This window comes from Bufo bufo, chromosome 6 (assembly GCF_905171765.1).
Source record: "Bufo bufo chromosome 6, aBufBuf1.1, whole genome shotgun sequence".
NCBI classification, from domain to species: domain Eukaryota; kingdom Metazoa; phylum Chordata; class Amphibia; order Anura; family Bufonidae; genus Bufo; species Bufo bufo.
Genome location: NC_053394.1, coordinates 158085463 through 158229641, shown reverse-complemented (window position 1 = coordinate 158229641; position 144179 = coordinate 158085463). Strand labels below are relative to the sequence as shown.

General features: G+C 43.5%; 2 protein-coding genes across 2 annotated transcripts; both read right to left on the bottom strand.

Annotated features, from left to right (window-relative positions):
• Positions 1-28831: 28831 nt before the first annotated feature.
• LOC121005400 (zinc finger protein OZF-like) lies at positions 28832-39066 on the bottom strand. The gene is made up of 7 exons (XM_040438139.1): positions 39048-39066; positions 33315-33469; positions 32972-33163; positions 32778-32856; positions 32527-32660; positions 32332-32443; positions 28832-30421 (listed from the first exon to the last, which is right to left on the bottom strand). The coding sequence occupies exons 2-7, from the start codon at positions 33411-33413 to the stop codon at positions 29484-29486; spliced, it is 1554 nt and encodes a 517-aa protein (XP_040294073.1). The 5' UTR covers positions 33414-33469; positions 39048-39066; the 3' UTR covers positions 28832-29483.
• Positions 39067-64526: 25460 nt separating this feature from the next.
• On the bottom strand, positions 64527-140230 carry LOC121005587 (gastrula zinc finger protein XlCGF48.2-like). The gene is made up of 13 exons (XM_040438366.1): positions 140147-140230; positions 139770-139961; positions 131499-131607; positions 128527-129410; positions 108151-108342; positions 88799-88864; positions 80816-80944; positions 76889-77029; positions 76637-76813; positions 70022-70115; positions 69820-69941; positions 69601-69709; positions 64527-66128 (listed from the first exon to the last, which is right to left on the bottom strand). Exons 1-13 carry the CDS (start codon positions 140228-140230, stop codon positions 65257-65259), a joined length of 3171 nt encoding a protein of 1056 aa, XP_040294300.1. The 3' UTR covers positions 64527-65256.
• Between the last annotated feature and the right edge of the window lie 3949 nt (positions 140231-144179).

Sequence of the window (144179 nt, the reverse complement as noted above, 5' to 3'; positions counted from 1 at the left end):
CACAAGACACACCCCCTTTTACGACGTGAGTGACGGGGGCGGGGGGCCGAAGTGCTTCGCCTTCGCTGTAAGTTGTTCAAGTTGTCTAGTCTGTGAAGAGTAGACTGTCTGTGCTGCGCTGCTGCATATTAGATACAGAGTAAGAGTCGCGAGCTGGGCCAGGGCCCCCATGAGCAACTGGGCCCGGGGCAGCTGCCCCTTTTGCCCTGCGGCAAAGACGGCCCTGCATATGAGTCTGCAAATTCACTGATTATTCAAGTGTGCGCACGGGACAGTGAAGCGCATCATTACTAACAACTTCTTTGATTTAGTTACATATATACTACAGCTGTTCTGAACACAAGAGAGCGATACTATTTAACCATCCCTATTTGTGGTATTTAATATCATGTATTTTATCTTTAGATTTTAGATTTTATGGTATAAATATACGTGTTATATTATTGTGATTTAATTAAATTTTATTCTATTGCCACCTGGTCCAAGTGTTGAGTGCTCGCCCTTATTTCTATTTTTAGTCACATTTATTACTAGAGGAGGGGTGTTCCTCTATATTGGGCTAGAAGCACCTAATTCAGAACCCCGCCTGAGGTGAGCCACCATTTTGAGTCTATAGATTTGGTTGAACTTATTGCTGCCAAAGGAGGTTCAACCAGTTATTAAATCCAAGGGTTCACATACTTTTTCCACCTGCACTGTGAATGTTTACATGGTGTGTTCAATAAAAACATGGTAACATTTAATTCTTTGTGTGTTATTAGTTTAAGCAGACTGTGATTGTCTATTGTTGTGACTTAGATGAAGATCAGATTACATTTTATGACCAATGTGTGCAGAAATCTATATCATTCCAAAGGGTTCACATACTTTTTCTTGCAACTGTAGCTCCTCTAGTGGAGTGCGCCCCAAAAAGAGAAGTGTCCACCCCTGCTAAGGACATAGTTTGAGAAACCCATCTAGCTAGGGTTGCCGATGACACTGGTAGATGGGGTCTGCAATATGAAATGAGGAGTTGGGATACAGATGGACTCCTTAGAGGTAAAGTTCTATGTTCGTAGGATCGTAGGCACCTGACCACACAAAGCTTTTCTTGTAAAGGGAAAACGGGGTAGAAAACAGAAGAGATATTAGTTTTGGCACGACGGACAATAGAAAACTGAACTCCTTGTGGTAGAAATTGCCTACAAGATATATCTAAAGCTCGGATGTCCGAAACACGTTTAAAAGATATTAGACATAATAACATGGTTAACTTAAAGGACAATAACTTCAGAGGGAGAAGATCATTATCTTCCCAAGTTAAAAATAGGTCCAGCACCAAGTTAACATCCCAAGTAGAGTGATATTTGGGAGTGGGAGGCCTTCTAAATTTTATGCCCTTCAAAAGTTTGCAAACTAAAGGATGTTTGCCTATTGGTAAAGCCTGGATAGGTGCATGATAGAAAGAGATTGCTGATTGGTAGACATTAATAGTCCGATATGCCTTCCCTGCATTGAAAGAATCAGAAAGGAAGTTTAAAATATGGTTTAGAGGTGCACATACAGGATCCAATGTCCGTTGACCGCACCAATCAGACCAAATCTTCCAGGCTGATCTGTAAGATGATCGGGTGCCTGGAGCCCAGGCGTCAGAGAGGATGTTGCTAGCTGACTGTGAAATTCCGTAAATCAAGCACTGCTGGCCTGAAATGAACCAGGCTACTAGAGACAAAATATCAGATAGAATCAGAGGATGTTGATGTCCGGTTGGGTCTAAAAGGATCGATGGATGAATCAGAAGGATTCGTGGATAATCTATAGTCATTGCCAGAATCTGGAGGAACCAGGTCTGAGTTGGCCAGAGTGGGGTTATTAACACCAGAGTTGCTTGTTGAGACATGGTTAGAAGGAGAATCCTCGAGATGAGAGTGAACGGAGGGAAAGCGTAAAGGACCTCCGTAGGCCACAGTTGTGACAGGGCATCGGTGCCTAGAGATCCTGGATCGGGGCGCCAGCTGAAGAACTGAAGTAGCTGACGGTTGAGGCGGGATGCGAAAAGGTCCATATATAGTGGACCCCAGAGGTAATTGATCTGATGGAAGATGGTGGGATCTAATCTCCAGTCGCTGGGGTCCGATAGAAATCGGGAATTCCAGTCTGCAATAGTATTAGACAAACCAGGAAGGTACTCCGCCTTCAAAATGATATGTTTGTCTAGACAGAAATGCCCAAATCTTTGGCAATATTGGCTAGAATCTCCGATCTGGTTCCTCCTAAGCAGTTGATATACTGTACCACCGCTACATTGTCCATCCAAAGAAGGACACAACAATGGGATTTGTCCTTTGTGAAGCTTTTAAGGGCAAATAATCCCGCCAAGAGCTCTAGGCAATTGATGTGAAGGGAAGTTTCTTCTGCGGACCATTAGCCTCCTGTGGAACGGGAGCTGCACCGAGCACCCCAACCAAGTCGATTGGCGTCCGACTTGATAATTAGGTCGGGGGTAGAATTGAATATGGTTTTGCCTTTCCAGTCTTGGAACAATCTTCAGCCACCACAGGAGCTTGTCCCTGGTATCTGGAGTTAGAGTTACATCGTCTGAGTAACTCAACCCTTCCCTCAGATGTCAAGCTTTTAAACGTTGGAGAGCTCTGTAGTGGAGGGGAGCAGGAAAAATTGCTTGAATTGAGGCAGAGAGTAGGCCTACAATCAAAGCAATGGTTCGGAGAAACACTAAATTCTTGTTGAGGACGGACCAAATTTCTTTCCTGATGGTCTTTAATTTCCTGAATGGAAAGCTCAGAGTAGCAGACGGAGTATCCACTAGAAACACTAAAAACTCCATCTGTCTCGATGGGGTTAGAATCGATTTCTCGTGGTTGATCAAAAAAAAAAAAACAGGTTAGTTTAAAGAGTTAATGTCCAGTGGATGTGAAGGAGAATTAATGAGTGAGACTGAGCCATGATGAGGATGTCATCTAGGTAAATGATGAGATGTGCACCCCGAGTCCGGAGAGTTGCTTTCACTGGTTTTAAGAGTTTCGTGAAACACCATGGTGCGGAGGACAGTCCGAACGGTAGGCTGGTAAATTGGTATTTGTGACCTTCCCATAGAAATTGGAGGTAGGGTTGAGACATGGGATGCATAGGCAACGTGAGATAGGCGTCTTTCAGGTCTATTTTTGCGAGCCAATCTTTTTGTAAAAGTAGATGCCTCAGTAAAAGGAGACCTTCCATTTTAAAATGTCGGTAGAAGACATAATTGTTGAGGGTCTTCAAGTTAATGACAGGTCTGTGGCCGCCATCCCTCTTTTTCACCAAGAAGAGGTTGCTCAGGAAACCCGGTGATTTTACGGGTATTTCGACTAATGCGTCCTTGGAACATAGTTCCTTGATTTCTAGTTGTATCAGACCTTGATCTGTCTGTGAGAATATTATAGGATGAGGGAGCTGTGTTTGTATTGGTTGACAGAGAAAATCGATTTGATAACCCCTCACGGTGTTTAGGATCCATGCGTCTGCTGAGATCATAGCCCAGATGTGGATAAAATGTCTTATTTGATTTCTTACCTGCAGAGGATCTTGATCTTGGGAATCCTCTATTGCCTCTGGAACGCCATGGTCTTCCTTTTGTGGGGAAGAAAGGAGTGGTGGCATAGGAGGTGGTTGGGAAAGTAGGATGTTCTGGCTGAGGGGGGGGGGGGGGCTCTGTAATATTTTCCTTCCTGGGATACCAGGCTGGGAAATCGGCCCCTCCATTTCCCAGCCCTTGTAAAAACACAGCCTTGGAAGACATGTTTTAGTGATGTCTGGGCCTTTTCTAGGGATGAAAAGAGCCCTACATATTTACTTATGTCCTTCACAAAGGAATCTCCAAAGAGTAAACCTTCTGAGGATGGGGTATTGTCTGAAGTGGCCAGGTGTACTAGCTGCGGGTCTAGCCGCATGAGGATAGACCTCTTCCTTTCCATGCAAATGGATGCGTTGGTGTTGCCCACTAAACATACTGCCCTCTGGGCCCAACCCTTCAGGACCGATAGGTCCACCAGATCTCCAGAGGTAGAGCCTTGTTCAGTCAAGTCTAAAATTCCCTCATTGCTGGACCTCCAGACATCACATTAGGCTACTAATTGGACTCCAATTCATTACTCCCATTTCCATCAGATTTGTCAAAAATATCTACTCACTGCTGATAGAAACTTCCTTCCTTCCTGGTATGAGGTTCCTTTTGACTCCCCTAGTCCAGTAAGGAAACCCCTCTCACTTTTATACAACAAACTACTCACACTTAACTGTCCTGCTAGGCCCCCTTTCATTCAGCACTGGAAAAAGATGTTGGGTCTTACATTATCGGACCATGAAATCTCCTTGATCCTTAGGATCTCCCACGGCTTTTCGAGGTGTATAAGGGTACAGGAGAACTCCTTTAAATTAACCACCAGGTGGTATCGTACTCCAGATTTACTTGACAAGATGGACCCATCACTTTCCCCAGTCTGCTGGAGGTGCCAGGAGGAGAGAGGTACGGTTCTTCATGTTTGGTGGCACTGCAGGATAATATCCTCATTCTGGTCCTCCCTATCCACCATTATACAACAAATATGGCCCTCCTCGCCCCCCCCTCTCCCCTCTATTGGTTCTCCTAAATGTACCGAACCAACACTTTCCACTTCACAAACGCTCTTTACGGGCTCACCTTATAGCTGCAGCAAAACTCCTGGTCCCTCTACATTGGCTGTCTGTAGATCCTCCTACAGTAGAAGAATGGACATTGAAAGTCCATGAGTTATGTAGATTTGAGGAGCTCTCCAGTTGGGAAAACTTTTCTCATGATGCTTTTCTCACCTTATGGGAGCCTTGGTTCAAGTGGTATACAAATTCTCATGCTTCTCCTTAGTTATTTGCACCTCATGCTTAGTATGCTACCTAGTAGCAATTTTCTACTTAGTCTGTTTCAATATTGCAATGGGACTTCCTCTTGTCCTTGAGGCCATTTGAATTATTCTGTTCATTTACTCAATTCAATATGTAACAATCTTATCTACTGTCAATGATGTAACATTTGCTCCTTGTGCCTTCATGATATTGGGCTTCTTGCCCTCATTACTGCTTGTTGATGTTATCATCATTATTACAAATCACAAATAAAGATTTGTTAAAAAAAAAGATCCTACCCTTCTGGATTCCTATTGTCCAATCTCTCTAATAAACGTGGATCTAAAAATTGTAGCTAAAATCATGGCGGAGGTGATACCGATACTGGTTGGTCCATCTCATGCCAGTGCCTGCTCGCCTAGTCCCACCGCACAATCGTCTTTGTTAATGATAGACGCTGAAAAAGCGTTTGACAATGTGAAGTGCGATTGGATAAACGCGGTCTTGGATAGATTTCGAATCCAAGGGGAATTCCGCACCTTTATACAGCTCCACAGGCCCAAGTTCACATCCCTGGCTTTCTGTCCTCCCCTGCAATAAGGAACACGACAAGGCTACCCGTTGTCACACTTGTTGTTCAGTCTGGCTGTAGAACTCAAATGTGTTTGAAGGAGTCAGGATAGGTAACGAGGAGGTAAAGCTATCGATGTTCGCAGATAACATATTGTTATTTGTAGCCAATGCAGCCCAAGATGTTTGGAATGTCCTAAAGGAACTCATTGACTGGCTCTTACTCTGGTTTTAGAGTAAATCCAGATAAATCTGAGCTACTTGCCTTGGGATTCCCCTCGCAGTCTGGAGGACCCAGCTCAGATTCTTCTTGCTGTAAAGAGAACCTTTCATCAGTTTTGACATAGGCTAATTATGGTATTACCTTGTAGGGTGGCCCCCACTGATGCCATGTTTTTTGTTTTTTTTTAACCCCCCCCCCCGATGATTTGGCGCGCTGTATTATAATGAGCAGTATACTCGCAATGGGGAGGAGATGCAGTCTTCTGCTGTGGGCGTATCCTTCTCCCTGGCTGTGAGCGCGATCCAATCAGAGCGGACCGCTCACAGCCAGGGAGAAGGAATCTCGCGAGAACTTGAGCTCCTTCTACCTGGCTGTGTGCGGTCCGCTCTGATTGGATCGTGCTCACAGCCAGGCAGAAGGAGTCACCCACTGCAGAAGACTGCGTCTCCTCCCCATTGCGAGTTTACTGCTCATTATAATACAGCGTGCCAAATCATCGGGGGTCAACAGTGGAGGACCGGGGGGGGGGGGGGGGGGTGGTCTTAAAAAACAAAAACAAAAAAAACACCCATGGCATCAGTGGGGGCTGTCCTACAAGGTAATACTATAATTAGCCTATGTCAAAACTGATGAAGGGTCCTCTTTAAAGGGGTAATCCCATGACTCTGAGGTTGCAATAACGCCTGTACAAGCATCATAGACGCATGTTCAGGCCATTTTACTCCCTAGAAAAAGACTCATGCGTATTTTTACACATGGTCTTTTACTACTCAGGAGCGCTGTATCAGAAGCTGTCTGGTCCGGCACACATGAAGCCCCGCCCCTCTCCTGAGAAGCCCCACCCCTAACTGACATCTCTCTCACCAGGAGCAGCTCCAGAGTCTGGACTAAACACTACATTGTGGTTACAGGACCTGTGGTGATGTCATGTGATCAGGCATGTGTGTGGTAGGACTGCTGGTGGAGAATGCAGAGGTACTTTATGTATGGAAGGTGTGTATAAAGCAGGGCTATGTCAGTGTAACCAGTCTATTGTACAGTTTTCTGTGTGTAATGTGCACATAGTAGTTCTATCTGTGTAATGGACATGTAGCAGAGCTGTGTGTGCAATGTGTATATAGTAAACTATCTGTGTAATGGGCATGTGGTAGAGCTGTGTATGTAATATGTATATAGTAAGGTCAGGTGGGCCCTGTGTATGGCAGCGTCAGGTGAGAGCTGTGTATCGCAGCGTCAGGTGGGTGCTGTGTTTGGCAGTGTCAGGTGGGCGCTGTGTACGGCAGTGTCAGGTGGGTGCTGTGTATGGCAGTGTCAGGTAGCCACTTTGTATGGCAGCAGTGGTCTTATGTTTAGTGTATGATGTTGGATAAATGTAAAATTGTCTACATTTATTTCTGCATGGGAGACTAGCAATGGTTTCCCTGCAAAAATAGCGGCCTCATAACGTTATGTGGGCATATGCATTATATATATGAATTACTGCAAAATTCGTACTCCTCCTCAGCTAAAAATACTCCTCAAAATTGTTAAGAGGAGTATTTTTACTCTTCTGGAAAAAATGTAGTGCGACCTCTGCCATGACTAATGTAAAAAATGAAAATCAGACATCATATAGCACATGACAATCTCTTTCTAACAAAGCTAGATAAAGACCTGTACCTCACATGGATCCAGAGATCTCACCATAATTTGCTCTGCTAGATTTATATCAGGCTGAAAGCTCAAGGGGAGTGTCTTTTCTGCTGCCGCTAAGGGGGCGTGTCTCAGCTCTCCCTATCACAGCTCAGGAGGCAGTTGAAGGATGAAACTGAGCATATGTGGCCTTCTCATTAAGCACGTCAAAGAAATAAGAAAAAAACAAACAGCAGGTGGCGCTATACAGATACATTTTCTTGAATAACTCAATGGCTTAGCTAAATGTTTAACCACCTCCGGACCGCCTAACGCAGGATCGCGTTCCGGAGGTGGCAGCGCTGCGCACAGTCACGCATATATGCGTCATCTCGCGAGACGCGAGATTTCCTGTGAACGCGCGCACACAGGCGCGCGCGCTCACAGGAACGGAAGGTAAGAGAGTTGATCTCCAGCCTGCCAGCGGCGATCGTTCGCTGGCAGGCTGGAGATGTGGTTTTTTTTAACCCCTAACAGGTATATTAGACGCTGTTTTGATAACAGCGTCTAATATACCTGCTACCTGGTCCTCTGGTGGTCCCCTTTGTTTGGATCGACCACCAGAGGACACAGGTAGCTCAGTAAAGTCCCACCAAGCACCACTACACTACACTACACCCCCCCCGTCACTTATTAACCCCTTATTAGCCCCTGAATACCCCTGATCACCCCATATAGACTCCCTGATCACCCCCCTGTCATTGATTACCCCCCTGTCATTGATCAACCCCCTGTAAAGCTCCATTCAGACGTCCGCATGATTTTTACGGATCCACTGATAGATGGATCGGATCCGCAAAACGCATCCGGACGTCTGAATGAAGCCTTACAGGGGCGTGATCAATGACTGTGGTGATCACCCCATATAGACTCCCTGATCACCCCCCTGTAAAGCTCCATTCAGATGTCCGCATGATTTTTACGGATGCACTGATAGATGGATCCGATCCGCAAAACGCATCCGGACGTCTGAATGAAGCCTTACAGGGGCATGATCAATGACTGTGGTGATCACCCCATATAGACTCCCTGATCACCCCCCTGTAAAGCTCCATTCAGATGTCCGCATGATTTTTACGGATGCACTGATAGATGGATCGGATCCGCAAAACGCATCCGGACGTCTGAATGAAGCCTTACAGGGGCATGATCAATGACTGTGGTGATCACCCCATATAGACTCCCTGATCACCCCCCTGTAAAGCTCCATTCAGATGTCCGCATGATTTTTACGGATGCACTGATAGATGGATCGGATCCGCAAAACGCATACGGACGTCTGAATGAAGCCTTACAGGGGCGTGATCAATGACTGTGGTTATCACCCCATATAGACTCCCTGATCACCCCCCTGTCATTGATTACACCCCTGTCATTGATCAACCCCCTGTAAAGCTCCATTCAGATGTCCGCATGATTTTTACGGATGCACTGATAGATGGATCGGATCCGCAAAACGCATCCGGACGTCTGAATGAAGCCTTACAGGGGCGTGATCAATGACTGTGGTGATCACCCCATATAGACTCCCTGATCACCCCCCTGTCATTGATTACCCCCCTGTCATTGATTACCCCCCTGTAAAGCTCCATTCAGACGTCCGCATGATTTTTACGGATCCACTGATAGATGGATCGGATCCGCAAAACGCATCCGGACGTCTGAATGAAGCCTTACAGGGGCGTGATCAATGACTGTGGTGATCACCCCATATAGACTCCCTGATCACCCCCCTGTCATTGATTACCCCCCTGTCATTGATTACCCCCCTGTAAAGCTCCATTCAGACGTCCGCATGATTTTTACGGATCCAATGATAGATGGATCTGATCCGCAAAACGCATCCGGACGTCTGAATGAAGCCTTACAGGGGCATGATCAATGACTGTGGTGATCACCCCATATAGACTCCCTGATCACCCCCCTGTCATTGATTACCCCCCTGTCATTGATTACCCCCCTGTAAAGCTCCATTCAGATGTCCGCATGATTTTTACGGATGCACTGATAGATGGATCGGATCCGCAAAACGCATACGGACGTCTGAATGAAGCCTTACACGGGCGTGATCAATGACTGTGGTTATCACCCCATATAGACTCCCTGATCACCCCCCCTGTCATTGATCAACCCCCTGTCATTGATCACCCCTCTGTAAGGCTCCATTCAGACATTTTTTTGGCCCAAGTTAGCGGAAATTATTATTTTTTTCTTACAAAGTCTCATATTCCACTAACTTGTGTCAAAAAATAAAATCTCACATAAACTCACCATACCCCTCACGGAATCCAAATGCGTAAAATTTTTTAGACATTTATATTCCAGACTTCTTCTCACGCTTTAGGGCCCCTAGAATGCCAGGGCAGTATAACTACCCCACATGTGACCCCATTTCGGAAAGAAGACACCCCCAGGTATTCCGTGAGGGGCATATTGAGTCCATGAAAGATTGAAATTTTTGTCCCAAGTTAGCGGAACGGGAGACTTTGTGAGAAAAAAATTAAAAATATCAATTTCCGCTAACTTGTGCCAAAAAAAATAAATTTCTATGAACTCGCCATGCCCCTCATTGAATACCTTGGGGTGTCTTCTTTCCAAAATGGGGTCACATGTGGGGTATTTATACTGCCCTGGCATTCTAGGGGCCCCAAAGCGTGAGAAGAAGTCTGGTATCCAAATGTCTAAAAATGCCCTCCTAAAAGGAATTTGGGCACCTTTGCGCATCTAGGCTGCAAAAAAGTGTCACACATCTGGTATCGCCGTACTCAGGAGAAGTTGGGGAATGTGTTTTGGGGTGTCATTTTACATATACCCATGCTGGGTGAGAGAAATATCTTGGTCAAATGCCAACTTTGTATAAAAAAATGGGAAAAGTTGTCTTTTGCCAAGATATTTCTCTCACCCAGCAAGGGTATATGTAAAATGACACCCCAAAACACATTCCCCAACTTCTCCTGAAGACGGCGATACCAGATGTGTGACACTTTTTTGCAGCCTAGGTGGGCAAAGGGGCCCATATTCCAAAGAGCACCTTTAGGATTTCACAGGTCATTTACCTACTTACCACACATTAGGGCCCCTGGAAAATGCCAGGGCAGTATAACTACCCCACAAGTGACCCCATTTTGGAAAGAAGACACCCCAAGGTATTCCGTGAGGGGCATGGCGAGTTCCTAGAATTTTTTATTTTTTGTCACAAGTTAGTGGAAAATGCTGATTTTTTTATTATTTCTTTTCCATACAAAGTCTCATATTCCACTAACTTGTGACAAAAAATAAAAACTTCCATGAACTCACAATGCCCAACAGCGAATACCTTGGGGTCTCTTCTTTCCAAAATGGGGTCACTTGTGGGGTAGTTATACTGCCCTGGCATTCTAGGGGCCCAAATGTGTGGTAAGGAGTTTGAAATCAAATTCTGTAAAAAATGACCTGTGAAATCCGAAAGGTGCTCTTTGGAATATGGGCCCCTTTGCCCACCTAGGCTGCAAAAAAGTGTCACACATCTGGTATCTCCGTACTCAGGAGAAGGTGGGGAATGTGTTTTGGGGTGTCATTTTACATATACCCCTGCTGGGTGAGAGAAATATCTTGGCAAAAGACAACTTTTCCCATTTTTTTATACAAAGTTGGCATTTGACCAAGATATTTATCTCACCCAGCATGGGTATATGTAAAATGACACCCCAAAACACATTCCCCACCTTCTCCTGAGTACGGCAATACCAGATGTGTGACACTTTTTTGCAGCCTAGGTGGGCAAAGGGGCCCATATTCCAAAGAGCACCTTTCGGATTTCACAGGTCATTTTTTACAGAATTTGATTTCAAACTCCTTACCACACATTTGGGCCCCTAGAATGCCAGGGCAGTATAACTACCCCACAAGTGACCCCATTTTGGAAAGAAGAGACCCCAAGGTATTCGCTGATGGGCATAGTGAGTTCATGGAAGTTTTTATTTTTTGTCACAAGTTAGTGGAATATGAGACTTTGTATGAAAAAAATAAAAAATAAAAAAATCATCATTTTCCACTAACTTGTGACAAAAAATAAAAAATTCTAGGAACTTGCCATGCCCCTCACGGAATACCTTGGGGTGTCTTCTTTCCAAAATGGGGTCACTTGTGGGGTAGTTATACTGCCCTGGCATTCTAGGGGCCCAAATATGTGGTAAGGAGTTTGAAATCAAATTCTGTAAAAAATGACCTGTGAAATCCGAAAGGTACTCTTTGGAATATGGGCCCCTTTGCCCACCTAGGCTGCAAAAAAGTGTCACACATCTGGTATTGCCGTACTCAGGAGAAGGTGGGGAATGTGTTTTGGGGTGTCTTTTTACATATACCCATACTGGGTGAGAGAAATATCTTGGCAAAAGACAACTTTTCCCATTTTTTTATACAAAGTTGGCATTTGACCAAGATATTTATCTCACCCAGCATGGGTATATGTAAAAAGACACCCCAAAACACATTCCTCAACTTCTCCTGAATACAGAGATACCAGATGTGTGACACTTTTTTGCAGCCTAGGTGGGCAAAGGGGCCCATATTCCAAAGAGCACCTTTCGGATTTCACAGGTCATTTTTTACAGAATTTGATTTCAAACTCCTTACCACACATTAGGGCCCCTAGAATGCCAGGGCAGTATAACTACCCCACAAGTGACCCCATTTTGGAAAGAAGAGACCCCAAGGTATTTCGTGATGCGCATAGTGAGTTCATAGAAGTTTTTATTTTTTGTCACAAGTTAGTGGAATATGAGACTTTGTAAGAAAAAAATAAATAAAATCATCATTCTCCGCTAACTTGTGACAAAAAATAAAAAGTTCTATGAACTCACTATGCCCATCAGCGAATACCTTAGGGTGTGTACTTTCCGAAATGGGGTCATTTGTGGGGTGTTTGTACTGTCTGGCCATTGTAGAACCTCAGGAAACATGACAGGTGCTCAGAAAGTCAGAGCTGCTTCAAAAAGCGGAAATTCACATTTTTGTACCATAGTTTGTAAACGCTATAACTTTTACCCAAACCATTTTTTTTTTACCCAAACATTTTTTTTTTATCAAAGACATGTAGAACTATAAATTTAGAGCAAAATTTCTATATGGATCTCGTTTTTTTTGCAAAATTTTACAACTGAAAGTGAAAAATGTCATTTTTTTGCAAAAAAATCGTTAAATTTCGATTAATAACAAAAAAAGTAAAAATGTCAGCAGCAATGAAATAACACCAAATGAAAGCTCTATTAGTGAGAAGAAAAGGAGGTAAAATTCATTTGGGTGGTAAGTTGCATGACCGAGCAATAAACGGTGAAAGTAGTGTAGGTCAGAAGTGTAAAAAGTGGCCTGGTCTTTCAGGGTGTTTAAGCACTGGGGGCTGAGGTGGTTAATTACATCCAATTACAAAAGTATTCAGTTTCAGGTCCTGGGTTGAAAACTGTTGAATATTTTTCATGGCACAACCCCTTTAAGGTGGCACATTCTCATATAACATATTTAGGAGTCAAAATTGGTAAGCACCCCAAAACTGTGTATCCCCCTCTCATAGAAAAATTCAAAGCAGATCTGAAGAGATGGCACCATTTACCCCTCTCTTTCATAGGGCGGTGTCAAAATGGCTCTAGTTTTCCAAAACTCTTGTACCCCCTCCAGAATATACCCCTAGTGCTCACGCACAAAGATATACAAATGCTGTACTCAGCTTTTTCCTATTTCATCTGGGGAGGGAAAGGTCCTCGCATAGCCCTGCGCAAGCTGATGATGCCTTTGATGGAGGAGACGGAGTTTAACCTCCCGGACATTAGGAGCTACAGCCTTGCGGCCCTGTTACACCATGGTATAGACTGGATCCATGGGACCTCACATTTATCCCCATACCAACTGTCTGCCGTGCTGCAAACCCACTATTCAGCTTTACCTTCCCAGATTAAAAAGCCATTGTTTATCGGATAGGGGACTGGAGAGGACTGCAGTCGGGTATAAGGGTGGGAAGGGGAGGGGGAGGGTACAGGAAATGTGAAGTGTTGTGTTATCCTTGCACAGCCATTTTTTTTTGTGTTGGAGGGATAACCTATGTCACATGGATATCTAATGTACACAAGCATTGTATGTACTTTATCTGTGACAAAAATTCATAAAATATTTTACAAAAAAGAAGAAGAAGGAAAAGTAGAGTTTCTTTTGATGTAGCACCAATCAAGAAGTTGTCCAGGTCTGGAACCACCATGACTCTCTGAAGATAAAGAGCTCCTGAGGCCTCTGCCATAATCTTGGGCAAATCCTGGGGGCTAAAAAGGAAGGGCTTGAAACTGAAAGTGACAAATCTTATTTTTGAAGAACTGGGCAATCCTGAGATAGTTCTGGTAGTCTTCTTGTATTCTATCTGAGAGATCTAAGGTTACCATGAAGCACTCATGGGTCAGTAGATTTATGGTGGATTTTATGGTTCCCATCTTGAATTCTTTTTGTAAACGATAAACTTATTTAGTGTTTTGATATTTATAATCAATCAATTTTTACAAGAAATGCTGGAGAATAAAATCCTACACCCCACTGCTCCTGAGGTAGTAGTGACAGGACATGCTTCTTGAGTAGTGTAGGAAGCCTGGAATTAAAATGGCAGCAATACCAGGTTACAATATAGCAGTGGTAATTTTACAGGAGCGCTTCAGGAGACACATTTTCTATCCACGGGGCCTCTTAATAGATCCATATCGTCAAATGGGGGAGATCTTTTTAGAAATACGGGCAATTGGGGCATCAACATTAGAGGTCTTATCCCACGAAGGAGTATTTTCCTCAGCAAAGTGATATTTTATTTTAAAGACTGTTGCTCTCTTCTTTAGGTCCTTTCATTCTTTAGAAAGTATTATGCATAGAGAAGACTCTCCTTTTCCTTCCTCCCTTACAATGAGGGTCTCTAATGTCCTCAATATTCAGCATAGCGCTAACAGTCTTAAGGAGTGACTCTGTATCTTCTGGAAAATAAAAGGGGCGAACAAACCCATCATCATCCGAGAAATCAGAATCAGCACTGGAAAGAATCTCTTCTTCATCAAAATCAATACAAAAATTATAAGAAACTGGGTCTCATAGAGGTAGAGGTCCAACAGAAGATGGGGGCAGTCTGAAATCAGTCAAAGAGTTAATTTATTTTCTTTTTTTTTAATAAGGGTCCTTAAGCGATCCAACAAAGAGCTTCCTCCAAGACTATTTCATCCACGCCTCTTGGACAAAGCAGTTTTTTAAATGAAAGAGATAAAGATTTCCCAAATTTGGCAAACTTTATATGAGACTAATCCTTAGTGGAAGACTTTGTAAAAGTTGTCTGCATTGGAAAAAAAACAATACAGGCCCCATAGGAATCTACAAAGGAAAACAACTAAATGGGGGAGGGGGGTTGTCCAAGAAAGGAACACATATAAAAAGTATGCCACTGCCACAATACACTGGTAACATATATAAATAATAAATGTATAACATTGAAAATATAGAATCACCCACAGGTGAAATAGTGATGCACAGACCAGCTCCAGCAAAAGATAAAACAGATGTAAGAGGAGATGGCTTACTGGGCTAAGTGCAGTACAGGGATCAGCAGATTTGTGGGAGGTAGCCGAAGGTTTTCTGGGTGCCAACATCCTGCATCCACAAGACAGCGCTGCCATTAGTAGACTTGAGGGGAAATTATCTGCATTGCCAGATATATGCGCTATCTCTGGCCACTGACCCCAGGTGCCGCTGGAAGTGACATGCAGGAAGACAGGAGCAGGGAATCCTGAGCCCAGCAGGATTCCTAGTCTGCTTGGTGCATGCAATCCCCATGTGCAGGAACTAGTGACGACATGTGAAGACTGTAGCTGCCTCCAAGCCCAGGACGGAGAAGGGTGTTAACAACCACCCTGAAACCTCTGACCTGTGCACTAGCCCTCCCAGCGAGCTGGGTGCTTGAAAGGAGTAGCTACCAAGAGATGCACTGGAAGGATATGCTTCTATGCATCTCATGAAGGACAGGAAACTGCAGGAATAGGTAAAGGGGAGAGGGCTTTTAACTGTTTTTGCTTCTACATTGTTTCCCGTTCCTAGAGGGAAAATCCTCCTGTCAGTGCCGTTGTTGAGGTTCTGGGGGGAAAAAAAGATGTGAAAAATTATCGGTCACTGCTGCAGCCAATGTTCGGCTGAGTGGGCATTTCCTGTGTGAAGAGAAGGAACAAGAAATTAAGACTAGTAGGGAGTGTGGGGATTCGCTCTGGTAGGCAGGGTAAGCGGACACAGTACAGAGGCACAAAACAGTTCTTAAAGGTAACTGTCATTTTTTATTTTATTTGCTAGTTTATTAGAGCTAGGCATGTATACCTGAGTTAGCCTGTCAATGATTGTCAACAGATCTGTAATTACCTTATAATAACAGCTTTCATTAATGTCCTCTGTCCCTTTCCACTGCTCCCTTAACCTCTTGGGGACACATGACGTACCGGTACGTCATGATGTCCCGGTACTTAAGGACACATGATGTACCGGTATGTCATGTGTAGTTCCGATCACCGCCGCGCGGCGGGCAGTGATCGGAACTGGGTGCCTGCTAAAATCAATCAGCAGGCACCCTGGGACAATGCGCGGGGGGGGGGGGGGTCCTGTGACACAAACCGCAGGTCAATTCAGACCTGCGGTTTGTGGGTCGTTCCGGTGGGTGGTCGGCGGTGCCATCGGGTCCCCATGCTTCTGTAATGGGGACCCGATGGCATGAAAGGAAGCGCAATGCCTTCCTTAGGCATCGGCACTGCCTTCCGGTGAAGAGCCTGTGAGATCCAGCCCCCTGGATCTCACAGGCAGGAAGCTGTATGAGTAATACACACTGTATTACTCATACAGCCAATGCATTCCAATACAGAAGTATTGGAATGCATTGTAAAGGGTATCAGACCCCCAAAAGTTGAAGTCCCAAAGTGGGACAAAAAATAAAGTGAAAAAAAAGTTAAAAAATAAAGTGAAAAAAAAGTTAAAAAATAAAGTTTTCCCCCCAAAAAATTTAGTTTCAACAAAAAAAAAGTAATTTCTCCCAAATAAAGTAAAAAAAATTGGTAAAAAATAGGGGGAAAAAAAGTTGACATATTAGGTATCGCCGCGTCTATATCGACCGCCTTTATAAACATATCACATGACCTAACCTCTCAGATGAACACCGTAAAAAATAAAAACTGTGCTAAATAAACAATTTTTTTGTCACCTTACATCACTAAAAGTACAACAGCAAGCAATCAAAAAGGCATATGCCCACCAAAATAGTACCAATCTAACCGTCACCTCATCCTGCAAAAAATGAGCCCCTACCTAAGACAAACGCCCAAAAAATAAAAAAAATATGGCTCAGAATATGGAGACACTAAAACATCATTTTCTTTGTTTTAAAAAAGCTGTTATTGTGTAAAACTTAAGTAAATTTAAAAAAAAGTATACATATTAGGTATCGCCGTGTCTGTAATAACATGCTCTATTAAAAATATCACATGACCTAACCCCTCAGGTGAACACCGTAAAAAAAAAAAAAAAAATGTAAAAAAGCAATTTTTTTGTCACCTTACATCACAAAAAGTGTAATAGCAAGCGATCAAAAAGTCATACGCACCCCAAAATAGTGCCAATCAAACAGTCATCTCATCCCGAAAAAAATGAGCCCCTACACAAGACAGTCGCCCAAAAACTAAAAACACTATGGCTCTCAGACTATGGAGACACTAAAACATGATTTTTTTTGTTTCAAAAATGAAATCATTGTGTAAAACTTACATAAATAAAATAAAAAAATTACATATTAGGTATCGCCGCATCCGTAATAACATGCTCTATAAAAAAATCACATGACCTAACCCCTCAGGTGAATACAATAAAAAAAACGGTGTAGAAAAAGCCATTGTAACATCCCCAAAAAATAAAATGTCATTCCCAAAATGATCCAAACATGAAGTAGACATATGGGGAATGTAAAGTAATAAGGGCTCTTTCACACTTGCGTTCTTTTCTTCCGGCATAGAGTTCCGTCGTCGGGGCTCTATGCCGGAAGAATCCTGATCAGTTTTATCCTAATGCATTCTGAATGGAGAGAAATCCGTTCAGGATGCATCAGGATGTCTTCAGTTCCGGACCGGAACGTTTTTTGGCCGGAGAAAATACTGCAGCATGCTGCGCTTTTTGCTCCGGCCAAAAATCCCGAACACTTGGCACAAGGCCGGATCCGGAATTAATGCCCATTGAAAGGCATTAATCCGGATCTGGCCTTAAGCTAAACGTCGTTTCGGCGCATTGCTAAAGTCCTGTTTGCCATGGTAAAGTGTAGTGGGGAGCGGGGGAGCAGTATACTTACCGTCCGTGCGGCTCCCCGGGCGCTCCAGAGTGACGTCAGGGCGCCCCACGCGCATGGGTGACGTGATCACATGGATCACGTCATCCATGCGCATGGGGCGCTCTGACGTCATTCTGGAGCGCCCCGGGAGCCGCACGGACTGTAAGTATACTGCTCCCCTGCTCCCCACTACTACTATGGCAGCCAGAACTTTAATAGCGTCCTGGGTGCCATAGTAACACTGAACGCATTTTGAAGACGGATCCGTCTTCAAATGCTTTCAGTTCACTTGCGGTTTTCCGGATCCGGCGGGCACTTCCGGCAAATGGAGTGCACGACGGATCCGGACAACGCAAGTGTGAAAGAGCCCTTACTCTTTTTGTAGGCATTACTATGTATTATAGAAGTAGAGAAATTGAAACTTGGAAATTTGCTAATTTTTGGTAAATTTGGTATTTTTTTATAAATAAAAAAATGTTTTTACTCCATTTTACCAGTGTCATGAAGTACAATATGTGACGAAAAAACAATCTCAGAATGGCCTGGATAAGTCAAAGCGTTTTAAAGTTATCAGCACATAAAGTGACACTGGTCAGATTTGCAAAAAATGGCCTGGTCCTTAAGGTGAAAATGAGCCCGGTCCCTAAGGGGTTAAAAGACTATTGCTAGGGCTTGTCTGTCTTCCTTTTAGTATAAACAGAAGACGTAGGGCGGAGCTAAGCAGAGCATGTGAGCGGCAGCACGCCGGCCGAGCTCCTCTGCACCTTACGGGACAAACATCCTGAAACCCACACTGAACCGGAGATAAAAGCCTCCGTTTGGCTCCTTAACTTACTGCTGACCCCTGGACTGCAACAGAGCGGGCGTCCTGCGATCATGAAATTGAAAAAGGACGGGAAAGTGGCGGAGAAGGAGATCCAAGATGGCGCTGGCTCGGCAACTCCAGGGCGACAGCAGAGGCGCAGCGGGATGCGGCGGCCAGGCTGGAGAAGTTTGCCAGGACCTCTTCAGTGGCGGTGAGCAAAGGGTCTAAAAAGAGGCAAGCGGCTGCAAAGGGGGATGTACAAATGGACTCTGATCCTGAAATGGAGGAGCCGTCTGGGGAGACTATCGTCCAAACTAATAGATTCTCTCCACTGTGCCCTGATGCTGATGCAAACACTATGGGGGCTACAGAGTTTGATATGGATGAGCCTACTCTGAAAGATGTAATGCTGGCCATAACTAACTGTGGCAAGTCGCTTACTACTCTTACTGAACAAGTAGGGGCCATCAAAGAAGACATTACTATTTTTCGCCATGATTTGAGAAAATTGGCAGAACGCACCACAGCCTTAGAAGACAGAATGGCACCCATTCTGTCTTCTAAGGCTGTGGTGCGTTCTGCCAATTTTCTCAAATCATGGCGAAAAATAGTAGAGGTAGAGGATATCTTGCCCCCCCCCCCGAAAAGAGATATGAGAGAGTACGCCAGGCGGGTGGATGTCATTGCTGCCAAACAGGACGACCTGGAAAACCGGGCCCGCCGAAACAACATTAGAATGGTTGGCATACCTGAGAAGGCTGAAGGGAATCAGCCGGCAGAATTTTTTGAAACCTGGCTTAAAAACAAATTTGGCGCGGAGGTGCTGACGCAGTTTTTTGCTGTAGAACGAGCTCATAGAGTTCCTACCCGACCACTACCACCGGGGGCGCCTCCGAGACCCATACTGGTGAAATTACTGCACTACAGAGATCGAGACATTATTTTGAGAAAAGCCAGAGAGCTGACGGATCTTACAATTAATGGAAATAAGGTGTCACTATATCCGGACTTCTCTCAGGAAGTGCAAAAAAGAAGAGCGAAATTCCTGGACATAAAGAAACGTCTACGGTCCCTGATTGTTGCGTATTCCATGATATACCTGGCCAAGTTGCGGATAGTGGCCTTGGGGACTACGACTTTCCATGACAACCCAGAGGAGGCAAGGAAGTGGCTGGACCGTCATGAGAGACAGCTGGCGGCAGATGGAAACTGATGGCCGGAAGATGCGGTGATAATCTAAACAACCACCATTGAGGGCGTGTGGTGTGTCAGTCGGTATGTGTGACAGTATGTCTGATGAGCCTATAAGTGGTTTACAATGTGCAGAGTAGAATGGCTCCTACAACCCATCAGTGGAGGGGTCATCTCGCATTGGGTTCAATACTTTATGTTCTAGAGGTGCAGGAGGTGTGGGTGTATGTTGCATACTTTGTGTATTTGCTAAGTGCGATATAAATAGTTTTTTGTTATTTCCTACAGATATATGTATTTCTGATACCGCCCTACGTTTGGGGTAGATAGGCTAATCACTGGTGCTTGGCCTTGACGGCGGGTGCTAATTTGATCCCACGGGCCTGGTAACTCGGGTGTAATTGGTGGGACCCCGCTGTTGAGGCTAGAGCAGCTTTTTGGGTTCTATTTGTTTGCTTTAAAGAAAAGGGGAGGGGTTCTTTCAAATTTTTGCTAGTCTGTAAATTGTAACCATGATTTCTCAAAGTTCCATAGTTAGAGTCCTGGAGCATGACGTGAGGAATATATTGTGCCCTTTAGCAGTAGACCCCCCAGTCATAGTTATGGGAGACTTTAACAGTATTGTTAACCGTACACTGGATAAGATGGGAGGGGGCTCTCACTCTCCTGGATGTGACCTCACTCCATTTGGAAAGCTTCTGCGGGAATCCCTTCTGCTGGATTTCTGGCGATTGAAAAATCCGTTATCGAAACAGTATTCATGTGTCTCCTCTACCTATGACTCTTTATCGAGGATTGACCTCATATTGGGGAATTCTGGTATGCTTACCACGTAGACTCTCGGACCACTCTCCGGTTCTGGCGATCGCTGACTTTCAGCCTAACAGAATACAGAGAAACATGGTCGGGAAGTTTAACCCGCACTGGTTGTATGTATTACCGAATCTGGGGGGGAATAGGTGACAAACTGAAGGAATATTTTGACCTCAATCTCCCTTCGGCATCTAAACTTGTGGTGTGGGACGCCATGATGGCCTATTTGAGGGGGCTGTTAATAGTGGATAATAATGCTAAAAAAACAGAAACTAAACTGACGGTACAAAGACTGACTACCACGGTGGGGCTCTTGGAGGCAGCACATGTCGCTGCTCCAACGGTCGGACACTGAAACAAGGTGGAAGGAGGCGCAGGGAAAATTAAATGACAAATTGTTGCAAGGTGCAAAGAATAAGAGATTCTTCCAAAAGCAGTCCTATTATGAGGAGGGCGAAAAAGCGGGGGGGCTGTTGGCCTTAATTTCCAGAGCTCAACAGCAGACATCATATATAGCGGCTAGCGGGGATTCAGAGGGAGTAATAAGAGATGATCCTGACACGATAGTTCATATTATGCAGTCCTTCTATTCCTCGCTGTATAAGTCCAAGACAACAGCTTCAGAGGAGGAGATTCGGGAGTTTTTACAGCGGCTGCCGCTGCGTACCCTTTCGGGGGAACACAGAGATATGTTAGATGCCCCAGTAACCCTTAAGGAGTTGGAGGAGGCTTTAGGATCCATGTCTAATAATAAGGCACCAGGGAGAGATGGCCTACCTCCTGAACTATATAAAAGGGATGCATCCATACTTTTGCCGCAGTTGCTGGAGGTTTGCAAAGAGGCGAAAGAAGCGGGACGCTTGCCTGCCTCGATGAATGAAGCTATAATTGTGCTCATTTCGAAGCCTGGTAAAGATGATAAAGAAGCGGATTCTTACAGACCATTTTCGCTCCTGGAGTCTGACGTGAAATTGCTGGCGAAAGTGATGGCAAACAGACTAAATCGGGTTATTACGATGCTCATCCACACAGACCAGGCGGGCTTCATGCCGAATGCTTCCACTGCTGTTAATGTCAGAAGACTTTTTCTGAATATTCAGGCGAGCCAGGTCCAAACCTTGTGTGCAGCGGTCGCATTTCTTGATGCGGCCAAGGCATTCCACAGTGTGGAATGGCGATATTTATGGCTGGTGCTTGAAAGGATGGGCTTTGGACATCACTACATAGAGTGGGTACAACTTCTGTATGCATCCCCGAAAGCCGTATTGCAGATTAATGGTAATTTGTCGGACCCCTTTGAGCTGCATAGGGGGACGCGACAAGGGTGTCCCCTGTCGCCGCTTTTGTTTGCGGTGGCGATGGAGCCTTTGGCGGAAGCTTTGAGACGAGCAGTCTCAGTGCGAGATTTTCAGTATGGTGAGCTGACTGAAAAAGTTGCGCTTTATGCAGATGATCTACTGCTGTTCATGGATGACTGGAGGAACTCCCTTAAAGGAGCCATGCAGATCATTAATGACTATGGTACACTATCTGGTCTTCGCATTAATTGGACGAAGTATAAACAGAAGACAGAGGGGCGGTCCTTCACACTGCATGCCTGCATTAGTCTTCAGAGTGAGGAGGCGTGTTTCTCAGTAATCCAATCTGATTGGCTGGCAGGGAGCTGCTGGCTACAGCAAATGTGTACGGGAGGTGAGGAAAAGCAGTTTTGGCCTCAGAGAACTGGCAGAGGAGCCATCTTGAGAAGGTCCTCATATTGTAAATGTTTAAACAGCCGTAAGTAAGGGAAAAACTCAAGGAAAACAGTGGTATGTGAAGAAACTAAAGATTGCTTTATGCATAATGCTGCTGCAGCAGTAACATATGCTAAAATTGATTTTTTTTATTTTATGAAAACATGACAGTTACCCTTTAAACACAAGTTCAGTGTTCATTCACACAAGCAGGTTAACAAAAACAAAAGTCACCTTAGGTTGTAAGTCCTGGTGCTCAATTCACACGGGTACCGCTTAAGAAGGTCCAGTCCTGGTGTTTAATTCAAACCATGCTACGGGTACCGAGGAAATTGGACAAGTCCAGGTGTTTGCCCACCTATTTTCCCAGACAGGCCGCAAGCCGACATCCAGCCACAGGCCTCACACCACACCACCTACTGCTGTCCAGCTGGCCTTTTAAGACAGTCAGTTGTCAGCAAAGCCCGGAGTGGCATATGAGATCCAGTCCAGTGCTTGACCTCACCTGGGTGTCAATCGGTTCAGCAGCACATGCTGGGAGGAAAATACCTTCCTCTCCACACCAGACCTGTCACTGTTTCACAGAACCTAAACAGGAGTAGTGGGGAATTGGTGAGGTATCACTTTTATTTTTGTAATTCACTGAGCCCTTTGCCAACAATTTCCTTGCTGGATAAACTCTTTACATACAAGAAAGTAAGTTCTCTCAAATATTTATAAGGCAACATCCCCTGAATAAGATGAAAGCTGATTGTATGGCCTCATGCACATGACAGTTGTTTTTCTCGGCCTCCGTTCTGTTTTTTTTTTTGCGGATAAGATGGGGACCTATTTATTTCAATGGTTCAGCCAAAAAATGCTGATAGTTCATCCGTGTGTTCCGTGTCCGTGGTCTGTGTTTCCCTTCAGCAAAAAAAATAGTGCATGTCCTACTTTTTTCACATTTGCGGACAAGGATAGGCATTTATTACAAGGGATCTGTGAAAAAAAAAAAAACGTATCCTCAAAAAAAACCAAAAAACAGATGCCGCATTTTTTTTAGCGGACGCACAGTTTGCGGACGCAAAAAACAAATGTCGTGTGCATGAGACCTATATCTCCTTGTCTGAATTTTATGGGGCCTACAAGTAATAAGGCACATATACACTTTTCAAGTTGTATTTTTTATTTTTGCATCATTCTGTCTTTTAAAATTATCGAAAGAGCATAAGAAACCACACCACTGAGACAACTATGGGCACTCCAGAATACACAATAGTTTTTTTTTATGGAATCTGTGACAGAGGACCCTAATGGAGCCTCAGACACAGATGTGAATACAGCCTTACAGTTATACTGTGATGGATTCCAGTACTGGTAAATTAGAAATAACTGCACACACAGAATTTAAAACACAGATCAGGCTGAGCCCCACTGAAAATTTGCCATATACACTAGTGCCAACTACATGCAGCTTTTAACACCATTGGTACATTATTCCAGTTGAAGCTCAACAACATTGTGGCTGAGTTTTACACAATTAGTACACAAACCCGGAAGCCATAAACCAGTTTATAATTATTGAAGAAACTCTATTGAAGGCCTCTTTCACACGGGCGTTGCGGGAAAAGGTGCGGGTGCAAAACATTGTAATGCTGATTTTTCTCACGCGCGTGCAAAACGCATGTTTGGTACCCAAACCCGAACTTCTTCACAGAAGTTCGGGCTTGGGATCGGTGTTCTGTAGATTGTATTATTTTCCCTTATAACATGGTTATAAGGGAAAATAATAGCATTCTGAATACAGAATGCATAGTACAATAGCGCTGGAGGGGTTAAAAAAATGTAAATAATTTAACTCACCATAATCCACTTGATTGCGCAGCCCGGCTTCTCTTCTGTCTTCTTCTTTGCTGTGTGCAGGAAAAGGACCTGTGGTGACGTCACTCCGGTCATCACATGATCTTTTACCATGGTGATGGATCATGTGATGACCGGAGTGCCGTCACCACAGGTCCTTTTCCTGCACACAGCAAAGAAAAAGACAGAAGAGAAGCCGGGCTGCGCGATCAAGTGGATTAAGGGGAGTTAAATTTATTTTATTTTTTTAACCCCTCCAGCCCTATTGTACTATGCATTCTGTATTCAGAATGCTATTATTTTCCCTTATAACCATGTTATAAGGGAAAATAATAATGATCGGGTCTCCATCCCGATCGTCTCCTAGCAACCGTGCGTGAAAATCGCACCGCATCCGCACTTGCTTGCGGATGCTTGCGATTTTCACGCAGCCCCATTCACTTCTATGGGGCCTGCGTTGCGTGGAAAACGCACAATATAGAGCATGCTGTGATTTTCACGCAACGCACAAGTGATGCATGAAAATCACCGCTCGTGTGCACAGCCCCATAGAAATGAATGGGTCAGGATTCAGTGCGGGTGCAATGCGTTCACATCACACATTGCACCAGCGCGGAATACTCGCCCGTGTGAAAGGGGCCTAAAGCTGGATTTACACGGGCCGACTGAGCGGCCAATTGTCGGCTGCTCGTTCAGTAAGGGAGACCGCTACATTTACATGCAGCGATCTCCTTCACTGTATGAGGGATTGCTATTGCTGTTTAGACCCCACTATCTGCTGCCCAGAAGCCATGATCGGTGGTGCCTGCATGAACGACAGGGTAACCTGGCCAGATTGTCAACAACTATTCGTGGGAATGGGCCTTCCCAATAATGTGCCTGATTCTTGGGCCGTGTAAATGCACCTTAAACTGAAAGATAAAAAAAAAATAAAAAAGGTAAAATTTGCTCTCAGTTTTTCTCATTTGCAGTTTTTTTTTTTTTTTGCATGTTCCTACAGTCAGTCTTGTTTCCCTGCAAGCAAAAAAAAAACACAATGGTACATTTTCTGCTGGTCTCTTCCATTTTTGGGCTGGAGACAGGGCTTGACAATCTTTGTGTCCTCCTACTGCAGCTAGTCACAGCATTGTGAGGAGGAGGGGAGACAGGACATGGCTAATTTCCTGGGATACAGAGAAAGGATTTCTTGTTTTATAGTTCTGTTTTAATTGACAAAATAGGTTTAAAGCAGAAGAGGAGATTATGTGAGGAAATGCTGCATTTGTTTTAGTATCTTTTGTGAATTTTCTGTTTAGTGTTCCATCAGCATGTGAGGTAACCATGCCACTACACAAAGTGTAGCCATGCAGACCACTGCCCACCACTTTCTAGGAATCCTCACAGTTTAACCATAGCTACACCATTAAACTACAAAAGTACATGGGCAACTCTAGATGGGAATATACAGGATAAGATGACTTCTTGCAAAAGGCATCCTTCCCTACAATCATTTTGTTTAGCGCTAGCGAAAGATTAAGTCTCATGCATGCGCGGTGGGTTCTAACCCCAGGCTAGGATCACATGCCCAAAGTACGGCACGTGATCCCAAAGTGGTCACCACACGGGATCACAGCCCAACCCATATAACTCCTTTAAGCCCACATTTTATAAGCCATAGTGGGGAGACATCAAGTATCTGGTGGACCAACCCAGACAAGCCACTTGAATGGCCACCATGTCCAACTTAATGGGGGGGTCTATGGGGGGGGTCTGACACCTGGGACCCCCGCCGATCAGCTGTTTGGGAAGGCACCGGCACTCCTGTGAGCCTTCACTGTGCTTAACAAGCACAGCACCGTACACTGTATAGTGGGTATGCTTGGTATCACGCTCAGTGTGTTGTCACTGGCCTACGGAAAGCCGAGAGAAGGACCCCCACCGATTAGATACCGATGACTTCTCCAGAGGATAGCTCATCTTATCAGTATAAAAATCTTGGAAAACCCCTTTAACCTCCAGCTGTTTCCTTCTCTGCCGCTATGTTCCTTACCTCTGGTGTGTGTTTACAGGCTGCAGCTGTGACATAGCTTTAGATAGCACTTAACTTCAAAGGTATATAGCACAGAACCATTGAGGTCACTGATTGGTTTCAGTGGTCAAGTGAGACTGTCAACACTGCTGTCTATAAACATAGACTGGAGGTAGAAACCTTGGCAGGTAAGGAGGAGAGCCAGTAACTCATGAATACGAGGACTCACCAGCATGTGCTGTGTATTGTGCTACAGATATCTGCAAAATATTGGGGTCAATTCAAGTGACCCTGCATTTTGCCTTGGGTATCTGTTACCAGTTTACGTCCTTAGTTAGTACCTCTCATATAAACGAAATATAGTGCCCTATCTCTCCTTAATCAGCGTGAGGAGACTTATAGGCCATACATGCTCCTCTGGAATTCTGGGAGGAAAGGGATGCAAATGAGCTCTTAACAAGCTCTGGCTCCCAGAATTCCAGAGGAGCATGTATGGCCTAGAAGTCTCCTCACGCTGATTAAGGAGAGATAGTAGCCCCCCCCCCCTGGAGTTAAAGGGGTTGTCCCACAAAAAATATTCTACAGTTATCAAAACAGCAGTTGGATCTAAATACTTTTGTAATTGCATGTAATTAAAATTTGGGTTTTTTAAGGCTTACATGTATTGTTTTTGCACAGTAATGTCTCTGATTGGTTCATCTATCTCCTTTAGCTTTGGATAACTTTATAATATATTACTAATTTGTTGATTTTGTACAAATATGACCATACTTCTGTATTGTATTTGACTAAAAATATTTTAATAAAGATACAATTATAAAAAAAAAAAAAAAATTGGCATACAGTTTTTTTCCCACTTATTCCTTTGTTCTGCTCAGAGATGGCCGCACATGCTCAGTTTCATCCTTCAACTGCCTCCTGAGCTGTTATAGGGCCAGCATGGACACGCCCCCTGAGCTGCAACAGAAAAGACACTCCCCTTGAGCTGTCAGCTTGATATAAATCTAGCAGATCAATGAGATCTCTGTATCCATGTGGGGTCCAGGGCTGGTTCTACTTTGTTAGGAAGAGATTGTCATGTACTATGTGATTTTCATTGTTAACATTGTCATGGGATAACCCCTTATACACTGATGCTGGCCCGTTACAGTGGAATCCCAGCTTCAATCAAAGCTGGGCTTCCGCTATGGTCTGGGGTGGTGTATCAAAGCAGCCTGTGTCAGGTCTGTTTCATTTCCTGCTGCCCTGGCCAGGATTCATAGTTCCAGTGACAGGGACTTAACAGACAATACAGGCTGTGCTTATACAGCGCTCCGCCCCCTTATATCATGCGTAGAAATATGCATGAGATTTTATTGTAAAACATAAAATGGCATGTACAGTACAGGCATTACTGTGACCTCTGCACAGATGCATGTCTCCTTACAATGGAGATGATTACCCTCTTATAAAAAGTCAAGCACCTGCATTATTTAACCCCTTCAAGACCGAGACAGTTTTCTTGTGACATATTGTACTTCATGTTAGTGGTACATTTAAGTCAATATGTATTACCTTTATTTATTCAAAAAAAATCCCAAATTTACGGAAATGTTTAAAAAAATTCACCATTTTCTAAATTTGAATTTCTCCGCTTTTAAGACAGATAGTGATACCTCATAAAATAGTTATTATTTAACATTCCCCATATGTCTATTTATGTTGGCATCATTTTGTAAAAGTTATTTTATTTTTTTTAGGACATCAGAAGGCTTTGAATTTTAGAAGCAATTTTGACATTTTGAAAGAAAATTTTTAAACTCACTTTTTTAAGGACCAGTTCAGTTATGAAGTCACTTTGTGGGGCTTATGTAGTGGAAACCACCCATAAATGGCTCCATTTTTAGAATGTACTCCTCTCAAATTACTCAAAACTGATTTTACAAACTTTGTTAACCCTTTAAGTGCTCCATTAAAATTAAAGGAAAATGGTGAAATTCTCTTTAAAAGAGGTGACATTTCAAAATTTTACTTTTTTTTGCAGATTTTCTATTTTTATTCATTTTCCTGTATATCCATATGGATTTTGGACAGCATATTTCACTGGGATAATTCTGCCATGTCACATTTGATGCACCCTACAGTAGAAACTCCCAAAAAATGTAAACTACAGGATAAGATGTTATTGGTTTTTGCAGGAGATGACGTTTATATTGGTACCATTTTTGGGTACATATGATTTTTTTTATCATTCAATATTACACTTTTTTGGGGCAAGGTGATCAAAAAATAGCTATTTTGGCACAGTTTTTATTTTTTAACCCGCGTCCACCTTTGGGGGTAGATCATGTGATATTTTTATACAGCAGGTTGTTATGGACGCGGCAATACCCAATATGTCTACTTTTTTAAAATTCATTTCAGTTTTACACAATAAAAGCATTTTTTTTTTTAAAAAAATCATGTTTTAGTGTCTCCATTTTCTGAAAGCCATATTTTTTTTTATTTTTTGGGCGATTGTCTTATGTAGCGGCTCATTTTTTGTGGTATGAGGTGACTGTTTGATTGGTACTATTTTGGGGTACATATGTCTTTTTGATCGCTTTGTATTACACTTTCGTGATGTAAGGTGACAAAAAAATTGAATTTTTGGCACAGTTTTAATTTTTTTTACCTGAGGGGGTAGATCATGTGATATTTTGTAGAGCAGGTTGTTACTGACACGGCAATACCTAATGTTTTTTTTTTTTATCATACATTCTTTTATGGTGAAAGGAGTTTTTTTTTTTTTTTTTACTTTAAAGTTAAAATTAATTTTATTATTAAAAAACACATTTTTATTTTTGTACATTCTGTATTGCACTGAATTGAACTGTCAGCGTCTTACACAGTAAGACGCTGACAGGTGCCTAGGATACCCAGCCTTGGGGGCTGGATCTCCTGGGCTTCCATAGCTGACAGGCTCCGAAGCCTGTGTAAGACATCGGGGCTGCCATAACAACCATTGGCCCCCTATCACCGCAGCATGGGGGGCCGATGAAGTCAAGGGAGCCCCCTCCCTCTGTAATCTCTGCACGTGCCGCCGTCAGCGCTGACCGCGGTATGTGAAGGGTTAATCAGCAGATACAGCAGGGGTTTCCAGTCACCAACTGTAAGTGGAAATCTTGAAAATGATTAAAAAAAGAATGCACTTTACCTCAAAACTGGCGAATGCCTTTAAAATAATGGTAATGAAGTATATCTTCTTTTAAAGCAGAGACAGGAGCGTACCTCCACTACCTAATAAATAGGGGTGTCTCTCTGATATTTGCTACCCATTTCAGTATTATCAAAACATTATAAGCACTACAGGGTCCAAACACGGAGTAGACTCAGAAGCCTTAGGTCCTGATGTGACCATGAAGACAGGATTGCAAAGCAACTCCACACAGTTCTTCAAAATGTTCATACCTATTATCTTAAGATTTATCTTCATTCTTTGAATCAAAGTTTAAAATAGGGGTATGGGAGATCAAGGTTTTTTCTACTGCAGCCTGTGACTTCGCACTGAACTGAGAGTGAATAACTTGATGTTTTACAAAGTTTGATCTGTGGGTAAAACATCTTCCACATTGTGAACATGAATATGGCTTCTCCCCTGTGTGAATTCTCTCATGTTCAATAAGATCTGGTTTCTGGGTAAATCGCTTTGCACACACTGAACATGCATACGGCTTCTCTCCTGAGTGGATTCGAAGATGTTTCACAAGATCTGACTTCTGGGTAAAGCCTTTCTCACATACTAAGCACATAAATGGCTTCTCTCCCGTATGAAATCTCTGATGAATAATTAGAGCTGAATTCTTAGTAAATGATTTGCCACATTGGGAACACGAAAAAAGGTTCTCTCCTGTGTGAATCCTCTGATGTTCAGCGAGGCCTCCTTTCTGGGTAAAACTTTTCCCACAATATGAACACGAAAACGGTCTCTCATTTCTATGAATTTTTTGATGTTCTACAAGCCCTGTATTCTGGCTAAAACGCTTCCCACATTCTGTACAAGAAAATGGCTTCTCTGCTGTGTGAGTCCTCTGATGTTTCACAAGGGCTGATTTTTTGATAAAGCATTTCCCACATACTACACATGGATACGGCTTTTCCCCCGTGTGAATTCTCTGATGTTCAACAAGATCCGATTTCTGAAAAAATGATTTCCCACAATCTAAACACTGAAATGGCCTTTCATCTCTGTGTATTCTCTTATGTCTCTCAAGGTTTCCCTTAAGTGTAAAACAGTCCCCACATTCAGAACATATGAACGGCTTCTCCCCAGTGTGGGTTTTTTGATGTTCAACAAGGTGCGATTTCCGAGTAAAAGATTTGCAGCAAAGCTCACATGTATATCTCCTTACCGATTCTGAGGATAAAAACAAAACAGGGATTCAGAAAACAAAAACAATCATAATGTATGTGGGAGAAGTCTGAAGCTTACTGAACACTCATTTAGGCTTAATTCACACAGTCAGTGATTTTCATCAATGTAGCCTCCACCTCTGGTCTTGGCTTACAATCACTGATGGAACTCACTGACGTGTGAAGGTTTAGTAGGTTTAGTACATCAATATGAAAGAGGATGAAGCCACCATGAAGTAGCATGTTAAAGGGGTTGTCCTGCCATATACTAAAGGGGTAATTTCCCTATACTACAAATGCCTTGTAGTGGAATTTCTCAAAAAGTAGCACTTTCTTCAAGGAGAAGAGGGAAAAAGACCTGGGAGCCTATAGACAATGATAAATAGAGGAGATGCTTCAGTTTATGAGATTTAGTATTGAGTGCCTCAGATCTACCTAGTGCATAGAATATATAAAACTCCATTATTGCTGCATAAAATGGGATCTAAAACTGACTCACTGTGATAGATGTGGGGCATCTGGTGCTGACTTTATCCATTTCATGTGGTCATGTCCTAGACTACAGAGTTTTGGGAGAGAAGTTGTTAACTTTATTAGGTCAGTGTATGATTGTACCATCCCTTTTGACCCACTTATTTGTGTTCTAGGATATACTTCTGAACGGCTTGTATGAAAGAGTCATAGACTGGCCCTTTTTATGTAACTCATAAACTGATCACTTTCCATTGGAAAGACACAGTGCCACTTGTATTATCAAAGCTTACTGCTAAAGTCGAAATGGCTTTAAGATGGGAGAAATTTGTCTTTCAGAAACCAGGAGCAATACAAAAATTCAAGGTTTTGTGGTCTTGGTAGGATGCTCCAGGTCTCGCTCTGTGTACCCTTCTTATAAGGGTACATTCACACGACCGTGTGTAATCCTTTCCGATTTGCGGTCCGCAAATAACGGAACCGTGTGTCCGCATTTTGCAGACAAATGACTTCTGTACGTCTTCCGTTTTTTTTTTACGGTCCGCAAAAAATGGAAGAAAAAAAAAAAAAGAAAAAAAAAATGAATTATGGCCTTCAAAAATACGGAATTTCATCTGCAATTTGCGGATCCATTGACTTGAATGGTGCTGCGGACCGATCTGTACGGACAATAGTAGGACATGCTTCATATTTTTGCGGAATAGAAATGCGGACAACATACTGAATGTTGTCCACACATTTTATTAACCCATAGGAATGAATGGGCCTGCTTCTATTCCGCAAAATGCGGAACGGATGCGGATTGTACGCGGAAAAAATAATACGGTCGTGTGAATGTACCCCAAGTTGGATCCTGTGAACTCATCCCTTGATGAGCTGAGGCCTGGAATGTTTTTAATTGATCACTCTTCCTTCCTATTTCTATATGTCCTATTTATGTAGTACATTGAGCTGTAACTGTTGGTAGGGATTAGTAGAATGTGAACCTTCTTACTTATTGATCATATGAGAAATGGGTCTGACTGGAACTGTTGGTGGGTCACTGTATTTGTCTTGTGAAGACGCTATAAGCCACCTTCATGCAAACTATCTTCCGGATTGGACTTTTCCCAGTATAAACTCCTTCTCTTCTCCCTGGCTGGAGCTGTTCAACTGAGACATTTCCAATATATGTGGACTATACTCAAGCAAAGTGGATGAGGTTGGAAAGTGTGATAGGATAGGAAAGCTGAAGGGAGGGGTGTTTCTTTATGTTCCCTATCTTTCAAAAAGTTTCAATAAACACTATCTGATTAAAAAAAATGTAGGCGATTGCAAAGAGAAGGACAAGATGCAGTAAAAATTGACCACATTACCTAAGTCAAGACAACATGAATGACCCATCACAGCGAAGAATTGCCTGTTCTACTCAGTAGCTACCACATCTCATGTACACCATCTTACCCGATATGTCAGGTGCAGGAATTTTCCCCTCATTCTCCTCCTGATAATCATTCACGACATACATCTGCTCTTCCTCCGCGTCATCAACATTAATAAAATAAATGTTATCAACCTGAAAGCAAAATAATATTTCCAGATTTATTTTATTTTCAAATCAAATTATCCAGATCTACACATATTATCTACAGAACATACAGAGCAGATCTTGGTTTTTTTTAAAACCTCAGCTTCCTCTTCCTGGTTGTCATCTGGGTCATTTTCCCCTGGACAATCCTGGGAATAATGGGGACTGGGACATCTTTCTGGTGTATTTTTATTACTGGATCCATCTGCAGAAAATGTACACAGTGACTAATATTCTTTAAATATGTTATTCAGACGATGAGTATCTACGGTAGTACCTGCAAAGCTACTTTCTCCTATAATATATGAAATGCTCCTTGTACCTGGTGATGTGGGATCCTGGTGGTCCTCCATGATGACCTGATGAGACACATCATTGTGTCCTTCAAAATATTCTTCTCCCTGCAGAAAATGTTTTATGCATGGAATGTAATGGACAGTGTACCCTTACACGAAGCTGGCATTCCCAAGGTTACAGTCATCATCCAGATGCTAACCCCCCAAAACGACTGATTACCTCCCCAGTAAGGAGCTCAATGATCTTGTTGGTAAGTTCCAGGAGCTTCTGCTCATTTTCTTTGTCATGTATTATCGAGTGAGATGGTGACAGCTTGATGGGAATCTGGACTTTGCTGTATCCTTCTGAGTCATCAGTAGGACTACTGGGGTTCACACGTTCACCAGATGTCTTCTTAACTATGGTGTAATCCTACGTAAGACATCAAAATATCTTGTTATATATTAACAGGATCACTCAACTCTTTCCAATTTTGCATGGCAAATTCAGATTCTCTCACTTCTCTAGTCATTTTCCTGTTTTGATAGGCATGTCATGTGACTTACATCCCAGAATCCCTCACCTCTCCGGTCAGCAGGTAGATGATCTCCAGGGTGAAGTTTAATATTTTGTTGTTCTTGTCCTTATCCATCCTTGATGGGTCCGTTGGGGAAAGTACCATTGTCTTGCAGAACTTAAGAGGAGGCTTTGACCGGGAGGATCCAGTACTGAAAGCACCTGAATGGGGAAGAGGACATCTCAAAGAGTGAGTAATGACTTTTCATCCTGCAGCTGAAGAATTTAATTGTCTGTATACAACTAAATAGAAGTAACACAAGGGAGAGATGTCTCTCCAAAGCAGTTAGGAAATTAATCTATAGTGTATCCAATATTAAGAGAATTGTACTATTAAAAAAATCCCTAGTATAGTCATAATAGTGCAATCGCTGGAGAGATACACTTCAAACAGCTTCCTTTAAGTCCACCAGGAAACAATGGACTACTGCACAACAAGGCACGGCTGTACTATACTGTTAGTGGCCAAGTAATGATTCCACACAAGCCAAAATAGATAGGGGCTAAAGTTACATTTCTAGAAACATTAGCTTTAGGGCCCCTGGACTTTGTACAATTCTTCTCTACTAACATTTTCTTACATCTCAAGATTCACTTGTAGACTTGAAGACTACCCGACTGCTTCCGTAGATCCTACTGCCTTGGACCTCTGCATCCAGGAGGTCGATGAGCTGTCCTAGAGATATGTGGGGCTCCAGCATCTATCAGACATTTACGTTTGAGATGGGAATACACCTTTATGTGGCAGAGCTCAAGTACCAAACAAAGCCGCATGTATATAAGCCTGTGACCACCACAGTGTATTAGTTCTGCTGACAGTGATAGCCTCAGTGGCCAGATAAGCACCAATCATCACTCTTTCTGCCTAGTCATCAGTTTATAAGACCTATAAGGGGTTTCCAGACTGCACATCTATGGTACAAATGTAAAAGGGCACTGGAGATGTGGCCAGGTCATGAAAAATGGGTGTTATCTATCTACAATATAAAGCTGAAGACCTGCTGCAAAATCTGGCATGGTACGTGTATGCATATACACTACTCACAAAAATTTAGGGATATTTGGCTTTCGGGTGACATTTATGAAAAATGTAAAACGTTCACGCTACAGTGGCTACAGTGATATTATATCATGAAAGTAGGGCATTTAACCCCTTAGGGACCCATGACATATCGGTACGGCATGGTTCCCGAGTCCTTAAGGACCCATGACGTACCGGTACGTCATGTGTTGTTCCGATCACAGCCGCCCGGCGAGGGGTGATCGGAACAAGGTGCCTGCTCAAATCATTGAGCAGGCACCTCGGCTAAATGCGCGGGGAGGTCCTTCATCTCATCCTGCAAAAATCATACCCTACCCAAGGTAATTGCCCAAAAACTGAAAAAATTTGGGCTCTCAGACTATGGAAACACTAAAACATGTTTTTTTTTTGCTTCAAAAGTGAAATCATTGTGTAAAACTTACATAAATAAATAAAAAGTATACATATTAGGTATCGCCGCGTCCGTATCGACCGGCTCTATAAAAATATCACATGATCTAACCTGTCAGATGAATGTTGTAAACAACAAAATAAAAACGGTGCCAAAACAGCTATTTCTTGTTATCTTGCCTCACAAAAAGTGTAATATAGAGCAACCAAAAATCATATGTACCCTAAACTAGTACCAACAATACTGCCACCCTATCCTGTAGTTTCTAAAATGGGGCCATTTTTTTGGAGTTTCTACTCTAGGGGTGCATCAGGGGGGCTTCAAATGGGACATGGTGTCAAAAAAAACAGTCCAGCAAAATCTGCCTTCCAAAAACCGTATGGCATTCCTTTCCTTCTGCGCCCTGCCGTGTGCCCGTACAGCTGTTTACGACCACATATGGGGTGTTTCTGTAAACTACAGAATCAGGGCCATAAATATTGAGTTTTGTTTGGCTGTTAACCCTTGCTTTGTAAAAGTAAAAAAAATATTAAAATAGAAAATCTGCCAAAAAAGTGAAATTTTGAAATTGTATCTCTATTTTCCATTAATTCTTGTGAAACACCTAAAGGGTTAACAAAGTTAGTAAAAATCAGTTTTGAATACCCTGAGGGGTGTAGTTTATAGAATGGGGTCATTTTTGCGTGGTTTCTATTATGTAAGCCTCGCAAAGTGACTTCAGACCTGAACTGGTCCCTAAAAATTGGGTTTTTGAAAATTTCTGAAAAATTTCAAGATTTGCTTTTAACTTCTAAGGCCTTGTTCACATCAGCGTTCAGCCTTTCCGTTCTCCTGCTCCGTTATAGGAGCAGGAAAACGGAAAGGACGGATTCGGCTCATAACTGAGCCGAACGGAGCCTACGGACCTCATAGACCCCCATAGACTATAATGGGGTCCGTTAGGTTTCCGCTCAGAAGATGATTTTGGAGCGGAGACAAAAGTCCTGCATGCAGGACTTTTGTCTCCGCTCCAAAATCATCTTCTGAGCGGAAACCTAACGGACCCCATTATAGTCTATGGGGGTCTATGAGGTCCGTAGGCTCCGTTCGGCTCAGTTATGAGCCGAATCCGTCCTTTCCGTTTTCCTGCTCCTATAACGGAGCAGGAGAACGGAAAGGCTGAACGCTGATGTGAACAAGGCCTAAGCCTTGTAACATCCCCAAAAAATAAAATATCATTCCCAAAATGATCCAAACATGAAGTAAACATATGGGGAATGTAAAGTAATAACTATTTTTGGAGGTATTACTATGTATTATAGAAGTAGAGAAATTGAAACTTGGAAATTTGCAATTTTTAAAATTATTTGGTAAATTTGGTATTTTTTTTATAAATAAAAATGCATTTTTTTTTTACTTCATTTTACCAGTGTCATGAAGTACAATATGTGACGAAAAAACAATCTCAGAACGGCCTGGATAAGTCAAAGCGTTTTAAAGTTATCAGCACTTAGTGACACTGGTCAGATTTGCAAAAAATGGCCAAGTCCAGAAGGTGAAATAGGGCCGAGTCCTTAAGGGGTTAAGTAGAATCATGCAATGGCGATTTCCTCATCGCAAACAATTTATTGAAACAAAAGCAGACAACACCCCCACAAAAAATGTCAATGTCTCAATAACTTGTTATGTGGCCTTGAGCATTAATTACAGCTTGACAACGACTTATCATGCTGTTCACAAGTTGACTTATTGTCTGCTGAGGCATGGCATCCCACTCTTCTTGAAGTTACGAGCCTCTACAGCTGATCCCATAGGTTTTTAATGGGATTCAGGTCTGGAGAAAGTGTAGGCCACTCCATTTGAGGTACTCCAGTCTCCAGCAGCCGTTCCCTAATGATGCGACCTCGATGAGATGAAATTAGGCCTGTGTTGTTCATGCAGAGGCACAATGACTGGATTAATGATGTTATTCAAGCAGTATGGGCTTGTCACTGTACCATTCACAAAGTGTAGGGCAGTTCTGTATTGACTAGACACACCTGCCCACCACCACCAAAGGCAAACAGTGGCTGATGCAGAACGCTCTCCTTGACGTCTCCAACATCATTGATGGCCATCATTTCTGCTCAGCGTGAATCAACTTTCATCAGTGAACAGCAGGCGATGATGCCTTTGAACAGGTATACTTGCAGGCCAGCTACCATGCAGACCATTATGATGTTAACAGTTTCGAATGGTCTGATGAGAAACTTAGGTGCCGCTCACCTCCCTTAAATGTGCCTGGAGTTGTATGGCATTCGTTATCCGGTTCTGCAGGGCATTGTCTACAATGAAGCGTTCATCAGTGTGAGATGTGGACAAAGGACGTCCATTTCTCTGCCTTTCTGTGACTCTTCCAGTCTCTCTGTGTCCCTGTCGCAACCTGCTGATGACACTCTGTGGCCACTTCCATATGAGAACATCCTGCTTGAAGCCTCAAAATATCAAGGTGCATAGGTAAAAATGAATAGTTCTGGCTCTGGAAATGCGGTGAAATGGAAAAACTATTTTTTATCCATGAGATGTGCTGATGGGCGGGCTTTAGCGCTACCCTAGCTGTTTTACAGGCTAGGTCAGCGCTAAAGCCTGCCTATTAGAGCTGGTGACGTCACCGGGCTCACTGCTGGGCAGAAGCCTCCGCCTAGCAGTCCTTATGGAGAGCCCGGTACGTCACCGGAACTTCAGAAAATGCCTTTGCCCTGTGCGATCCAGTGCAGGACAAAGGAGAGCATCGGAGCATGAAATGTCTGGGTGAAATTGTGGGTATGTCCGGGTTCAGCTCTGAACCCGGACAACCCCTTAAAAGTTGTCCGACATTGGAGCCAAAAATCAGCTACTTGGGATATGTAGTATTACACAATCCCCACTCAACCCGATCAATAAACCCGTAATACATGATAAAATACACCCGCACAAGATTCTCTATGTTCGGTGGGCACCATCTGTTGAACAAGTTAGGCTAGGCTACACGGCGACATGAGTCGGATGACAAAAAGGGTACAACTACATTGCGACATGTGTCGAGTGACAGTCAATGGTGTCGCACTGCGACACGCTGCAATGTGACAGTTGCTAAAAAATCCAACTTAGTTGGATTTTTTGCGACTGCCGTGTCGCAGTGCGACACCATAGACTGTCACGCTGCGGTAGGAAATTGTATAGAAAAAGGAAAAGTAACCATTACTTAGGCTGGTTTCACACGTGCTGTATAGTTGCTGGATATTACGGCAATGCTCGTCCACCCTATTGACTATAATCTGGTCTGGCGGAGACCTGGCCGAATCCTGGCATATTCGTCGGGTAGCAGCCAGATATCAGCTGGATCCCATTACAGTCAATGGGGCCGGTGGGCATTGCGGTAACCTGCAGCAATGATGTCACGTACAATTTACATAACTGCTGCAGCCGATCACTGGCCTCAGCGGTTGCATGCCAAACAAGCCAGCGGGACCGTTCAGGACAGAGATTTGTCGCAGCAGACATATCAGTGATGCACATGGCATCATCATGGCAGGATCAGTGTGGATTCAACAGTGGGATGAATGCAGAAGGAATGGTAATTATATGTTTACAGTGTTTGCTGCCCTTGCACCAATTATGGAAGATTCTGGAAACCACTATTTCAATAATAATGACATATTCTCAGGATAGGCCATCAGTATTTGATGGTTGGGGGTCCGACACCCGGGACCTCCACTGATCAGCTGTTTGAGAAGGCATTCCTATAAGCATATCACAGCTCACCAAGCTTAGAGTCATACATTGTCTATTGGCTGCGCTTGGTATCACGCTCAGTCCCATTCACTTCAATGCGGCTGAGTGAGAAAGCAAGCACAGCTACTATACAATGTATGGCACTGTGCTTGGAAAGCACGGAGAAGGCTGTGGCACTCACAGCAGTGCCAGTGACTATTCAAACAGCGGCTCAGCGGGGGTCCCGGGTGTCGGATTCCCACCAATTAGATACCCATGACCTGTCCTGAGGATAGTTCATCAGTGGGGGATGAGCGACTCGACTTCAGATGAAACATCCAAAGTCAATTCGCATAAAACTTTGTTTTAATACTGTACGGAGCGAGCCCTTCGTACAGTATTAGAATGTATTGGCTCCGATGAGCCAAAGCTTTTACTTCGTGAAGTCTCGCAAGTATTAAAATCCCGGAACCCCCTTTAATTCCAAGGATAGTACTAGAAGATACCCATACATAACATAGTGCAGACTTTCAATGGCTGCCTCCAGACACAACTAAAGAAACATCTTAGAAATCACTATGAATTTGCTTGATCACCTAAAGGTCTTAAAGGGATTGTCCAAATGTCCAGGATTAGAAAAACATGGCACTTTCTTACAAAAAAAACCCACTTCTGCCCATGGTTTCTTGCACATCCCCCCTTAAACCAAGGCAATAAGCCCCGTCCCCAGGAGAACCCTGGAAGACACCACCCTATAACCTATCCGCCATATCTAATACATAAAACCCGATAGCCATAGGCATATAAGCCAATACATACGCCAAACAGACCCCTCTCTCTTCTCTTAACACCCGACTGTACTCTGTCCCAGAAGTAATCCTACCCTATTACTTCCGGGGCTTCTGCCTCGTAGAGTACACGTGACTTTCTAGTCGCGCGTGATTGGTTTCACTAGCATAGCGCTATACATGGAGTGCGGGCAGTGCCAGAATCCAAAATGGCCACGGCGCCAGTGAGTGTAAAACACGCAAGCGTTTGATAACAATACAAAGCCGCTGTAACCTAGCTGCCATTTTCTTGTAGCGTTGATAACCGACGAAGGCCATTTTGTTTTGGTCGTTTCTCCATGAAATTCTGAGAGGATTAGCACTTGATAAGCAGATGACACTAGGCAGCAGCCTTGCATCCACTTTGTTAGCGGGGTAGGTTTCCCTCTGTTTTTCCTTGGCATTGGCTGTAGAGCAGGGTGTGTTCCTACAGGAAGTAATTACTTATGCCAAAGCCCGGGGCACAATAGGCAATACATTGGAGTGTGGTAAGCTGCACATATTAAAGCTGGACACAGAAGAAAAACCCCACACAACAAATGTCATTAGAGGTCACGTGAAAAGACATCATTGGCGTCCACCTACAGCCTTCCTATTTGCTTTTATAGATCGCCCCCTAGTGGCGACTACAAGTAGGTGACCTTTTTAAAGGTCTGTGCTTTTTTATGTTCTCATCTGTGTTGGAGGCTTCTTTCAGGGCAGATTCAGCAAAAAAACAGGGATTTTTTTTTTTCCGTTAAAAAAAAATCGACACCCCATAGAGTCATTGAAGTTTTTATGCCATTAATTGTAGGTTTATAGCAGTAGAAAATTTTTACTTCTACTACACTTTGTATAATAAAAGTATTTTATTATAAAACAAAACTATTTTGCAACTTTTTTATTTTTCTGTATTTCACTTCATGAGGGTTTTTTTTTTTCAGGACGCGTTATATTATTATTTTTATTATTTATTCATTTGTTATGTAATTCCACAATTATTTTTGGGGATTTTCTTTATGCTGCTCACCATGTGGTATATTCATATAATATGTATATTTTTTATTTCTTAATTGAAACTATATAGGGATTTTTAATTAAAAAAAAAAAGATATTTTTTTTTTTACTTTAAACCTATATTTTGGTCCAAATATGAGACATGACTGTGTGATCCTGTGATTGCTTCCATAATATACTGTACTTACTGATAGGCAGTGCCTAATGGATAAGTACACATGGAAGACATGGGTATTTTTGTTAGGCCCCTAACAGCCAAGGGCGGATTAGGAACTTAAAGTAGCCCTGGAAAAAAACTAAAATTGGCCCTGATGTTGTTGGTGGGTCCAAATTGACAAAAGGTGGGTCAACATATGTAGATGGGGCCAATATAGGTTGTCAGGGTCAGTAATACCATAGTGCAGCACAGAATTCCATCCCACAAGACCAAATACCACCATGCAGAACAAAATACCTGACCAGAAGCTGTCCTTCTGTGGTGCCTATCAATAGCTGCCACGTTCTGTCCTCCTCCAATTGTCTCTAATAGGGATATGAGGCCGGGAGTTTAGGAGGTGAGATGTGGGAACACTAAGCCAGCCCTACCTTCAGCATGCTGCTTGGAGTTCCCCTAGTAATGACCCCTATAGTTTCTCCAGTAGTATGTACCCAGTCAGCAGCAGTGAGGGGGGCTTGGGTGGCCCTGTGGGCATCAGTCCACCGGGAGAATTCCCTGTAGGGTCTATTGCCAATCTGCCCCTGCTGAAAGCCATGGCAAACAATTTGGCACACCACAAGGAAGTGATAGGTGTCAAGACTGAATTATAGGGAGTGCACCCTGGGCACGCGCCCCAGGGGCCTCAACCAGTCAAAAAGGAAGTAGAGGTCTCCACAAAAACAAAGTCACAGAGGAAGAATTAAAGGGGTTTTGCCATCACATACAATGGGGCCATCACCCATAACGAGAACGGAGCGGGGAAATAAATGGAGGGCGCACTGCTCATGCGCAGCCGCCCTCCATTCATTTCAATGGGGCCGCCGAAAATAGGTGAGTGCTGGCTCGGCTATTTCCGTCTGCCCCATAGAAATGAATAGGAGCAGGGCCTTGGTGGTGGACGGAGCCCGGAAAACCCGGGGTCTTACAGCCACAGCTCTCCCCGCTCTGTTCTCCTAGTACAGGGATCAGCAACCTTCGGCACTCCAGCTGCTGGGAAACTACAACTCCCAGCATGCAAACATGCTCAGCTGTTCTTCTAACTCCCACAGAAGTGACTGAAGCATTCTTTCTGGGAGTTGTAGTTTCTGAACAGCTGGAGTGCCGGAGGTTGCTGATCCCTGTCCTAGTAGGTGCAGGTGCCAGAGGTGGGACCCACACCTATCACACAATGGGGGCATATCCTAGTGATATGCCCCCATTGTATGTGATGGGAATACCCCTTTAATGGCCACTTCGTCACAATGGCAGGCTGACTGCAGAGGCCTTAAATCACTTGTACCAACAGCTCAGCCTCAGTGGGCTGACAGAGACATGGCAGCTTGAAGCTGAGCAATTGTTCACATGCATTTGGCCTAGTACACCAGGAGGTGTGGGCGGTGTGTGGCACAGCTGTATGTGGTGAGAAGAACAGAAGGGGGCAGTGTGCATGCTGCCTGCATGGTCTGGAGCACTCAGACATGGGACCTGAATCACACAGGACTGTCCCAATGGTGGCTTGTGTTGTAGGTATGAAGAGTGGACTGCCCAAAGAATTCCATTTTTTTCATTAGAGAATTCAGAACTGAGGCAGATCTGTCACCTGATGGAAAACAATCACTCCCAACATTCACTTATAATGGGTTCAGTCGTGTCATGGTGTATGTAATTATGCAGGACAAACTCAGAGCCTGACACTCTTTGTGTGTTAAAGGTTTGGTCTGAGATAGTACACAGTCGAGTCACATTATTCTGACCACCATCTAATATACAGAGTGACCGCTATGCGCAGCCAGGACAGCAGCTAGACGGGCTGGGAGTGACTGAGGTCCTGGAAGGTTCTCACAGGTATCTGGAGCCATGCTGACTGCAGTGCATCCCACAGCTGCTGAAGGGTGCGTGGGACAGGATCCATGGAGCGAACACGACAATCAGTGTGGTCCCACAGATGTTGAATTGGGTTCAAGTCTGGGTAATTAGGGGGCAATGACAGTACTTAGAAGTCTTGGTCATCCTTTTCCAACCAGTGTGAGACATTTCTAGCTGTGTGACATGTCACATTGTCTTTCTGGAAGATCCTATCCACCCCAGGGAGGACAATCAGCTTGAATCGGTGTACGTGATCAGCATGGATGGATTCCTACCCAAATCTGTTGCGAGTGGGTTCACATTCCCCAGACCATAACGCTGTCACCACCAGCAATGGTTGCATGGTGTTTGTTCCCTGATAATTCTTGTCTGACATGTCAACATCCATCAATTCCATGGATCCGAAAACATCAGAGAAGGCAACCCTTTGCCAATCTACTGAGGTCCAATTCAGATATTCCAAAATTGAAGCCTTTTCTTAAGATGCAACTTCATTAGTAGAGGAGCAGTGACCATGCGTCTGCTTTAGAGCCCCATACACAGTACTGTTTGCTGAGCTGTGGTTTTGGACACATGTCTAGTAGCCCCCTGGTTCATTTTGGTGGTGAGCTGCTCCCCTGCAGCATGTTGGTCTGCCCTCATGCACCTTTGTAACTTACTTTCACCCCTGTCATATCAGTGGCCCGTGGTGCTCCACGGTTTCCACAACTGTTATTCACAATGGTGCCATTTCTTCATTCACAATACACTACCACTGCCACCAATAAAGAGGAGGGGACCCTGTGGCCACTGTCACCAATGATTATAACAATGTGGGAGGGGTGCGCCTGTGGCCACTGTGCCACCAATGATACTAATACTGGGGGGGAGGGCGCACTGCACTGTGGCCACTGCGCCACCAATGATACTAATACTGGGGGGGGCGCACTGCGCCACCAATAATACTAATACTGGGGGGGGCACACTTAGCCACCAATGATACTAATACTGGGGGGGGGGTAGGGCGCACTGCGCCACCAATGGTTATAATTTATAATACTGGGGGGGGGGGGGGGGTGGTACTGCGCTACCAATGAATGTAATTAACACATTAATTCAAGTATAGGAGGCAGCGGGTGCCGTCGGCGGTATCACACACTCGGCACCCGGCCTTAAAAACAGGGCATGCGATCTGCCAAACCACGGCAATTAACCCTTCAGGTGTGGCACCGAAGGGGTTATTTGCCACGGTTTTGGCGGATCGCATGCCCTGTTATTGAGGCCGGGTCTGTGATACCACCGCCGGGACGCACATCTCTATACTTGGATTAATGTGGTTTATATTGATTGGTGGTGCAGTGGCCACAGTCCCTCCCCTCCTCCTCCTTGCTATCTCCTCATTGGTGGCAGTGGCACCCATGTCACAGTGGGGAGGGACTCCCTCCTTCTCCACTGTGCTAGTGAAGAGAACATGGCGTGCGCTGAGAGCGGCACGTGCCATGTTCTCTAACTGATACTAGGCTGCGCAGCCTAGTATCGTTAAATAGTAAGACCCGGTATGACTTAGATACCCGATGCAACCCTACTGGTACGTTTGGCCCACATTACTGAAGTAGGATGTTGTTTCTGTGGGCCAAACGTACCAGAACAATATTCTATTTTGTTATGCCTATTTTGTTCTACACTGTACATCACTATTTGTATTAAAAAGTAGCGGTGGAGTCCAGCTTCCCATAAAACATAGATGCTTTATTTTGTTGCAGTAAAATCCAAGTAGAAGATTACATACGAAATCTACGCATTTCGGACCCCCAAATCACGGTCCTTACTCATGACATTTCTTATAGCGGGTAATCCACTCCTTATAACCATGCGATGCACGAATCAGTCATGACTTGGAACATCACATGGTCCACAAGGATAGGAAACCTCAGGACATGAAAAAAATATACGGTACATATGAATAACACCAGATAAAAAACATATAAATAATCAGCATTGTCGATATTATAAAATCAAATCATATTTCTTATTCAGGCCTGTGGGAAGGCAGCTGTGGATGCATTGATGCATAAGCGGTCTTTGAGCCTATATGTCTGGTCTGGAAAATGTCGCACATAGCCTTGAGGTCAGTTGAGGAGTGCCAAGATTGCATCAAGAAAATGGAGGCTATATTTAATATTCCGGACCTTACAACACAGGAAACACTGGATTTAAAAATTCTTATGTCATCATTAGAGAAATTATTAGCTAAAGAGATGCGCACATGGGCAAATACTCCTCGTTTTATCCTCAGAAAAATGTTCAGTTCCAGAAGGAATCGTTCCTCCAGAGTTTCTTTCAGTTCAACTGATTTGGAGTCATCTGATTCAGCTCTGGATGTGAACAAACCACCTCCACACTCCAACATCGACACCTTATGTACAGCTTCAGGAAAAGGTTCCATCAAGGGAAGATCGACTTCAAAAAACGGTGGCGGGAAGAAAGCACGAAAAAGGACGCTGTTATGCATCCCGCAACAAACCGGAGTAAGTGATCTTCAGATAATCAATTTATCTTCTACTATTCTGTCACAGGCACAAGTGAATCTATTGAAAAGAGGACTATCTTTTTCACCTACATGCCATTTCAATCTATACCAGACAATCATAAATGTAAATTGGTTGGCACGGAATTTAACCTTGAAAAGACATTTTAAAACTGTGGAAGACTCTCCTTCAAACAGTTCATACAATGACCATGCAGATGTTCAGCGCGCTTCGGTGTGCTCTTTTGATTTTAAGGAGCTGGCACACATTTCTTTCCTCATGTAGATGCGCTCAGAGCAGGATATAATTCTATGCAATTAATCTACATCTTTTAAAACATTCTCCTGCACTTGACCGCTTCCAGGATTTGGTTGAAAAAGATCTATGTGCCTTGCATGAGAAAATTAAACCATATAATGGAGGAATAGGGCGAACTGTTTTATACAACAAGAGAAACAATATGTCTTTTGATGAATCTAATGCCTTAAGGGAGTTAATGAAAATATCCGATATAGTAATCAAGGAAGCTGACAAAGGGGAGCGGTTGTAATAATGGATAGTTATATATATATATATATAAATTGCAGATCTTAAAGGGGTTGTCCGGGTTCACAGCTGAACCCGGACATACCCATAATTTCACCCAGACAGCCCCCCTGAGGCTAGCATCGGAGCATCTCATGCTCCGATGCGCTCCCTTGCCCTGCGCTAAATCGCGCAGGGCACTGGCTCTTTTGTTTTCAATAACACACTGCCGGGCGGAAACTTCCGCCCGGCAGTGTGTTCGGTGACGTCACCGGCTCTGAGGGGCGGGCTTTAGCTATGGCAGAGCTAAATCCCGTCCATCAGTGCCGGTGACATCACCGGGGTTCCTGGCAGCCCCATGGAGAGCCCCAGTACGTCACCGGATCTCCAAAAAATGCCTTTGCCCTGCGCAATTTAGCGCAGGGCAAAGGAGAGCATCGGAGCATGAACTGCTCCGATGCTCATGTCAGGGGAGCTGCCGGGGTGAAAATGGAGGGATGTCCGGGTTACAACCCCTTTAAAAATGTTAGGAGATACAACTGTGTATACTCCATTGAAAAGCAGCCATCTCCTTCTTTTTCAGCAAAAATTGTGAGGGATTATACAAAATGGTTTCTCTGTGGGTATTCTGAATAAAAGGGAAATGGAATATACAATATATATATAGTGAGGAACAGAAGTACGGTATTTGAATACCCTGCGATTTTGCAAGTTCTCCCACTTAGAAATCATGGAGGGGTCTGAAATTCACATTGTAGGTGCATTCCTACTCTGAGAGACAGAATAAAAAAAAAAAAAACAATTCAGGAAATCACATTGTATGATTTTTAAAGAATGCATTTGTCTTGCACTGCTGAACATAAGTATTTGAATACCTGAGAAAATCTGTGTTAATATTTGGTACAGAAGCCTTTGTTTGCAATTACAGAGGTCAAACATTTCCTGTAGTTCTTAACCAGGTTTGCACACACTGCAACAGGGATTTTGGCCCACTCCTCCACACAGATCTCCTCTAGATCTGTCAGGTTTCGGGGCTGTCGCTGAGCAACACAGAGTTTCAGCTCCCTCCAAAGATGTTCTATTGGATTTAGGTTTAGAGACTGGCTAGGCCAGTCCAGAACCTTGATATGCTTCTTATGGAGCCACTCCTTGGTTATCCTGGCTCTGTGCTTCGGGTCTTTGTCATGTTGGAAGACCCAGCCACGACCCATCTTCAATGCTCTGACTGAGGGAAGGAGGTTGTTGCTCAAAATCTCACAATAAATGGCCCCATTCATCCTCTCCTTAATACAGTGCAGTTGTCCTGTCCCCTTCACAGAAAAGCACCCCCAAAGCATGAGGTTACCACCCCCATGCTTCACAGTAGGGATGGTGTTGTTGGGATGCAACTTATCCTTCTTTTTCCTCCAAACACAACGAGTGATGTTTAGACCAAAAAGTTCTACTTTGGTCTCATCTGACCACATGACTTTCTCCCATGCCTCCTCTGGATCATCCAGATGGTCATTGGCAAACTTCAGACGGGTGTGGACATGTGATAACTTGAGGAGGGGAACCTTTCGTGCAATGCATGATTTGAAACCATGACGGCGTAGTGTTCTACCGACAGTGACCTATGAAACTGTGGTCCCAGCTCTCTTCATGTCATTGACCAGCTCCACCCTTGTAGTTCTGGGCTGATTCCTCACCTTTCTTATCATCAGTCATACCCCATGAGGTGAGATCTTGCATGGAGCCCCAGTCCGAGGGAGACTGACAGTCGTCTTTAGCCTCTTCCATTTTCGAACAATTGCTCCAACAGTTGATCTATTTTCACCAAGCTGCTTGGCAATTGCCCCGTAGCCCTTTCCAGCCTTGTGGAGGCCCACAATTTTGTCTCTGGTGTCTTTTGACAGCTCTTTGGTCTTGCCCATGGTAGTAGTTGGCGTCTGACTGACTGTGGGGTGGACAGGTGTCTTTAAAGAGCTCAGACAGGTGCTACTAAGTTAGATTAATGAGTGGAGTAGAGGTGGACTTTTTAAAGGCACAGTAACAGGTCTTTGAGAGCCAGAATTCTAGCTGTTTCTCAGGTGTTCAAATACTTATGTTCAGCAGTGCAAGACAAATAAATTCTTTAAAAATCATACAATGTGATTTCCTGTTTTTTTTATTTTTATTCTGTCTCTCAGAGTGGGAATGCACCTAGAATGTGAATTTCAGACCCCTCCATAATTTCTAAGTGGGAGATCTTGCAAAATCGCAGGGTGTTCAAAAACCTGTTCCTCACTGTATGTAGAACATCCAATTATATCCATATTTCATGCTTTACCAAAAGGTTCATAAGGGGGAGTTTCCACCCCCGATGAGGCCGACAGTGGCAGGTATGGGATCATATTCCAAGAATTTCTCGAAGTGGGTGGATTCTCGCCTTCAACCATTGGTTCCACAGATTCCAGGTTATCTGAAAGATACCCGATCGGTATTACAATCGTTTGCCAATTTTGAGTGGTGTGATGAATATACCTGGATCACTGCAGATGTAGTGTCCTTATACACCAACATCCCTCATAATTTGGCAATTCAAGCTTTACAATGGTTTTTGACATCTTACAGCAATTACACCTTCGAACTCCAGGACTTCATTTGTATAGCAGTAGACTTTTTATTAAAACATAATTTCTTTAATGTTTGATGGGAGTTTTTATAATCAAATCTCTGGAGTATCCATGGAAGCAAAATTCTCGCCTTCTATAGCCAACATATTCATGGCCTGGTGGGAGAAAACGTTTTTGATTGTTAATACCAGCCCTGTTTTTCTGAATATTAAATGGTATGGCTGCTACATCGACGACCAGTTATTTGTGTGGTCGGGTGATGTGGTGGCCATACCATTATTTGGAGAGTTTTTGAACCACAACATTGATTCACTAAGGTTCAGTTTACACCAAGATTCACAATCTATGGTGTTTTTGGATTTATGTCTATATGGAGATAGTGCCAATGCAACAGTATTTACATCAACACATAGAAAAGAAACCGCAGGTAACACCACGCTATTGGTTACATCATGCCACTAAGAATATCCCCATAGGGAAAATGGTGAGAGCAAGATGTAATTGTTCAAATAATATTATATTCTTACAGGAAGCCGATAAAATAGGTGTTAGATTAGATTCCAGATTATATATGGCTCAATCTATAGAGAATGCAAAAAAATGGGCACTATCACTGGACAGAGATAGACTAGTGTTTCCTGATAAGGCAAAATTCAATACTGGAGGTAAGTATCGAGACAAAGGAAAACCGGTTACATTTACCACTAGATATAGTGAGGAGTATGGGGATATTTGTAAAATTATAAAACAACACCTACCAGTATTGAATTTTGACAAGGAGTGGAGTGAGGTGGTCACAGCAGGAGTGAGATGTGCTGCGGGCAGTGCCCCGACTTTAGGGAAAAAAATCAGCCCGAGTCTTTTTCAGGACCGGCCAGTGACTAAACCTACTTGGATGTCCTATAAGGGGAGCTATAGGTGTGGGCACAATGGGTGTATGTGTTGTGAACATATGTCTATTTGCCAAACAGTGACTTCAACAGCTAATGGCAGAAGCCATACAATAAAACAATATATAAATTGTAATACTGAGTATGCAGTATATGTAATCACCTGCAAGGAGTGCTCAGTACAATACGTAGGATGCACCACAAAGCAGATCAAGACCAGATATCCCCCACTACAAGACCCAAAATGTTTCCGCCGCAAGCTTGAATTTTGCCACCGTTCACAAAGGTGATGTGAAAGCGTTTGTAGTCCAGGGAGTGGAGAGGGTCACCTCCCCAATCAGGGGAGGAGACCATAAACGTAAACTTCTAAGTCAAGTAACACACTGAATGTTTGAACTTGGCAGCTGCCTTCCCACAGGCCTGAATAAGAAATATGATTTGATTTTACAATATCGATAATGTTGATTATTTATATGTTTTTTATCTAGTGTTATTCATATATTTTTTCATGTTCTGTGGGTTTCCTATCCTTGTGGACCATGTGATGTTCCAAGTCATGATTGATTGGTGCATCGCATGGTCATAAGCAGTGGATTACCCGCTATAAGAAATGTCATGAGTAAGGACCGTGATTTGGGGGTCCGAAATGCGTAGATTTCGTATGTAATCTTGAATTTGGATTTTACCGCAACAAAAAAAAAGCATCTATGTTTTATGGGAAGCTGGACTCCACCGCTACTTTTTAATTCAAGTTTTCTTACAGCCAAGTCCAGGCTGTGTCCGTGCCTCCTAGGATTACACACAGGTGAGCGCTGCACTAATTGACTTTAAGACTGCATCACAATTTGTATAAAATATTGATTGCCCTTCTTTATATATACATGTATACCAGTACTCTGAACAAGGCTCCTTGCCGAAAACGTTCAGTTATCTGCTGGATACCCACGTGACAAATAAATAAAGCACTTTAAGCAATCCAGTGGTATACAGGAGTTTATTTCTACTTATTTTGCTCGATCTGATATTGGTGACCTATCCTGAGGATAGGATCTCGATATTAAAAGCCCGGACAACCCCTTTAATGCTGACCTCTTCAGGGCTAGATACAGTATACGCTGAAAACTGAAAAAGGACACCTGAAAAGCTAAAAACTAGCACTAGTGGAGGTTAGTTTATCATCCCATAACCAAGATGGTGCACCCTTTATTTTGGGTTCTGCAGCAGCCAGCAGGGTATATTTTGAGGCAGGGTCACACTAATACTGGCGGTATCTCCCCTTGCTGTGATACAGGCTGCCACTCTGGCATGGTAATGGTCGTACAGATGCTGGATATCCTTCTGTGGTATGTCATTCCAAGCTTTTTCAACACAGACCCGTATTTCAGCCAAGGTGGTTCATGGCTGCTGTGCATGGGAGAGTCATCACCACATCCAGTCCGACATTCTCAAAGAGGGAGAGATCTGGCGATGAAGCTGGCCACGGGAGCTGCTGGACACAGTGAAGAGCACATTATGTAGCATTACCACGGACCATAAGTTATGGTCCGCGGTAGTGGAATCCATAATGGAATTTTTAGATAACCTGAATCTTGTACGCCAAACTTGAAACCACAAGTAAGCTCATCCCTACTAGCAAGGAATAATCTCAAAGCTCAGGTGAGGAGGTAAAACCACAGCCCAGCTAAATAGGTAGACTAATCAGCAATTTAACTAACATCTGGACAGGAACAGGGGGAAAGCATTAATTCTCTGAAGGAAAGTTCACAGAGCTCTAATACCAATTCACACAGGGAGAGCAGAGCGATGTCGGTGCCTGCCCGGGACAGCAAGGCCGTGGATACTGCAGCTTTTTTGATCTGTCTGTCTTGACTACCCAGAACCTTCTCTACATATGTGAGGGCCTTCCTCTGACCAATGTCGACACCAAGATGCACTTCAGAAGCTGTATTTCCAACTCTTTCTTAGATTTGGTGGGTGGGCCATCCAGCTTCTTGAAGTCTCACTATTTGGCCCTTTTCAAAGTCTGTTATTAGTACAAATGATGCTTGCCTTTGTCTAGCCCTCATAATGAACACTTCAACAACACCCAATCAATAGTGCTGTAAGAGGGAAGACAAAAAACTGTGCTGCCAAAAAGCAACACTAGTGATGCCAGACAAAAAAAGTCTGTGGAGCCTCCGCATGTAAAGAATCCAGGAACTTTGATCACTACCAGTAACAACCACCAGCATTGCCATATTGTAAGTATCATGACACAGTATGAGAACTTTTTTTTAAAGAAGGGGGCATGCAGAATTCAAATCAAGATCCTGCATATAAAGATGAGTGATGGAGGTGGTGGGGATAATGAGGACTTCCCTCAGACTTCTCTTGTCATGTCTGCCCCGCAGGTACATGTCCCAAAATTCAGTTAGAACCACTAGTGACTGCCCCGTCCAAGCTCTAATTTGCTACCTGTCCCTGCCTTTGAGTTGCCTACGTCTTCCTTAGGACCTCTGTATTGTTTGAGCTTCTCAGGGAAGGTGAGGAGAGCAGCACACTGGCTGTATGATTTCTGCCTTCACGTTGTTCACTCAGGCTATGATTGCCTCAGTCCAAATGCTGTCTCCATGATCAAGTAAGCTGTTCTGAAGGCGAGATACTCAACCTACATGGTAGATGCAACCCTGCATTCGCCGTACATCCAAGCATCAACTGCCGAGGCTAGTGATGGGCTGCAGTGGTCACCAAATGTACGTTATATTTGAAGTTGTCCCTCAGCAATGCTCTAAATGAGTGTTGCTAAGGAAAATCCATCTTTAGCATGTAATCACAGTTACATGCGAAAACAGGCTTCTTAGCCTGCCTCAGGTCTCCTTGCTGCTGCCTACATACATCTATATAAATAACTGTCCCTATGTACTGTAAAACTATCGCCCTGAGATTTACACTGACTGCCAGTACTGATCGCAGACAGCGTGTCTGTCCTGTTTTGTGGTACGTCATGGCGGCTAGATAATTAGTGAGAGCACAGGGAAGATAAAAGGAGAGACGTGCGGTCAGCGATCATAGTGTAAAAGTCAAGGAGACACTGGGAAACAGTTTTCCATGACATAAAATAGGGATAGTCATATCCATATATGTATACAGGCAGCAGCAGCGAGACGCAGACTAGAGGCCGAAGCTGAAGATGGATTTTTCTTAGCAACTCTCATTTAGAGACTCTGGGTTTTCTTTTTAAGTGAATAAAATCACCTAATAATGTATATGACAAGATGCTTGTAATGCTTCCACCACACATTAAAAAACAAACTCATAAAAAATGTTACCTTTATTCTCTGGGTCAGTGCGATTACGGCGATAAGTTAGTTTGTTTTTCACTGCCATATTCTGACCGCCATAACTTTTTTATACTGTAGTTATGTCTATGGAGCTGTGTGAGGGCTCGTTTTTTGCAGGACGATCTGTACTTTTTATTGATACCATTTTGGGGTTTGTATTTCGGATCAATTAAAATAGGCGAATCCAATTGGACCTGAGACATTCAAACTACAAGCCCGTGGCAGAAATCTGAGGGTCAGAGCTTTCTGACGTGTATTTTCTGCCGTGTGAACAAACCACCAGGGGCCTTCCTGTGGACTAATTTTAAATTTGATGCTACTAATTTATTGTATTTAATACCCAATAATGGTTGCTGAGGGGTGTGTGCGTGTGTGAGAAAGGAAGAGGAGGGAAAAATGACTTCCCACTCAGGACGCCATGAAACCCAAGGCCGGTCCTGCAGACGGACCTGCCAGAGCTGTCCTTGCTGACTAGAATGTAGACTAATGTGATATTAATACATTAGTCTACATTCTACAATGTCATATGTTTATAGTAGGTGTCTATAGAATAGACCCACTATAAAGTGTTCTCAGTGGTCTCAAATAAATATTGTTAATTAACTGAGTATGCCTTGTTTTATTTTTATTAAGAATAATCTTTTATTTTTATCATTTTAAAATAATGATGAGACGGCTGAGTTTAATGAAACTACTGCGCTATTTGTATTAGAGAGAGGGAGCAGAGGGACCAGTTACACAGTAGTGGTTTAAGCTTATCTGTCTAGAAGGCTAATTAGTATATAGGGGGAGAACCTAGTTAGTTTCACTAGAAGTCCCTATGCCTTTACCCTACTTGACCTAGTCTAGTCGGGGTGATAGCCTTAATGGCTGTAGTCGGAGCACTCGTCTTGAAAAAGACGACCCCCAGCCTCAGGAACCTCGGGCCTGTACTAAGAGTCCCTATGCTCTTACCTCTCTATCGTTTGTTGTCCTTTTTCATCCGACGCGTTTCGCCAGGTGTGGCTCTTCAGGGAATGACGAGGATGTTCAGGTGATGAAGGCAGTAGCTCTCACCTGTATCGATCATGCGGCAGTGGCGGCGTTGTGGAGCTGTGCGTCTCTTTTTGTGCGTCTCGCTCCTCCCCTGCATGGAATTAACCAGTAGGCTGGTGAGGGCCAGGCGCATTCTTGACACTCCCCCCTTGTATGTCACCTGTCTGCCTCGCAGCGGGGACATGCGCAGACAGATCCTGCTTCTTGCGTCGGACGGTCTGGCTATGCTCCGCTCTGATGCGGAAGTGACGTAGTGTTTGGGAGTGGTTAGTTGTCATGGGGATCTCATACCGCGTCCCCGGCCGGCTTTTTGTTTAGCAAGGTTACTTTTGCCTGAAAGGTATTGATAGTTAGGTTAAATTTGTTCAAAATTGGCAAAATACACTCTAACTGGGCATTGATTATAGAGTACTATCATATCTTTAAACTTATATTATATTTTGTGAATTGTTTGATTGCTGTCATATTGATATTTTTATCGCAAACATATTTACATTTTTGGTTATAGTTTAATGCATAAATACATGGACACATTCTTGCTTGTCATTTTAATACCTATATATACCATAGAGGGCCAATTAGGATTATCCTCCATACGTATATTGTATATTTATAGGAAGGGTTTGTAGGAGAGGTATTCATTGAGGCCATTAGGTGTAACTGACTTCAGTCTATAAATCCACCTGGCTTCTGCCTTCAGGATTAGTTTGTCCCAGTCCCCCCCCCTCCTGGGTTTAGGGACATGTTGGATACCTATAAACTGAAGGCATGCCGTATTACCACCGTGGCATTGGTTAATATGCCGTGCCACTGATGTATCTTTTTTGTTTTGAACATCATTATAGTGGTCTCTGATGCGTCTCCTAAATTCTCTCTTTGTCTTCCCTACATAGTCTAGGGGACAGGAGCACTGTGCCAGATATACCACCCCCATGGTTAAACAATTCACGTAGTCACGGATGGTGTATTCTCTCTCCGTGTGTGAGCACGTGAATGTTTTGGTTTTCTTTATCTGGCTACAGGCCAGACACCTACCACATTTAAAAGTGCCTGTAGGTTTCCTGGATAGCCAGTTCTCAGGGTTAGTAGGGGGTAGGTAATGGCTATTAACCAATCTGTCTTTCAGGCTTCTCCCCTTCCTATAAGTTATTTGTGGATATGGCCTTACTATATCCTCCAAATCAGGATCAGTTTTTAGTATGTCCCAGTGTTTAATTAAAATCTGCCTAACTTGTTGGTGGGCATTATCAAAGGTCCCTATAATGCGGGTATTCCTGGCGGGGGCAGTGTAGTCTGTCCTTTTGTTCTTTGGAATAAGCAGCCCATCCCTATTCTCTGAGGCAGCTGCCTCGTAGGCCACTCTGAGTACACCATCCGGGTATCCTCTGTCTCTGAATCTGTACCTTAGCTCCTTTGCCTCACTCTTGAATTTTTTAAAAGTGGAGCAGTTACGCCGGAGTCTAAGGTACTGACCCTTTGGTATGCCTTTCCGTAGAGCATAGGGATGGGCACTTTCCCAACGGAGTAGACTGTTTGTTGCTGTCTTTTTACGGTATACCGAAGTGATAATGTTGTTGTTAGGGCCTCTTTCAATGAGCACATCCAGAAAAGCTAGAGTATCACGGCTATATTCAGATGTGAATCTCAGGCCCATAGTATTGTCATTGATTATCTCCATGAATTCCCCAAAGTCCTCTGCCGTTCCTCGCCACATTATAAAGACATCGTCGATGAACCTCAGCCATAGTACTATCCTGTCTTGCCATCTTTCCATCTCTTCTGAGCCAATGATATTGGCTTCCCACCAGCCCAGGAGCAGATTAGCATACGATGGCGCACAAGAACTGCCCATCGCGGTGCCCCTGAGCTGGTGGTAGAAGTGGCCATTGAAGACAAAATAGTTCCTAGTGAGGCTGAAGTTCAATAAATCAAGTATAAACTGATTATGTCGAGATTGTCTGATGTCTCTCATACTCAGGTAGCTTTCTACTGCCTTTATTCCTAGATCATGTTTGATCGAGCTATATAAGGCCTCGACGTCTATTGACACCAGCATGGTTTGATCGTCCATACTTACACCACTGAGTCTCAGTAGGAGATCAGAGGTGTCACGTATGTACGACGGTAGTGTTTCTACGAAGGGTTTGATGATTTTATCAATGTAGATACCTACATTCTGTCCTAGACTGCCCACACCTGACACTATTGGGCGTCCCTTTAGTGGTGTTGTCCCTTTGTGGATCTTGGGTGTGGAATAAAAAGTGGCTAGGACCGGGTATTTTGGCAGAAGGAAGTCTATTTCTGACTGGTCAATTAGTTTGTCATTTAGTCCCTTGAGTAGTATTTGCCGAAGTTCCAGAGTAAATGTGGGGCCGGGGTCTTTTAGTAAGATTTCATAGGTATCCCTGTCTTTCAGGATGTCTAGACACATCAATTTGTATGCATCTGAACAGCATATAGGAATACCTATAACGAGGGATACTCAACATGCAACATTCAGGGACCTATACCCACCTCCTCATCATCAGCTGGTTCATCAACTTTTTTGGCCCAGGCCCCCACACAAATGCCTTATCATCTAAGGAACAAAGTGTAGGGGGGCATACAGAATATACTAATTCATGCAGTAAAATGCAAATCATAAATCTGTCTTCATATAACCTATCCCGTAATGATATATCTCTGTTGAGTAAAGGCTTGTCATTTGTCCCCACAGTCCAATATGACACTTTTGAGTGGAGTAAGGATCTAGCGTTATTTACACGTAAACTGCTTTGGCACAAACACTTCCGCCTGCAGGATCGTAAAAAATATGAACAACTTAATATGAATCCCAGGGAACTAGAGGCCACACTGACCCTAGTTGGGCTACTGGAGGAGGGGGAGAGAGATAGAGCAGAGGGTCCCTTTACAGAACTCAAACTGAAAAGCACCCAAATGCCACCACCCCTACCAGACTCCAGCATATCAATATTCCATAAACTAGTATCCAGGGACCTGGAACTAATCAAAACAACTAAGGGACTCTCAAACTTGAGAAAGGAAGAACACCAAGCATTAATAACGCTGGAAAAAGACCGGAACTTAACAATAAAACCGTCAGACAAGGGAGGAAACCTGGTCATAATGGACCAAGATGCATACAAATTGATGTGTCTAGACATCCTGAAAGACAGGGATACCTATGAAATCTTACTAAAAGACCCCGGCCCCACATTTACTCTGGAACTTCGGCAAATACTACTCAAGGGACTAAATGACAAACTAATTGACCAGTCAGAAATAGACTTCCTTCTGCCAAAATACCCGGTCCTAGCCACTTTTTATTCCACACCCAAGATCCACAAAGGGACAACACCACTAAAGGGACGCCCAATAGTGTCAGGTGTGGGCAGTCTAGGACAGAATGTAGGTATCTACATTGATAAAATCATCAAACCCTTCGTAGAAACACTACCGTCGTACATACGTGACACCTCTGATCTCCTACTGAGACTCAGTGGTGTAAGTATGGACGATCAAACCATGCTGGTGTCAATAGACGTCGAGGCCTTATATAGCTCGATCAAACATGATCTAGGAATAAAGGCAGTAGAAAGCTACCTGAGTATGAGAGACATCAGACAATCTCGACATAATCAGTTTATACTTGATTTATTGAACTTCAGCCTCACTAGGAACTATTTTGTCTTCAATGGCCACTTCTACCACCAGCTCAGGGGCACCGCGATGGGCAGTTCTTGTGCGCCATCGTATGCTAATCTGCTCCTGGGCTGGTGGGAAGCCAATATCATTGGCTCAGAAGAGATGGAAAGATGGCAAGACAGGATAGTACTATGGCTGAGGTTCATCGACGATGTCTTTATAATGTGGCGAGGAACGGCAGAGGACTTTGGGGAATTCATGGAGATAATCAATGACAATACTATGGGCCTGAGATTCACATCTGAATATAGCCGTGATACTCTAGCTTTTCTGGATGTGCTCATTGAAAGAGGCCCTAACAACAACATTATCACTTCGGTATACCGTAAAAAGACAGCAACAAACAGTCTACTCCGTTGGGAAAGTGCCCATCCCTATGCTCTACGGAAAGGCATACCAAAGGGTCAGTACCTTAGACTCCGGCGTAACTGCTCCACTTTTAAAAAATTCAAGAGTGAGGCAAAGGAGCTAAGGTACAGATTCAGAGACAGAGGATACCCGGATGGTGTACTCAGAGTGGCCTACGAGGCAGCTGCCTCAGAGAATAGGGATGGGCTGCTTATTCCAAAGAACAAAAGGACAGACTACACTGCCCCCGCCAGGAATACCCGCATTATAGGGACCTTTGATAATGCCCACCAACAAGTTAGGCAGATTTTAATTAAACACTGGGACATACTAAAAACTGATCCTGATTTGGAGGATATAGTAGGGCCATATCCACAAATAACTTATAGGAAGGGGAGAAGCCTGAAAGACAGATTGGTTAATAGCCATTACCTACCCCCTACTAACCCTGAGAACTGGCTATCCAGGAAACCTACAGGCACTTTTAAATGTGGTAGGTGTCTGGCCTGTAGCCAGATAAAGAAAACCAAAACATTCACGTGCTCACACACGGAGAGAGAATACACCATCCGTGACTACGTGAATTGTTTAACCATGGGGGTGGTATATCTGGCACAGTGCTCCTGTCCCCTAGACTATGTAGGGAAGACAAAGAGAGAATTTAGGAGACGCATCAGAGACCACTATAATGATGTTCAAAACAAAAAAGATACATCAGTGGCACGGCATATCAACCAATGCCACGGTGGTAATACGGCATGCCTTCAGTTTATAGGTATCCAACATGTCCCTAAACCCAGGAGGGGGGGGGACTGGGACAAACTAATCCTGAAGGCAGAAGCCAGGTGGATTTATAGACTGAAGTCAGTTACACCTAATGGCCTCAATGAATACCTCTCCTACAAACCCTTCCTATAAATATACAATATACGTATGGAGGATAATCCTAATTGGCCCTCTATGGTATATATAGGTATTAAAATGACAAGCAAGAATGTGTCCATGTATTTATGCATTAAACTATAACCAAAAATGTAAATATGTTTGCGATAAAAATATCAATATGACAGCAATCAAACAATTCACAAAATATAATATAAGTTTAAAGATATGATAGTACTCTATAATCAATGCCCAGTTAGAGTGTATTTTGCCAATTTTGAACAAATTTAACCTAACTATCAATACCTTTCAGGCAAAAGTAACCTTGCTAAACAAAAAGCCGGCCGGGGACGCGGTATGAGATCCCCATGACAACTAACCACTCCCAAACACTACGTCACTTCCGCATCAGAGCGGAGCATAGCCAGACCGTCCGACGCAAGAAGCAGGATCTGTCTGCGCATGTCCCCGCTGCGAGGCAGACAGGTGACATACAAGGGGGGAGTGTCAAGAATGCGCCTGGCCCTCACCAGCCTACTGGTTAATTCCATGCAGGGGAGGAGCGAGACGCACAAAAAGAGACGCACAGCTCCACAACGCCGCCACTGCCGCATGATCGATACAGGTGAGAGCTACTGCCTTCATCACCTGAACATCCTCGTCATTCCCTGAAGAGCCACACCTGGCGAAACGCGTCGGATGAAAAAGGACAACAAACGATAGAGAGGTAAGAGCATAGGGACTCTTAGTACAGGCCCGAGGTTCCTGAGGCTGGGGGTCGTCTTTTTCAAGACGAGTGCTCCGACTACAGCCATTAAGGCTATCACCCCGACTAGACTAGGTCAAGTAGGGTAAAGGCATAGGGACTTCTAGTGAAACTAACTAGGTTCTCCCCCTATATACTAATTAGCCTTCTAGACAGATAAGCTTAAACCACTACTGTGTAACTGGTCCCTCTGCTCCCTCTCTCTAATACAAATAGCGCAGTAGTTTCATTAAACTCAGCCGTCTCATCATTATTTTAAAATGATAAAAATAAAAGATTATTCTTAATAAAAATAAAACAAGGCATACTCAGTTAATTAACAATATTTACATTCTACAATCTTTCATTTTACTTCACTTCTCATAAACCTCCCAACTGAAACATTTAAGGGTACTTTCACACTGGCGTTATTCTTTTCCGGCATTGAGTTCTGTCCTAGGGGCTCAATACCGGAAAAGAACTGATCAAGATTATCCCCATGCATTCTGAATGGAGAGCAATCCGTTCAGGATGCATCAGGATGTCTTCAGTTCAGTCTTTTTGACTGTTCAGGAAGGAGATAATACCGCAGCATGCTACGGTTTTATCTCCGGCCAAAAATCTGGAACACTTGCATTTTTTTTCCATAGGAATGTATTAGTGCCAGATCCGGCATTCAAAATACCGCAATGCCGGATCCGTCCTTCCGGTCTGCGCAAAATAAATGGCGGATCCGTTTTTCCAGATGACACCGGAAAGACGGATCCGGCATTTCAATGCATTTGAAAGAAGGATCAGTCTTAACAAATGCCATCAGTTGGAATACGTTTTGACGGATCCGGCAGGCAGTTCCGGCGACACAGAACTGCCTGCCGGATTCCTCTGCCGCAAGTTTTGCCAATAGGGACAATTGTCAATTGGGACAAAACTGAACTGAACTAAATGTCCCGTTTGGTTGCTGCAAGCAGCGTTTTTCTGTCCGCAGTCCGTCATGACTCACAATGTAAGTCAATGGAGACGGATCCGTTTTCTCGGACACCATAGAAAATGGATCCGTCCTCCCTTGACTTTCAATGGTGTTCATGACGGATCCGTCATGGCTATTTTAAAGATAATACAACCGGATCCCTTCATAACGGATGCAGATGGTTGTATTATCGTGACGGAAGCAGCTTTGCTGATCCCTGACGGATCCAGCAAAAACACTGGTGTGAAAGTAGCCTTAGTTGCTTTTTGCTACTTTTATTACTTGGACTGCAAATCCTTTTTAATAAACAGATTTTCTTTAAAGAAATATACAGTACAAAAAAAACCTAACATTTATTAAAAAAATATATTTCACTGTAAACAATCATTTTACAAAATGAAGTGATACATTTCTTTTAAGGCTAGGTTCACATATCGCATTTCAGCACTCGTTTTCATAAGTCTAGTGGTTGCTCTTTAATACCCTAATATAGGGATGGACAAATTACTGGATATTTCAAGCTTATTCAGAAAAACAATACGAAACTCGTCTCTTCCAAACAGCAGGCAGAGTTTTTAAATGGACTGCACACAGACGGCGTCCATGTGCGGTCCAGTTTTAACACAGATCAACTCATTTGAACGAGTGAGTCTTGTGGGAAAAATCAGATACAAGCTGTGACTTGGGGCTCGGTCCAGGAAAGACGGACCCCGTGTGTCGGTCACATCTCCCGGAACCAATGGCGGCTCTTCTGATGCAAACTGACTTCATGACAGTGATTTATGACTCAGTGAGTTCCTATCTGATCGCGGGTCTATGGTACTGTACTCACATGATAATGTCAGCATTGTACAACAGACCTGCTATCAGATAGGAACCCACTATGATCAGAAGATCCGCCGTTAGTCCAGGAGATGCGGTTAACCCATGGGCTGTGTTTCCTGGACCAAGCACAGCCATGTACATGACGGTCCATGTGGTTAATTGCACATGTAAATGACCCCATTGACTTAAATGGGTCAGTGTTGAGTACAGGTGCTGTCCGTTCTACGTTTGGACAGGAAATCATTCATCTAAGGGTCCATTCACACGCAATTTGAGGATCCGCAATACACCCGGCTGGCACCCCCATAGTAATGCCTATTCTTGTCCGCAATTGCGGACAAGAATAGGACATGTTCTATTTTTTTACGGAGCCGCGGACCGGAAAATCCGTGGCACGCTCTGGAAATGCGGACAGCACAATGTGTGCTGTCTGCATCCATGCCGTCCCCATAGAGAATGAATGGGTCCGCACCCGTTCAGCAAAATTGCGGAACGGATGCGGACCCATTTGCGGACGTGTGAATGGAGCCTTAATGAGTATTTAACTGCCACCTGCCACAGTGTCTCAGCTGCAGCATGTTATAGAGGAGCTGGGCAGACAGATATATAGTTTTATGGGAAAATATTCAGTATAACGTTTATTTCATTCATTTAAAGGGGTTGTCCACTTTTTTTTATATTGATGATCTATCCTCAGGATAGGTCATCAATATCAGGTCGGGGGGGGGGGGGGGGGGGGGGGGGGTTAACGAACAACTCCGGGGACCCCTGCTGATCACCAGTTTGAAGAGAAAGCAGCCTTCTCTTAATTGTTTACCTGCTCGCCATCGCAACCGCAGAGGTGAGCAGGTGTAATTACAACTAAGCCATCCCATTCACTTCAATGGAACGGCTCTGTGGTATTTACTTGAATAGGAAGGAGCCGTCCCATTATAGTGAATGGGGACAGGGCAGTTGTAATTACCCCAGCTCACCGCTGCAGTTGCAATGGTGAGCAGGTAAACAATAGAGCGCTGCTTTCTCTTCTCTTAACAGCTGATCTGATATTGATCCTGAGGAAAGGTCATCAATATAAAAAAAAAAAAGTGTACCCCTTTAAATTCCTGCTCATTCTGAGTTTTAAAGTCAAGGAGTTGGTCCTATCAATGATTGACAGCTATCTCTGTATACACAGTCATAGAGAGAAGGCTCTCAGTCACTGATGGGACCACCTCCTTGACATCAAAGCCCAAAATGGGCAGGAATTTAAATGTATAATATACAAGTTTAAGGATGCCTGCACACGGTGTGGATTACGCACCTTTTTTCTGCGTGGACTTCATGCGGAAAAAACGCAGCATAATACAGTACCAGCAAAGTGTATGAGATTAGATAAATCTCATGTACACTTTTTTTTTTCTTAGGTGCAGAAATTGCTGTGCGGATTTTGAAATCTGCAGCATGTCGACCGTTATTGCGTTTTTCTAGTGCGGATTCTACCCTTTTCAATGGGTGAGATCTGCGGAAAATCCACGTAAAAAAACGCAGAAAACGGTGGATTTATGTGCGGGTTTGGTGCAGATTTTCTGATCTGCGCCATGTGCAGCCACCCTAATTGAATCTTTTCCCATAAAACTATATCAATCTGCTCAGCTCATCCTACTTTATAATATTCTCCCTGCATATTATTTTACATTAAATAGTTTGTTAGGCCTATCCAAAACCTTTCTGGTCATAGACATCACTAGAAAATAGTCCAAAAAGTTAGGTGCCCGCGGCAGATGACTTCCTGGTGATCCTGGAACTTGTCCACCCCTACCCTTATGTACTGGGAGGATAATAAAATAACATATATACGGTACATTCAGTTTTCTACTTAGTTTTTCCCCTAGAATGTAGAACTAAGACTAAAGTATCTATGTGTTAGTGTTCATCAAAGAATACATGAACCTAGTAGCAATAAATATGGCTACCTGTAATATGGGGTCCACTAAGGGACCACAGGCAGCCTATTGTCTTCTCGCAGTTAACACTGTACAATCTGTAAAGCCTGCATAGCATCTGTATTACCAGAACATTCCTGCGAAGTGTTAAAAGAGAGCTACCAAAAAGAAGTCCATTAAAGTTTCCTAAGTGTGCTTTAAAATGTTATTAATCTCCTTAGAAGACGTTATAAGTTATATGGAGGAAAAAAATCATAGGAGCATTGAGCCTTAGGGCTCATGCAGACGGCCGTACCGTATTGCGGCCTGCAGACAGACGGTCCCCGGCTGGTTGTGCACCACGTCATGGAGTGCTTCCGTTGGGTTTCTCTCCGTGCCTCCACACTGCAAAAAAATAGAACATGTTCTATTTTTTTTTTGTGGTGCGGACCGTGGTTGAATGGGTCTGAATTTGCCTGCGGCAGCCGCACGCATGGTGCCAGTGCATTGGGGACTGCAAATTGCGGTCTAAATGCACGGAACGGCCGGGGCTATGGCCACGTGCATGAGCCCTTATAGAGACCATGTAAAATTACCATTATACATTGCACAACATACACAGTGTCATTGTGTTGATATGAAGCTCAGTCTTGCTAGTCCAGAGTTAGGAAGTGCAATTGGGACATTTTAGTGATTTCTGCATGACCTATTAGGGCAAATGCTCACCCTGGAGGATTACTTTCATCCAGTCTATTGATTTCAATAAATGCTATGTATTAAGAGTGACCAGCTCAATAAAATACATATTACTTTTTTGGGGTGGTGGGTAAAATCTTTTGGTATTTCTTCTTTAATAACTGAAAAACATAACCTCAATATACAAGTTAAATATATATTATATGTATAAAAATTACATGAGATATACATTTACTGATCCTTTCCAATACACTATGCTAAACATACTGCATGGGAAGAGATTGACGGGAAAAACACAATACAGTTTTATATAAGGTGCCCTCAGAAACAAGGGTGATGGACAACAATTGCATATTTCATAGCATGGATGCAAGAATACTTTCTGTTAGAGAAGAAGAAGGTTTACTTTGTGGTTGGAACATTAACAAGCTTGTATTATGAGAAAAATTCCATTAAAGGGTTTCTACCACCTCATTTTGACCTAATTAGCTCTCAGACACTAGCGATCTGCTAGTGTCTGCTCTACCTAACCATGCTATTCTCAGACCTGTGTGTGGATCCGTTTCACAAAAAAACGAACTTTTATTAATATGCTAATGAGCCTCTAGGTGCTATGGGGGCGTCTTTTCAGCACCTAGAGGCTCGGTCTACTCACATTGTATGCCGCCCCGCTCGTCCGTTAAGCCCGCCCATCTCCACTTGAATGCCATCCTCCATCTGAGCCAGCGGATGAATTCTCGCGCCTGCGCCGATGACCGAGATGTCTGTGCAGGCAGCGGTCAGACATTCACTGCGCCTGCGCCGAATACAGACGCGCATGGCGCAGGCGCGAGAATTCGTCCGCTGGCTCAGATGGAGGATGGCATTCAAGAGGAGATGGGCGGGCTTAACGGACGAGCGAGGCGGCATACAATGTGAGTAGACCGAGCCTCTAGGTGCTGAAAAGACGCCCCCATAGCACCTAGAGGCTAATTAGCATATTAATAAAAGTTCATTTTTAGTGAAACGGATCCACACACAGGTCTGAGAATAGCATTGTTCGGTAGATCAGATACTAGCAGATCGCTAGTGTCTGAGAGCTAATTAGGTCAAAATGAGGTGGGAGAAACCCTTTAAAGGGCATCGGTCAGCAGATTTGTACCTATGAAACTGGCTGACCTGTTGCATGTGAGCTTGGCAGCTAAAGACATCTGTGTTGGCCCCGTATAATGCCCAAATTGCTGAGAAAAATGAAGTCTTGTTATATGCAAATGAGCTTCTAGGAGCAACAGGGGCATTGCCTTCACTCCTAGAGGCTCAGCTCTCTCTGCAACTGCGGTGCCCTCTCCACTTTGATTGACAGGGCCAGGTGTGATTATGTTTAAACTGCCTGGACCTGTTAAACAAAAAGGAGAGGGTGCATCAGTTGTAGAGAGAGAAGAGCCTCTAGGAGTAATGGTAACGCCCCCATTGCTCCTAGAGGCTCGATTGCATATACTGTATCAAAGCTTTCTTTTTCTCAGCAATGCAAGAACGTATGCACATAGAAACCAACACAGATGCCTTCAGCTGTCAAGTGCACATGCAACAGGTCAGCCAGTCTTATAGGTACAAAACTGCTGACAGATGCCCTTTAAAGGGGTTGTTCAGGAATTTAAAAATTTGGCAAATAATAGGGCTGCCGTATTATCTACTGTTTAATCACATGCCGCTTGGGTGTTCCCCACCAATCCCTATCTATTTCTCCTGCAGTGATGTTATCATGTACATCCATCAGACCGCTAATAACTGGTCACATGCTAGTGAATGGCTGCAGCGGTCATATGCATGTACGGCTCATCATCGCTGCAGGAATGTAAACAGAGACCAGTTGTGACCACTGGAGGAGCAAGTGATGGAACAGGTGAGTATAGGCCTTTTTAAAAAATATTTATAACTTACCTGCTCTTTGCTCATTTTTTTACACCCCCTTTAAAAAGTAGTCCTACATCCACTTTAACAGTCTGTGTGAGGATCACACACTTATTGCAAATGATGGGACCAGATCCCATCAGATGGAAGCTGGAAATCTTGCTCCTCCATGTGAACTCTCTGATGTTTAACAAGATCGGACTTGTCGTTAAAACACTTCTCACAATCCAGACATTGAAACGGCTTCTCCCCTGTGTGAATTCTTTGATGTTCAAGAAGATGTGATTTCTGGGAAAAGAACTTTCCACACTCCGAACATGAAAATAATCTCTCATCTCTGTGAGTTCTCTGATGTCTCTCGAGGTTTCCTTTAACTGTGAAACACCTCCCACATTCTGAACATGAAAATGGCTTCTCCCCTGTGTGACTTCTCTTGTGCTGAATTAGATTTGATTTCTTGCTAAAACATTTCCCACATTCTGGACATGTAAACGGTTTCTTCCCCGTGTGAGTTCTCTGATGTTCAACAAGATGCGATTTCCTTGAAAAACACTTATCGCAATCCTCACATGAATACGGCTTCTCACCCGTGTGAACTCTCTGATGTTGTACAAGATGTGATTTATGAGTATAAGTTTTACTGCATTCGTTACATGAAAATGAACGCTTTTTTTTCTTAATTTCCTCATGTGTAATAATAGTCGTTCCCTCTGTACCACAACTTGAACAAGAAAATGAGGAGAACCTCCCACACTGGCAACATGGAAGTATTTCAACTCCTTTATGACTTTTACTTTTTTTAACATGTTTATCAGGAAGTTCCTCATAATTAGAGGGATCATCAAACATATTTTGACTGGAAAGTTCTGCATGTATGTTGGGGTTGGAAAGTTTTTTTCCTGCAGAATCCTGATTGATATCATCTTCTGCTTCTGAATCTGGAGTTACAAGATATCCACCTGAGCTGTCACTGCATCCTTCTTCTGAAAATTAAGGGTTTTTATTATTATATTATTATAAGATTACGAAAGTCTTTTTTCATCATCTTTAACACGAAAAAAGGAAACTGGCGTGGAAATCAGTTACTTTCACCACCTTCAGGAGTGGCCTATACTGTGTTTGAGGCCTTTAAGACAAAGCAACTATTTTAGATTTTCAATTGTCTCTTTTAAGAACTATAACATTTTTATTTTTCTGTCAATATAGCCGTATCATGGTTTATGTGAGACAAGTTAAGGCCTCAAACATTTTTCCCTCCATAAGACGCAATTTTTTCTCCCAAAAGTGTATATTAGCCAGTTAATTTGTGATGTCTTTTGTTTTGTACATGAACCCGCTGTGGAATATGGTGGCGCTTTATAAATAAATATTATTATTATTATTAAAGGTGAGGAAAAATATCAGAGCGTCTTATTAAGTGTCCTATGAAGCGAATACTAACGAGCGCTTGTCAGTGCGTCTTGTGAAGCTAATACAAATGAGCGCTTCCATTACAGAAGCTCTCATTAGTACAGTAGGACCAGGGAACAGTGAATATAGTGCTGCTACTGCTGGCTGTACTCACAGCTCCCTGGGCTTCTGCTGGGAGCCCCTGGTGCTACGTTCTAACTGCATACAGTGTCACAACGTAGTGCACTATGATGAGAGTGCTGGATCTCACGAGTGGTGGCGCTGTTCGGAGCAGGAGAGGTAAATTCTTAGCTTATTTTAGGCCTGATCTGATGGGGGTCTGATGAGGAGTGGGGATCTGATTTGAGTGTCTGATCTGAGGTCTGATGAGAATAGGGGGTCTGATCTGAGGTCTGATGAGAAATGAGTATCTGATTTGGGTGTCTGATCTGAGGTCTGATGAGGAACAGGGGTCTGAGATTTGGGGTCTGATCTGATGTCAGATGAAAAATATATTTTCCTTTTTATTTTCCTCCTCTAAATCCTTGGTGCATCTTATGGTCCAGTGCGTCTTATGGAGCGAAAAATATGGTAGATTTTAAATGCCACCACTTTGGTATACCTCTACTATATGATATAATAAAAAAAAATATTTTGTGGGGTGTCAGTGTGAAAACAACAATGCAACTTTTTTTTAAAATATTTTTAAAATTACTCAACTATTCTTCACATTTTTTTTTAGTCCTCTTGAATCTATTTGAACACTTTAACTACTACCGCTACTTATGTATTAAAACACACAAAGATTCTCATAGGCAGGATGTAATAGCTGCCAGGCAAGGCAGGCCTGGGGGCATTCAAAAGGTCCCTGGATGCCATGAAAACTACCTGGCACCCTGCGACTGCATTTTTGGGGTGTGGACTGGAGGACAGAGTGAGAGCTATTGACAGCAGCATCTAAGGGGTTAAGCTGCTAGGATCAGAGTTAGACATCAGGGTGTCATGTATATTTAATACAGTTGATGCAAGTGATGGTGTGGCCCAGCTTCAGAGCCTGCTCCATCACCGTGATGTACTACTATGGTACTGAGCCTTAACTCACTGCACTCTAATAGTACCTCAGTGAGCAGGAAGGGTTTAACCCTTTAGTGACTACCAATATGCCTTTTTACGGCGGTCACTAAGGGGCCTTAGGCTGGGCCGCCGCCTTTTCATGATGGCCCAATCTAAGTGCGGGAGTGCCGAACCGGGCTGTTTAACCCTTTACATGCCACAGGCAATGGCGCCCACTGCATGTAAGCAGTGTCTCCCATCGGCACCCCACAAATACAATCCCGGGGTGCCGTTGTGTGTACAGGAAGGCTGAGACCTGGTGCAGGCCCCAAGTCCACCTTGAGTGTTCTTCAGTAGTCTGCGGATCTCTGACATTAAAATGCAATGTACTACAGGGTTAGTGGGACTATTAAGTGGTTAAAAAAAAAAAAAAAAACATTTATTAAATTTAAAAAAATTCCAATTAAAGGGGTTGTCCGGGTTCAGAGCTGAACCCGGACATACCCATAATTTCACCTAGGCAGCCTCCTTGATGTTAGCATCGGAGCAGGGCAAGAGACTTCGGTGACGTCCCCGGCTCTGATGGGCGGGCTTTAGCGCTAACCTAGCCATTTTACAGGCTAGGGCAGCGCTAAAGCCCGCCCATCAGTGCCGGTGACGTCACCAGGCTCACTGCTGGGCGGAAGCCTTATGGAGAGCCCGATTCGTCACAGGAACTCCAGAAAATGCCTTTGCCCTGCACGATTTAGAGCAGGGCAAAGGAGAGCATCAGCGCATGAACTGCTCCGATGCTCAAGGCAGGGGGGCTGCCTGGATGAAAATGGGGATATGTCCGGGTTCAGCTCTGAACCCGGACAACCCCTTTAAAAAAAACTTTTTTTTTTCATTGAAAATACGCTTTTTAATTAAAAAAAAACTGCAAAAATAAAATCTCCCCCATGTTTGGTATCACCACATTTTTAACGACCCGCACTACACTAATATCATATAAATTATCCCTTACATTGAACGCCGTAAAAAAATAAAATAAAAAATGCCAAAAATTGCAAATTTATTCTTAGTCGTCACTGAAAAAACTTAATAACAAGAGACAAAAAAGTGTTATTTACCCCAAAATTATACCACGTCATCCCGCAAAAATCAAGCCCTCATACAACTCCAGAAAAATAAAAAAGTTATGGGTCTTGGGATGCGGCGATGCAAAAAGATTTTGGGGCATTCTTGCACAACCCCTTTAAGGAGAACATAGATCATTTAAAGCAGAAGGAATAGATGGTTTACTGTACCTATAAAGGTTGTCAACACTGGGGTTGTTCAGTTTGGAAAATAAAAAATTGTTTAGGGGAGATCTAAAGTCTATTAACGGACAGGAAAGAGATCTGACTAATGATCCACTAATGATCCACTTACGACGCCGGTAACTATGACAAGGTAAGGGGTTTGGTTTCACTTTGTCATCTCCTTTCCTTCTCCCAGCTGTCACCTATTTGCACTGATTGTCTCCCTTTATATTCCCTCCCATACTGCCTCACTTTGCGGTTTATACTTCTTCCTGGATGAGTTGTTCACTGCTGGATGCTGCTTCTCCTGATTCCTCAGATAAGTCTGTTTCCTTTATTTGTGTTTCCTTGCTGGCTTGATTGTAGGTGACCCTGACTCCGTCCGTATTAAGTGCAGGGAGCCGGTGGTCGTGTCCCCTCACTATTATAGGGTTTTCAGGTGTCACATAGTATAAGGTACGTGGGCATGCCATCGTCTACCATAAAGACCTTTGCATGGGCATAGCAGTCAGGGAAAGCTCTAGGGGTTTTATAGGTCTCACCCATATGCTCCTTAGTTTGGGAACAAGCCAGTCGGATATTTATTTATAAGTTCCAACTTTCTGCAACACCATCCGTGACAACTGTAGCATTGTGTTTAGCAGAATGAACACCATTGGTGTCTTTGAATGAAGGTTTCTACATCAGCATAGGGGGTTCTTCTTACCTATAGGCCGATGGACACTTTTCTTACCTATGCTGATATCCGTAGTATTGCTTTCCTCCTTGCACCGTTTTCCGCCATTCATATACATCTCATCTTCCTCAGTGGCTTCAACTTTAACAATGAAGAAGTCATTATCCTACGAGATAACACAACAGAAAACACTCATTAATGTCTGATCTAATGAAGGGTAATTAGAGCAAATACGATCCATTCAGCCTATCTGCAAATCAAAAAGTGTAGATATACTTTGATGTTCGTAGAGACTCCAACTTCATGGACTGATGGGTCACTGCTATTCATCTGTTCACAATCCTCAATATAACAAGGACTGGGACTGCTCTCTGGTGTAGCTCCTTTAGGAGTCCTATCTGCAATGGGCATACATATTACAAGTTAAGACTGATGCGTGTATCTAGGTCTCTCATTACAGCCAATGAAAGTCCCTTACCTGGTGATGTGAGGGGCCGACATCTCTTTTCCATGACATCTTTGTGTATAGCCTTTTTCGTGACATCTTTGCGTCCTCTTAAACAATCCTTTTCCTGCATATAAAGTGACATCTTAAAGGGATCAGAAAATGGACTATGGTTTAAATTAGGGTTGTCCCGATACCACTTTTTTAGGACCGAGTACAAGTACCGATACTTTTTTTCAAGTAGTCACCGATACCGAATACCGATACTTTTTTTAAATGTCATGTGACCGTTTTGGGGGATCTGTGGATCTGTGGATGACGCACTGTCATGTGGGGGATCTGTGGATGGCACTGTTATGGGGGACCTGTGGATGGCACTGTTATGGGGGATCTGTGGATGGCACTGTTATGGGGGATCTGTGGATGGCGCTGTTATGGGGGATCTGTGGATGGCACTGTTATGGGGGATCTGTGGATGGCACTGTTATGGGGATCTGTGGATGGTGCTGTTATGGGGGATCTGTGGATGGCACTGTTATGGGGATCTGTGGATGGCACTGTTATGGGGATCTGTGGATGGCACTGTTATGGGGGATCTGTGGATGGCACTGTTATGGGGGATCTGTGGATGGCACTGTTATGGGGGATCTGTGGATGGCACTGTTATGGGGATCTGTGGATGGTACTGCTATGGGGTGGGATATCTGTGGATGGCATTGTTATGGGGTGGGGGGATCTGAGGATGGCATTGTTATTTGGTGGGGGATCTGTGGATGGTGCTGTTATAGGGGATCTGTGGATGGCACTGTTATGGGGGATCTGTGGATGGCACTGTTATGGGGATCTGTGGATGGCACTGTTATGGGGATCTGTGGATGGCACTGTTATGGGGGATCTGTGGATGGCACTGTTATGGGGGATCTGTGGATGGCACTGTTATGGGGATCTGTGGATGGTACTGCTATGGGGTGGGATATCTGTGGATGGCATTGTTATGGGGTGGGGGGATCTGAGGATGGCATTGTTATTTGGTGGGGGATCTGTGGATGGTGCTGTTATAGGGGATCTGTGGATGGAACTGTTATGGGGAGGATCTGTGGATGACACTGCTATATGTCATCCACAGATCCCCCTCATAACAGTGTCCCCCAATACACCGGGCCCCGCCGCTCACCGAAGTATTTATAAACGTGAATCCTTATCCTGTTATTAAGTTGAACTAACGCTGCCCTCTCCCATGTTCCCCTGTATCCTCCTGTATCCCCACAGCACTTACTTAAGCTTCCATAACAGGCAGAGCGGACGGCACCAGTAACGTCACTCACTGACGTCGCGCGTCTGCTCCGCCTGCTTCATTCATAAAGTGGGCGGAGCAGGCGCTCTACGTCAGTGAGTGACGTTACTGCTGCCGTCTGCTCTGCCTGCTATTGAAGCTTACAGGGGGATACAGGGGAACATGGGAACATGGGAGAGCGCAGCGTTAGTTCAACTTAATAACAGGATAAGGATTCACGTTTATAAATACTTTGGTGAGCGGCGGGGCCCGGTGTAAGAGTACAGTGACTGCACCGGGCCCCGCCGCTAGTTACGGACTCCAGCCCCTCCTCTCTCCCGATGGAAAAAAAAAAAGTATTCTATTTATGTATCGGGGCGGGGTATCGGCGGCTGAGTACCGCCGAGAAAACTCGGAATCGGTCCCGATACCGATACTAGTATCGGTATCGGGACAACCCTAGTTTAAATCAAGTTTTTATGTTAAACATACAGGTGAAACTCCAAAAATTTGAATATCATGCAAAAGTCAATTTATTTCAGTAATGCAAATGAAAAGGAATTGCATTAATGCAGCTTAAAATTTGAATTTTGTGAAAAGGTTCAATATTCTAGGCTCAAAGTGTCACACTCTAGTCAGCCAATTAATCCATACCCTCTGAGAAAAGGGTACCTCAAAATTCTGACTTTGAGGTTTCATGAGCTATAAGCCATAATCATCCAAATTATAACAAATAAAAGGCTTAAAATATCTCGCTTTGCACGTAATGAGTCTATGTCATATGTTAGTTTCACCTTTTAAGTTGCATTACTGAAATAAATTAACTTTGTACAATATTCTAATTTTTCGAGTTTCACCTGTATTAGTCCTACATATTTGGTGGTGTTTTACTAATTTTCCATGTCACTACTTATATTAAGAAAGAAGTCTGAAATCTTGTCAGTTCCTGGTCACTGAGCTTCATCATATGCGGACACTTGTTTGTCATCTCATTATCTTCACAATATAAAAATATTGTTCGTTTTTTTATGTACGTTACATTTTCATCTCTGGTAGCGCCCCTTGCTGTTTCTCCTGGGACCGAAATTGTGGTCCAACTCCTGCATTCAATGATGCATTTTATTTTTTAATTCAAGGGATAACTTTTAAACTTAATTCCTCTGTTAATGATTACATTTCTTTATTCAGAGAATAGCATGTTGAGCAATTTTCTTAATTCATTGTATGCATAAAGTAGCCTCTTCCAAAGGAATAAAAATGGTATGGCCCATTTTAGTCCTGTAAAAGGAGAGCTGGCGCCAGTCATGAGAGCTGTCATGTGACCTTCACAAGTATCATGTGACCTGGCTTTCAGTTAAAAGAGGTATTTCAGTTTTTATATATTTTTTTTTTTTTTTATATAATATGAAATCATATGATTTTAGAATATTAATGTATTTAAAATTCTGCATACATATATTTCTTATATCAGACCATGTATCAGTCCTGTGTAATGTATCAATGGCCTAACTGAAACATGGCATCAGTTATGTGAAACCCTACATATCATAGAATACTTGACATTCAGTAAACAGCAGTGCTATATGACATTCGTGTGCTAGGTCAGCACACATTCATGTGGACTAACGATTTTATTGTGGTTATAACAATAACTACATTATTATGTGTATTTACATGGCCGCCTGTCTCTAGGTGATGTTGTAAAATGGCTGCCTGTCTCTAGGATATATTGTCATGTTGTTAAAAAAGTTAAGTGTTAAAAAAAAAAACTAACACAACACACACAGATCTGTTTCTACACAGACATGATGAAGTGCTGCTACATATACTATGTTCTGCTCCCCAATACACTACTATTCACCTGTTAGATACACCTGGGCAGTTCACTGAAAGCCAGGTCACATGATGGCTCATATGACTGACGCCATGCTTAGTCCTATCCAGTTCTCCTATTGATGCATTTTACAGGACGGGGGGGTTGCTGTATAGATATCATAAAGGTCTGTAGCAACATTTTAAATAGATGTATATTAGAAAATTATTCAACATCCTATTCTCTACATAAATAAATGTAATCATTAAAAACGGAACACCTGTTTAACTGCCCATGTATCTAACAGGTGAATAGTTTTGTACTGAGGAGCAGAACTTGTACAGTATATACAATATTACTACCTGTAGCAGTATCATGTCTGTCAGTATCTGTGTAGATCTGTGTTGTGTTTGTTTATTTTCACACTAAGCTTTATAAACAACATGACATCACCTAGAGACAGGCAGCCATTTTACATCACCTACAGACAGACAGCCATGTAAATACAGACAGTAATGTAGGTACTGTATAAACCACAATAAAATCATGACCACTATTCATATTTAATTATCACATCAATGTGTCCTGTTTGCTGACCTAGCGCATGTATGTCATTTAACACTGCTGCTTACTGAATGTCAGAGATTATATGATGTGAAGAATGTCACTTGACTGCTGCCATGTTTCAGTTAGGCCATGGATACATTACACGTCACTGATATATAGTAGTATACCATTCTATTGCATATTGTAGTCAACCCTCTGATTTAATAAAGTTATGTACTGGTACGGCACCAAGTGATTGGTGCAAGGCAAATGTGGTGTTCATATTCAAAAAAGGATCTAGGTCCTCCACAGGTGATTGTAGACCAGTTAGTTTAACTTCTGTTGTGGGAAATATGTTTGAAGGACTCTTCAGGGACTATATACAGGAGTATGTGACTGCAAATAATATCATGTGATAACCAGCAACAGAAGTTGTTTGACTAACCTGATTCGTTTTTATGAGGAGGTGAGTAGAAGCCTGGACAGAGGGGGAGCTGTGGATGTAAAGGCTTTTGATACTGTCCCTCATAGACGCTTAATAGGTAAAGTAAGGTCTATAGGCTTGGAAAGTTTAGTTTGTAATTGGATTGAAATCTGGCTGAAGGACATTGTCCAGAGAGATGTGGTCAATGATTCCTATTCTGAATGGTCCCAGGTTATAAATGGTGTACCCCAAGGTTCAGTGCTGGGTCCTCTATTATTTAATTTATTTATTAATGATATCGAGTATTATTTTATTTATTTATTAATGATATTGAGGATGGGATTAATAGCACCATTTCTATTTTTGCCGATGACACTAAGCTATGTAGTACTGTACAGTCTATGGAAGATGTCCATAAAATACAAGCTGACTTTAACACTCTGAGTGATTGGGCATCAACTTGGCAAATGAGGTTCAATGTGGACAAATGTAAAGTTATGCATCTTGGTAGTAATAATCTCTGTGCTTCATATATCTTAGGGGATGTAACACTGGGACAGTCACTTATAGAGAAGGATTTGGGTGTCCTTGTAGATCGTAGAATAAATAACAGCATACAATGTCAATCAGCTGCTTCTAAGGCCACTAGGATATTGTCATGCATTAAACGAGGCATGGACTTGCGGGGCAGGGATGTAATATTACCACTTTACAAAGCGTTGGTGCGGTCTCATCTGGAATATGCAGTTCAGTTCTGGGCACCAGTCCATAGAAAGGATGCTTTGGAACTGGAAAAACTACAAAGGAAAGCGACTAAACTGATAAGGGGCATGGAAGGTCTTAGTTATGAGGAAAGATTAAAAGAATTACATTTATTTAGTCTTGAGAAAAAACGTCTAAGGGGGAACATGATTAACCTATACTAATATATAAATGGGCCATACAAAAAATAAGGTGAAAAACTGTTCCATGTAAAATGCCCTTAAAAGACAAGAGGGGAATGCCTCCGACTGGAGAAGAGAAATCCGAGTTTCAATTCCTTCCGGGATTCACGTCCCCACCTATCCCTTGGTTAAACTTGATGGACTTATGTCTTTTTTTTAACCAAATTAACTATGTAACTATGTATGTAGAATTTTAAATTCATGCATATTAGAAAATTGTATGATTTCCTATTATATAAACAAATAAATAAAAACTAGGAAACAGATGATGGGCAGTTCAATCCCTCCACCTTCCTGCACAGCGATCTCTTGAAATGTCACAGAGCATGCCCACAACAATCTCCCAAAGAAATCAACAAGTCTTCTCCAGAATCCTGATTACTATGTATGTGTGACTACTTGTAAAGCATTCCTCTTAAACTTCTGTTAACAGAACAAAGTAGCAGCTCAACATAGCCGCCATTATAAACATGAATAAAAAGTAGAATAAAACAATTTACAATAATAAAATGAAGAAAAAAGTGATATACACTCACCTAAAGAATTATTAGGAACACCATACTAATACGGTGTTGGACCCCCTTTTGCCTTCAGAGCTGCCATAATTCTATGTGGCATTGATTCAACAAGGTGCTGATAGCATTCTTTAGAAATGTTGGCCCATATTGATAGGATAGCATCTTGCAGTTGATGGAGATTTGAGGGATGCACATCCAGGGCACGAAGCTCCCGTTCCACCACATCCCAAAGATGCTCTATTGGGTTGAGATCTGGTGACTGTGGGGGCCATTTTAGTACAGTGAACTCATTGTCATGTTCAAGAAACCAATTTGAAATTATTCGAGCTTTGTGACATGGTGCATTATCCTGCTGGAAGTAGCCATCAGAGGATGGATACATGTTCTCATTCTGTTTACACCAAATTCGGACTCTACCATTTGAATGTCTCAACAGAAATCGAGACTCATCAGACCAGGCAACATTTTTCCAGTCTTCAACAGTCCAATTTTGGTGAGCTCGTGCAAATTGTAGCCTCTTTTTCCTATTTGTAGTGGAGATGAGTGGTACCCGGTGGGGTCTTCTGCTGTTGTAGCCCATCCGCCTCAAGGTTGTGCGTGTTGTGGCTTCACAAATGCTTTTCTGCATACCTCGGTTGTACCGAGTGGTTATTTCAGTCAACGTTGCTCTTCTATCAGCTTGAATCAGTCGGCCCATTCTCCTCTGACCTCTAGCATCCACAAGGCATTTTTGCCCACAGGACTGCCGCATACTGGATGTTTTTCCCTTTTCACACCATTCTTTGTAAACCCTAGAAATGGTTGTGCGTGAAAATCCCAGTAACTGAGCAGATTGTGAAATACTCAGACCGGCCCGTCTGGCACCAACAACCATGCCACGCTCAAAATAGCTTAAATCACCTTTCTTTCCCATTCTGACATTCAGTTTGGAGTTCAGGAGATTGTCTTGACCAGGACCACCCCCCTAAATGCATTGAAGCAACTGCCATGTGATTGGTTGACTAGATAATTGCATTAATGAGAAATAGAACAGGTGTTCCTAATAATTCTTTAGGTGAGTGTATATGGGAACGTAGTAATAAACTACTGTAGAACAAACAATCACACAGTCCTGACCCAGCAGCGCTCACCTCTTCAGTCAGTAGCTCAATGATCTTGTTGGTGAGTTCTAGGATTTTCTGCTCATTGTTCGTCTGGGGTATCTGTGAGTGAGGTGGACTCTCTGTGATGAGGTTCAAATCTCCTGACTGGGGAGAGCTACTAGGGGTCACACAGTCACCAGAGGTCTTCTTCACTACTGTGTAATCCTATGTATGGAGAGAAGGGTTGGTAACCACAGTAAATTTTTCCAAACTCCATCAGCCCTATAGAAATTTTCTCACCTCTCCTGTCAGCAGGTAGATGATCTCCAGTGTAAGATTTAATATCCGCTTGGTCTTCTTGATTTTCTCCTTGTCCATCCTCGGTGGGTCTGTTGGGGAGGGGACACTCATCATAAGAAGAAGAGCTAAGCAGGGAGGGCCCTGTTATACAGGAACATGAATAAGATTTTTTTCAGATGTTTCACGTAAAAATGCAATGAAGAAAATGCTAGCGGCAAGACACACTGGGCCACAGATTTCGCACTACGTTTTTTCCAGAAGAGTAAAAATACTCCTCTGACCAGTTTTGAGGAGTATTTTTACCCAAGGAGGAGTACGAAAGTTGTGGGAATTAAAACACATAAGGGTACTTTCACACTAGCGTTATTCTCCGGTATTGAGTTCCGTACTAGGGGCTCAATACCGGAAAAAAACTGATCAGTTTTATCCTAATGCATTCTGAATGGAGAGTACTCTGTTTAGTATGCATCAGGATGTCTTTAGTTCAGTCACTGTATGGTTTTTGGACGGAGAAAATACAGCAGCATGCTGCGGTATTTTCTCCATCCAAAATTCCGGAACACATTGAAATGCATTAATGCCAGATCCGGCCCCAAGTGTTCCAGAAAAACGGATCCAGTTTTGTGGTCTGCAATGACAGAATGGAAGAGATGTGTCATAAGTTTGCTGATAGAGGATACCCACGGAAACTGTTACAAAATACCAGTGAAAGGATCTTGATGGTTGACAGGGAGATCCCACTGCACAACTTACCGGTTGATAAGGCGAATTATCGAATTCCCTTTGTGTCTACGTTTGGCAGCCATAGTGGTGATATAGCTCACATAATGAGGAAGGAATGGCATATTTTACATAGGGGCCTTCCAACGGTACGCAAATTTAATAACCCACCACCTATGGCATACAAGAGGAATACTAATTTACGTGACAAATTAGTCAAAAAGGGGGTACACGTAGGGATGGACAGATTTATTTGGCACCGAGAAAAATGGGCAACTTTCCCTGTTTGGGTTGCTGTAATTGTGGAAATATAAGATACCTTTGTCCATCCCTACAGTGGCAAGATTTACAGCATTAAGGATTTCTATACATGTCGATCAAGATACGTTGTGTACATGATTCAATGTCGATGCAGAATAATACTCTACACAGTACGTAAATGCAAGAGACTCACCTAAGGATAATAGGGTCTAAATGCCGGGATGGCGTTACCCCGACGATACGCGCGCCGGGGTAACGCCACCCCGGCATTCAGACCCTATTATCCTTAGGTGAGTCTCTTGCATTTACGTACTGTGTAGAGTATTATTCTGTTTGTAGGACCCCAGGCTTTATTGTGATTTGGATGGCATATACTCTAGCCACCAGGTGTTTTACACCATAGGGTGTCTTTCATGAGGACCTTTGCAGTCTCTGGCTGTATTGCCATTTGCTGTTTTTTCATGTCATTTATTTTTGTGGGCTCACCTTTAAAATCCATTTATCATATAATGCAACTGATGAATTTTCTGACTGTATGCACTTTACTTGGATTTAGTGGTCTGTATTATGCCGGGATGGTGTTCTTCCTGTTCCCTACCCTCCTTATTACAAAGTGGGGGTTGTGACACCCGTTTGATTGGCTCCTCATCTAAAAGGGAGGGGCTATATATATAATATTTTAGTTGGGAATATCACTTGTTATTTAGCTTGATAAAGGCTACACATTCTTTGAAGTACGATTAATAAAGAAAGAACTGGAGATGCTGCCGTTGCCTCTTGTTGATTGCTGATCTGAGGACTGCTGAGGATCTGCGGTCGTGGTTTGGCTGATGCATTCCGGTGTGGTAGGTGAGGTCCGTGAGTGCTGCTCTGCAATTTGTGTTTGATGCTAGGGGGGTGACAGGGTCACTAGTGGGGGGAGCAGTGTTACTAGTGGGGTGACAAAAGAAAGAGGGAGCAGGGTTACTAGTGGGGTGACAGGAGGAGGGGGAAGCAGGATGACTAGTAGGGTGATAGGAGGAGGGGGGAACAGGGTCACTGGTGGGGTGACAGGAGAAGGGTCACTAGTGGGGGGGGACAGGGTTACTAGTGGGGTGACAGGAGGAGGGGGGAGAAGGGTCACTAGTTGGGGGGAGCAAGGTTACTAGTGGGGTGACAGGAGAGGGGAGGAAACAGGGTCACTAGTGGGGTGACAGGAGGAGGGGGGAGCAGGGTCACTAGTGGGGGGGAGCAGGGTTACTAGTGGGGTGACAGGAGGAGGGGGGAGCAGAGAACTGGGAGACTGGACGGAACCATGATTGGGGGAGGGGGGAATCACTCACTTGAACCTCAGTGATTATTCTCAGTGCTGGGTGCGTATTACAGGTGGACAGAGAGAGTCCCCAGAGCTCAATTTGACCACTAGTTGGCGCCCGTAGCCTGTGAAAGCAGCTAAAAGTGTGTTTGTATAACCGCTACCTAGTGAGAAGAGACAGAGGTTGGATATATAACTGAGAGGTTTGAGGCATAGCTATGGATTGGGGAGAAAAATATTTCACTTTTATTACATAATATAAATGTAAAAGTTTCAGGACAGCTACAGATATAAACTGAACTGAGTTTCTCTGGATGGCAGGAGTTCAGACATCTGGGAGTAGATTGCGTGCTGTGCGAATAATTGTTAAAGGGTTTATCCAACCTCTAAAATGTCCTTCATATGCCTGGGCCCCTCACACATAATGTACTTACCTTGCTCCCCGGCACCTGCGTCGCTTCTGATGCCACCGCTGCATCTCCCTGTCGCGTGGATGAAAACATCCCGCGCCGGGGCGGGGGGTTAGCTAATAGCAGGCCATGATGGGGGCGAGCCTCCCTAGTGACACCCGCGATGCTAGGGAGCCTCATCCCTGTCACCGCCTGCTATTGGCTAACCCCCCCCCCCCCTTCCCCCGATGTTTTCATCCACGCGACAGGGAGATCCAGTGGTGGCCGTTCAGGTTTCAGAAGCAACATGGGTGCCCGGGAGCGAGGCAAGTACATTGTGTGTGAGGGGCCTGGGCATATGGGGGAGGGGGGGGGGGGGCGCATTTTAGTGGTCAGATAACCCCCACAACTGTTTTTTGGTATCAATATATGACGTTTTGATCACTTTTTATTAAGCAGAATGAAAATAAGCAGCAATATTCGATAGAGGTAACGGAGGGACCCTGTGGCATCTAAGGGGTTAAACAACTGGGATCATACATGCACCTATCCCCGCTGTTGCAGGGTTAACCATCTTCCAGCAATACCATAAATATAAGGGTTGTCACACAATAAACATTAACCACCTATCAATACTATAGAGCGCACAGCTGTTTCTGCGAGCCCCCGGGCAGCATGGCGCATGAAGAGATCGGGGTCAAGGGGTGGAGGAGGTCTCTGGGAGGTCATTCTAGAGATTAAAGGGGGTCCCTGGACCCTAGCCTGTGGTTTACAGTGCCTTTAAGTCCCATGCCTGAGCACATTCTTCTGCGGAGGGACATACTATATTCAATAGACAGATAGCTGTGAAAAATGAATACCATATCTGTTGTGCAATCGATTATTAATGGAGGAAAGAGCTTCAGTCTTAACGCTCCAAAGAGACAGCTCTGAGCACTACAAAGAAAATCCAACAAGCATAGAAAATTAAAATAAAGAGCCTGAAAAAAAAAGTCTATTCCTTAATATATCCCATCACATATCCAGGCTAGGAAATGGACCTTAAAGAGAGTCGGTCACCAGGGAATTTACTGGTAAACCAGACATAATAGGGGAGATTTACCAAAACTGGTGTAAAAGGAAAACCGGCAAAGTTGCCCAAAGCAACCAAGCAGATTTCCCCTTTTTTTTTCTTCAGGAAGAGAGAAAATATAAAAGCAGCGCCTCTGGCCTAATACCGCAGAGGTTTCTAGGTTATAGGTAAACGATGGCTCAAGCGCTCACCTTCTTTAGTTTTGAAACAGTGACAACAGCTTGGACCTCCGTGTGCTGGTCACTTGTCTGTGCTGCTGCCTTAGTCCTTCCTGGGTTCAGGTTGATCGGGCCTCCCGGGTGTCCATAACGATACTTGCACTGGAAGAAAAAGTAGACTCTAAAGGAGCGGCACTGTCACAGAACACAGGGGACCGTTGGGATGATGGATTCTGTATTATCCTTTATTGTATGTTTAAAACAAAGCGTTTCGGAGGCTCAAACGCCTCCTTCGTCAGGAAGATAATTTTTCAGAGCTCCACTGGAAAATTAAAGGTGGAATCTGATCGGTTGCTTTGGGCAACTAAGCAAGTTTTCCTTTACACTGGTTTGATAAATCTCATGCCTTCAATGCCTTGTAGGCCTAGCTCAGCTCTATGTATTAATAACTTTCACTTAGTGATCCTTTGCTTCATTCTGGAGGGGTCCTTTTACATGGACCAACAATCATTTACAGGTGCATCATCAAAAGGTTAATTTATTTCAGTAATTCAATTCAAAAAGTGAATAGATTCATCATATACAGAGTGATCTATTTCAAGAGTTTATTTATTTTCATGTTCATGATTATGGCTTACAGCTAATTAAACCCAAAAGTCAGTATCTCAGAAATTAGAATATTATATAAGATCAATTAAAAAAATGAGTTTTAATTCAAAAATGTTGGCCTACTGAAAAGTATGTACAGTATATTCCCTCAATACTTGGTCGGGGCTCCTTTTGCATGAATTACTGCATCAATGCGGCATGACATGGAGGCCATTAGCCTGTGGCACTGCTGAGGTGTTATGGAAGCCCAGGTTGCCTTGATAGCGACCTTCAACTCGTCTGCATTGTTGGGTCTGGTGTTTCTCATCTTCCTCTTGACAATACCCCATAGATTCTCTATGGCAGGGTTTAGGTCAGGCGAGTTTGCTGGCCAATGAAGCACAATGATACTGTGGTTATTAAACCAGGTATTGATACTTTTGGCAGTGTGGGCAGGTTATAAATTCTGCTGGAAAATGAGATCAGTATCTTCATGAACCTTGTCAGCAGAGAGAAGCATGAAGTGCTCTAAAATTTCCTGGTAGACGGCTTAGTTGACTTTGGACTTGATATAACACAGTGGACCAACACCAGCAGATGACTTGGCTCCCCAAACCAGCACTGACTGTGGAAACTTCTCACTGGACCTCAAGCAACTTGGATTGTGTGCCTCTCCACTCTTCCTCCACACTCTGGGACCTTGATTTCCAAGTAAAAGAAATGCAAAATTTACTTTCCTCTGAAAACAGGACTTTGGATCACACAGCAACAGTCCAGTCCTTTTTCTCAGCTCACATAAGATGCTTCTGACATTGTCTCTGGGTCATGAGTGGCTTGACACAAGGAATGTGACAGTTGCAGCCCATGTCCCGGATACATCTCTGTGTGGTAGATCTTAAAGCACTGACTCCAGCCACAGTCCACTTTGAATCTCCCCCAAATTCTTCAATTGCCTTGTCTTAAGAATACTTTCAAGGCTGTGGTTGTTCCTGTTTCTTGTGCACTTTTTTATTTTTTTTTGTAAAATATTTTTATATAATGGCGCCCGTCTGCTTTTTTTCTCCAAGAAACTCTCGGCCGCCGAGAGAAATTATGATGTTGGGAATAGAGAGTTGTTGGCCATCAAATTGGCCTTTGAAGAGTGGCGCCATTGGCTAGAAGGGGCTACCCATCCGATTACGGTATTTACTGACCATAAGAATCTGGCCTACATGCAATCTGCAAAGCGTTTAAATCCAAGGCAGGCTAGATGGTCATTGTTTTTTACCAGGTTAAATTTTATGGTCACCTATTGCCCTGGGATTAAAAACGTCAAAGCGGATGCGTTGTCACGTAGCTTTCCAGGGGAAAAAGGGGGGGATTCAGAGGATCCCGCTCCGATTTTGGCTTTACCCCGAGCTGGAGACGGAAGTGTTGGGGGCAGGGGTGTAGCTAGAAATGCATGGGCCCCATAGCAAAAAAAATTATAGGCCCCCCCCCCGTGCCATCCACAGATCCCCCTCCCCTAAACAGTGCCATCCACAGATCCCCCCCTAAACAGTGCCATCCACAGATCCCCCCCCCTAAACAGTGCCATCCACAGATCCTCCCTCCCCTAAACAGTGCCATCCACAGATCCCCCCCTCCCCTAAACAGTGCCATCCACAGATCCCCCCCTCCCCTAAACAGTGCCATCCACAGATCCCCCCTCCCCTAAACAGTGCCATCCACAGATCCCCCCTCCCCTAAACAGTGCCATCCACAGATCTCCCCCCTAAACAGTGCCATCCACAGATCCCCCCTAAACAGTGCCATCCACAGATCCCCCCTCCCCTAAACAGTGCCATCCACAGATCCCCCCTACTAGGCGGCGCAGGCGCGTGACGTCAGTGAGTGAGCGCCGCCCCCTGCACTGCCTGCTATTACCGGAGCTAAGACAAAGTAAGATATCCAAATAATCCAAGTAAAGAGCTCAGCAATGAGCAATGATTAAAGTTAAAGTAGTTACTGATTAGTTTATAAATATACTGCTGTGAGCGGCGTGGCCCTGTATATTCTAACCCCCAGGCAAGCGTCCCTGTCACCATGGGAACGCCTGGGGGTTAGAATATACCATCGGATTTGAGTTTTTACGATCTCACTGAGCTCGTAAAACTCAGATCCGATGGTATATTCTAACCCCCAGGCAAGCGTCCCTGTCACCATGGGAACGCCTGGGGGTTAGGGCCGGCGCCGCCTGCAGCGCACAAGTATTGTAAACTACCCGGGCCAGGGCTTTACTCATTATCTCCTGGGGGGCCCCGTGGGCCCCCCTGACTTAGGGGCCCGGTCGCAATTGCGACCGCTGAGACCCCTATAGCTACGCCATCCTGGAAGTAGATCCACTGTGGATCTTATTTCCTGGAGATTCTGGTGGCCAGGGTTGCGTAAAAGTGTTGAGAGTTATGTACGCGCAAAGGTGGCTCACACTCAGCCATCAGGATCTCTTCTTCCTTTGTCCATCCTATCTCGTCCTTGGATGCATTTGTCCATGGACTTCATTACTGATTTGCCGAGTTCCTCTGGGAAAACTGTGATTTTGGTGGTTGTGGACCGCTTCAGCAAGATGGCTCACTTTGTACCATTATCAGGTTTGCCCAATGCGAAAACTCTCGCTCAGGTTTTTATTGACAACATTGTGAAATTACATGGCATTCACTCTGATGTGGTGTTTGATAGGGGGATGCAATTTGTTTCCAGGTTTTGGAGGGCGTTTTGTTCTCGTCGGGGTATTCAGTTGTCTTTCTCTTCGGCTTTTTATCCTCAGTCCAATGGTCAAACTGAGCGCACTAACCAAAACCTGGAGACCTATTTGAGGTGTTTTGTCGCTGAGAATCAGGATGAGTGGTCCTCGTTCTTGTCTTTAGCTGAGTTTGCCTTGAACAACTGTAGGCAGGAGTCAACTGATAAGTTACCATTTTTTGGCGCATATGGTTTTCACCCTCAGTTTGGTACTTTTTCTGAGACCGAATCTTCTGGGTTACCGGAAGAGGAGAGGTTTTCTTCCTCTTTGTCATCTATCTGGCGGAAGATTCAAGTTAATTTGAAAAAAAAATGGGTGAAAGATATAAACGGATGGCTGACAAGAGACGTATGACTGGTCCGGACCTGTGTGTGGGTGATTTGGTGTGGTTGTCCACTAAAAACATTAAGCTGAAGGTACCCTCTTGGAAATTGGGTCCAAGATTTATTGGCCCTTACAAAATCTCGGCCATTGTCAATCCAGTGGCATTTCGTCTGGAACTTCCGCAGGCCTGGGAGATCCATAATGTGTTTCCCAGGTCCTTGTTGAAGAAATATGTTGAACCTGCGGAACCATCTCCTTTGCCTCCTCCTCCTGTTTTGGTTGATGGTAATCTGGAGTTTCGGATCTCTAGAATTCTCAACTCACATGTTCTTCGGAGTTCCCTTCAGTACCTGGTGCATTGGAGGGGATACTTGCTGCACGTGACTCGATCTGACAGTTTGTTTTGTTGTAGGTTTAAACAGAATCCCACCTCCCATCAGGTGTGGTTCGTTTGGCTATTGGTGAGGCTATTTATTCCTCCCTATCCCTATAGCCTTTGCAGGTTATAGTTCTTCCTTGTTTGAGCTCTGGAAGTTTTGGTGGATCGTCTGCTCCAACTCATCTATAGATAAGTCCTTATTCCTTCTGTGTCTGTTTTTACTAGGCCCCTAGAGTGACGCTAGCTCCTTCAGTTGATGAAGGATCTGGTTGTCTCTTTCCCTCTTCCTTACAGCTGAGGGTTTGTTCCAGTGTGTTACAGCTTTAGGTACGTGGGCATGTGCATATCTACCATCGAGATATGCACATGGGCATAGCAGCGTAGGGAAAGTCTCTTAGGGATTGCTAGGAGGTGACCCCTTTGTTCCCTAGCTTTTGGGGCCTAGTCAGTTGTTTTGTTTGCTTTGCGGTGTTCTGTTTCCTTTCCTTATCTTACCTACCGTGACAGCACGGCTATGCCAGATACAGTGAAATCTGTCAGTCTGTTCTTCCACAGAAAAAAAAAAGAGTGCCAGAGTTCACAGCTCATATGTGAACGTAGCCTTAGGAAACCTTTGCAGGTGTTTTGTGTTGATTACCTGATTAGAGTACGACACCATGAGCCTACAATATGGAACTTTTTCACAATGTTCTACCGTAATTTTCTGAGATACAGACTTTTGAGTTTTCATTAGCTTTAAGCAATAAATTAGAAATAAATTAATTAAATTATTGAGATGCACCTGTATATGCAGCAATCACCTTTGCTTTATAGGGACAAGCAATCAGTACATTCATCGCTTGTCCCCATAGAAAATCATTGTTCTTGCACAGCAGATGGGCAGATTATCAGGAATGTTGTTCATACAAATGCTTATCCCCAATAATATGCCAGAGCATCAGTCCTTGTAAAAGGACCTAAAGTTCTTTTAATCCTTATGCAAATAAACAGTTAAATGCTCTGAGGGTGGGTCCAAGCCACTCCGTGCACTATTGCTCCTCCCCCTTCCCCAACAGCTCCTCAATCTCTTCTTGATTGACAGGTTCAGGTTCCTGCATAGTCATCTCACCTGGCCATGTCAATCAAGAAGGAGAGGGATGCTTGAACCCTACCTCGGTGCACTTAAAGATGACCTTTCACCACTCCTGACATACCTGTTTTAATAGCTACATGCATTCCCCATGTAATAAGAATTCTGAAACATCTATTCTTATGTCTCTATGTTGTGCCATTTCTTTATTATTTCGACTAGAAGTTATGAATAGATTGCTAGCAGTCTGCAGTAAGGGTACAGAGGGGTGGTAACCAATTGGGGGTGTGTACCTGCACAGACTCACTCTATCCAATCAGTGCTGCCATTTTCAGACTCTGCAGGAACCCCCCCCCCCCCCCCCAACTGGTTACCACCCCTCTGTACCCTTACTGCAGACTGCTAGCGATTCATTCATCACTTCTAGTAGGAATAACAAAGGAATGGTACAACATTGAGCCATAAGAATAGATGCTCCAGAATTGATATTACATGGGGAATGCATGAAGCTATTAAAACAGGCATGTCAGGAGTGGTGACAGGTCCTCTTTAACTGCTCATTTTCATATAGATTTAAAGAACATTTTCTCCAGAATGAAGCAGATCACTAAGTGAAAGATATCATCCCGCTGAGCTAGCCCTACAAGGCCTTGTACCTGCTTTATCAGTGAATTCCCTGGTAACAGGTTACCTAGAAAAAAACTACCTGAGACTGCACTAATCCTCATTGTCATATTTGTTGGGATCCTACATTTGTGGTCACTACTAATACAAGGACCAGATACGTACAAGCCACAGTTCTATATTATATCTGCTCTACATGGCGGAGATAGTAGTTACTGAGCAATACTAATAGATCAGGCAACCTTCTCAGCATTATGAAATAAAGCTGACCGTACAATATTCAAAGTGTCCAAGTTACCCTATCTCACTGTGTAAAGGTTGAGATTTATGCTGAAAACTGGCAAACCTCAAAACTTGGCAGCCAGTCTGCTCCATTCTGTGCCTCAGTATATGATAGCTTCATTCTTATCGAGCTTCTGGATATTGACCGTGCTAGTGTGCTCTGCCCTTTAAGACTTACACAGAACAAGCAGCAGTCCACAGAACATGGGTATCTGGGCCATCTGTACCAGGCTATGAAGCCCAACCAATGTACAACCCACCCTTTCCCCCGCCACTGACCATTACCACGTTAAAAGCACAACTCCATTCGGGGAACCAGTAGTGTGGCAAATACCATCCCGGTGCTCTTGGCAAGTACCATGGAGCCATTGGTTCCATGCCCTTCGTAGGTACCATTCCATCTCTCCCATCCCACTACCAGGCACAGATGACAGAACTCTTAGGCCACTGGGCTGAATAGGCTTGCTGCCATAGAGACGCGGCGTGATCAAAGGGATTAGGCGAGTTTTTAGGTTTTTTTTGCACAAGCAGAGTGTTAAGGGGGCATTAATAATATTGGGACCACAAATGGGGGCATTATTAATACTGGGGCCACTAATGAAAGAAAAGTAAATACGGTAATTATCCCTATTATTTCTGGGAGTACTCTCTATATAACTCGGAGTACCCCTCTATAACTATAAGGCCTGAATCAAATGCCCGTTGCGATTTACGTTCCTCAAGAAACATAACGTGTGAATGCTCATATAGAGTCCACTTTTTTTTTTTCCTGCTGCAATACACTTGAATGATTGAGCCTTGATGGAAACCTGACAAGGATAATGCATACTGTGAGTTTCTGAATTGAAACATTGGGTCTTCCCCTGCATAACGGAAACGGGACGGATCTGTTTTGCAGCCCATAGATTTCTATTATGACGGAATGAATAACGGAATGCCTCTAAAGGCATTTCGTTTTGCATTCCGTCATAGAATTGTGTTATGGTCCGTGGTAACGGAATCCATAACGCAATTCTGCTTTTACCAGCAAACGAAGCGTGAACCAATTTCATAGCATGAAATTCGCTCATCTCTAATTGGGTCTATAAAAACGCTTTTTTGACACCCGTTTGACTATATTTTGTTGCCCTCAGCATTGTTACACTGTCCTCATCACTGGGGGGGGGGGGGGCGGCTGGGGCAGTGTGCGAGGTGCTGGGGCCTACAGCCCTGGCAAATTCGCTAACATTTACATCTGGAAACAGGCATCAGTATTGGCGAAAAACTACTCCAGCCAGGGACTGGAGTAGTTTTTCACTCCAAGCGCATGGACTGCTGGAGGATGCGCCTCTTCATAAATTAGGCGCATCCTGTGGCAGCGTAGGGGGGAATCAAAAACCCTCATTAAAAGGGTTTTCCAGGATTTCTTTACCGATCGGTGGGGGTCCGACACCCGGGACCCCAGCTGATTGGAGAAGGAAGCGCTCCTGTGAGCGCCACTGCCTTCTCACGGCTTACCAAGCACAGCGCCGTACATTCTATAGTGGCTTTGCTTGGTATTGCACTCAGTACCATTCACTTCAGTAGGACTGAGCTGCTCCTAGGCCACATGATTGGTTAATGAGTCGTCACTGGCCTAGGAAAAGCTGACAAAAGGCTGCAGTGCTCACAGGGGCCACAGCGCTGATGCCTTCTCAAACAGCTGGTCAGTGGGGGTCCCAGGTGTCAATAAGAAAATCTCAGAAAACCCCTCTAACTTTAATGGGTCCATGTGCTGTCTGAGTGCAGTCTGTTGTGCCCATGGATGCTTGTGCGAATCAAGTCTTACTCTTCTCTGAGACTCACTATTGGCTAGGTCACACTGTTATTCTTTTACTCTAAGCCCAGTTTCACAGGGCCCTAGCTCAGCTAACATGTTACACCCACAATGCCTGGACAACAAGCCGATAGTCATTTAAAGGGGGTATCCAACACTACAGCAGACCTCACAGAGTGGCCAATCCTACTTACCTGATTCTCACCGCTGGGTTCGGCCTCTATTGCTCCACATCTCTCTGCTCCACTGATATCAACATCCTGTTGACAAAGGGAGACATTTGATTGCTGCAGCCAATAGTTGGCTGCAGCTGTCATGTGCCCCCCCCCCCCCCCCCCATTGACTGCAGCAGTCACATGTCCCCCGTCAACAGGATGTTGATATCAGTGCAGCAGGGAGATGAAGAGCCAGCCATGGAGCAATGGAGACTGAACCCAGCAATGGGGACCAGTAAGTAGGATCAACCCCATGGGTTGGCCACTCTGTGAGGTCTTCTGTAGTGTTGGATACAGTTCAGCAGAACTTGGCGGTGCAGGTATGGCAGCTGTAATATGGCTATAGGAAACTGTAGAATAATACTTTTGTCCTTTTTAACACAAACCATGTAACATCACATGGATATTTTGGCTAATACAGTACCAGACTATTTCTGCTACACATCCTTTAAAAAAGAGGTTCAGCAGCAGCGTGTATAATGCAATTTTGTGTTCCAGTTGCTGCAAGACAGCATAACACACTTCCGAGGCTGCAGGGGGATGGCGGACAACATACGTACCGGACCAGAACCTGAGATATAGCTGCTCGATCCTAGTGGCTGAAGGACCTGCGAGGATGTCACAGTCATGTGATCAATTACGAGAGGGGCGGAGTTTAGTGTGGAGGGGATACTAAAGAGTGAGTGGAGGACCTGTGGTGATGTCACCGGAAGGGGCGGGGCTAGTGAGCTGTGAGAGGCTGGGCTGTGAGGTCTCCAGTGCGGAGAGGTTTGTGCGGAGGATGCAGTGTTTTCTTCTTCTGTAGGTGGTCTCCTATTGCGGGAGAGCTGGGGTGCCTTGACCTGCTGGGAGTTCTTCTTTTTATATCCCTCCCGACCCTGCAATTTCTTCTCATATCCCATATGAACAGCCTGTACATGCTGAGACTTGTAGTTCTCTCCTCGTGCCTCCTCCCTGTACTGTTATTTCACAGAAAAACTACCTGCATTACTAGGAGTCATAGTCCTGACCTCTTCTACCTCCAGTCTACGTTATGTCCCATAATAAGTCAGGACATGCTGGGACTTGTAGTTCTCTCCTCTCTTACCTTCTACCTGTTCTGTCACATCACAGAATAACTACCTGGATTACTAGTCCTCACCTCTTCTACCTCCAGCCAGGGCATGCTGGGACTTGTAGTTCTCACTTCTATCTAGGTTTGCCACCTGGCTGGTATTTTCTTTTTACCAGCAATAATAATTGCTGGTATTTGCTGAGGTTTGCACTATTACTAATGAGCGCTTCCATTGTGGAACCTTTGCCCCCTCTCCTGCTTGTGTAAAAAAACTCACCTCCTCCATTTGATTTCACCACGGGGAGCACTTGCTGCTCACTGGATGCACAGGGCAGGACCTGCACGCCACCGTGATGATATTTACAGGTCCTTGCTGCAACGCCAGGAGTGAGTGTCCCCATTGACTGGAGTGCAGGTCCTATGCATCCACTGAGGAACGAGTCTTCCCCGCGGCGCGATCAAATGAATGAGGGGGGCATTATTATTCCTGGGGCCACTATTGGAGAACAAATAATACTAGGGGGCCACTAATGGGGACATTAATTTTACTGGAGACCACTAATGGGAGCTTTATTAATACTAGGGGCCACTAATGGGGCATTATTAATACTAGGGGGTGCTAATGGGGGCATTATTAATACTGGGGCCACTAATGGAGGACAAATAATACTAGGAGGGCACTAATGGGCACATTAATTGTACTGGAGACCACTAATGGGAGCTTTATTAATACTGGGGGCCACTAATGGGGCATTATTAATACTGGGGGCCACCAATGGGGCATTATTAATACTTGGGGACGCTAATGGGGGCATTATTAATACTGGGACCACTAAAGGAGGACAAATAATACTAGGGGGCACTAGTGGGGACAACATTTTTACTGAAGACCACTAATGGGGCATTATTAATACTGGGGGCCACTAATAGGGCATTATTAATAATAGGGGGTGCTAATGGGGGCATTCGTTTCACTAGGGGCCACTAATGTGTACATTATGAATACTAGGGGCCAGTAACAGGCAGAATAATACTGGGGGGGCATTAATATAACGTGGTAACTAATTGGGGCATAATTAACACTGGGGACCACTATTGGAGGACAAATAATACTAGGGGGTAGGGCTGCACGATATGGGAATTTTGTGCGATTGCGATTAGGGCCCTAAAAATTGCGATAACGATATGCGATGCAATATTTTAAGGGAATTGTGCTAGAGGTCTATTTGCTTGTATTTTCCCATATGAGCCGCTGCCGCGGCTGGGTATGACATAGTTATGGGGCATCTGTGGATGATGCACTGTTATGGGGGATCTGTGGATGGCGCTGTTATGCGGGGGATCTGTGGATGGCGCTGTTATGCGGGGGATCTGTGGATGACGCTGTTATGCGGGGGATCTGTGGATGACGCTGTTATGCGGGGGATCTGTGGATGACGCTGTTATGCGGGGGATCTGTGGATGAATCTGTTATGCGGGGGATCTGTGGATGACGCTGTTATGCGGGGGATCTGTGGATGACGCTGTTATGCGGGGGATCTGTGGATGACGCTGTTATGCGGGGGATCTGTGGATGACGCTGTTATGCGGGGGATCTGTGGATGACGCTGTTATGCGGGGGATCTGTGGATGACGCTGTTATGCGGGGGATCTGTGGATGACGCTGTTATGCCATTACAGCTTTCATCGGATCCAGGGATGCAAGTACCAACATGCATGCTGAGCCCACTATATACTTCTCCTGGAGCCAAATGGCTACTGGTAGGTGCTATATAAGCAGACTCAGTTTTATGCTGACTTTAAAACCAGCCTCCAGGGCAGACTAACTGGTCAGGTGTGCATGGCTGCTTGGAGATTGCCACGCCTCCAATATATACTACAAAGAAAAAAATGTGGGGGGTTCAGCCAGCACAACCCTGTATGCAGGTGCACATTGCTATGGCGAAATACAGATACAAACGCAAAAACACAAATGCAACCAGCACTCTGCCCTGCCTCTATGCACCGATGAAAGCTGTAATGGCACCGGACGGGGTTAAAAGCAGAGTGTGCTTGGCGTGCATGCTGTACCTGCACTCCCTGGACTTTGTGTGGCTGTCATGGCCCATAACAGGTAGGAACTAGTGTTAGGGACCACTCAAGGAGGCGACCTTGACGTGGTGAGTGGCTTATTACGCTTTGGCCAAAATGTACACCAATGCCTCATTCAACATCCAGCATAGAGGCAGGGCAGAGTGCTGGTTGGCTGCAGAGTGCGATTGCATTTGTATTTTGCGTTTGTATATGTATTTCGCCATAGCAATGTGCACCTGCATACAGGGTTGTGCTGGCTGAACCCCCCACATTTTTTTCTTTGTAGTATATATTGGAGGCGTGGCGATCTCCAAGCAGCCATGCACACCTGACCAGTTAGTCTGCCCTGGAGGCTGGTTTTAAAGTCAGTATAAAACTGAGTCTGCTTATATAGCACCTACCAGTAGCCATTTGGCTCCAGGAGAAGTATATAGTTGGCTCAGCATGCCTGTTGGTACTTGCATCCCTGTATCCGATGAAAGCTGTAATGGCACCGGACGGGGTTAAAAGCAGAGTGTGCTTGGCGTGCATGCTGTACCTGCACTCCCTGGACTTTGTGTGGCTGTCATGGCCCATAACAGGTAGGAACTAGTGTTAGGGACGACTCATGGAGGCGACCTTGACGTGGTGAGTGGCTTATTACGCTTTGGCCAAAATGTACACCAATGCCTCATTCAACATCCAGCAGAGGCAGGGCAGAGTGCGATTGCATATAGCATCTTATGCTGGTCCCCCTCATGCCCTATGTGTCCCCTCATGTGTCCTAAACTGCGCACATAACTCTCCTATTTGATAAAATGGCCAGCCTCTGTACTCACTTTCACTATGAATGCACGGTAGTGAGCGGGCCGGCCGGCGTGTGACTGACGTCACTGTCACTCTCCTCCCACTTAATTCAGGAAGCAGGAGCGTTACTAAGTGACGTCAGTCACGCGCCGGCCGGCTCGCTCGCTGCAGTGTATTCATCGTGAAAGTGAGTACAGAGGCTGGCCATTTTATCAATAGGAGAGAGGCCATTTTATCAATAGGGGCCCCTTCATATATAATCGCAGCATTTTCTAGTCGGCCAAATCGCCATATCGGATTTGGCGATTATCGCGATTCGATTTTTTTTTCGATATATCGTGCAGCCCTACTAGGGGGGCACTAATGGGGACATTGATTTTACTGGAGACCACTAATGAGAGCTTTATTAATACTGGGGGGCAATAATGGGGCATTATTAATACTGGGGGCCACTAATAGGGCATTATTAATAATAGAGGGTGCTAATGGGGGCATTCGTTTTACTGGGGGCCACTAATGTTTACATTATTAATACTAGGGGTCACTAATGGAGGCAGAGTAATACTTGGGGGGGGGGGGCATTAATATAACTAGTGGTCACTAATTGGGGCATAATTAATACTGGGGACCACTAATGGAGGACAAATAATACTAGGGGGGCACTAATGGGGGCATTCATTTTATTAGGGGCCACTATTAATACTGGAGGCCACTAATTGAGAGACAGTAAAACTAGGGAGGCATTAATGGGGCATTATTATTATTGGGGGCATTAATATAACTGATGGCCAATAATGGGTGCACTATGGCGACATGCAGAAAAACAAAACAAAAAAGCTCCTTTTAAATCATTTTGTGTCAGTTCCATCCTCCTCACTTATTCTCCCAATAAAAACAATAGATCTGACGGAACCTACACAAATGGATGCAAAATGAGCACAAAGGATGCTCAAAATAAAGAATCTGATAAAAAAAAAAATAATCTGTTCTTTTGACGGATCAGAAGAGCGGAAAACAAACCGGTGATGTGAACAGGGTCTTCACTGTTTACTTTCCTACCCCATACACATTGACGTTGTGCCACCAATTTCAATTACACTCTAAACTCCCTTCACCAAGTGCATGTGTCCATCAGCTCTATGCCACCATCCTGCCCCAAGTGTCCTCCTTTTTGAAAACCAAAATATGGTCACCATAGATTTCTCCCTGATTAATGGCCCCAGGCCCAGAGTGACAATCTGGCCAGATCACACAGGCCGAGGACCGCTGGGCAGCAGCAATAGATGTCTGCAGCCACACTGAGCCAATGAGGAGCCAGCTCAACATATGTGCCCACTGATGCTGCCCAGCGGTCCTGCCTTATGCTCACAGGAGGAAGCATGCAGAGGTCACAAAGAAAAGACCTGTGCATGCCATTAGCTGGCGTACTCCTGCCCTCCAAACCGCTCCTCCTGTCCTCAGCACTGCGTCCAAACCACTCCTCTCCTGCCCTCAGCACTACCTCCAAACCACTCCTCCTGCCCTCCACACTGCCTCCAAACTGCTCCTCTCCTGTCCTCAGCACTGCGTCCAAACCACTCCTCTCCTGCCCTCAGCACTACCTCCAAACCACTCCTCCTGCCCTCCACACTGCCTCCAAACTGCTCCTCTCCTGTCCTCAGCACTGCGTCCAAACCACTCCTCTCCTGCCCTGTGCACTACCTCCAAACCACTTCTCTCCTGCCCTGTGCACTACCTCCAAACCACTCCTCCTGCCCTCCACACTGCCTCCAAACCACTCCTCCTGCCCTCCACACTGCCTCCAAACTGCTCCTCTCCTGCCCTCAGCACTACCTCCAAACCACTCCTCCTGCCCTCCACACTGCCTCCAAACTGCTCCTCTCCTGTCCTCAGCACTGCGTCCAAACCACTCCTCTCCTGCCCTCAGCACTACCTCCAGACCACTCCTCCTACCCTCCACACTGCCTCCAAACCGCTCCTCTCCTGTCATCAGCACTGCCTCCAGACCACTCCTCTGCACTGCCTCCAGACTCCTCCTCTTCCGCCAGCTGCACTGCCACCAAACCACTCCTCTCCTGCCCTCCGCACTGCCTCCAGACCACTCCTCTCCTGCCCTCCGCACTGCCTCCAGACCACTGCTCTCCGCACTGCCTCCAGACCACTCCTCTCCGGCCCTCCCCAGTGCCTCCAGACTACCCCTCTCCTGCCGTCCGCACTGCATCCAGAATGCTCCTCTTCTGCCCTCCCCACTGCCACCCGACTCCTCCTCTCCTGCAGCCTATGTAAGTATTTGCTCATATCTCCGGCAGTCCCATAGAGAATAAATGGTGTGGCAGGAAGCATGCTCGACTCGCCAGTTCATCAGACTTGGGAAACAGGACGGCGTTCTTGGGATGGGGGGGGTCCCAGCAGTCAGACCCCCACAGTTATCCCCTATTATTGGATAGGGAATAACTTGAATACTTGGAACAACCCCATTAAGGCCTCATGCACACCACAGTATTTGCGATCAGCGTCCAATCTGCATTTTTTTGCTGGTGCTCTTGTCTTTAAAGGGGTTGTCTGCTTTTTTATATTGAAGACCTATCTTCAGTGTGCTGTCCGCATCCATTCCGTTCTGCGGATCTGCAAAAAATAGAGCTTGTCCTACTATTGTCCACAAAATGCAGTCCGTGGTCCCATTGTAGTCAATGTGTCTGCAAAAATGCGGATGACATGCGGAATGCATCAATATTTCTTCCACATGTCATCCACAATTGCGGATCCGTTTCCAGGAAATAGAAGAAAATTTTTTTTTAGTACCGTAGCAACATATATTCCTCCCGTTTTTGTTTTTTTTGCGGAAAAACAGAACGGATGCAGATGTACAATTGGTAAAAACTGAAGGTTTTTGCGGAAACCCGGATCCGCAAAATACGGAACGAAAATCTGGAAATGAAAAATACTGACGTGTGAATGGACCCTAAATGGAATCTGTCACCTGATTTTGGACCATTTTCTACAGTAACACATGAGTAGTACTGCAGACACGGAGTCCAGATCACTACTTTTTTATTTTCCTGCTGCCCCCCATTTCCCCGCTGTCAGCGGTCAAAGCTGCAGTGAAATACATTGTCAGGTCTGCTTGATGAGACACGTTGATTTGCATATCTCTATTTATGCTTTAAAACTGCAAACTGACACCAAAATACAGTGCATTGAAAAAAGTATTCATATCCCTTGAACTTTTCCCCATTTTTTTCATATTATACCCACAAACATAAATGTATTTTATTGGGATTTTATGTGACAGACCAACACAAAGTAGCAGGTATTTGTGAAGAGAAAAGAAAATGATACATCGTTTTCAAAATGTTTAATAAATACAAATCTGAAAAGTGTGGCGTGCATTTGTATTCAGCCCCGTGTACTGTAAATAACATCCAGTGTGACCAACTACCATCAGAAGTCACCTAATTAGTGAATAAATTCCACCTGTGTGTAGTTTATTCTCCGTATAACTACAGCTGTTCTGTGAATGCCTCAGATGTTTGTTAGTGATCAAACTGCATCAAGAAACCTAAGGAACAAACCAGACAGGTCGGGGATAAAGTTGTGGAGAAGTGTAAAGCATGGTTAGATTATAAAAAATATCCCAAGTTCTGAACATCTCATGGAGCACTGTTCAATTTATCATTCAAAAATGGAAGGAGTATGGCACAACTGCAAACCTACCAAGACATGACCATCCACCTAAGGGTCCATTCACACGTCCGTAAGTGTTTTGCGGATCCGCAAAACACGGACACCTGCAATGTGCGTTCCGCAATTTGCGGATCCGCACATCACAGACACTATAATAGAAAATGCCTTTTCTGGTCCGCAATTGCGGACAAGAATAGGACATGTTCTATTTTTTTTCCAGGAACGAAATTGCGGATCCCGAAAAAACGGATGAGGATCCCGAAAAAACGGATGCGGATCCAGGAAATGTGGATTTGCATCCGTTCCAGCCCTATTGAAAGTGAATGGGTCCGCAAATTGCGGAACGAATGCGGACCCAAATTACGGACGTGTGAATGGACCCTAACCCTCACAGCCCAGGCAGAGAAAGCACTAATTAGAGAAGCAGACCACAGGCCCATGGTCACTCTGCAGAAGCTCCAGAGATCCACAGCTCAGTTGGAAGTATTTGTCCACAGCACAACTGTTGTGTGCTCCACAAATCTGTCCTTTATGGAAGAGTGACAAGAAGAAAGCCATTTTTGAAAGCAAGCTATAAGAAGTCCCGTTTGTAGTTTGCCACAAGCCATGTAGGGGACAGAGCAAACATGTGGAAGAAGGTTCTCTGGTCCGATGAAACCAACGTTTAACTTTTTGGCCTAAATGCAAAACGCTATATTGTGGTTTAAAACTAACATTGTATATCACCCTGAACACACTATCTCCTCCGTGAAACATGGTGGCAGCATCATGCTGTGGGGATGGTTTTCTTCAGCAGGGATAGGGAAGCTGGTCAGCTTTGATAGGACGATGGATGGAGCTAAACACAGGGCAATCCTGGAGGAGCAAAAGACTTGACACTGGGGCGGAATCTCACCTTCCAGCAGGTCAATGACCCTAAACATACAGCCAGAGCTACAATGAAATGGTTTAGATCAAAGCATATTCATGTGTTAGAATGGTCCAGTCAAAGTCCAGACCTAAATCCCATTGAGAATCTGTGGCAAGACTTGAAAATAGCTGTTCACAGATGCTCTCCATCCAATCTAAGTTTCAGCTGTTTTGCAAAGAAGAATGGGCAGAAATGTCAGCCTCTAGATGTGCAAAGCTGGTAGAGACATACCCCAAAAGACTTGCAGCTGTAATTGCACACCACACTTTCCAGATTATTATTATTTTTTTACATTTTTAAAACCATGTGTCATCTTTTCTCTTCGCAAATACCTGCCACTTTGTGTTTGTCTATCACATAAAATCCCAATAAAATACATTTAAAGGGAACCTGTCATGTGGATATTTGATTATAATCTAACTAATTATATACAATCATTAACTACTTAAAAGTGCCTTAGATGTATTCACTTACTGGTGTGACAGATGGTTACCTCATAATATATACACAAAGATGCCGCATGCTAATGAGCTGATTTGAGTCCAGCGTGATGTCATTGAGTCCAGCGTATATTTAATTCAGAGCTATAGCCACTCCCCTGCCCACCTGCTGCTGATTCATATGGAAGCAGGTGGGCGGGGAGAGTCAGAAGCTCATGAATATTCAGGACTCATCATTATCAGCTGGAGCTTTTCAATACAAGATGTTGGCAGATTGACTGGGTCAATTAAAGAAAGTGACCCAACATTTTGCTAAGAGAATCAATCACTTATTTATGTTGCCCTTAGTTAGGACACCATACAACTGGTGACAGGTTCCCTTTAAGTGTGTGGCTGTAATGTGAAAAAATGTGGAAAAGTTTAAGGGGTATGACTACTGTTTCAAGTATTATAATAAAAGTATGTAAATAAAAGTGAGTTTCCTATTTTGTGTAGGCCTGTATGATATACATTGCATTTAGAAAGTCTTCAGACCCTTTAACTTTCACATTTTATTTTGTTGCAGCCTTGTGCTAAAATTAAAATAAATAAATAAAATCTTCTCTCATCAGGCTGCATTAAATTTTCTCTTTATGAGAAAATGAAAACAGTATTTTAGAAATGTTTCCAAATGTATTAAAAAAGAAAAACTAAAATGTATTCAGACCATTTGCTATGACACATTAAATTTAGCTGTGGAGGCCCGTTTCTCTTGATCATCTTTGAGAAGTTTTTAGACCTTGATTGGAATCACAGTCCCCTGTCTATAGCAGGTCTCATAGCTAAAATGCATACCAGAGCAAATTCCAAGCCATGAGGAGGAAAGAACTGCCTGTGGAGCCCAGAAGCATGTTTGTTTGGAGGCAGAGATCTGGAGATGGGTATAAAAAATTTCAGCCGCGCTGAAAGTTACCAAGAGCACATTAGCCTTCATAATTCTTAAATGTAAGGAATTTGGAACAACTAGCACTCTTCCTAGAGCTAGCCTCTCCACCAAACTAAGTAATTTAGGGAAAAGACCCATGGTAAGAGAGATGACCGAGAACCCAATGGTCACTCTGGCTGAGCTCAAAAGATCCTTTGTGGGAGACAGGAGAAACTTCCAGAAGGTCAACCATCACTGCAGCACTCCACCAATCTGGGCATTATGGCAGAGTGGCCAGAAAGCTTCTCCAGTAAAAGACGCATGAAAGTTTTCAAAACAGAACCAAAAGGACTTTATCAAAAACAAGATTCTCTGGTCTGATGAAACCAAGATTTTATTTTTTGGCTTCAATGTCATGTCTGGAGGAAACCAGGCACTGCTCATCACCCAATACCATCCCTACAGTGAAGCATAGTGCTGGCAGCAGCATCATGCTGTGGGGGTGTTTTTCAGCGGCTGAAACAGGGAGACTGGTCATAGTTGAGGGAAAGCTGAATGAAGCAAAGTGCAGAGATATTTGTAATGAAAACCTGATCCAGAGTGCTCTGGGCCGAAGTTTCACCTTTCAACAAGACAATGACCCTAAGCACACAGCCAAAACAATGCAGGAGTATCTTAGGAACAATTCTATAAATGTCCTGACTTGAACCTAATCGAATATCTCTGGAAAGACCTGGAAATGGATGTCCACCAACAGTTTCACCAGCCTGACAGAGCTTGTAAAGAATCTGCAGAGAAGAATGGCAGAAAATCCACAAATTCAGGTGTGCAAATTTGGTGGCATCATACCTGAGACTGGAGGGTATAATCACTGACAAAAGTGCTTCAACTAAGTCCTGAGTAAAGGGTCTGAATACTTACGTCAATGCAAAATTTTAGTTTTTCCTTTTCAATAAATTAGCAAAGATTTCTAATATTCTGTTTTTACTTTCTAATTGTGGGGTGTTGAGTGCAGAATGATGGGGGAAAATGTAAAAATTTTTTAATTTCAGAACAAGGTAGAACATAACAAAATGTAAAAAAAAGTGAATGGGTCTGACTGCATACTTTCCAAATGCCCTCGTGAATTAAAATTAAAATATATTAAACATATAATAAACATAAAAGGTATAATTAAATACAAATAAATTAAAGAAAAATTGCCCACGCTAACTGCCATTATTGCCCCAATAATGGCAGTTGGCGTGGGCAATTTTTTTTCATTTATTTGTATTTAAAGGGTTTCTATCACTTCGTTTCACCTATTTAGCTTTCAGACACTAGCGATCCGCTAGTGTCTGCTTTATCTAACCATCCTAATATAAGAGCTTATTGTCCTGCCGTTTAGCTAAAAAAATAACTTATATAGATATGCAAATGAGCCTCTAGGTGCTATGGGGGCGTGATTAGCACCTAGAGGCTCCGTCTACCTTAACAAACTGCCGCCGCCCAGCGCGTCCCTCCAGCCCGCCCATCTCCTCCGGAATGCGATGCTCCTCGTATTCGGCGCATGCGCAGTGAATGTCTGATCGCTTCCCTGCTCAGACATCTCCACTGCGCCTGCGCCGATGACGTCATAGTGCTCCGAGGAACAGGCGCAGTGGAGATGTCTGAGCAGGGAAGCGGTCAGACATTCACTGCGCATGCGCCGAATACAGACGCGCACAAGGAGCATCGCATTCCGGAGGAGATGGGCGGGCTGGAGGGACGTGCTGGGCGGCGGCAGTTTGTTAAGGTAGACGGAGCCTCTAGGTGCTAATCACGCCCCCATAGCACCTAGAGGCTCATTAGCATATCTATATAAGTTATTTTTTTAGCTAAACGGCAGGACAATAAGCTCTTATATTAGGATGGTTTGTTAGAGCAGACACTAGCGGATCGCTAGTGTCTGAAAGCTAAATAGGTGAAGCGAAGTGATAGAAACCCTTTAATTATACCTTTTATGTTTATTATATGTTTACTATATGTTTAATATATTTTAATATGTCCCCCAAGAGGTCATTAAAAGGAATTTGTCAACAATATTTCACCTATATAATGCTAAGATGCTGTTGCTTATGGTTTAAAACATAACTTTAGTATCCTTCTGTGCATTTGAGATCACAAGAAAATGAAGTTTATTCTACACTCACCTAAAGAATTATTAGGAACACCTGTTCTATTTCTCATTAATGCAATTATCTAGTCAACCAATCACATGGCAGTTGCTTCAATGCATTTAGGGGTGTGGTCCTGGTCAAGACAATCTCCTGAACTCCAAACTGAATGTCAGAATGGGAAAGAAAGGTGATTTAAGCAATTTTGAGCGTGGCATGGTTGTTGGTGCCAGACGGGCCGGTCTGAGTATTTCACAATCTGCTCAGTTACTGGGATTTTCACGCACAACCATTTCTAGGGTTTACAAAGAATAGTGTGAAAAGGGAAAAACATCCAGTATGCGGCAGTCCTGTGGGCAAAAATGCCTTGTGGATGCTAGAGGTCAGAGGAGAATGGGCCGACTGATTCAAGCTGATAGAAAAGCAACGTTGACTGAAATAACCACTCGTTACAACCGAGGTATGCAGCAAAGCATTTGTGAAGCCACAACACGCACAACCTTGAGGCGGATGGGCTACAACAGCAGAAGACCCCACCGGGTACCACTCATCTCCACTACAAATAGGAAAAAGAGGCTACAATTTGCACAAGCTCACCAAAATTGGACTGTTGAAGATTGGAAAAATGTTGCCTGGTCTGATGAGTCTCGATTTCTGTTGAGACATTCAAATGGTAGAGTCCGAATTTGGCGTAAACAGAATGAGAACATGTATCCATCCTCTGATGGCTACTTCCAGCAGGATAATGCACCATGTCACAAAGCTCGAATAATTTCAAATTGGTTTCTTGAACATGACAATGAGTTCACTGTACTAAAATGGCCCCCACAGTCACCAGATCTCAACCCAATAGAGCCTCTTTGGGATGTGGTGGAACAGGAGCTTCGTGCCCTGGATGTGCATCCCTCAAATCTCCATCAACTGCAAGATGCTATCCTATCAATATGGGCCAACATTTTTAAAGAATGCTATCAGCACCTTGTTGAATCAATGCCACGTAGAATTAAGGCAGTTCTGAAGGCAAAAGGGGGTCCAACACCGTATTAGTATGGTGTTCCTAATAATTCTTTAGGTGAGTGTATATGCAAATGAACCATAAAGTGTCTCAGCAGGGCGTTTCCAACTTTCCAAGGAGCTCAATCCTGCCTTTTCAGAGAGCACAGTAACTCCCTGTACGCTCCTAACTCCCTGCAATGTCATAGTCACCTCTCAGCTCTCTGCCTAGGCACAACATGGTGTGGTTATCGGCCTCACTATGTGTTCTGCCCTGGGTCACTGTGGGAGTGCCGTGGTCCTGCATGGGCAGTACATATAGTGAGGCCGATGTCCGCACTGTATGGGGAAGGTTTATAGGGAAAGGCACCCAGGGAGAGCAAGCAGCAGGCAGTGATGCCTGCAACAGAGGACAATGTGGAGCATCGGGGAAAGTTAGTACTCCATCGGCTGTGTCCGCTGGGAGAGGGTAGATGTGTTAGTCACGGGCTACTAGCATCAGAGTACCGAATCAGAGTGAGATCACTGTGCCTTGGTATTGCTATGGCCATAGATATTACCAAATGGCAGGGTATGGAACTGGAAGTGGCGTTCTTAGCAAACTGCTGCAATCTTGAGAATCTACAGCAATCTTTATGTTTGTGAAAATAAGCATCTTTTAGATCAATTATTGACATCTGTTCCCACTTGTCTGAGGGTCGAGATGACTGGCATGGTGGTCATTAAGCAGAACCTTTGTTTTGCATGAAGTGGTTTAAATACCTGATGTCTACTAAAGTCCTTAATGTGCTCATTAGTTTTGAAGCCAAGAAAGCCACAGAGTAAATCCCTTGGCCTCTTTCTCCAAAAAGTCTGTCTCACAGGAGGATCCTTCATAAGTGCTAACTACAAAATTGTCTATTTTTCAATCTAATATCTTACTCTGACATTGTCAAAAACCAAAGGTTCTTCAACTAGATCTTTCCAGTGTAACAGAAAAAAAATTAGACGACTCATTACTGGCAGGCTTCTTGTGTCAGAAATCATTCTTCTTGGTAGCTGAAGAGAGTGGCTTTCCTCTTCCCTGTAATCTTCTTACAGAACCCTCTGAGGTCATGTTGTTTGGGACTTTCGTTCTTTGGGAAGAATTATTCTTGCAAAGTAGCATCTGGTGAAATCTCCTGTGAACTTGAAGAATGGACTTCCCTTCTTATTATTAATCTCCTAAAGTTAAAGGAGCTGCACCAAGTTTAGAAGTTATCCCATATGCATGATAGGGGATAACTAACTACTGAGGTTCCAACTGCTGGGACCAAGATTCCAAGGACAGGGATCCCATTCCCCCGATCTGATTGAGTGGCAGGTCAAGCATGAGCCCTGCCGCTCCATTCATTCTCTATGAGAAAGCCAGAAATACAGTTGCAAGAAAAAGTATGTGAACCCTTTGGAATGATATGGATTTCTTCATAAATTGGTCATAAAATGTCATCTGATCTTCATCTAAGTCACAACAATAGACAATCACAGTCTGCTTAAACTAATAACACACAAAGAATTAAATGTTACCATGTTTTTATTGAACACACCATGTAAACATTCACAGTGCAGGTGGAAAAAGTATGTGAACCCTTGGATTTAATAACTGTTTGAACCTCCTTTGGCAGCAATAACTTCAACCAAACGTTTCTTGTAGTTGCAGATCAGACGTGCACAACGGTCAGGAGTAATTCGTGACCATTTCTCTTTACAGAACTGTTTCAGTTCAGCAATATTCTTGGGATTTCTGGTGTGAATCACTTTCTTGAGGTCATGCCACAGCATCTCAATCGGGTTGAGGTCAGGACTCTGACTGGGCCACTCTAGAAGGCGTATTTTCTTCTGTTTAAGCCATTCTGTTGTTGATTTACTTCTATGCTTTGGGTCGTTGTCCTGTTGCAACACCCATCTTCTGTTGAGCTTCAGCTGGTGGACAGATGGCCTTAAGTTCTCCTACAAAATGTCTTGATAAACTTGGAAATTAATTTTTCCTTCGATGATGGCAATCTGTCCAGGCCCTGACGCAGCAAAGCAGACCCAAACCATGATGCCCCCACCACCATACTTCACAGTTGGGATGAGGTTTTGATGTTGGTGTGCTGTGTCTCTTTTTCTCCACACCTAGTGTTGTGTGTTTCTTCCAAACAACTCAACTTTGGTTTCATCTGTCCACAGAATATTTTGCCAGTACTGCTGTGGAACATCCAGGTGCTCTTGTCCAAACTGTAAACGTGCAGCAATGTTTTTTATAGTGGTATAGGAGGTTGAGCCACTGTATTATATCTATTTCCTCTTTAAAATTGTACCCACTCAGTTGTGCTCCCTTCTATATTAGCATAGATATCTGGAGCCATATGGATAGTAAGGTCAAAAGAATTGACACCTACAATTTCGAACAAAGTGCCTTCTGTGAGGAATCAGTCAGATCCACAGATGATACTTTTAAGGATTTGGAAAGACTCCTACATAAGCAGCTGAGAAAACAATGGGAAATCAGATCACTCAACCAATTTTTGCATAGTGGTCTGATCCCCAAGGGTTTACAGCTGAGTAAGGAACCAGCTCAAGATTTACTATGTGATTCCTTTAAATCAGAATGGGAAACATTCTTAAAAGAACAATCTTGCCAACTTATAAGATTAATTATTAAAAGACGGACGGACATTTTGGAAGATATCATAAAACAAATAGCCAGTTCAAAAAGCAGTATAGATAAGTTACCACAAGATGCTACATATATAAAATGGCAAGAAAGGATTTGTAAAAGTCTGGACACTTTGGAGAAGGAAATAATGAATAACAAAACTAAGAAAGTGAGATATTATAGTAAAACAAATAATGAAATACAGGATATACCAACATATGAACATATCCAGGTACAGGAGACAATGGAAACACAAAGGTACGATAATCACAATCATCATAATATCTCCACCACTAATAGGTTTGAAGCACTGTCATCCCCTCTTTTTTTAGATCACACTCCCCCACATCACAAGACAAGAAGACGTCAAGTACACTCCCCTACCCCCCTCGGGGCCCGGTGAAATCACAGACACGGACGCACGATTACAATCTGCGTCACCATCTCCAGCCAAATCACAGACACGGGGAACAAAATCACCAGCCAAATCACAGACACGGGGAACAAAATTACTCACAGAGATATCCACCACACAAGGACCATTACGATCCCAGAACACCGATGAGGATGTACAATCACAAAAACTGAGACCCACACGTAGAGGGAGACACAAACAAAATAGGCACAAAACACAATCCACACAGGAGACATCCATAATAGTGAACCTTAGTGATACGCAATTGACCCCAACACAAACCTCACTTTTGAACAAGGGATTGAAATTTTCACCAACCACCCCACTTGACAAGTTTTCTACGTTTATTGGAATAGAGAAATTTGTACGAAAACTTTGTTTAAAGAAATATTTTATTAAAAATCCTGTGATTAGAGAGGAGTTGGGACATACCCTATATGTACATACAGATTTGAAAATAACCTCCAAAAAATATCCCAGACAAGAAGTCAGCTTTGAGATTGCTACGTTCAAAAAGAATGTAAAAGAATGATTTAAAGATCCAATTCTCAGCAAAAGAAGTGCTTAGTGTGCTAAAAGCGCCCCGTAGGGTGTCCAGGTGTGTCAAACTACAAGAGAATAGCTATAAAGTGCTTTCCCAGTGGTATTACACCCCACAAAGAATTAACCGTATGTTTCCGGAAAGTAGCCCGTTCTGTTGGAGGTGTGAGTCGGAAGTAGGCACTCACTGCCATATATGGTGGAGCTGCTCTAAAATTGCTTCTTACTGGCAAAAGATATGTAAAGTCATTTCAGATGTGTGCAAAGTTAGTTTTCCGATCTCTGCAAAAATGTGCCTTTTCGGGGTGTTCGGGGGTCTCAGATGCTCTAGAGACACACAAAAACTGGGTCAAATTTTATTGGCAGCAGCCAGATTACTCATTGCTGTATACTGGAAAAAAGTGGAGACACCCCCACTAAAACATTGGATTCAAAGATGTGACCAATTGTTTCGCATTGAACAGATGGCACACTGGGAGGCCCGAACACCACACAGATTTGAGGCAATTTGGAGACCTTGGAAAGATTTTAGGGGATTTACGAAGTGATAACTTTAAATATATTGTTCGTGAACACGTTTGATAGTGTCCAATTAATTATCCGTACCCTAGAAAGAGCATTTTGCATCAAAAATGGTGCCATTACCCCCTCCCCTTCTCTCCCTCCGACCTTCCTTCCTCCCTCCCCCTTTTCCTTTATTACTTTAAATCTTATAATTTTTTATAATTTGACTGTTACCAGCCTGATTGTACGGTATTTACTGTATTTTCCTCATTGGCGCCCTCTTAGGGCATATCAATAATTGTATGATCTTTATGTTGTAAAAACAATAAAAACAATTTTAAAACAAAAAGAATGTAAAAGCTGACCTCCGCAAATTAAAAAATCCTAGGACTAAAAATAACCTCACGAAAAAGGAATTTGAGGCCATTAAACAATTGCAGTCTAGTCAAAATTTGACTATAAGACCTGCAGACAAAGGTGGGGCCTTAGTGATTTTAAATACATTAGACTATGTAAATGAATGTAAACGACAGTTGATGGACACGGTGACATATATTAGACTTATATCCGATCCAACTTCAGAATACCATCACCAGCTGACTTGCCTATGCAAGAGTGGTTTGGACAAAGGGATTTTGTCTATGAATGAGTATAGATATATCACTAAGACCCAAAAACGGATACCAGTTTTTTAGTGTATCCCTAAGATACACAAAAGCCTCACAAACACACCGGGAAGACCGATAATATCGGGGATAGGTTCCATCTCTTCGAATCTATCACAATATATAGATAGACTTTTGCAGCACATAGTAAAGAAAATCCCGTCTTTTATAAAAGATACAACAGATATCATTACGGTTCTTGAAGATATTAAATTCGAGGAAGAATGGATTTTAGGGACTATTGATGTAGCATCCCTATATACGAGTATAGAGCACGCACAAAGCTTATTAGCCTTAGAAAAACAATTAAACAATTATAGCAGCCTCCATAAGGACCAGATTATATTTTTACTGGAAGGGGTAGACTATATTCTTCAACATAACTATTTCTCCTTTGAGTTGGAATATTTTGTGCAGAGACAGGGGACCGCCATGGGCACCAGATTTGCCCCCAGCTATGCCAATTTATTTATGGCCCAATGGGAGGAAGATACCATCCGGCCGGAGCTGGGGGGAAGTCTGGTGGTCTGGTGCCGCTACATAGATGATATTGTTTATATGGAGGGATTTTGATACATCTTTAGAGTCCTTCTTACAGAGCATTAATATAAATGATAGAAATCTGCAGTTTACTAGCTCCACCAGTAGGTCTAAAGTGGAATTCCTGGACCGCCTGATTACCAGAAATGGAGAAAAATTAATTTAGTAGTACATACTATAAACCTGCCATGAGGAATAGTTATATCCCATATAACAGTTGCCACCTCCCAAGGTGGCTCCTGAAGATCCCCACCAGCCAGTTCAGGAGGATCAAAAGGAATTGCTCAAATACCTCCCAGTTTGAAGTGGAGGCTGAACAATTGAAGCAACAGTTCATGTGTAAACAATACCCTGAAAACGCTCTAGAGAAATCCCTAAATAAAGTTAGAACAATGAATAGAGAAAGTTTTTTTGTAAAAAAAAGGATACACAATCTTAAGAGAACAATAGCCAAATTATTTTGCCTTTCAACGCCCACTATAAAGCTATTGACAAAATTATTAGAGCCCATTGGCATTATCTTTTAGGTGATAAGATCATTGGGAATATGCTCACTGAACCCCAGATAGTATATACTAGAGCACCAAGCCTGGGGTTACAAGTGGCACCCACAGTGTGTAATAAAGTTGCAAATAAAGATTCCAATTGGCTCAGCTTTAAAGGTTTTTTTTAGATGTGGGAGGTGTAGCAATTGCCGTATCACCAAATTCCCTAAGAAGACTACATGTATCCTGTCCACACAAAATGCTTTCACATTCACGATAAAAGATGGTCTGACGTGTGATTCTACGGATGTGATCTACATTCTCGAGTGCCCCTGTCGGAGACAATATATAGGGAGAACCAAGAGATCCCTGAAAACAAGAATCTCTGAACATGTAGCGAAAAAAATGGATTTGATGCTCACACCGTATAATCACACTTCAGAGACTTTCATAATAGCGATCCTTCTCTGTTGAAATACGTGGCTTTTGAGAAGGTTAAGAAACCATGGAGAGGCGGCCATCATATCGCTAGAATGTCACGTACCGAATCAAGGCGGATCTTCGAGTTCAATACGATAATGCCGTATGGTTTGAATGCTGAATTCGAATTATTCGGGTTTCTATAGGCACCAAGGGGCAATCGTCGAGTGGCAATGAGGCATCGAGTGTCTGGCTGCTTATCAGCACCACGATCCCCCCTTCCCGCTCGATAGTTGCCCTCCACACCACCAGGTGCCTATAGTGAAAATGGAAGTATAGACAAATCCACATTAACTAACACAGATGAGAGGATATCACCTTGTTTACATAGCTATTGGTTTTATATATAGAAGTTTTTTTAGAATATTTTATTCTCGCACAGGCCCCACTGATTGTGTGCGATTTTTGATCATTCTTATCATCATTTTTATCTTTGTTATTCTTTTAGAAACTAGTGTTTTTAGTTAGCATAATTTATACAAAATATAATTGGAGAGACCAGAGGCAATAACAATATTACAGCAATTCCCCCCTTTTTCAAAGAAATTGAGGAAAGTGTGTGTATATATTTGTTTTCATGTTTTTTATGTATGCATGTAGAAAATCGAATAATCGACAGTAGAAATCGACATAGAAATCGATTTTTTTTAAGTATCGTTTGAAAAAATCGTTTTGATAAAATACTTTCAAAAAATTTATATGAAAGAAATCGATAAAAAATTCATTTTTGAAAAGACCGTATTTTTTCGAAGAAACACGTTATCTAAGTTAATTTGAAAAGTGCTATGGTGTTGGCTATAATCACACATGATAACAGCCGTGAGGAAAACCGCAAAGAACATTGTAGTGACAGTATATATTGACAAGATCTGTGATCTATGTGCACTATTCGATCAAATATTTATTAGTAAATATTTATTGGTACGTATTAGTATATATTTAAAGAAATATATGATATGTTATGGAAGTACAATGATAAAGAAATACAAAGAGAATCTGGATAGCCGTGGACGCTTGTTGTTTGGAGTGGACCGACTCCAGTTCGGACTTTCATTGTTTCCCAAATTTAAGAGACACCTCCCTCCCCAATAAAGCCGATTAAAACCCTCGATATAAAGATGGACCGTTCAGTATGCTGCTGACCACTGAGGAAGAGGCAAGTTTAGACCCCGAAACGCATCTGGAAAGGCAGCTACAGGACCAAGGACCAGCCGAAATACCGCATGAAGCTTTAAAAGGACTTTAAAGAATCAAATATTCTCAGCCAGAGATCAATATAATAGGCGCGCGCCTTATTACAATACAAACTATCGGCTGACACAGACTTGGACACCGCTCCCTACCAGATCACGTGGACTAATCTACATCACGTGACCGGTGATCACGAGGGCAAACAGCAAGGTCCTACACCGGCGATTACGAAAGCAAGTAGCAAGGTCCTGCACACCTATCTCGGCGCTCCATCTACATGTGGATCGGATCGGCCACAAAGAAATCGGACCGCCACACATTTCGCCTGGAAGGGTAAAGTACTCATTGGGGATATATACCCAACCGCATATTTCTAGCTTGACACCTTATACTTGATGCCCGATACCAACACGAAATCCAGGTACAGCGGCGTATAGGGCAACAGGCTGCAAGTAACGTAATTGTGGTGAAACAATATCAACACTATATAGCCACATATCGTTCTTTGCCTTTGCTTTGGACCAGTGTTGTGTGTTTTCCTATTCCTATCTTTTATATATTAAGTTTTTTTATTATATTATACCGGCGCCTTTTATGTATGTAATATGTGTATGATGTATTTTTAGAAGTGATCAAATACACTGCTCAAAAAAATAAAGGGAACACTTAAACAACACAATGAAACTCCAAGTCAATCACACTTCTGTGAAATCCAACTGTCCACTTAGGAAGCAACACTGAGTGACAATCAATTTCACATGCTGTTGTGCAAATGGGATAGACAACAGGTGGAAATTATAGGCAATTAGCAAGACACCCCCAATAAAGGAGTGGTTCTGCAGGTGGTGACCTGACCACTTCTCAGTTCCTATGCTTCCTGGCTGATGTTTTGGTCACTTTTGAATGCTGGCGGTGCTTTCACTCTAGTGGTAGCATGAGACGGAGTCTACAACCCACACAAGTGGCTCAGGTAGTGCAGCTTATCCAGGATGGCACATCAATGCGAGCTGTGGCAAGAAGGTTTGCTGTGTCTGTCAGCGTAGTGTACAGAGCATGAAGGAGCTACCAGGAAACAGGCCAGTACATCAGGAGACGTGGAGGAGGCCGTATGAGGGCAACAACCCAGCAGCAGGATCGCTACCTCCGCCTTTGTGCAAGGAGGAACAGGAGGAGCACTGCCAGAGCCTTGCAAAATGACCTCCAGCAGGCCACAAATGTGCATGTGTCTGCTCAAACGGTCAGAAACAGACTCCATGAGGGTGATATGAGGGCCCGACGTCCACAAGTGGGGGTTGTGCTTACAGCCCAACACCGTGCAGGACGTTTGGCATTTGCCAGAAAACACCAAGATTGGCAAATTCGCCACTGGCGCCCTGTGCTCTTCACAGATGAAAGCAGGTTCCCACTGAGCACGTAACAGACGTGACAGAGTCTGGAGACGCCATGGAGAACGTTCTGCTGCCTGCAACATCCTCTAGCATGACCGGTTTGGCATTAGGTCAGTAATGGTGTGGGGTGGCATTTCTTTGGAGGGCCGCACAGCCCTCCATGTGCTCGCCAGAGGTAGCCTGACTGCCATTAGGTACCAAGATGAGATCCTCAGACCCCTTGTGAGACCATATGCTGGTGCGGTTGGCCCTGGGTTCCTCCTAATGCAAGACAATGCTAGACCTCATGTGGCTGGAGTGTGTCAGCAGTTCCTGCAAGACGAAGGCATTGATGCTATAGACTGGCCCGCCCGTTCCCCAGACCTGAATCCAATTGAGCACATCTGGGACATCACGTCTCGCTCTATCCACCAACGTCACGTTGCACCACAGACTGTCCAGGAGTTGGCAGATGCTTTAGTCCAGGTCTGGGAGGAGATCCCTCAGGAGACCGTCCGCCACCTCATCAGGAGCATGCACAGGCGTTGTAGGGAGGTCATACAGGCACGTGGAGGCCACACACACTACTGAGCCTCATTTTGACTTGTTTTAAGGACATTACATCAAAGTTGGATCAGCCTGTAGTGTGTTTTTCCACTTTAATTTTGAGGGTGACTCCAAATCCAGACCTCCATGGGTTAAAAAATTTGATTTCCATTTTTTTCTTTTGTGTGATTTTGTTGTCAGCACATTCAACTATGTAAAGAACAAAGTATTTCAGAAGAATATTTAATTATCTCAGATCTAGGATGTGTTATTTTTGTGTTCCCTTTATTTTTTTGAGCAGTGTATAATTAAATTGTGAAATTCATTATAGTTCTATATTGCCATTTTCTATATTGCCATTATCTATTTGGATCCAGATAGCTGAGTGCCCCCTACTCTTTTATATATATCATTATTTCTCTTTGCGATCAGGGGTAGATCGCCAGGGTTGGCACCGTACCCAGGTGGTATAGGAGGTTGAGCCACTGTATTATATCTATTTCCTCAATGGTTTTTTTGGACAGCAGTGGCTTCCTCTGTGGTATCCTCTCATGAAATCCATTCTTGTTTAGTGTTTTACGTATCATAGATTCGCTAACAGGGATGTTAGCATATGCCAAAGACTTTTGTAAGTCTTTAGCTGACACTCTAGGATTCTTCTTCACCTCATTGAGCAGTCTGCGCTGTGCTCTTGCAGTCATCTTTACAGGACGGCCACTCCTAGGGAGAGTAGCAGCAGTGCTGAACTTTCTCCATTTATAAAAACCAATATATACCCCAACCAGGGAATGATTACTTAAAGAAGTAATTAACTGGCATAAGCCTATGGCAAACTACCACAATACAAAACCTACAAAAAATGCCAGGCCGCTTATAATGAATTAATGCTTTATTGCAAAATCACATACATTTACAAACATGATTAAAAGAAGTATGATGCAGGAGATAAAAAGAGAGACGACATCACTGGAGGAAACATACAGCGGATACATGTCCATGCATCAGTCCATCAATGCAATACATAGGAAGATAAAGTGCAAATGCAAACAAATCATCTATAATCAAAAGAACATCGGATACTGCGTCTCCTCCAGGATGGCGCCAACCCCAACGCGCGTTTCGGCGTACCTTCGTCTGGGGGTACGCCGAAACGCGCTTTGGGGTTGGCGCCATCCTGGAGGAGACGGAGTATGGGTAATTGTCCGATGTCCTTTTGATTATAGATGATTTGTTTGCATTTGCACTTTATCTTCCTATGTATTGCATTGATGGACTGATGCACGGACATGTATCCGCTGTATGTTTCCTCCAGTGATGTCGTCTCTCTTTTTATCTCCTGCATCATACTTCTTCTAATCATGTTTGTAAATTTATGTGATTTTGCAATAAAGCATTAATTTATTATAAGCGGCCTGGCATTTTTTGTAGGTTTTGTTTCTCCATTTATAGACAATTTGTCTTACCGTGGACTGATGAACAGCAAGGCTTTTGGAGATACTTTTATAACCCTTTCCAGCTTTATGCAAGTCAACAATTCTTAATCGTAGGTCTTCTGAGAGCTCTTTTGTGCGAGGCATCATTCACATCAGGCAATGCTTCTTGTGAAAAGCAAACCCAGAACTGGTGTGTGTTTTTTTATAGGGCAGGGCAGCTGTAACCAACACCTCCAATCTCATCTCATTGATTGGACTTCAGTTGGCTGACACCTCACTCCAATTAGCTCTTGGAGATGTCATTAGTCTAGGGGTTCACATACTTTTTCCGCCTGCACTGTGAATGTTTACATGGTGTGTTCAATAAAAACATGGTAACATTTAATTCTTTGTGTGTTATTAGTTTAAGCAGACTGTGATTGTCTATTGTTGTGACTTAGATGAAGATCAGATCACATTTTATGACCAATTTGTGCAGAAATCCATATCATTACAAAGGGTTCACATACTTTTTCTTGCAACTGTAGCTGAGTGATGTACTTGTCTATCTCGGCAGTCCCATAGAGAATGAATGGAGCAACAGGGCGTGTGCCTGACCTGCTGCTTCATCTGATCGGGAAAACGGGACCCCTATTCTTGGGATTGGTAGGGGTTCCAGGGGTCAGACCACCAGTAATCAGGTAGTTATCCGCTATCCTGTGGATAATATCTAAACTTGACACAACCCCTTTAATTTATCCAGTTGCTGGCCAAATGACATTGGCACTTCATGGAGCACAAACTGATTAGTGACTGATTACTGATTAGCCAACTAAAGCTTCAGCCACATGGTTCTGTCTGCATTAGATAGGGTCATACTTCTTGCTGCCAATCTGGCCACTTTGATTATCACATCGATAATTAGCAGCCAAGAATGTTTACTTAAAATTCATTTAACATATTGTCTCTTAGTAACTCTTTTGATGAGGGATAGATCTCTGTTGGTACATTTTTCTAACCACTGCAGGTCTGACAAAGAAGAAATGATACTGTTTTAAATAAAAGTGTGTATTATGTTTATTATATAAAACTTGTTGGTTCTTCTATGCATTTCTTTCTAAAATTGACCTTGCCTTTTCCCATATGGTGCTGGAAAGATATGGCCCAGACAGCAAATATGGCCCGTGAATTTCACGGTAGTTGGCCACTTCAGTGTGAGAGTGCACAAGTATCAGGACTCACATGGGCCACTGGCAGAGGTCATAAAAGGAGATATCCTTTATGGCACTAGAAAGAAGGGCATGTATTTTTGTTATATACTGTACTGTACAGTGCCCTTGTGTGTAATGAGCCAAGTTTCCTGTTGAAGGCAGCAGCCTAGGAGTAGATCATGAGGGTGCTGGAGACGGACATTACGGTCATGCAATTAGGAATTGGATGCCATATCAGTCCTGGGTGTAATAATTTGCACACAATGAGTTTGGGAGAAAGATGCTGCAGTGTGACCCCAGACTATCAAAGCTGGTCTATCCAGTGTCTCTGCTATAAACATTCACATATACCTGTATCAGTAATCACTTAAGTAAATTGTCGACTATGACATCCACTGCCTTTCCGGCATTTATATTGCAACTTACCTGCACCCTTACTTCACTGGGACATCCTGGTTGCATCCTTACATCCACATACCCAATAAGTTACAACTTGGCACTAGTCGGCAGGATAGATTGGCAGCCAGACTCTTAGAAAACGCACAATACCGGTATGGGTGAGATGAGTCTCCACAGACTGAGATGTTGCAGGTGGGTAAAAAAGAACTGAACTGTAGTGCAGTTTGGAAGTTGTCGGAAGTGCCGGGTTTGCGTGGCAGCATTTACGAGTAGGGATGAACAAGTTTTGAAGTTCGGGTATGTGCCGAATTGCGTTATGGATTTGGTTACCACGGACCATAACACAATTCCATGACGGAATGCATAATGGAATGCCTTTAGAGGCATTCCGTCATAATAGAAGTCTTTGGCCAGCATAACAGATCCGTCCGGTTTCCGCAATGCAGGAGTCATCTCATGTGTAACGGAAACCAGACAGATCCGTTATGCTTGCCATAGACTTCTATTATGACGGAATGCATTAACCCGTTCTTCCTGTCGGTACCTCTTCCTGATCACCATACTGACTCTGTACCACCTGCATTGACTTGCTGTCTAGTTGCATGAACTCTGTCCTGTCCTTAGCTAGCCCACTGACCACACTTTTGCCACCAGTGCCTCTTGACCTACCTAGGTTAGCAGCGTCTGAACTGTGAATGGCGCTGAGCTGCAATACCAAGCATGGCATTGTGCATGGTGAGCTGTGAGACAGCAGCGGCGCTCACAGGAGCACCTGTGCCTTCTCAAAACAGCTGATCGGTGGGGGTCCCGGGTGTCAGATGAGTTAATGTACACCTCAGAGAACACCTCACAGTATCTAGTTGGGAGAAAAAAAAAACTGCTTCTGAAGAAGAACACATGCAACTAGTCTGAGGAGTAGCATTAGCACAGATGAAAGAACAATTTGAGCCTTTACTGCAGCGGTCAGGCTTATTATGTGAAGAATTGCTGTTAGGGAGTACCAAGTTCAACTTCCGGACCACAGCCAGTGAATCCCCAAACTGCTTTCAGCCTTTTAAAACAAAACTGAGTATTAGGAAGCTAAGCATACCCCTAGGTTGTTTACCAGAGCCTACTGCAAGGCCGTATGGACTTTGCTGCTAGGACCCTAGGTTATATCTGCAGATTAGGTAACAGAAAACTGGTGCAGGCTTACTGGTGGCAGACCTACCAGAATGACCAGGTAGGTGCAATGGGAAACTTTTATATATTAAGTTTTTTTATTATATTATACCGGCGCCTTTTATGTATGTAATATGTGTATGATGTATTTTTAGAAGTGATCAAATACACTGCTCAAAAAAATAAAGGGAACACTTAAACAACACAATGAAACTCCAAGTCAATCACACTTCTGTGAAATCCAACTGTCCACTTAGGAAGCAACACTGAGTGACAATCAATTTCACATGCTGTTGTGCAAATGGGATAGACAACAGGTGGAAATTATAGGCAATTAGCAAGACACCCCCAATAAAGGAGTGGTTCTGCAGGTGGTGACCTGACCACTTCTCAGTTCCTATGCTTCCTGGCTGATGTTTTGGTCACTTTTGAATGCTGGCGGTGCTTTCACTCTAGTGGTAGCATGAGACGGAGTCTACAACCCACACAAGTGGCTCAGGTAGTGCAGCTTATCCAGGATGGCACATCAATGCGAGCTGTGGCAAGAAGGTTTGCTGTGTCTGTCAGCGTAGTGTACAGAGCATGAAGGAGCTACCAGGAAACAGGCCAGTACATCAGGAGACGTGGAGGAGGCCGTATGAGGGCAACAACCCAGCAGCAGGATCGCTACCTCCGCCTTTGTGCAAGGAGGAACAGGAGGAGCACTGCCAGAGCCTTGCAAAATGACCTCCAGCAGGCCACAAATGTGCATGTGTCTGCTCAAACGGTCAGAAACAGACTCCATGAGGGTGATATGAGGGCCCGACGTCCACAAGTGGGGGTTGTGCTTACAGCCCAACACCGTGCAGGACGTTTGGCATTTGCCAGAAAACACCAAGATTGGCAAATTCGCCACTGGCGCCCTGTGCTCTTCACAGATGAAAGCAGGTTCCCACTGAGCACGTAACAGACGTGACAGAGTCTGGAGACGCCATGGAGAACGTTCTGCTGCCTGCAACATCCTCTAGCATGACCGGTTTGGCATTAGGTCAGTAATGGTGTGGGGTGGCATTTCTTTGGAGGGCCGCACAGCCCTCCATGTGCTCGCCAGAGGTAGCCTGACTGCCATTAGGTACCAAGATGAGATCCTCAGACCCCTTGTGAGACCATATGCTGGTGCGGTTGGCCCTGGGTTCCTCCTAATGCAAGACAATGCTAGACCTCATGTGGCTGGAGTGTGTCAGCAGTTCCTGCAAGACGAAGGCATTGATGCTATAGACTGGCCCGCCCGTTCCCCAGACCTGAATCCAATTGAGCACATCTGGGACATCACGTCTCGCTCTATCCACCAACGTCACGTTGCACCACAGACTGTCCAGGAGTTGGCAGATGCTTTAGTCCAGGTCTGGGAGGAGATCCCTCAGGAGACCGTCCGCCACCTCATCAGGAGCATGCACAGGCGTTGTAGGGAGGTCATACAGGCACGTGGAGGCCACACACACTACTGAGCCTCATTTTGACTTGTTTTAAGGACATTACATCAAAGTTGGATCAGCCTGTAGTGTGTTTTTCCACTTTAATTTTGAGGGTGACTCCAAATCCAGACCTCCATGGGTTAAAAAATTTGATTTCCATTTTTTTCTTTTGTGTGATTTTGTTGTCAGCACATTCAACTATGTAAAGAACAAAGTATTTCAGAAGAATATTTAATTATCTCAGATCTAGGATGTGTTATTTTTGTGTTCCCTTTATTTTTTTGAGCAGTGTATAATTAAATTGTGAAATTCATTATAGTTCTATATTGCCATTTTCTATATTGCCATTATCTATTTGGATCCAGATAGCTGAGTGCCCCCTACTCTTTTATATATATCATTATTTCTCTTTGCGATCAGGGGTAGATCGCCAGGGTTGGCACCGTACCCAGGTGGTATAGGAGGTTGAGCCACTGTATTATATCTATTTCCTCAATGGTTTTTTTGGACAGCAGTGGCTTCCTCTGTGGTATCCTCTCATGAAATCCATTCTTGTTTAGTGTTTTACGTATCATAGATTCGCTAACAGGGATGTTAGCATATGCCAAAGACTTTTGTAAGTCTTTAGCTGACACTCTAGGATTCTTCTTCACCTCATTGAGCAGTCTGCGCTGTGCTCTTGCAGTCATCTTTACAGGACGGCCACTCCTAGGGAGAGTAGCAGCAGTGCTGAACTTTCTCCATTTATAAAAACCAATATATACCCCAACCAGGGAATGATTACTTAAAGAAGTAATTAACTGGCATAAGCCTATGGCAAACTACCACAATACAAAACCTACAAAAAATGCCAGGCCGCTTATAATGAATTAATGCTTTATTGCAAAATCACATACATTTACAAACATGATTAAAAGAAGTATGATGCAGGAGATAAAAAGAGAGACGACATCACTGGAGGAAACATACAGCGGATACATGTCCATGCATCAGTCCATCAATGCAATACATAGGAAGATAAAGTGCAAATGCAAACAAATCATCTATAATCAAAAGAACATCGGATACTGCGTCTCCTCCAGGATGGCGCCAACCCCAACGCGCGTTTCGGCGTACCTTCGTCTGGGGGTACGCCGAAACGCGCTTTGGGGTTGGCGCCATCCTGGAGGAGACGGAGTATGGGTAATTGTCCGATGTCCTTTTGATTATAGATGATTTGTTTGCATTTGCACTTTATCTTCCTATGTATTGCATTGATGGACTGATGCACGGACATGTATCCGCTGTATGTTTCCTCCAGTGATGTCGTCTCTCTTTTTATCTCCTGCATCATACTTCTTCTAATCATGTTTGTAAATTTATGTGATTTTGCAATAAAGCATTAATTTATTATAAGCGGCCTGGCATTTTTTGTAGGTTTTGTTTCTCCATTTATAGACAATTTGTCTTACCGTGGACTGATGAACAGCAAGGCTTTTGGAGATACTTTTATAACCCTTTCCAGCTTTATGCAAGTCAACAATTCTTAATCGTAGGTCTTCTGAGAGCTCTTTTGTGCGAGGCATCATTCACATCAGGCAATGCTTCTTGTGAAAAGCAAACCCAGAACTGGTGTGTGTTTTTTTATAGGGCAGGGCAGCTGTAACCAACACCTCCAATCTCATCTCATTGATTGGACTTCAGTTGGCTGACACCTCACTCCAATTAGCTCTTGGAGATGTCATTAGTCTAGGGGTTCACATACTTTTTCCGCCTGCACTGTGAATGTTTACATGGTGTGTTCAATAAAAACATGGTAACATTTAATTCTTTGTGTGTTATTAGTTTAAGCAGACTGTGATTGTCTATTGTTGTGACTTAGATGAAGATCAGATCACATTTTATGACCAATTTGTGCAGAAATCCATATCATTACAAAGGGTTCACATACTTTTTCTTGCAACTGTAGCTGAGTGATGTACTTGTCTATCTCGGCAGTCCCATAGAGAATGAATGGAGCAACAGGGCGTGTGCCTGACCTGCTGCTTCATCTGATCGGGAAAACGGGACCCCTATTCTTGGGATTGGTAGGGGTTCCAGGGGTCAGACCACCAGTAATCAGGTAGTTATCCGCTATCCTGTGGATAATATCTAAACTTGACACAACCCCTTTAATTTATCCAGTTGCTGGCCAAATGACATTGGCACTTCATGGAGCACAAACTGATTAGTGACTGATTACTGATTAGCCAACTAAAGCTTCAGCCACATGGTTCTGTCTGCATTAGATAGGGTCATACTTCTTGCTGCCAATCTGGCCACTTTGATTATCACATCGATAATTAGCAGCCAAGAATGTTTACTTAAAATTCATTTAACATATTGTCTCTTAGTAACTCTTTTGATGAGGGATAGATCTCTGTTGGTACATTTTTCTAACCACTGCAGGTCTGACAAAGAAGAAATGATACTGTTTTAAATAAAAGTGTGTATTATGTTTATTATATAAAACTTGTTGGTTCTTCTATGCATTTCTTTCTAAAATTGACCTTGCCTTTTCCCATATGGTGCTGGAAAGATATGGCCCAGACAGCAAATATGGCCCGTGAATTTCACGGTAGTTGGCCACTTCAGTGTGAGAGTGCACAAGTATCAGGACTCACATGGGCCACTGGCAGAGGTCATAAAAGGAGATATCCTTTATGGCACTAGAAAGAAGGGCATGTATTTTTGTTATATACTGTACTGTACAGTGCCCTTGTGTGTAATGAGCCAAGTTTCCTGTTGAAGGCAGCAGCCTAGGAGTAGATCATGAGGGTGCTGGAGACGGACATTACGGTCATGCAATTAGGAATTGGATGCCATATCAGTCCTGGGTGTAATAATTTGCACACAATGAGTTTGGGAGAAAGATGCTGCAGTGTGACCCCAGACTATCAAAGCTGGTCTATCCAGTGTCTCTGCTATAAACATTCACATATACCTGTATCAGTAATCACTTAAGTAAATTGTCGACTATGACATCCACTGCCTTTCCGGCATTTATATTGCAACTTACCTGCACCCTTACTTCACTGGGACATCCTGGTTGCATCCTTACATCCACATACCCAATAAGTTACAACTTGGCACTAGTCGGCAGGATAGATTGGCAGCCAGACTCTTAGAAAACGCACAATACCGGTATGGGTGAGATGAGTCTCCACAGACTGAGATGTTGCAGGTGGGTAAAAAAGAACTGAACTGTAGTGCAGTTTGGAAGTTGTCGGAAGTGCCGGGTTTGCGTGGCAGCATTTACGAGTAGGGATGAACAAGTTTTGAAGTTCGGGTATGTGCCGAATTGCGTTATGGATTTGGTTACCACGGACCATAACACAATTCCATGACGGAATGCATAATGGAATGCCTTTAGAGGCATTCCGTCATAATAGAAGTCTTTGGCCAGCATAACAGATCCGTCCGGTTTCCGCAATGCAGGAGTCATCTCATGTGTAACGGAAACCAGACAGATCCGTTATGCTTGCCATAGACTTCTATTATGACGGAATGCATTAACCCGTTCTTCCTGTCGGTACCTCTTCCTGATCACCATACTGACTCTGTACCACCTGCATTGACTTGCTGTCTAGTTGCATGAACTCTGTCCTGTCCTTAGCTAGCCCACTGACCACACTTTTGCCACCAGTGCCTCTTGACCTACCTAGGTTAGCAGCGTCTGAACTGTGAATGGCGCTGAGCTGCAATACCAAGCATGGCATTGTGCATGGTGAGCTGTGAGACAGCAGCGGCGCTCACAGGAGCACCTGTGCCTTCTCAAAACAGCTGATCGGTGGGGGTCCCGGGTGTCAGATGAGTTAATGTACACCTCAGAGAACACCTCACAGTATCTAGTTGGGAGAAAAAAAAAACTGCTTCTGAAGAAGAACACATGCAACTAGTCTGAGGAGTAGCATTAGCACAGATGAAAGAACAATTTGAGCCTTTACTGCAGCGGTCAGGCTTATTATGTGAAGAATTGCTGTTAGGGAGTACCAAGTTCAACTTCCGGACCACAGCCAGTGAATCCCCAAACTGCTTTCAGCCTTTTAAAACAAAACTGAGTATTAGGAAGCTAAGCATACCCCTAGGTTGTTTACCAGAGCCTACTGCAAGGCCGTATGGACTTTGCTGCTAGGACCCTAGGTTATATCTGCAGATTAGGTAACAGAAAACTGGTGCAGGCTTACTGGTGGCAGACCTACCAGAATGACCAGGTAGGTGCAATGGGAAACGTGGCAAGCAGGGTCACAACCGGGAGAGACAGACACATTCCATACAGTAAATGAGGGGTTAATCCAGAGACAAGCCAAGGTCAGTTTACCAGTAAAATAAATATAAGTAGGAATGGGTGGCATAGGGGAAATCCTAAAACATGCTAGTTGTCAATGTACCAGGAGGGTCAAAATACAGCATAGGATATTGTACAGCATTGAAACAAGGTACACAACCACAGGCAGGGTTCGCCCAGCCTTTTGATTGGATACTGAACCAGAGCCTCATTGGCTCTGCGTTCTCTCTTTTTGATAGGGCCATCAGCCAGAGCTTTGTTGGTCAAACTTCCAGGAACTAATCAGCTTCTCAATCTCCCCAGCACAACCTCAATCCCTTTAGAAAAAAACAAAAGGAGACAAATCCTTGCTTAAATATAAATATCCTTTTCCCAGGACATCCTTGAGTATGTTGCCTCCTGCTCCTCAGTCTGCCTGCGGCCCACTGACCACACTTTTGCTTGTCCTCTTGGTGCCACACATCATTCTCTCTAGACCCACCTGGATCATCAGCCTCTGTACAAAGAGTACTTCAAAAGGTAGTGGCCTGTTGTCCCATGCAGCAAAGTCCAAATCCCCAGGGGTCCACCTTGATAATACCCTCAGGGTAGCCCCAACTAGCCCCACCTGCTGGGTCACAGTCCGCTCAGGCCATGAACCCCACACCTCCCCCCCAAAAAATTGAAAAACGATTTCTCTGTCAATTGATCACCTCTTTCTTAAGTGTATGTGGTTTATTTGCACAAATGAGAAGGAAGCAAGATTGGAGGTAAGGAAAAGAAAAAACCTTCCCCATACAAATGAATGCTTAGTCCAACTAGATGTGCTTGTGTTCCAATTGGGGAGACACCTGTGGCATATCTCTCTTTAGAGCAAAGGATTGGGTATATTTCCATGCAACGTGACAGATGCTGTTTTTCCCTGCCATAGACTGAAAAAAACAGGCAAATGAACATTAAAAATACACATTAGTTGGTCATCAGGTCCTGCCAAGTTAGCAAATTTAACTTACCTTAGTGTAATGTATATGGCCAACTTCCCTCTTGGTTGTCCAAGATGAACAGACAGTACCAGTGTTCGTGTTTCATAAATAATTTGGAGCTGCCCGCATGACAGGTCAATAAATACCTGGCAGCATTAAATGTGTTACAATACTTGGGGCTTTCAATGTCATTTAAATGTTCCATGTGGTCAGCTCCAAATTTTTCTGGACACATGGTTAGAAAATGTTAGTAAACCTCCTTGAGTTGGTGAGGCAAGATGTCACCTCCTTCATAGAGAGTCGTTATTTATCGATATTTAATCTAAGTACTAGAAGCCCAAAAGGGTTGAATCTTAAAAAAAAATCGTGCATCACTTTTAGCATATAATCTCTTTTCCATAGCTTGACATTTTTTGTTGCAGCTCCAACTTTATTTCTTTACAATGTAAGTATTGCATTGTTCATGTTAACACCCACTCTGATCATGCACTCAATGGTTTTGCAGCATTTTGTTTAGTAAAGTGTTAACTAAAGATTTACGTTTTTGCTCTCGAGGCTGGATGAGCTTTTTCCTGTTGACTTTTTGCATCTCATCTGACAAGGGGGCAGAAAAGAGTGTGGATTTAGTGTTTGGCTATGCGCAAAAAGTTTGGTGCTTTTTTTTTATTAAACTCATTCAAGTCAATAAGTGGTGTAAACCGACTTAGCGGTCTACAGGTGCACCTCCTTTATCAGTCAGCATTGGTTTAGGTCATAAATCTGGCACAGATTAAGACTCTATGAGGGTCATTTATCCAGAAATCCGCCTATATTATTCATGATTTTCTATGCCTGTTTTAGGCTTCGCCAGATCCACCGCCAGTTATAGGGGTTATTAAGACTGACAGTTTTAGATGCCGTTCTTAATAAATGACCCCCTCTATCTCTACCATTTCTGTAAAAACAGTTTTGACTTCTTCATCTAAATAACTCTTTAATCGAGCAGTTGATTTAGGAGTGTACCGACAGATCCATCCCATGAGCTGCTTCACTAGGGGTAGCTGGTTTGAGGAACAGTCACTAACATAGATTTCCTGTATCTTATTTATTAGGAGAATGGTCTTTTTTCAAATATCAATGTAATTACTACCTTCATCTGTTAACCTCAGTATCATTTTTGGAGTGGGGATGTAAATTCCAGTACCTTAAAGAAACTTTTGATGTTTCACTTGGTCAGATTCAAACAAAGAATCCCAGCCTAGGTCGGCTAATCTAATTATTAAAGTTCTTATCCAGATTGCGTAGCGAATCTGTGCAGCAGATTGGTATGCAGGCACACTGGACAAAGATTTATTTGAAGGACAAAACAATTTTCATCAATATTTTAAAAACCGTACATACATGGGTGCATTCCTATAGAAGAGGGGGGTTATAACACTTAGGTGAATTACGGTACACTGGACAGTGTTTATATTATATGACTATAACCCCCCTCATCCATAGGTATGGTGCATGGGTGCCATGTACTGCACATTTTTTAGCCCACCTTTTGGTTGGAAATATTTTTTTTGTTATTTTCTTCCTCTAAAACCCAGGGTTCGTCTTATAAAGCAAAAAATACGGTAAACGTGTATTACTAAGATGTGCAGTAATTTCATAATTCCTTATGAACTCCCGGTTCCATGATGTCTGGGGAATTTTCTTTCTTGTAGATGAGCAGCCTTCCTTTTCTTTCTATGGAGCTGTGTGAGGGCTTGATTAGATTTTTTTTATGTTGTTTACCATATGGGATAAAATACATGATAATTGCATACTGCGAGTTGTTACAGACGAGGAGGTGCTACATATGTGATTTCATTTTTTTCCATTGCAAAGCGTTTTTTCAATGGAAAAAAGGTGGATTTGTTACTTGAAATTTTCAACTAAAACTTCAAAACTTAAAGGGTTTCTATCACTTCGTATGCCATAATTAGCTCTCAGACACTAGCGATCCGCTAGTGTCTGCTCTGGCCAACCATCCTAATATAAGAGCTTTTTGGGCAGCCGTTTTGCTAAAAAAATAACTTTTATAAATATGCTAATGAGCCTCTAGGTGCTATGTGGGCGTCATTAGCACCTAGAGGCTCCGTCTACCTTCATACACAGCCACCGCCCAGCGCGTCCCTCCAGCCCGCCCATCTCCTGATGAATGCGATCCTCCGTGTGACGCAACGGACGAATTCTCGCGCATGCGCCGTGCGCGGCTGTATTCGGCGCATGCGCAGAGAATGTCTGACCGCTTCCCTGCTCAGACATCTCCACTGCGCCTGCGCCGATGATGTCATAGTGCTCCAAGGAACAGGCGCAGTGGAGATGTCTGAGCAGGGAAGCGGTCAGACATTCTCTGCGCATGCGCCGAATACAGCCGCGCACGGCGCATGCGCGAGAATTCGTCCGTTGCGTCACACGGAGGATCGCATTCATCAGGAGATGGGCGGGCTGGAGGGACGCGCTGGGCGGTGGCTGTGTATGAAGGTAGACGGAGCCTCTAGGTGCTAATGACGCCCACATAGCACCTAGAGGCTCATTAGCATATTTATAAAAGTTATTTTTTTAGCAAAACGGCTGCCCAAAAAGCTCTTATATTAGGATGGTTGGCCAGAGCAGACACTAGCGGATCGCTAGTGTCTGAGAGCTAATTATGGCATACGAAGTGATAGAAACCCTTTAATGAAACTTTTTTTTTTTTAACTATTTAAAAGCCCCATAAGGGAACTATAATAGACAATCTTTTGATAGCTTCTAAAATACATTGTACTTTTCATGCAGTGCAACATATTTTACTGTGCTATACTGACATGCACCAGCTGCGCCACATAGGTGTGGCCTGGTAGGACACACCGGAGCCTTCATAATGCCATAGCCTGCATGCACAGACATCAGCACCCCTAAATATCATTTGTGGTGTGATTGGAAATGGAGCTTCCTCTCTTTAAACCATTTATATGCCATGGATGCTATTGACCATGGCATCTATGGTGTAAAAGGGTTTGGATCAGCACTTCTGCTGGTCCAGGCTGTTAGAGCAGGAGCACGGCTCTCATGTGAGAGCCGATCCCCTGCTCTCCGCTGCACAGGAGACCCGTGCACCGCTTTGACTGGGCTGCTGTAAAAAGGCAGCAGCCCTGCCTAAGGCCCCTTAGTGACCGCCATAAAGAGGTGTATTGGTGGTCACTATAGGTTTAAATATCTTGGACAAACCCTCTAATAGTCTAAAATACAAAGATCTTATACTCACCCCTTTCTCCAGTGCTCATCTCTGCGGCACTGGTCCAGTCCTCCTACCGCTGCCCGTTTAGAAACTGCAGTGGTAAAGTGTCGTACACCTCCATTTCACCGACACTGTGATGTGAACAGTGATGTGTAAGTGTATGGGATGTTACCGCAGCAGCCAATCACTGCGTTCAGCGTTAAACTGCTGAGCACAGTTATTGGCTGCAGCAGTCACATGCCGCACCTTGGCAGGTCCAAACTGCAGTTTGTAAACAAGATAGTTTTTTTTATTTATTTTGGGTACATAGCAAAAGTCTCTTAAAACGGCTTCTCTGAGATTCCTAATTAACGTGTAAAACCTCTTTAATGTTCAAAATAACCCCTTTAATGCCAAAACAAAAGTATTATTTTTATTCTATCATCATTATCAACTATTACCTATAAAACACTTTTGCCTGGTTAGGCAAATAGACTTAATATAGCACCCCATTTCTCATTATGAGTCCTCACATAAAAAAAACTTTACGGTGTATCGTGATATAATGTCCATGAGTAAGAAGCGCTCTGCAATCTAGCTTCCCTATTATGGTCAATATAAATTACCATTTTTATTAGTATTTTTTCAGGACATGACAAACGAATATACATTATATGTTAAATATAAACTGACAAAATATAGTTATGCTACGTTGTTTTCATGTTCTATGGAAAATGCTAGACGAAAATTAGTCCTAGGCTAGTGCCATGGATACAACAGTATGAAAATGAAGAGCTAAATGTGATGGGAGCAGTCAGCAGAACACATTTTTAAAGGCATTATCTACATTATCGGATGTACCCATTAGACTGAGAAGACTCGTTAAAACCATACAGGATTGCTGGTAGAAAATGGCATCAATTTCTAAGCAAGACTTTGTAAAATCCAGCACCTTGAACAGTTAAAACTTAACATAAAAAGCATCATGGTATCCTCCCTGCATATTGCAATTCCTCAAAGCGCTGGATTTTACAAAGTCTTGCTTCCCTGGATAAGGCAGCATGCACACGACCGTAGTGTGTTTTGCGGTCCGCAAAACACGGATGGCGTCCGTGCGCGTTCCGCAATTTGCGGAACGGCACGGACAGCCTTTAATATAAATGCCTATTCTTGTCTGCAAAGCGCGGACAAGAATAGGACATGTTATATTTTTTTTAGTGGGGCCACAGAATGGAGCAACGGATGCGGACAGCACACGGAGTGCTGTCTGCATCTTTTGCGGCCCCATTGAAGTTAAAGCGAACCTTTCACCTCATTTTCACTTTATAAACTAGCAACAGTACCTTATAGATTATCTTGAGTGTGTTGTTATCCATGTTAGTGCCGCTTTCCTGGGCTCTTTATACTTCAAAAAATCGTCTTATAAACTTCACATTCGGTGCTCCAACAGTCATGCAACCAGTCAAGGGGGTAGCCCTTCCATCTCCTCTGGCCGTACCGCCCCTGCCCTAACCCCTCCTCTATGCTCCTTAACTGACAGCCGGCTCAGTCGCCGGGACGGCGCTTCTGAAACCTGCGCCGTCCTCCTGATTCGCCGCGCGATCCCGTCTTTCTTGCTGACAATAGTGGAGCGCGCGCACGGGAGGGAGAGCAGACAGGAGAGCAGACAGGCCGGCATCGCGTAAGGCGCATGCGCGATTCTCTTACATGATCGCGCTTTTGTCAGCAAGAAAGACGGGATCGCGCGGCGAATCAGGAGGACGGCGCATGCGCAGGTTTCAGAAGCGCCGTCCCGGCGACTGAGCCGGCTGTCAGTTAAGGAGCATAGAGGAGGGGTTAGGGCAGGGGCGGTACGGCCAGAGGAGATGGAAGGGCTACCCCCTTGACTGGTTGCATGACTGTTGGAGCACCGAATGTGAAGTTTATAAGACGATTTTTTGAAGTATAAAGAGCCCAGGAAAGCGGCACTAACATGGATAACAACACACTCAAGATAATCTATAAGGTACTGTTGCTAGTTTATAAAGTGAAAATGAGGTGAAAGGTTCGCTTTAACGCAAAACGGCGGCTCGGATGCGGACCAAAACAATGGTCGTGTGCATGAGGCCTAAGGCGAATCTTCCGTGCTGCCTGATTATGATCTTCCTGGAAACGACTTATTGAAGTTGTGCCAGAGGGGAGTTGTGAATATTTATGTCTTTATATGAATTGGCAACAATGCTCACTTTCAAATAGACTCCATCCAGCACTTCCTTTTAAATGCTTAAAGGGTAACTAAACTTTTGTATACATTTTTGTGAACATGTCCCTAATGCACTAATAACAGTTTTTGTAATATAGTTTATTAATGTATTTTGCCTCTCAGCGGTGTACGGAGTACACATTTTATCAATGGGGCCACAGTGCAGCGAGTACGGGCAGGAGCACACATTGCTGCTCCAGCCCGTGCCCACTTAGGTTTACTAAATGCTGCCATAGCACATGGGTACCTTGTAACCCTGTGCTATGCCAGTACTAGCTGAGCGGACTCCTGCTTCACTAAGCTAAGAGCTAACATGCAGGACTCTTAGTTTAGCGAAGCAGGCAGAAGCCCGCTCCGCTAATCCTGGCATGGTACAGGGTTACAGGGTGCCCATGGGCTACGCCAGGATTTAATATACCTCTGGGGCAATGTGTGCTCCTGCCCGTACTGCCTGCACTGCAGCCCCATTGATAAAATGTGTACTCCGTACACCGCTGAGAAGTCAGTGGTGTACAAAGAAGTAGATTTTAAGTTTACAGCGAAACGTGTGCTTCAGAGGGGGTAAAGTGTAATAAAAATACAATTTTTTTTTATAAACTATATTACAAAAACTATTAGGGTCAGGTTAACGAAAATGTATACAAAAGTTTAGTTACTCTTTAAAACACAATTGCTGACAACAGACATGTATAAATTAGGGAAAAAAAGAAGAAAATTAACTGTAATTTTACCTAAAAGGAGTGACTTGTTAATGTCTGGGCACAACCTGATATTTTAAATTTGACCTGTGTTTATGATTTCACTCCCGTTGGAATCTAAGAAGGTTCTCTCCCTTGAGTGAATTTTTTGATGCTTAATAAGACTTGATTTTTGGGTAAAACATTTTCCACAATCTGAACATGGAAATGGCTTCTCGCCTGAGTGAGTTCTCAGATGATAAATAAGACCTGTTTTATAAGTGAAACACTTTCCACACTTTACACATGGAAACGGCTTCTCCCCTCTATGAATTTTCTGATGTTCAATGAGACTTGATTTCTTAGTAAACAGTTTCCCACATTCAGAACATGGAAACGGTTTCTCCCCCGTGTGAGTTTTCTCATGATTAACAAGATTTGATTTCTGGGCAAAACATTTCCCACATTGTGAACATGAGAATGGCTTCTGCCCAGTGTGAATTTTATGATGTCTAACAAGCCCTGCTTTGTTAGTAAAACTTGACTCACATATTGTGCATGAATATGGTTTCTCACCAGTGTGAATCCTCTGATGGTCGAGAAGACCTGTCCTCTTTATGAAACATTTCCCACATTCCGGACATGAAAATTGCCTCTCACCAGTGTGAAATCTCTGATGGTTAACAAGGTTTAGTTTTTTTGTGAAAGATTTCTCACACTCAATACAGAAAAATGGTTTCTCCCCTGTGTGACTTCTGTAATGTTTAATGACACATGATTTTTGGGCAAAGCATTTCTCGTGATCTGAACAAGAAAACAGCTTCTCTCCTGTGTGAATTCTGTGATGATCAACAAGACACTGCTTCTTGGTAAAACATATCCCACATTCTGAACATGGAAATGGTATCTCCTCTGTGTAACTCCATTGATGTTCTGCAAGAGTAGACCTATGAATATAACTTTTCCCACCATCCAGTTCTAAAAATGGTGTTTCTTCTGTGTGAATTCTCTCATGTACAACCTGATCCGATTTCTTAGTAAAACATGCTCCACATTCCGAGCATGAAAAGAGTTTGTCCCCTACGTGATTTATCTGTTCTGTAAAATCATGTGTGATATCAGTATCTTCGACTGCACGGTCTGGTAATAAAAGAATTTGTCCTTCCAAACTCTTGGTACAGTCATATGCTGAGGACAAAAACAGATTATCGTTATTAATATCATGCTAGCTTTCATTTCTTTAAACTGATATTTTAAACAAAATAAAAATAGATTAATAAGTCATCAACATTTTTTCATTGTTTTAACTAAACCCAAAATCACAAATTACAGAAAAGATAAAATCCTCATCTACCAACATAAAATAAATTGGTCCACATTTGTACATTTTTTATGCTGACTTTTTTGTACTCATCTTACACAATCTGAAGGTGGATATTCCGAATATCAAGTCAGAAATTGTCTAGCAGGTCAAAATATTTTACAACTAAGAAATATTGTTTTAGTTTAATTTGAGGTAATACTGACCTTTGTGAAGAACATAACACATTATATTGGTGTAGTGTTGTACAAAAGGATTAGTTTGTAAATTAACCAAAAGTTCAATAGTTCTGTAAATAACTGTTTGGCCCAAATTTTCACTTTTTGTATTCTCTTGAATAGTATGATCCGGGTTGTCACTTTGCAAACACCAACAGTAGTCTGCCATCATGTTTATGTTCCACCTGCCTTCATATTTGTTTTGCATGGTTTTAAAGGGGTTATCCAAGGCTGGAAATGCTCCCCCATATGCCCGGGCCCCTTACATCGATTCTACTTACCTTGCTCCCCACGCCGCTCCTGGTCCCCGCACGGCCGCCGTTGCATCTCCCTGTGCGCAGATAAAAATATCCGATGTCCGGGGGCAGCCAATGGCAGGTGGTGACGGGGACGAGCCTCCCTAGCGTCACCCGCGATGCCATGTCGTTCCCGTCGCTGCCTGTCATTGGCTGTTTCCCCCGAAACCGGTTGTTTTCAACCGCGCACAGGAAGAAGCAGCTGCGGCAGTGCGGGGACCAGGATCAGCGCGGGGAGCCGGGTAAGTAGAATCAGTGTGAGGGGCCCGGGCATATGGGGGAGCATTTACAGCCTCGGATAATCCTATAATGTCCTGGTGAAAGCATTCTCCGTGCTCTTCATATTTATATTTTTAATTAGGAAATGCTTAATTTTATAACACTCAGCATCAGTGTAAGACACAACAATAATACTAATAATTATTAAATGGAGCATACTGAAAAATTGCCACTTTCACATTTTCTTCATATCCTTTTGCTTAGGCGATTATTCATGCACAACAAAGGAAAGCAATCCTGTATTTATCCTTCAATTTCTGTTGAGTAATATATTGAAAAATGAAACAAAGAAACATAATAAGCCTATGAAACATCCTAAATATACAGAGAGCAATACTTCTTGGGCAAAGTATTGCCTTCAGGTTAACTTAATTTCAGTCGATTAGTGTCAGTCCTAAAATAGACAAAAAGACTGAGGCTAGAATCAATTCCCAAAGCAATTCCAGTTAAAACATTTAACTTTAAGGCTTTCTTAAATCCAGATTAAAATAATCTAACCTGATCGAATCCATCATAAAATAGACACCAGTAAGAAAAATAGACACCTAAGGGGTATATTGTAAAACTAGTTGTTTTTATTTTTTTCACTTTCTTACTTATAAATAAAGATTACCATGGAATTTGGTTTTGAACTATAAAAAAAATCTATAGAACTAGAATGAGTTGAAAAAAACTATTATTTTTACGCTACTGATAAGGATAGACACGGTTCAGTGTGATAAATTTTAAAGCATTTAGAAAGACAAAGGGGTGGCTTAGAAGGGCAATCTGGACAAAAATAACGAGTATCCCTCCTTTGCCCTTGTTTGGTGCAAAGACGGCACTTTCTTTGGGGGTATCTTCGGTTTGCCGTTGAGGGGATTGGTGCCATAAAGTGTCGTTCTGTGAGCCTCCGCACCTCCTCTGGTTCCAGGCATAATGTGGGGCCTGTGATAGGGGAACATGAGTTTTCTTTATAAAAAAACACAAAACAAAACTTCCTGATACACTAAAATAAAAAAAGTGAGTCCTGTGTATATACTTCCTCTTCTTCTAGATACACATCTCAGACGCACTCATAGGGGGTAAATAATTAGAATAGAATAGTTAGTTATAGGGCATGAGCAAAGAGAAGGACAGGGAGAATACATGGCTCTTTTGTATATTTAGCACTTATACTCACTTGGGCTGACAGATACAGGAATCTCCTCTTTCTTACACTGCTGATCACCTCTTCCGTACATCTCTTCTTCCTCTATAACCTCAACCTTGATATCAATAAGATCTTCAACCTAGTTCAACAAGTAAAACAAAAACATACAATTAAGGGTACTTTCACACTTGCGTTGTTTGATTCCGGCAGGCAGTTCCGTTGCCTGAACTGCCTGCCTGATCAGGCAAACTGTATGCAAACGCATGTCATTTTTTTTGACTGATCAGGCATTTTTCAGACTGATCAGGATCCTGATCAGTCAGAAAAAAGCCTGATCGGTCAGAAAAATGCATTGCAATACTGGATCCGTTTTTCCAGTGTCATCAGGCAAAACGGATCCGGTATTTATTTTTTTCCTCATTCTTTAAAGGTCTGTGCATACGCAGACCGGAAGGACGGATCCGGCATTCTGGTATTTTGAATGCCGGATCCGGCACTAATACATTCCTATGGAAAAAAATGCATTCAGGCAAGTCTTCAGTTTTTTTCGCCGGAGATAAAACCATAGCATGCTACGGTTTTCTCTTTTGCCTGATCAGTCAAAATGACTGAACTGAAGACATCCTGATGCATCCTGAACGGATTAGGCTACTTTCACACTTGCGGCAGTGTGATCCGGCGGGCAGTTCCGTCGTCGGAACTGCCCGCTGATCTGCCGCTGACTGAAAGCATTTGTGAGACTGATCCGGGTGCGGATCCGTCTCACAAATGCATTGCAAGGACGGATCCGTCTATCCGCTTGTCATGCGGACCGACGGATCCGTCTTGTACATTTTTTCACATTTTTACCAATCTGCGCATGCGCATGCCGGAACGACGGATCCGGCATTCCGGTATTCTGAATGCCGAATCCGGCGCTAATTCATTCCTATGGGAAAAAATGCCGGATCCGCCGTTCAGGCAAGTCTTCAGTTTTTTTCGCCGGAGAGAAAACCGTAGCATGCTGCGGTTTTCTCTTTTGCCTGATCAGTCAAAACGACTGAACTGAAGACATCCTGATGCAAACTGAACGGATTACTCTCCATTCAGAATGCATGGGGATAAAACTGATCATTTCTTTTCTGGTATACAGCACCTGTGACGGAACTCTATGCCGGAAAAGAAAAACGATAATGTGAAAGTAGCCTTAGACTAGAATGAGCGATCTCTTTTATTACAACGCTTCCTTCTCTTGTGCCAGTCTCTCAGAGTGGGAATGCACCTACAATGTGAATTTCAGACCCCTCCATGATTTCTAAGTGGGAGAACTTGAAAAATCGCAGGGTGTTCAAATACTTCTGTTCCTCACTGTAGACCACTATATTACAATTCAGTGCTGCCATCTGCTACCTGAATTCTAATATACAAGTAATGAGCTTGGATAGGGACTTTCTATAACCAGAATACCCCACTAAGACTACTTTCACACTTGTGGCAAGGCTAATCCAAGCCTGCTGGGGTTCTCCGGATGCGGCAAAGAAGGATGTGCCGCGTGCCCACTGGACCCCTTTGACTATAATGGAATCCAGCTGCTCCCCAATATAAATGTCAGGATTCGGCCGGACGCAAATCACTGCACGCAACAGATTTTGCCAGTCCGAATCCCGGTATTTATGCCAGGAAGTGGCCATATCGCCACCGAATCCCATTATAGTCAATGGGGTCTGGCAGTGTGTGGCACAATCTGGCTATGCCATATTCAGAAAACTCTGGCAGGAACAGCCTGCCGGAGAGATTTAGTTCAGGTGTCAAACTAGCCTAAATATGAGCAGATCTAGTTTGGTACATTTGATAATTTCTTAGGTCCATCTACCTGATTTTCTTGCAGGACATTGTGATTTCCCTCTTGACAATCCTGGGAATACAGAAGGCTGGGACATCTCTTTGGTGAATTTCTCTTACTGGATCTATCTGTACGAAACACACACACAGTGATTACATACAGTGCTGTCCATAATTATTCATACCCCTGGCAAATTTTGACTTAAAAAGTTAGTTACTTTTATTCAACCAGCAAGTAATCTTTTGACGGGAAATGACATAGGTGTCTCCCAAAAGATAATAAGACAATGTACAAGAGACATTATTGTGGAAAAAAAACATTTCTCAGCTTTTATTTACATTTGAGCAAAAAGTGTCCAGTCCAAAATTATTCATACCCTTCTCAATAGTCAATAGAAAAGCCTTTATTGGCTATTACAGCAATCAAACACTTCCTATAATTGCAGACCAGCTTTTTGCATGTCTCCACGGGTATTTTTGCCCATTCATCTTTAGCAATGAGCTCCAAATCTTTCAGGCTGGAGGGTCTTCTTGCCATCACCCTGATCTTTAGCTCCCTCCACAGATTCTCAATTGGATTCAAGTCTGGACTCTGGCTGGGCCATTCCAAAACGTTAATGTTGTTTTCTGCTAACCATTTCTTCACCACTTTTGCTGTGTGTTTTGGGTCATTGTCATGCTGAAATGTCCACTGGTGCCCAAGGCCAAGTTTCTCTGCAGACTGCCTGATGTTGTCGTTGAGAATCCTCATGTATTGCTCTTTTTTCATGGTGCCGGTTACTGTGATTAGGTTCCCTGGTCCATTGGCTGAAAAACACCCCCAAAGCATTAGGTTCCTACCACCATGTTTGACAGTGGGGATAGTGTTCTTTGGGTTGAAGGCTTCTCCTTTTTTACGCCAAATGAAGGAAACATCATTGTGACCAAACAATTTAATTTTTGTTTCATTTGACCATAACACAGAAAAACAGAAGTCTTCTTCTTTGTCCAGATGAGCTTTTGCAAAGGCCAAGCGAGCTTTTGTGTGCCTTATTAATTGCTGGTTGAATAAAAGTAACTTTAAAGGGATTCTGTCACCTCCCCTAACCGAAAATCCGATTTTTAAGCATTCATGTAGCACAGCTTACCTTGAATAGGCTGTGCTCTTTTATCTTCTAATCCGTCCAGTAGTTTTTGATAAAATCGACTTTTATGTTTATGTAAATTAGCCCTGAAGGTGCCCAGAGGGGCGTTATGTTAGCTTTAGTGTGCCCAGTACCGCCCCTCTTACGGTGCACAAAACGCCTTCCTTCTGACTGCCCACAGCCTCTCATCCCTCTCCTCCCCCTCCCTCACGGCCGAACGTACTCTCGCGCAGGCGCAGTACCCACTGAGGGCTGCGCCGAGCCCAGTGATGTCAGATGCTCGCTCTTCCCTCAGTCAGCCTGGTGAGGAAGCGCAGAGGATTGCCGATCGGCTGCTGCACCCTGCGTTTTCTCCAGCCTGTCTGCCTGCCAGCGATTTCCTTCCCCACCCTCCCTCCTGGAAAGAAATCCTTATTTTTTTGGAGAAAATAGGTATTATTATATGAACAAAAAAACGCAGGGTGCAGCAGCAGCCGATCGGCAATCCTCTGCGCTTCCTCACCAGGCTGACTGAGGGAAGAGCGAGCATCTGACGTCACTGGGCTCGGCGCATGCCCAGTGACAAAGATGAAGCTCCTGCCCTCAGTCTCCTGCAGATCGCACTGGCGCAGCCCTCAGTGGGTACTGCGCCTGCGCGAGAGTACGTTCGGCCGTGAGGGAGGGGGAGGAGAGGGATGAGAGGCTGTGGGCAGTCAGAAGGAAGGCGTTTTGTGCACCGTAAGAGGGGCGGTACTGGGCACACTAAAGCTAACATAACGCCCCTCTGGGCACCTTCAGGGCTAATTTACATAAACATAAAAGTCGATTTTATCAAAAACTACTGGACGGATTAGAAGATAAAAGAGCACAGCCTATTCAAGGTAAGCTGTGCTACATGAATGCTTTAAAATCTGATTTTCGGTTAGGGGAGGTTACAGAATCCCTTTAAGTCAAAATTTGCCAGGGGTATGAATAATTATGGGCAGCACTGTATATCGAGGGAAATTTATCAAAACTGCTGCCACCTTTCATTTTTGAGAGCTCCTTTGGAAAATGAAAGGATCAATCTGATTGGTTGCTATGGGCAACTAAGCCCGTTTTCCTTTGCACCAGCTTTGATAAATCTCCTCCATTGGGTTTATTTGATGATCAGATGATGGGATTATCTACGTGACCCCAAAACAGGTATATGTTACTATGGCTTAAATCTGTTCTTACCTGGTGGTGTGAGGGGCTCATAGTCCTCCATTAGTACACCCTTGTACAGATCCTTGTGTCCTTCTAAATACTCCCACTCCTCCATGGAGAAATGGACAGTGACATCCTGACACCTTATAGGAACCTGACACACACAATGATATAGTTGATGGAATACTTTCTATGTGATTTTAACATACTTTAGATACAACTGCACTGCAATAGTATTCTAATAAACTGATCTGTTGATATTAGGGCTGAAACCATTAGGCTACATGCACACGACAGTGAAAAAAAGTGTTAAAAACTGATAAACTGTCCATTTTTAACGGACGTTTTTTTCACTGATGCCTTTCTGAAAAACAGACATTAAAAACGGACCCATTCAAGAGTATGGGTGCAGTCGGTCAGTGAAAAACGGACAAGATATAAAAAAATTTTGACGTCCGTTTTTCACCGACAGTCAAAAACATGTGAATAACCCCATAGACAACGATTGGTCTTAAAGGGGTTGTCTCATCATAGACAATAAAAGGCATATCATTAGGATATGCCACCATCGTCTTATAGGTGCGGATCCCACTGCTGGGACCCGTACCTATATCGAGAATGGAGCCCCGCAAGGTGGTGGCTGGAGGACACCGGTCCGGCCACCACCAAGCCAGCTCCCCATAGAAGTGAATGGGAGCATACCGCGCATGCGCGGCCCTGCTCCCATTTATTTTTATGGGGCCAACGGAAATAGCCAAGCCAGTGCTCAGCTATTTTCGCCGGCCCCATAGAAAATGAATGGAGGGCGGCTGCGCATGTGCCCTTCTTCACTTGCGGGGCTCCGTTCTCGATGAACGTGCGGGTCCCAGCGGGATGCAGATTTAATGACTGCCCTCAATCACACAGCTTACCACACTCATTAAAGGGGTTCTCTGGGCTTTTAGTATTGAAGATAGGTCATTAATATCAGATTGGCGGGGGTCCTACATCCGGCACCCTCGCCGATCAGCTGTATGAGGAGACAGTGCACGCAGTGTGCACGTGCCATCTCCCTTCTCTCTTCCTGCTTGCTGTTGCTATGTCTGACCCCTGCCGATCTGATATTGATGACTTATTCTGAGGATCGCGCAAAAGAAAAAAGTTGTAGAGCAGCACAAACGGACCTCTCGACCGTGAGTGAGGTTGTGATAGGGAACGTATGTTAAGAAAAAAAGAGCTCAAATGGATTTTCACATTACAATCCTTACAACCCCAGGGACTCAATATCGAATTTAATGTGAATAGCGTAGACAGGTAGAAAGATTCACGTATTCTTGTCGGATTCAGTATATGTATTGTTTTTAAATGGTATTTTATGGTATACTACCACACTTTTTGGTTACTCAATTCACATGTCCCTTCTATGGTACATTATTATATTTATGGTCACTCACTTCACCTATTTACAATGATGTTTATTGTTCCATCCTACTTTAACTTTATTGTGCCCCATGTCGTTGTCCACTGATAGTTTGACTATACATTAATTACTACACGCCGTGCATTTAGTTATATGGAATAACAACTTGGTGTTTTTTACATAATCAACTTGGCCTTGCGATGCAATTGTTTATGTGTGAGACATGGTTTTGTCCCCATTTATGCATGTATGGCTAGTGTTGCTTTCTGAGTATTAGGTCTTCCATATTCCTTTGTGTACACGGTGGGTATAGGACCTTGCGCCTGTCATGTGACGATCACGTGACTGGATGATGTGTGACGCACGTGACTGCTGTCACTAGATGCGCATGTCAACTAGGAGCATGAGGTGCGCGCGTCTTTGTTCCTGGGCGGCGGCACAGTGACGTCATTGACATGCGCAACACACTCGTGGAGACGCCGACTTGGAGAGCGAACACATGCGATGGGGCTGGATGGTATTTAATATGGATCAGGTACACAATTATTTTATAATGAATCACAGACAGCCTTACCAGAGTTTGGGCTGCTTTTTATTTCTTACACATGTGTTGATGGGGTTTAGCCTCCAGTTGATTGGCTCCATCATGACATAGGAGTGGTCACTTATGTGTATATATGACTGCTAGTTGTTACCATTTGTATACTTGATAAAGGCTACTGCGTAGACGAAACGTCGTACCTTACTTGTGTGTGCACTCTTGGCTTCCAATAAACAGACACACCGGACATGCTGCTGTGATCTTTTGTTATCTACTACTATTCTGAGGATAGGTCATCAATATTAAAAGCCCGGAGAACCCGTTTAAATCAAGTCTTGTTGCTCCCTGATTTTATCCATACTTTCCATGCTGCAATCTCAGCGTCAGTGAACAACAACTCTCTCAATTTGGTGGTGTGGTGCAAACTATGCATGTCTAAGGGCTACACCCATCTACTTCATGGTTGGTAACTCTGACTGGAAATACCAACTTCAAAATGGCTAGCATGCCGCCATATTTAAAACATGGCAAAGGATAGGTCCATAGCTCGCTTAGTAAACGTTGCCTCTAAGTAATTTTATACTCTTCAGGACCACTGTTTGAAATAGCTTACAGAGCCCTCCCCTCTTTTCGCATATTGACAGGCAGTCCACATATACCTGCTAACATTTTGCGTTTTCATGCATTTTGTTAAACTCCCTCCAATGCTAGGGTAAAAATTTCTTTCTACCTAGATCATTGAAGGGCTGTTTCCACATGGCCATAAATTTGTTCGTCTACCCCTATTTCTTTTGCATAAAAGGGGTGACCCTTCCAATAGAGACTGGATTATCTTCATTCCTCCAAGACCACCACATGTAAAGAAATGTTTCTATTCAACACTTTGGATATGTGTCTCCTCCCTACAATTTTGTACTTTATATTTGTATACATAAATTTATGCTACTTTGTTAAAGGGGTTATCCGAGGTTTTCTTTTATTTTACTTACCTGCTAGTAGCCTGATTCAATATAATAGTAATAATAATAATAATAATAATAATAATAATAATAATAGAAAGAAAAAAAACCTTAAAAGGTTTTGGACACCTTCGGGGCAATTTTTTAAAATGAAAAATAATTTTTTTCATTTAGTCTTTATTAAAAATGAATGTTGAGCGAAGCGAGCTTTGGATGCTTCATCGGAAGCTTCGTTGAAAACTTCGGTATAATACTGTACGGAGATCCGTCTCCGTACAGTATTAGAATGTATGGGCTCTGATGAGCTAAAGTAAGTTACTTGTGAAGTTGCGTGTGACTTAGCTGAAAACCACTTTAAACCATTGAGACCAAACTGCTTCAGTTCCGACTAGTACCTCATTCAACGAAGTTACGCGCGATCCTCGCAAATAACTTACTTTGGCTCATCGGAGCCCATACATTCTAATACTGTACGGAGACGGATCTCTATACAGTATTATTCTGAAGTTTTGAACGAAGCAACTTCGGATGAAGCATCTGAAGCTTGCTTCGCTTAACACTATTAAAAATGTTCAGCCACTTTTGGGATACAAGGGTTAAAAAATTATTCAGTTTGCAGAGAACCACATTTCAGTCCTGTCAACTGACTGCTCATGTGAAGCTTTATTTTTGATCTCCTGACCTCATAAACATTCATTATAGCCAAAGTCAAACTGATAAGAATATGGCTTAAATGAGTGTTTATGAGGTTAAGAGATCAGTGAAAAGGCTTCACATGAGCCTTCAGATGACAGGACTAAGACATGACACTGTACAGACTGATTTTTTTTAAATTATTTTAGTCCAAAAGGAGTAAAACGCAATCATAACAAAATGTTCTGAAAGGGTCTATAGCCTTTACCTTACCTGCTCTGATCTATCTCTGCCACTCAGCTTTCCCACATTCTGCTGCAGCTAACCACTGGTCTCATGAGTCTCGAGAACAGCGATTAGCTGCAGCGGTATATGGGACATCACCTCTACTGCCAAACAATACGTCACTGGCTGCAGATTGGAGTTTATTGAAGTGGGAGCAGCAGGAATGGTAAGTATTTTGATATTTTTATCAGGCTCAGGGCAATTTAGTCAAATAGAAAAAAAAGTTAACTAAAAACGGCTCAATGCTCAGGCTTACCTTACATTCTCACTTGATATATTTAAATTTATGAAATTAAATCACCACAGTCATCATCCAGACACATATCTTTCAGTTTTACTGTATAACGTCCCAGCATTTCCAGCAGCGCTCACCTCTCTAGTTAGCAACTGAACAATCTTGTTGGTGAGGTCTAGGATCTTCTCCACATTCTTTCTTCCAGGAATCAATGAGTGAGGTGGAGGCTCCATGATGGGGCTCTCAGTCTTGTTCCATTTTCCTGACACAAAGGAATGGCTGTTAGCGGTCACACATTCACCAGATGTCTTCTTTACTACTGTGCAATCCTATGCGAAGAAGGAGACACTAATAAATAATACTATATATGAACATTTCCAAAATCCTCATTAAGATACTGGCTCGATAGAGATTAGGTCATCTTAAGTCCCTGAACCCCTTAACTGTCCATTCCTGTCTGCTTAATTCAGACATAAGATTGATACCATAAGACATAATTGATAGAATTCCTCACCTCGCCAATCAGCAGGTAGATGATCTCCAGTGTGAAGCTTAATATATTCTCAGTCACCTCATTTCTGCTCTTCTTCGTCCTCATTATTGGGGACTCGAGGAGAGAACTGTTTTGTAGAAAATATTAGAAGGCATAGGAATATAAAAAAGTCATTCATACAGCTTTTCACCTATCTGAAATTGTAAATGCATGTCAAAAGCATTATCTTTTCAGACCATAAGACGCACTACTAATCAGATAAAAGCTGAAAAACTTAATTTTTTTATATATACATTAATCTACACTCAATATCCCATAATGACAAAATGAAGACAGAGGGGAAGATTTACCAAAACTGGTGCAAAGGAAAACTGGCTTAGTTGCCCCTAGAAACCAATCAGATCGATCATTTCATTTTCCAAACGAGCTCAGAAAAATGAAAGGTAGAATCTGATTGGTTACTATGGGCAATTACGACAGTTTTCTTTTGCACCAGTATTGATAAATCTCCCCCAGAATGTTTAAAATCTTTGACAATTTATTGAAAAGGAAAAACTAAAATCTTGTATTGACATAAGTATTCAGACCTTATACCCAGTATTTAGTTGAAGCACCTTTGGCAGCGATTACAGCCTCCAGTCTTCTTGGGTATGATGCTACCCTTTTCCCCCCCGATTACTTAGTTTGGTGGGACAGCCAGCTCTAAAAGTCCTGGTTGTTCAAATCTTCTTTCATTCAAGAATTATGAAGGCCACTGTGTGCTTGGGAACTTTCGGTACAGCAGAAATTTTTCTTGGTGCCCTTCTCCAGATCTGTGTGTCCACACTATCCTCTCTCTGGGCTCTACAGGTAGTTCCTTTCTCCTAATGGCTTGGTTTTTGCTCTGACATGCATTGTATGTGAGACCTTATATAGACAGGACTGTGTCTTTCCAAATCATGTCCAATCAACAGAATTTTACCACAGGTAGACTCAAGGATGATAAAGAGAAATAGGAGGCCCTCAGAGCTAAATTTCAAGCGTCATAGCAAAGGGTCTGAATACTTATGTTCATACAAAATTTTAGCTTCTCTTTTTTTAATAAATTTGCTAAATGCTCTATAATTCTGTTTTCATTTTCTCATTATGGTTATTGAGTGCAGAATGATGGGGTAAACTTGATGGTCTTTAATTTTAGCACAAAACCGCACCATAACAAAATGTGAAAAAAGTGTGTGGGTCTGAAGACCTTCCGAATGCATTGTATATCCTGATACCACATCAGTATGCCAGTCACTGTGCCCCCTTACTTTTCCAGCCAGTGCTTTTTATTTCCAGCTACTGAGTAACATCCACGGCGGTGTGAAACATGCCCTCCCCTGAGCTTATTAGTAACAAGAAAAAAAGTATTTGTCCTATATGCCTAGCCTGCTACAGCAGTTCCAGTACAGTGGGGTCAGGGAGGGTATACAGTATAGAAGTGATGGGGGCCTTGAGGGCGTTCAGTATATTCAGATTTAAGATGATGGTGGAGATTGAGGATATACAGCATATAGAGAGTGGAGGGGATGGTGACCGCTGAATGTATGCAGTATATACAGAATGGAAGTGACAGAGGACACTTAAAATATAAAGTATATACAGAGTGCAGGTGATAGTGGACAGTGAGGGTATATAGAGTGGAGATGATGGTGGACAATGAAGGCATTGTGTATACACAATGTGGAGGTGATAGGCTGAGGGAGCGTATACATATTTCCTCACTGTCCCACATCACCTCCACCCAGTATTTTGCATACCTGAATTCTCCATCACCTCTGTTCTGTATATACTGTATACTACCATTCCAGAGATTGCCAATCGTGTAATCCTCAGAGCAGAACATCAAGATGACATAACAGAGAATATCTGACCTAGACGGACACTGCTGGACCCCACTGACTATCACGGGCTCCTACTGGTTTTGGCCAGACAAAACCCGCTGCATGCACCGTTTTGTGTCTGGTTGAAACCGTCAGGATCCCATTATAGCCTGGAGCATCAATTTCTGTATGGAGGCCATAATGCACAACATTTAAGGTGGGTCCTGCGCTACTGAAGTTTTACCAAGTAATGGCTCATTCACTCGTCAGTGTTTAGTCATTGATTTAGAGGCAAAACCAGGTGCGGCTGTAAACACAGAACAGGAGCAGATCTTTCCCTTGTACCTTATGTTTTTTTGGAAGTTCCACTGTTGGTTCTGGTTCACTGATCAAATAATAGAAGTGTAAATAAGGGCTAAAAACGCTTCACCCATCAGTGTTCAGTCAGTGTTTTCCATGAGTTAGGCCTCATGCACACGACCGTATGTATTTTGTGGTCCACAAAAAATGGATCAGCAAAAAATACGGATGATATCCGTCTGCATGCCGTATTTTGCGGAACAGAACAGCTGGCCCCTAATAGAACAGTACTATCCTCGTCAGTAATGAATGTGGACAATAATAGGACATGTTCTATTTTTTTGCGGAACGGAAATACGGACATATGGAAACGGAATGCACACGGAGTACCTTCAGTTTTTTTTGTGGACCCACTGAAATGAATGGTTCAGCAAAAAAAAATAAAAAATGGAGCAGACACAGAATAAAAATACGTTTGTGGGCATGAGGCCTTATTGTGAGCCAAAACCAGGCGCGCGTCTAAAACACAGAACAGGTGCAGATATTTCCAATATACCTCATCTCTATGTAGGGTCCAATCCAGGATTTGGCTCAAAATCACTGACGTTTGAGTGAGTGATTCTACACATTAGTGGGCACAAATATATATATATATATATAAATAAAGATTAAAGATTAAAGAGTACCTGTAACATCTCCTGACATGTCTGTTGTAGTAACTACTAGCCTTCCCCATGTAATAATTCTGGAACATTTATTCTTATCACTATGTTGTACCTTTCCTCTATTATTCCATCTCGAAGTTATGAACTAATTGCTAGCAGCTTGCAGTAAAGGTACAGATGGGTGTTACCAGTTAGGGGTGTGACCCTGCACAGTCTGACACCAGCAGCACTGATTGGACAGAGTCAGACGCACCCGCTAATGGTAATATCCAGCAGTACCTTCACTGCGGACTGCTTGTTTAATACCACGCCATTCTTTTCAGTTTGTATATACGGATCTTATGTGCCATCACCCTCATCCTGTGCAGGCGGCCTAACGGTGCCTTCACACGCAGCAGATTTTGATGCAGAAATTTCTGCTACTGAAAATCATTTCCATTTCTCTGAATGGGGCTTGCAGATATCCATGTGCTTGCTGCCAAAACAACCCCATTCAAATGAATGAAACGGATTTTCAGTGCCAGACATTTTCTGAAACGAAATCTGCAGCATGTGAAGGCGCCCTATAACAGAGCAACCGCCCAGTACAGAATGCAGCTGATCAGGAAGAGTTGGGTCAGGAGCCCGCCAGCGCAGCTGAGGTGGCAGAATCAGGGTAAGTGCCCTGCAGTCTTCTCACTACAGGATCCACCTTAAGAAGGAGAACCAAGAAAAGGTCCAGAATTTAGACAGCGGTGATGTCCTGTATATAGGGGGCAGTGGGGGATAACTGTATATAGGGGCAGCAGAGGAACCCCCATATACAGTGAGACATCCTGTATATGGGGGGCAGAGCAGTACTGTATACAGGGGCACATATTCCAACACTACCCCCTGCTCTGTCCATAGATATCTTCTACATCTTCCATAACTGTGGAGCAGAGGCTGCTGCGATAAGTGTCGGCAAATGGGCCGCCCCTTCCATTGCTGCTCCACTGCACAGAGGAAGAGACGTTACCGAGGAGGCTCCTGAGCACTTACTGAGCCGCCACAGACCCGCCCCGGAAGTAATTCTCCCCTCCACAGCGACTTCCTCCCCTAGGGGGACACGTGACTTCAATGATAAACTGAAGTAGAAGCGGCCGCTGAGTGCTACTGCGCACGCGCCGTCCGGCAAGCAGTACTAGTTTCTTCTTTTGGGCAGAGGATTAGTTCGTTAGCACTGCTTACTTGTAAAATAAAATGAGGTTGTAGAGTCCATGCTGTGTC

What these genes read in the sequence shown, in the direction of transcription:
- LOC121005400 (XM_040438139.1), bottom strand. Translation starts at nt 33,413, where the DNA reads ATGGTACTTTCCCCAACGGACCCATCAAGGATGGATAAGGACAAGAAC. An exon ending in TTGAGCTCCTTACTGGGGAG is followed by an intron (nt 32,857 to 32,971) that starts GTAATCAGTCGT and finishes CATTTTCTGCAG; the next exon opens with GGAGAAGAATATTTTGAAGG. An exon ending in CCAGGATCCCACATCACCAG is followed by an intron (nt 32,661 to 32,777) that starts GTACAAGGAGCA and finishes CATTTTCTGCAG; the next exon opens with ATGGATCCAGTAATAAAAAT.
- LOC121005587 (XM_040438366.1), bottom strand. Translation starts at nt 140,230, where the DNA reads ATGAGGACGAAGAAGAGCAGAAATGAGGTGACTGAGAATATATTAAGC. An exon ending in TCTACCTGCTGATTGGCGAG is followed by an intron (nt 139,962 to 140,146) that starts GTGAGGAATTCT and finishes TTCTTCGCATAG; the next exon opens with GATTGCACAGTAGTAAAGAA. An exon ending in TCCTGTATCTGTCAGCCCAA is followed by an intron (nt 129,411 to 131,498) that starts GTGAGTATAAGT and finishes TTTTGTCCTCAG; the next exon opens with CATATGACTGTACCAAGAGT.